This window comes from Camponotus vicinus, unplaced genomic scaffold, assembly GCF_025532165.1.
Source record: "Camponotus vicinus isolate PSW18456_S1 unplaced genomic scaffold, iyCamVici1.0 SCAF_14, whole genome shotgun sequence".
Lineage (NCBI taxonomy): Eukaryota > Metazoa > Arthropoda > Insecta > Hymenoptera > Formicidae > Camponotus > Camponotus vicinus.
The window spans coordinates 9,728,692-9,872,870 of record NW_028141950.1 but is presented as its reverse complement, the minus strand read 5'-3'; the positions used below and the strand labels follow the sequence as shown (position 1 = coordinate 9,872,870).

The window sequence follows — 144,179 nt, the reverse complement described above, 5'->3', positions numbered from 1 at the left end:
ATTTTTTAGATATGATATCGATACTCGGTGAAAAATCATCGTAGATGAAAAATAAAAAAAGCATTTTGAAGCTTGAAACTTCAACTTTAACGCGCTATCGTTAGATTTTTTAAATTTTTTATCTTCTGTTTTCTGCGCTTTAGAAAAGAACATTGTGTTTTTCCTTAAAATTACGTTTCTTTGACACTCTGCAGTTCGATAAAAAAATTTTTCTCGAAAAATTCAACTCAAGATCCATAAACTACAACATTTTACCTACAAAACGCTTTTTTAAAAACTTTCCTACGTTTTTTTTTTTGACCGAGCTACATAACTTCGAAATCAATATGTAAAATGATGTATACCGCCGGCATTAGCGTCATCCAATGTGCACCACGTGGAGGTTGCCGATCGGATTTTGTACATCATGTGTAGTGTGTGTGTGTGTGTGTTACATAGCAGAGATAAGGACCCCGCAGTTCGTCACTCCTGCAGTATTTAATGACTCCAAACCCTCTCTGCTCTCTCTCTCTCTCTCTGTGTGTGTGTGTGTGTGTGTGTGTGTGTGCCAGCACGCGTGCGCGCGTGAGTGCATATGTGTTTAATAGCGTGTGTTACCTCCTCTCTGATCAATTACCGTTTGCAGACGCTCTTGCATGTTTATGCATCTTCGTATTAGTTCTTGCGGAATTTGGTGCCAAATTTGCCTAAGTGTTTCTTCTAATTCTTCAAAGTTGTGCGGCTGTTCCTCGCGATGCCTTAATCGTCGTCCCATCTCATTCCAAATATGCTCAATCGGATTTAAGTCCGGGCTATTAGGGGGATGGTCGAGCAATGTAATGTTGTGTCGCTCAAAAAAACGTCGAGTTACGTTCGCCGTATGAGGACGAGCGTTGTCTTGCATAAAAATAAAATTTCTATGTAGTCGACGCAGAGGCAAAACGTGAGGTCGAAGAACATTATTCACATAACGTGTACATGTCATTGCAGGAGGGGGCAGTATCACTAAATCAGTTCTTCCTCTCATTGAAATCGCACCCCATACCATCACGGAACCATCGTTATAAGCACGCACTGGCATAACGCAACGCCGATTATAACGTCCATTTCGTCGACGCCAAGTACGTATGCGAGCATCATTGCCGTAAAGACAAAAACGCGATTCGTTGGAAAAGTACACGTTTCTCCATTGTCTTGCGCTCCAATTGACGTGATCGAGCGCAAATTGCAAACGAGTCTGGCGATGCACGGATGTAAGTCTTGGCACTTGTGCACGAGAACGCGACGAAGACCGGCTTCTCTCAAACGATTACGAATCGTTTGTTCACTTATGTGATGCAAATGATTAACGTTGTTGCGAACTTCTCTTGCGGTAATTGTCCGTATTTGCGAAACGTAGCGAACAATTTCTCGATCTTGTCGAACAGTAGTTATTCGATGACGATCATTATTTTGACATCTCGCATAATGTCCGGATTCTTGATATCGTAACCAAGCTCTATTCACTACGGACACGGATACATTAATACTTTGCGCTATGACGCATGTGAAAGCCTTCTTCAAGAAGTGCGATTATCCGTGCAACTTCTGTTGCCGCCAAATGTCTAAACACACATGCACGCTATTAAACACATATGCACTCACGCGCGCACGCGTGCTGGCACACACACACCACACACACACACACACACACACACACACACACACACACACAGAGAGAGCAGAGAGGGTTTGGAGTCATTAAATACTGCAGGAGTGACGAACTGCGGGGTCCTTATCTCTGCTATGTAACACACACACACACACACATACACACACACACACACTACACATGATGTGCAAAATCCGATCGACAACCTCCACGTGGTGTACATTGGATAACGCTAATGCCGGCGGTATACATCATTTTACATATTGGTTTCGAAGTTATGTAGCTCGGTCAAAAAAAATCGTAGGAAAGTTTTTAAAAAAGCGTTTTGTAGGTGAAATGTTGTAGTTTATGGATCTTGAGTTGAATTTTTTGAGAAAAAGTTTTTTATCGAACTGCAGAGTGTCAAAGAAACGTAATTTTAAGGAAAAATACAATGTTCTTTTCTAAAGCGCAGAAAAAAGAAGATAAAAAATTTAAAAAATCTAACGATAGCGCATTAAAGTTGAAGTTTCAAGCTTCAAAATGCTTTTTTCATTTTTCATCTACGATGATTTTTCACCGAGTATCGATATCATATCTGAAAAATACTGGTTTATTTTCAAAATCGCATTACTCGGTCAAAAAAAATCGTAGAAAGATTTTTACAAAAGCATTTTACAGAGAAAATGTTGTAATTTATAGAGCTTAAGTTGAATTTCTCGAAAAAAATTTCTTTCATTAAGTTGCAGCGTGTTAAAAATACATAATTTTAAGGAACTAAACAGTGTGTTCCTTTTTAAAGCGCAGAATAAGGAAGATAAAAGATTTTTAAAAAACCACCGATAGCGCGTTAAAGTTGAAACTTCATGCTTCAAAATGCTTTTTCAATTTTTTTTCTACGATGATTTTTCCACGAGTTTCAGCGGTTTGAAAATAGCCCAATTTTTAGGGTATGAAAAGTGTTCCCTAGATTCTTTTGAGTAGTGTATATTATCTAATATATTATCTTCTGCAAATAATTATACTTGATATACATACAGTGATAATATATTATAATATATTATAAATATTATCATTCTATATGTATCAAAGTACAATTTTTTGCAAAATTTGATAACCCGCAGGTTAGATTTTTTTAATAAACAAATTACTTATTCATTATGAATATAAAATTTCTTTTTTCTATACATATATATATATGTTACTCTAGTTCAAAACTTGTTTGCGCAGAACCTTGAATTATATAACTATGGAGTTCTCAAAGACGCAGTAGATGTTTTCGGAGTTTTATAACTCGTATTTTTCGTATTTGAATGCATACTTTTATTCCTTTTTTATAGGGTCTGTATTGGAAACAGCTCTTTGAACTTTTTCGAATTGGTACCAGATTACTAATAACTTATAAAAAATATGTTTTCTTTGATATATTTATACATACTTTTATGATTTTACTTCTAATTACTATATTGAATCCGCCATTTTCAATTTTTGAAATTTAATATTTGATATTTGAAATTTGATTATTTGATATTTGTAATCAGCGACAAAAAATATAAAAATGCAAAATATCACAGATATCCGCTATGTAAAAAAAAATTGCGCCAGAAAAGCGATTAAATTATTTATTATCATAATACAGGATAATATAATTGTTATAATATATAAATATGTAACATAATTATAATATATAAATTATTTATTGATAATTTATCGCTATCTCTGTAAGATTATGAAGAAGAAATGTCATGAAACGGATACGGATGGCTCATACGTGTAGCGATATAGAAGTATTTTTGAAAAATGCATTTTCTGAATACAACTTTATAATGTATGGCTGAATTTTGCATTAAATGCTTTAAGTATGCTTCAAGTTTTGCTATAAAAAAATTTCAGTTTTCAAAATTGGGAAGGAGAATGGATTTTGAAAAATATGACACGAAGAAGGGAAAGGAGATTTTGAAAAATATGGTATAAAAAATTTAATTACACTGTTATAAAGTACATTCAAAACTTTTATTCGAAACTCTTTTTGTATCTTTTATTGTATCAATGCAGTATTAGCTCAGAAATATAGAAACTGATTTTTTTCAAAAGAGTCATTCATTCTTTTACGACCGTAATAGCCGTATAGGTATGTATAAAAAAATACGTGTCTTATTTTAATTTAGATTACAACATTTCAAAACTCATGAAAATCGGAAATATTTCCAGTCCTTTCCTTAAGAGTATTTTCTAACTAGCGACTCCAAGTAAAAAATTTTACATAAAAAACTGGATCTGAACATTGAGATTCACTGTTCTCGACGTGGCATTACCAAGTAACTTATCCGAAGTATTGAGTCTAATAAACTTTTGATTAAAATATTTTAGAAACTCAAACCGTAATAAAGAATCTAACGGCACTTTTATTATATAATATGAATACAAGCTTTTGATTGCGATAAGATTGAATAAAATTGGTACAGTCAATGATTGGTATAATCCTGAGAAATGACGATCGCATATCAAAATTGTGACATTTTTCGTTCTTCTCTTCCATTTTTTCCAGTATTGTCGTCAGATTCAGACTCACGTACATACACATGCTCGCACACACACGCGCAAAGAGAGTGAGTTTCCCTCAAACGCAGTTCACACCGTGCATATACGATTATTCACTTCGGTGTGCAAATTGTTTTAAGAAACAATATCATATATGTGTATGTGTATGTGTATGTGTATGTGCATACACGTGAAAGGTTAATTTATCGTATAGTAACAATTGTTCGAGGGTGAAAGCGATGTGTCGCGACAGCGCAGGATTTGAGAGAGCGCGACGGAAAAGGACACGACAATTTTCTAATATCTAAAGAGATTCTACGCAACACGTATTTTTTTGTATTTTTTCTGATTTTTTATTTCACACTACATAATTAAATAAATTTATATTTACAAAAATGTACAAAATTTCAGGAACTGAACTGCAAGGACGTCGAGATAAGTCCGAAGACTGATAAGGCGGTGTAACTGAGCGGTTTAAGCGAGCGGTTTTACTTGCGGAAAATTTTGCGAACTGCGAAGTGCCCACGTGCGGTGCCCGTTTTATAGCGAGCAGATTTTGGGACCCTTTGGGACGTGGGCCAATAAGTTTGATATTTTAGCGATGACCTCAGGGCGCCGCGTATAATTGGCCGTCGATGAGATCTGACGTAGAAAATTCTTTGGTTGTCATGTGCGCAGTCTTTTTATATATCCTCTTTCTCTTCTTAATTATATCTTCTATAATATATATCAAGATCATTAACATTTGCGGAACTTTAACTTTATATGAATATTTACCTTTTTCTGTTAATAATTTGTTTAATAAGAGAGAGCAATTAGCGGCTGGAACCTTTTGCATGTTATTTAGAGGTATGATTTTGATAATATATGTCAAGATTAAAGTAATTAGTATAAGTATAAAGATGAATATTTATTAAATTTCGCAAATTTCTCATCTATACATTATATATTGATGAATAAATCCGAGAAATTACGAGAATATAAATTAAATTTTCTCAATATAACCGGTGACTTAATGATGATATAATGAATAACTAATAAATCTCTTCCTACATATTATATAAAATGTCACATAAAAAATACCAATAGTGATTATGATGGAATCAAAAATTAGTCACGAGGCAAAAATATCCGTTGGACACGAATTATGCTTGTAATGAATAAAAATTAATAATTTATATTAATTGAAATTAATAAAACTCCTATAATTCTTGATTGTGTAGACTTCTGAAGAAAATTTTTTATAAGAGAGATAGAGTGAAGACGGGATAAATTTTTAAACGGTGATGTATATAAGAATATGATTTATATGAGAACTTATAATCACTTGTAAAGAAAATTTTTAAAAGATAATTTTTGAGAATTGCACCCCAACTTAACGCTAGGCACATTCAATGTGACAAGTGATGATTGGTGGAATGAAATAAATTTTCTTGACTATCGAATGGACTTGAAAAAATCTTAAATACGCTGAGATATATATTAAATTGTAAAACTAATCAAATAATGTTATATAAACAATAAGAATTAAATATTCGAATATTTATAATGAAGGAGAGTGAATCCGTAGGGCTGCCCAAGTGCTTGAGTATTTTCCTAGAAATAAACAGATAGACCACCCGAGCACTTGAGTTAGGTATAAACAGATAGGTCGCCCGAGCATTTTTCGGTCCGCGATACGAGTAGTCTCTGTGTCGTTGCGAGAGCGCGAAGACGTACGTTAGACGAGCGTATCTCTTTGTTCGTATTAATCCTGTAATCCAACGAATAAATAACAGTCATTTGCCCTAAAAAGTATTCTATTCCATTTTACATCCTTACACCAAAATATCCTACAATTTGGGGGCTCGTCCGGGATGATAACGGATAATAACGGGATAATAACGGTGCATAACGGGATAATAACGAGTCAATGGAATATTTGAACATTTAATCGGGCATTTTCGAGAAGTTTCCGCGAGCAGTGTTGTGAGTTGTGCGAAAGAGAGAGAGACAAAGGACGAGAGATCTTCGAATAGTGTGCGAGAGAGTTTTCGAACAAGAATATTCGAGCATTCGATCGTCTTCAAGAAGGTTCCGCAGTGTGTCCGCGGGATATCGCGTTGTATTGTGTGGAAGAGAGAGATATAGAGGACGAGAAGGTGTTCGAGTAGTGTAGAGATGAGAGATCTGAATAAACTCACGGTAGCTGCCTTAAAAGAGTTGCTGTCAGCGCGTGGTTTGTCCAGTTTCGGCACGAAAACCGAATTAATCTCGCTCATAATGGAAGCTGATCCATCGGGAGCGTGGTTGGACGATAGACGAGAAGATGATGAAGATGTCGGGGATTCTTTACAAGGAGCTGGCACGTCAAATGCGCAGCTAACGATTAATCCACAGCAACGAGAGATCGATTTATATAGAAGAGAGAGAGAGTTGTTAGAGCGTGAGTTAGCATTGGCACGTCTTGAAATAGAAGCAATGTGACGAGGAGTATATACCGAGCCAGTTGCAGAAGACGAAAGTCGACAACAATCGACGCATAGCATTGCTGCCGCGAACAACAATGTTTTGGCCGGTCAGCCGCGAGCAAATATTACGGCAATAGCGGATTTGCTCAGTAATTTCAGCGGTCAATCTAGTGATTATGAGATTTGGGAAAAGCAAGTCAAGCTACTCAAAGCGACATATAAATTGGAAGACGATACTGCGAAAATACTTGTGGGCATGCGGCTTAAAGGAAAAGCACTCGAGTGGCTACATTCCAAACCGGAATACATTGCGATGACATTTGATCGTCTTCTGGACGAGCTGAGAGCTATGTTTCATCGTCGACAGAGCAAGGTGGTAATTCGGAGAAAATTTGAAGAACGTATGTGGAAGAAAGACGAGACTTTCCACGAATATTTCCATGAGAAAATCATTATGGGCAACCGAGTACCGATCGACGACAGCGAGATACTTGAGTACGTGATTGAAGGCATTCCAGACGAGGCACTTCAAAACCAGGCGCGTATACAACGATTTACGACAACAGATGGATTGCTAGAAGCATTTGAGAAGGTAACTCTTCGAGACCGAGCAGGCACACCAGGATCATCGACATCGAACAAACGAAATGGTAATCAAAATAAAGGCGAGCGAAAAGAGACTGTTAACGGTGAAGGAAACAAAAAGCATTCGACTAAAGTGGTACGTTGTTTTAATTGCGGCGAGCGCGATCATGTAAGTGCAAGCTGTCCGACAAAAGAGCGAGGCGCTAAATGCTTTAAATGTGGCGAGCGTGGGCATATCGCGTCAAAATGCTCCGAGAAGACGAACGCGAATAAAGAAAGTTGCGCGGTGACGGGGGTTTCGCCTTGTAAATATTTTAAAAATGTTCTGCTTAACGGTTGCGAGATTGAGGCGGTGATAGATTCAGCAAGCGATGTTACCTTAATTCGCGCGGATGAACATGTTAAGCTTGGATCTCCTCGATTAAGTTTAGGCGAAATATATTTCGACGGCGTGGGTTCGAGCAATAATGTGACGTTAGGAGGGTTTCAAACAGAAATCATTGTAGACGGGCATTCATATCCGATTTGCGTACATGTAGTTTCAAATAATCTGCTCCGGTATAAGCTATTGATAGGAACGAGCTTTTTAAACATGACTAATGTTAATCTTAAAGGCGTCGAAGAAGTAACTATTAGTCCGTTATCGGAAGCGACGTATGCAGACGCGGGATGCGAAGATAGCGTACCTGAGGTATTAAAGATTGACGTAGCTAACAACGAGGTGCATCGAGCGGATCTCATAGACGTTTCGCACGTTAAAAATTCCGATCAACGTTTAGCGATAGAAAATCTCGTAAGTAATTACAGGCCGAATAAGACGCGTGAGCCGGACATAACGATGAAACTTGTACTTAAAGATGAAGAACCCGTATATCAATCCGCGAGACGTTTATCCGCATCTGAAAAAGAGATAGTTAATACGCAGATTGATCAATGGATTACGGATGGAATTGTTCAGCCATCTACCTCTGACTATGCTAGTCCAGTGGTACTCGTTCGAAAAAAAGATGACTCTTATAGATTATGCGTTGACTATCGGATGGTGAATAAGAAAATTGTTAAAGATAGATATCCGTTGCCGTTGATCGAGGACCAGTTAGATTTATTGCAGGACGCTCGTGTCTTTAGTACACTCGACCTCAAAAATGGATTTTTCCATGTGCGGATGGACAAGTCGAGTCAAAAATATACTGCGTTTATTGTACCGGACGGTCATTACGAATTCTTGCGAGTTCCTTTCGGTCTTTGCAATTCGCCGGCAGTATTTCAGCGATTCGTTAACACGATATTTAGAGATCTTATACGAGAAAAAATAGTTTTAGCTTATATGGATGACTTAATTGTTCCGTCTGACGACATTGAGAGCGGCATAAAGAATCTTAAAAAAGTTTTAGCGACAGCTAGTGAAGCGGGTCTTATAATTAATTGGAAAAAATGTTGCTTCATGCAAACTGCAGTCGAGTTTTTGGGCCACGTAATTAGCAACGGTTGCGTCCGTCCTTCAGATCGTAAAACAGAAGCGGTTCGGCGATTTCCGAATCTTACGAATGCCAAGCAGGTACAGAGTTTTCTTGGGTTAAGTGGGTACTTTCGTAAATTTATCCCTGGGTATTCTACTATTGCGCAACCCTTGACGAATCTGCTGCGAGCAAACACTAAATTTTATTTTGGAGAGGCTGAGAAAAATGCGTTCGTGCGGCTTAAAAATATAATGAGTGAAAAACCGGTGTTATATTTGTATCGAAGTGGAGCGGAGACGGAGTTGCACACGGATGCTTCTGCGCTAGGGTACGGTGCGATTTTACTGCAACAAAGTAGTGAAGATCAGAACTTTCACCCCGTTTATTACTCTAGCGGTAAAACTACTCCTGCGGAGTCGAAATATGCTAGTTACGAACTAGAAGTTTTAGCGATAATAAAGGCGTTGAAGAAGTTTCGCGTTTACTTATTAGGTATTGCTTTTACGATTGTTACTGATTGTCGCGCGTTCGCTCTCACTATGAATAAGAAAGATCTTTGCGTGCGTGTTGCTCGATGGGCGTTACTTTTGGAGGAGTTTAATTATTGTATAGAGCATCGGCCAGGAAAAAGAATGATACACGTCGACGCACTCAGTCGGAATCCACTTCCGGTCTGCTTTGTGATCGATGAGTCGGAAGCTGGTTTGACGGCTCGTTTGCGAAAGGCTCAAGAGGAGGACGACAGCGTGAGAAAGCTCCGAGATCTAATAATGCAGAACAAAACGAAAGATTACATAATACGAGGTGATCTAGTTTATAGAGAATCCGGCGGTGATGTCCAACTTGTAGTACCGAAGAGAATGCAGACACAGCTCATACGACGAGCTCACGAGCGCGGACATTTTTCAGCTGGAAAGACTGAAGCCCTTGTGCGTACTGATTACTGGATCCCGAATTTGCGACAACGAGTTGAAAAGGTTATACGAAATTGCGTTGCATGCATTCTGGCGGAGAGAAAACATGGAAAACAAGAAGGCTTGTTAAATCCGATCGAGAAAGGAATTGTTCCTTTAGATACGTTGCATATCGACCACTTAGGACCTCTACCCTCTACTAAGAAGTCATATCAATATATATTTGCTGTGATTGACGCTTTTTCAAAATTCACATGGCTGTATGCTACCAGATCTACAGGCACAGCTGAAGTTATTGTACGCCTTAAAAAACAAGCTGCAATTTTCTGTAATCCACGAAGGATTATTTCCGACAGAGGTACAGCATTCACGTCGAATGAATTTAGAGAGTATTGTCGTGACGAAAATATAGAGCATTCTTTAATAACGATGGGAGTTCCCAGAGCTAACGGACAAGTTGAGCGCCTCAACCGGACGCTCATACCATTATTGACAAAATTAGCTGCACCAAAATCTGATGAATGGTATAAATATTTGGATGCTGCTCAGCAATGTCTAAACGCAACTATACATCGAAACATCGGCATGTCGCCGTTCAAACTTCTTTTGGGAATACGTCCACGGCTTAAAGATTTTCCAGATATCAAAGAGTGGCTCGAAAAGGAATGGGTTGAGTCATTCCAAGACAAGCGTGACGAACTGCGAGCCCAAGCGAGCGAGAATATAGCAAAAATCCAGCGTGAGAATAAACACACTTATAACAAGAAAAGGCGACAGGCTTCAAGTTATCGTGAAGGAGATTTGGTCGCCATCAAACGCACTCAACAAGGTCCGAGATTAAAGGTCGCTCACAAATATCTTGGCCCTTACGAGATCATTCGAGTTCTGCGTAATCAACGATTTGTGGTACAGAGAGTCGGCGATGGAGAAGGTCCCCAACGAACGTCAACATCAGCCGACAATATAAAGCTATGGGTCAACACTAATTCATCGGAAAGTGAAGACAGTGATGACGGAGACATTCGGGACGAATGTATGAGCAGGACGGCCGAGTGAAGGAGAGTGAATCCGTAGGGCTGCCCAAGTGCTTGAGTATTTTCCTAGAAATAAACAGATAGACCACCCGAGCACTTGAGTTAGGTATAAACAGATAGGTCGCCCGAGCATTTTTCGGTCCGCGATACGAGTAGTCTCTGTGTCGTTGCGAGAGCGCGAAGACGTACGTTAGACGAGCGTATCTCTTTGTTCGTATTAATCCTGTAATCCAACGAATAAATAACAGTCATTTGCCCTAAAAAGTATTCTATTCCATTTTACATCCTTACACCAAAATATCCTACAATAATAAATGATTTATTAATGCCAAATTTATTCAATTATTCTCGAGAATATACAATAATAATTGATAATAAATTCCTAGGATCAGTTTCCTCATTGATATAACATATATATAATATAAACATAATAATATATATATAATATACATAATAACATATACATAAACATAATAACATATATATAATATAAACATAACATATATATAATATAAACAAATATGTATACAGGGTTTACCAAAAGTGTGGAAACCCCTTAATATTTCGAAAAATACGCATTTAAAAAAAAAATGTTTCATACAAAAGTTATAGGGTTTTATGTGGCTCATTACACAGCAACATTATTATGACCTCGAATAGCGTTGTGAAGGTTATGTGAAGGTCACCTCCAACTTTTTGAATGGGACACCCTATATGCTTTTGTATATTCTTGTAGCTTATCTCGAGAGCTTTCCAAAACACTATAATTAAGTTAGTTTTCATTAAGTACTTTCCGAGTTATGAGGCTTGAAATCATTTCTTAATTTTACATAAACCGTAAAATATCTTGTAAAATATTCATTTTTCGATTATCTTACCTTAATACTTTTATGTACAAAATAATGAAAGGAATCAATTGGTGTAAAGAAAAAACATAGTTGTTTTTAAGAAAAAATATGGAATTGTTAATTGCAAATTACATATTTTTTCTTCAAAACTACTATGTGTTTTCTTTACAACAATTGATTCCTCTCATTATTTTGTACGTAAAAGTATTAAAGTAAGATAATCGAAAAATGAATATTTTACAAGATATTTTACGGTTTATGTAAAATTAAGAAATTATTTCAAGCCTCATAACTCAAAAAGTACTTAACAAAAAAGTACTTAATTATAGTGTTTTGGAAAGCTCTCGAGATAAGCTACAAGAATATGCAATGACAAATAGTAGGTTCCATTTAAAAAATTGAAGGTGACCTTCATGTGACCTTCAAATAACTCTTCAAGGTCAAACCAATGATACCATCTTATGGCCCTTTCGAAACCATATAACTTTTGTCTGAAACATTTTTGTTTGCTGGGCTTAGTTTTTGAGATATTTTACTGTCCAAGTTAAAATGGGACACCCTGTAGATTTTAAAGCACTTAACATGTAGCTTCACATGTAAATAAAAAAATTTTAATTTCCATTAAATTTATAAATACAGCTAAATTTACATTCTTTTTGTGCTCTCGTCCAATATTACGTCAAACTTAAAAGCTGGCTAATCACATCCATTCCTCAGAATGAAATAACTGTGATTGATCAATGATGTCATTAATCGCTTCAGAGGTGTCTGTGAAGCTGGCACGACAATCTACGAATTTCAAAAAAATACTAAGAGTTCTGATAGCACTTTTCATAGTTCTACAGTTCTACAGTTCCTGATAAAAATTAAAAAGAGTTCCGCATTCCTTATATTAAAAAATCGAAATCGAAAAAATGTCGTGCTAACTTCACGAATCTAGCACGACACTCTTCCCTCCAAAGTATCAAAACGCGTTAAATATTATTTTTAGCAAGAGTTCCCGATAGTTCTGCTATAGTTCAGCCTATATATGTAATTTCAGATCGATGTTCCAAAAATTAATAATTTTTTATGAATTTTTAATGTTCTTGACCAGCATAACATTTAGTGAAAATGTGTCGTGCTAATAATTTTCCGTATTTTTAACGGCAGTTCTGGACGGTTTTATAAAAGTTCTATCCTTTAGAAACATTTTCACGCAGAGTTCCGACCATTTACTATTTCTTAAACAATTTTTTACAATTACCCAGCACGACACTCTTCCTCTAAAGTAGTTAAACGCGATGAAAATTATTATTTTTGACAACAGTTCTCGATAGTTCTGCTATAGTTTAGCCTATATATGCAATTTTAGATCGATGTTCCAAAAATTAATAATTTTTTATGAATTTTTAATGTTCTTGATCAGCATGACAATTAGTGAAAATGTGTCGTGCTGATGATTTTCCCTAGTTTTAACGGCAATTCTGAACAGTTCTATAAAAGTTCTGTCCTTTAGAAACATTTTTACGCAGAGTTCCGACCGTTTACTATTTTATAAATAATTATTTAAAAAATCTCTCTGCTTAAAAAATGTTTCTAAAGAATAGAACTTTTATAGAACTGTCCAGAACTGCCGTTAAAACTACGGAAAATCATCAGCGCGACACATTTTTACTAAGAGTCGTGCTGGTCGAGGACATTAAAAATTCATAAAAAATTATTAATTATTGAAATATCTGAAATTGCATATATAGGCTGAAATATAGCAGAATTATTGGGAACTCTTGCTAAAAATAATAATATTCAACTTGTTTTGATTCTTTAGAGGGAAGAGTGTCGTGCTAGATTTGCGAAGTTAACACGACATTTTTTCGATTTCGATTTTTCAATATAAGGAATGCGGAACTCTTTAATTTTTATCAGGAACTGTAGAACTATGAAAAGGGCTATCAGAACTTTTAGTATTTTTTTTAAATTCGTAGATTGTCGTATCAGCTTCACAGACACCTCAGAGCAATAAATTTCATCCGAAATATTATCGAATTTTATATGAATGTCGGTCGATGACTAAAAATTGAATATGACAGAAATATGATGTCATAAGTATTTTCAAAATATGAAAAGTAACGGTGAAAGTAACTGTTAAATTCGTTATCGTTACTTAAAAAATGGAACTACGTTATCGTTGTTATTGTAATTAATTTCAAATGAGCAATTCACAGATTAAAGTGATTAACTCCACTTTTTAAATTTTTCAAAATTTTAGTGCCAAAGCACTTGATTGATCAAAATCAATTAGTTTGGCGCTAAAATTCTAAAAAATTTAAAAAGTGAAATTAATCACTTTAGCCTGTGAACGGCTCAAATATTAAATAATAAAAAAACATCCCATTAAGTATATATTCTTACCTGTTAAGAATATCTAATAAGAATATCTATTTAGAAGATTTACCTCTTAACTTAAGAGGATCCTCTTGGCGCCTAATTTAGTGGTATATATTCTAAAGATAAGTGGCATATTCTTAAGTTAAGAATACAATTTTTTCGGTGTATTTAATCAAATATAAATGAATCTCGTATCTTAATATGCCAGTAATATGGTCTTTTTCTAATTTTGGTCCCTATAGCCTGTCGCAATTGTAACAATTTATCATCAAGAATATTGACAAATTATTCGTCTAGCGCAAATCTACGAATAGAGTATAAAATCAAAGACAAATTATTATGTTTTAAAGTTTTTAATTGTTATATTTTAAAGTTTTTAATCTACAATTACACAATAAATATAATACTTATTAAATCTATGTCTCGCATTTAATGAACGTTAATTAGTATACTTTGTAATCGTTTTCTTGCATATTGAAAATGAATAAAAAATTATTTCTTTCAAAAATTAACTTTGACTGATGACTTTAATCATTTAATACTGAATGACTAAAGTCACTTAATACTGAATAATGCAATTTTTAAAAGAAATAAGATCTTTTGTTCATCTTTGATATGCAAGATAATAACGATTACGAAATATATTAATTAATTCAGTAGAGCGTATATTTAATCGGCTGGGATAATTGACTAGTGTAGCAACTGCAGTATAATTTTCAGCACGAATTATTCTGGAGCGCAGTAAATTCACGAGCACAGAGTACGCGCGATCCATTCTCGTAAAACAATAAACGCAGATAGAATAGAACAGAACATCATACTACTACTCAATCGTAATCACGAGCAAAGGAAATTAAATCGAAACATCGTGTGAAACATCGTCAACAGGTATCCAAAATCATCAATTTTCGAATTATTTTTTGCCAACCTGCGAATATACTGATGAAAAAGATTTTAATCCGATAATTAAACTTGCTGACAAATTTTGAAATTTTTAATCGAAAAATTTATCTCTTCGAGTTTATGATATTTTTGCTTTCTCTATAAACTATCGTTACGCTACGTAAAAATTCTAATACATGTGATGCTTAAATTGTATGCATATTGTATATTATATGTGTAGTAGGGCGTAGAAATATGTTTTCCTCGCTGGATGAAGATGTACAGGTAAAATAGAAAATCGTTTTGCCGCATTCTTTATAAAATAGTGTGTAATATTATACATATAATGTGATCATAATCTCTGCAATAATTCCAATTAATTACTTAAAAGTATATCCTGATTAATTATATAAAAACGAGCAAATATAAAGTGACAATAAGAATTGTTATTAAATATTATATATTCAATTTTAATAGATATTATACAATTTTACGTATTAACTTTACGTATTAATAACAAATTTATATGCATCTTTTTCCAAGAAATTTGGAGAGAAGAATTTAATAAAGTAATCAAAATATGATATCAAATCATACATATATACATAAAATACTACTTTTCCTTGTCTTTCTTCTTTTGATATTGCTAAAGATAAGAAATTTTGAATGCATTCAAAAATGCTTAAGCAGTTGTATATATAAGTAGCACTATTTTTGTGATAGACATAACATTTATTGCGCAAAAAATTTCATTGATATAAGTCCATTAAGTTAAAAATAGATTAAAATTAAAATTGAAAATTCTCTCTCTCTCTCTCTCTCTCTCTCTCTCTCTCGCTCTTTTGCTATCTATTTCTTCAATAAGAAAAAAATTGAATTGTGTATATAAAATACACAGGAATGTCTTAACATATGAATTTAAACATAGAATATATGTATATATAATACACACATACACACGCACGCGCGCGCGCGCGTGTGTGTGCATATATATATATATATATACAGGGTGATTCTAAATAACTTTATGCTTTTGCAAAAACATAATCTTGACCGAATTCTAAGACGATTTTTCCTTTGGCAAAATTTCGTCCGAAGCTTAGTTTTTGAATTATTAAAGGAAGTAGTTAACGTATGACGGGTCGAATACAAGAGGCAGGCAAGGGTGGCGCGATTCACCGTCAGACGCGGGTGCTTACGCGGGGCGCCTGCTGCGATCAGCTGGTCGCTATACACATACAGACACACATGCGAACACATACATTCTCTCTCTGTCTGTCTGTCTCTCTGTCTGTCTGTCTGTCTGTCTGTCTGTCTGTCTCTCTCTCTCTCTCTCTCTCTCTCTCTCTCTCTCTCATTCGCTCACTCATCTGTATTTTTTTTTGTTTTACGAGAGAGGGGAAAATGCATTTTATGCATACCCACCGGTCCAGTGAGTTATGTGGGACTCGAGTACCAAGTCGAATTACCAACTCGGTACTCCCTACCCACTAAAAACCCCTCTCTTTTCACGAATTTCCTTTGACACACTGTCCCTCTGACTTCCCGAGATCTGTTTTCACATAACGTCAAAAAATAGTTATTATTACCTTGTTCGATGACTTTTGATGTATTGCTGTAATTGCTTGAAGGAGAAATGAATTTTCCGATAGATCGTACGTTCTCAAATTTAACGTAGATATCACGTTGCAAAAGACAAGAAATCCACACTAAATTATTAATTGAAAGTTTTTCTTCTTTCATGAACTGTATTCTTTTATAAACCTTAACGTAATCACATTTATTTACTCACTCGATGAGACGAGAAATTTACTAATGACTCTATCACTAATCACTATTAATCACTGTCGAATAATAACTGTTGGCGATTAAAAATCACTCGATGAAAGAAACACGCGCGGACACGTTACTACACGACGCGACGACGCGACAATGCGACGATAATTACTCGGCGACTGCAAGCAGTTTTTTGTCATGGTAGGTTGCGGTAGGTTAAGGTACTACTGGCGCTATCGAACGCGATCATGGGTTCGATTGAAGAATGCGGTAAACATAATAAACATTTAACATATTAATATTATTATTATCATGAATGTGTGTGATATCCATACATCGTATGATATCTATTTAATAATTAATTAGATTAAATAAGTGTTTTTAAAATATTTATTACTATTACTATTATCATATAAAATATTAATATTAAATATTTATTTAAGATAACAGTAAAAGTAATAAATATTTTAAAAACACTTATTTAATCTAATTAATTTTTAAATAGATATCATACGATGTATGGATATCACACACATTCATGATAATAATAATATTAATATGTTAAATGTTTATTATGTTTACCGCATTCTTCAATCGAACACATGATCGCGTTCGATAGCGCCAGTAGTACCTTAACCTACCGCAACCTACCATGACAAAAAACTGCTTGCAATCGCCGAGTAATTATCGTCGCATTGTCGCGTCGTCGCGTCGTGTAGTAACGTGTCCGCGCGTGTTTCTTTCATCGAGTGATTTTTAATCGCCAACAGTTATTATTCGACAGTGATTAATAGTGATTAGTGATAGAGTCATTAGTAAATTTCTCGTCTCATCGAGTTAGTAAATAAATGTGATTACGTTAAAGTTTATAAAAGAATACAGTTCATGAAAGAAGAAAAACTTTCAGTTAATAATTTAGTGTGGATTTCTTGTCTTTTGCAACGTGATATCTACGTTAAATTTGAGAACGTACGATCTATCGGAAAATTCATTTCTCTTTCAAGCAATTACAGCAATACATCAAAAGTCATCGAACAAGGTAATAATAAATATTTTTTGACGTTATGTGAAAACAGATCTCGGGAAGTCAGAGGGACAGTGTGTCAAAGGAAATTCGTGAAAAGAGAGGGGTTTTTAGTGGGTAGGGAGTACCGAGTTGGTAATTCGACTTGGTACTCGAGTCCCACATAACTCACTGGCCCGGTGGGTATGCATAAAATGCATTTTCCCCTCTCTCGTAAAACAAAAAAGAATACAGATGAGTGAGCGAATGAGAGAGAGAGAGAGACAGACAGACAGACAGACAGAGAGAGAATGTATGTGTTCGCATGTGTGTCTGTATGTGTGGGTCTGGGGGGATGACCCTCAGGCCTGGGAAGAGAAAGGAGTGGAGGAGCTGGCATCGAGGCTTCGCAGAGCCCTCTGGGAGGCGTGCGACGCTTCGATGCCAAGGGTTAGGAGGGGGTGTGAGAGGAAGTCGGCGTACTGGTGGACCGAGGAGATCGCGAATCTCCGCCAGACGCCAGCTTCAGAGATGTTTGCGGAGGAGGAATGGTAGTGAGGTCTGCATTGGGCGAACGCGGGGGGAGTATCGAGATGCCCGGCACTCACTCGGCGTCGCCATCGGTAGGTCCAAGAATAGGGCCTGGGAGGAGCTGCTCACCTCCCTTAACGAGGACCCGTGGGGGCGCCCGTATATGACGGTTCTCAAGAAATTGAGATCGCGGGCGCCCCCGACCACGGAGTCCCTGGCCCCTGGCTTCCTCGGTGGTTGAGACCCTCCTCCCCGGGGCAGCCGGGGGCGCAGTGCCCTTCCCCCTCTCGGGCCGCTTGCCTGAGTGGAGGGAGGGATGGGAGGTGATAGCGGAGGAGATGAGGGTTGCCGCCCGGAGAATGAAGCCGAATAAGGCTCCCGGCCCAGACGGCATCCCTGGTAAGATCTGGGCCCTGGTCATGGGTGAGGCTGGCGGGTCCCTGAGGTACCTCTTCACGAGGTGCCTCAGGGAAGGGGTCTTCCCCTCCCTCTGGAAGGGGGCAAGGTTAGTCCTCCTTACGAAGGGAGGGAAGGACCCCGGCGATCCACCGGCTTACCGACCTCTCTGTCTTTTGGATGAGGTCGGTAAGCTGATGGAGCGCGTTCTGGTGGGGCGACTCGTTGAGCGCCTGCAATCTGTGGGGCTCAGCGAGCGCCAATTTGGGTTCCAGACGGGCCGGTCGACCATCGACGCGATCGATGATCTCCGGGCCCGCTCGGAACAGATCGTCCAGCACGGGGGGGTGGCGTTGGCTGTGTCCTTGGACATAGCCAACGCATTTAACACTCTCCCGTGGGACAAGATTGGGGCGGGCTTGCGCGCGCACGGGGTCCCGGATTACCTGTCAAGGGTGATCCGGGACTATTTCATGGGCAGGACGATCGTGTACCGCGATGGGGAGGGGACCTGGATTAGGAGGCCCATCGTGCGAGGTGTTCCACAGGGGTCCGTCTTGAGCCCCCTTTTGTGGAACATTGCGTACGATGAGGTACTAGGGAGAGTCCTTCCCCCCGGCTGCCACGTCATCTGTTATGCGGATGACACGTTGGTGGTGGCCGGGGGGAGGGACTGGAAGGACGCGACCGCGCTCGGCGCTATTGCGGTGGCCGGACTGGTCCGGGGAATAAAGGCGTTGGGCCTGAGGGTGACCCCCCGGAAGACTGAGGCCGTCTTTTTTCATGACGGCTCCCAAAGGACCCCCCCCCAGGCTCGCTTTCAAGGTGGATGGCCACGATGTATGGGTGGGGACCCGGATGAAATATCTGGGTCTCCACCTGGACGGGGGATGGACCTTCGAGGAGCACTTTGCCCAGCTGGCCCCCAGAATAGGGGGGATAGCGGCCTCACTCACGGCGAGGCTGCTGCCCAACCTTGGGGGGCCGGACGACCGTGTCCGCAGGTTATATGTGGACACGGTTGGTTCGATGGCCCTTTACGGGGCACCGATCTGGGCGGGCGCTGCCTTGAAGTCCAGTAGGATAAGGGGCATACTACGGGGAGCACATCGCCCCATAGTACTCAGGGCCGCGCGTGCGTATCGCATGGTCGCATACGCGGCCATGACGGTCTTGGCGGGTTCCCCTCCCCTGGAGCTTTTAGTCCGTGCTCTGGCTGAGATGTACTGGGGGGTTAGGGAGCTTCGGGGGAGGGGAATTTTGGTGGGGCCGGGGGCCAAGAAGGCCATCAGGCAAAAAGTGATGGATTTGGTCCTCGTGGACTGGCAGCGGCAACTGGCCGGGCCAGCCCACGAGAACCAGAGGGTTGTGAGGGCCGTCCTCCCGGTCTTTGGGGTGTGGTTGAGGAGAGCCTGGGGGCGGATCACCTTCCGGGTGGCGCAAGTGGTGACCGGGCACGGGTGCTTCGGTCACTACCTGTGCCGCATCGGGAGGGAACCGACCCCTAGGTGCCACCATTGTGAGGGGGACCGGGACAGGGCGCAGCACACCCTTGAGGCTTGTTCGGCCTGGGAGGTGCAGCGCCGTGCCCTGGTCGCAGTGGTGGGGGCAGACCTCTCCCTCGGCAGCGTCATAGAGGCAATGCTGAGGGGGGAGGAGAAGTGGAGAGCCATGACCTTCTACTGCGAAGAGGTCATGTGCGCCAAGGAGGAGGCCGAAAGGGACCGGCGGAAAATGCCCCCCCCCAACAACAGCCCTGGGAGGAGGAGCAGCGGCTAGGAGGGTCCGGCGAGGAAGGAGGAGTCTGCCTGGGCTTCCAGCCCCCACGCGGGACGGAGATTAAATGGGGGATCTGATGTAGGCCTACCTTCCCCCTTTACAGCATTGCTGGCGGAATGGTGGGGTGAGTAGGGAGGTTCCGGGGCTGCAGAGACCGCATGGCCTCCCCGGCAGCCCCCCCCGCTCCCCCACCACAGCGTTAGAAGAGGCCAGCTTAGGGCCGTGGCGAGGGGGGCACAGGTGCAGAGCGGGGAGACCTCCCACCGGTGCAATACTCCCACTAGGCGGAGCCGGGAGGCGGACGGGTGTCCTCCCTCCCGGCTACTTTGGAGGTGAGGCGGTGGGGGAGGGGTCGCGGAAGAATGCCTGTGGCGTACCCGTGGCTCCCCCGTGACACCGCGGTGGACAGCCGCAGGGGTTTTAGCCGGTAGGAGTCCGGCATAACCCTCTCTCTCTCCCCGGGGAGGGGGGGTATCCTTGAGGATTTCCCCTGCGTAAAAAAAAAAAAAAAATGTGTATCTGTATGTGTACAGCGACCAGCTGATCGCAGCAGGCGCCCCGCGTAAGCACCCGCGTCTGACGGTGAATCGCGCCACCCTTGCCTGCCTCTTGTATTCGACCCGTCATACGTTAACTACTTCCTTTAATAATTCAAAAACTAAGCTTCGAACGAAATTTTGCCAAAGCAAAAATCGTCTTAGAATTCGGTCAAGATTATGTTTTTGCAAGAGCATAAAGTTATTTAGAATCACCCTGTATAGGATACATATGGACAAAATTTGCTCTAGAGCATAAGGTTATGTTAAAGCATTCTGCTGAATGTCATCAATATAAATTAATTAAAGAAATTAGTTTCATTAAATTTAAATGTTAGACTAATGATTGGAATATGTTCCCATTTTTTAAATATATATTTAATTGGAATATGTGCCAATTTTATTGGCAGCGCCAAGTTTTTGGGGATTATATCACTTCTTTTTTTAGTATAATTTGCTGAGATATTATATTAAAAATAAATATATATATATATGTGTGTGTGTGTGTGTGTATTTTTTTTAATATATAATCAAATTATATAAAAATATATATAGAATAAGTATATATAATATATATATATATATATATATACAGGGTGAGCCATTTTAATTAACGCACGCAATTATTTCGGAAACAAAGCATTTTAGAGAAAAATGTTTCAGACAAAAGTTTTATGGTTTCGAGGGGGCCATAAGATGGTATCATTGGTTTGACACTGAAGAGTCATTTGAAGGTCACGTGAAAGTCACTTCAATTTTTTTAAATGGAACACCCTATATATTTTTGCACACTCTTATAGCTCATCTCGAGAACTTTCCAAAACACTATAATTAAGTACCTTTTCATTAAGTACTTTTTGAGTTATGAGGCTTGAAATAATTTCTTAATTTTACATAAACCGTAAAATATCTTGTAAAATATTCATTTTTCGATTATCTTACCTTAATACTTTTACGTACAAAATAATGAGAAGAATCAATTGGTGTAAAGAAAACACATAGTTGTTTTTAAGAAAAAATATGGAATTGTTAATTGCAAATTATATATTTTTTCTTCAAAACAACTATGTGTTTTCTTTACACCAGTTGATTCCTCTCATTATTTTGTACGTAAAAGTATTAAGGTAAGATAATCGAAAAATGAATATTTTACAAGATATTTTACGGTTTATGTAAAATTAAGAAATTATTTCAAGCCTCATAACTCAAAAAGTACTTAACGAAAAGGTACTTAATTATAGTGTTTTGGAAAGCTCTCGAGATAAGCTACAAGAATATACAATGACAAATAGTAGGTTCCATTTAAGAAATTGAAGGTGACCTTCATGTGACCTTCAAATAACTCTTCAAGGTCAAACCAATGATACCATCTTATGGCCCCCTCGAAACCAAAACTTTTGTCTGAACCTAAAACTTTTGTCTGAAACATTTTTCTGTAAAATGCTTTGTTTCCGAAATAATTGCGTGCGTTAATTAAAATGGCTCACCCTGTATATATATATATATATGTATGTATATATATTACACAAATCTTTCGTATGAAAGCGGCATGCAGAACTTATACGTCTAGAAATATCCTTCGTATACTTTTTTATTGTTGCAAAGTAATCTTCCAAAATTATTATATATGGAACAAAATTTAATTTTAAATGTCCAAACTGAAGGAAATACTAACATAGACTGTTGTTAATTTAGTCGCGGATGCAAAGTCTTTACATGCTCGTGTTACGTCCAAAGGACTTCACGATTCTTTTCTTTCCCATAACTGGCGCACACGTGCATGACTTTCAAAAAATCATTAATGTCAGTTAAATTGGAATAGGATTCTCAGTATGTGCTCCAAAAACGACAGCCAGATATTAACAGGCTATAAAATCATAAAGAGTAGCATCCGGTCACAGTCAAGGCGCCAGCCAGTCAGCCGAATTTGATATTTTCCGATCACTTGAAAACTCATAAAATCCAAAAAGCTATAGAAAGTAAAAGAAACTATTCATGAAAACGCGAGTGACCGGATGTCGCGACGTGACACACGTACCCACCTTAATTTCAAGGGGGTAGTAAAAGTCATCCCTTGTCTTTAGCAGACGCATCCTGCAAGACATAAATTACTACCACCTCCGATACTAAGAATCCTAGGTCTCCCCGTTTTGGAAGATGCTCTCCTATTCGCGAACGAATGTAATAAAATTCTGATTTGTTACATTTGTTCTAAACGCTCATAAGAGGGGGCAGGGAAGAGACGATGGAAATCTAATGAGAGTTTCTATTCGTTAACTTCCCTGGGTCCTCACTCTAGGAGAGGGTAATCCAAAAACGATATATAAACGCGAACTTCGAACAAATGCACACACTTCTTAAGTATTCTTCATACTCAAGTCTCCATTAATCAGTTATTTAATCGGCTATTCATTCAGTATCTCAGCATTTTTGTATTACTCAGTCACTACTCAAAAATCTCGAGGTTATTTGTATTAACAAAAACAGTCAGTAACTCCATCGAGTCTGTGCGCGTTTGCTAAGTAACAGTGCAACTATACTGTCACTCCCGACGCCAAGAGGCCCAGCAATAACCACCAGCCAGCGCTAACCGCAATCGCGTTCTCCGAAACAAATAGTAAGTCTTTTCTTTTGTTTATGATCTCCCTCCTTTTTCTTCTCTTTACTTATTATAATCGCTTCCCTAGTGGAATCCGTTTCGAGGAAATCCACTAGAGCCAAAGCAAAGCGACTCCGATACCGTCGCAATCGCCGAACCCGCAGATTACTGGCTCGGGCTGTGGCTGACCCTTCTTTTATATTAGATTTAAACGAAATAAATACGAATCTTCCTATCACCCGAATCTTCTTGGGTAACATCCAAGAAAATACGCGAGACTCCTCATATCTCCCCCCTCAAACCTCTCCTCCCAATTACTCCCCGTATCTGTCTCCTGGAACCCTTGCTCCTAGTTATTCTCCCGTGTACCACACGGAACCCGACCATCCGCCTGAATTTCTGCAATTGTCGCCTTTTCCTTCTCCAGCCCACGAAGCAACTCCCGATTCTCATCTCTTCTCTCCTCCCGCTCTTCCTCCCCCTATTTTCTCCTGGATCAATTTCCGTGATCGAACCGCCACAACGATTCTCTTCTTAACCTACCCTGAATACACAGATCCCATCCTCCCAGGTACTTTCACCTTGGGACCTGGTCCCATACACATTCCTAGCCTTAAGGCTTTTCTCCGCACCGCTCCTCCCGATATTTCCATTCCCTGTTTCACCCCCTTTACCGATAACCCCATAGCGTTTCACATAGAATACTTCCGGGAAAGGTATCCTTCTGATTTTGAATAGATCCTCTTCGTCTCGCGCGCGCGCCCACACACACACACACACACACACACACACACACACACACACACACATACATACTCACTTAATATTGTTACAGAATCATGTACTAGACCGTATCGACTTATGATTAAAATTTTTATATAATCTTTCTTTATAATGTATAATAAATTCATTTAAATTTATTCTTTCGCGTCTAACTCAATTGATCCCTCACTTCTCCCACGCTCCTGAATCGCACTTGGTCCCGTCCCGGGTAAAAAGGATTAAATTCCTTTACCAAAAAGGGGACCGTCGAGCGGTCATTTGGACCAGAAATAGCGTAAGATCGACCCTTGCGGTCGTTGACCTATTTTTGGGCCTCCCGCAGACTCGCTCGACCCGAGACATCTGCCCTTAAGGCACCTGTTCTCGGGATACAAGTGTCACGTCCTTTCTTCGGCCCATCTTTCCTCGGGCCTGGACGTAACACTCGAGTATCTACTTTATTTATGTGTAATAATAATATAAAATTAAATAATACATTTATATTGTATATATGTATTTATTGGTACATATTAGCACATAGTGGTTTTAAACAAATGAAAATAAATTTTGTGATTACAACTACGAAATTTTAGGATTGGTTAGTTAGAAAAAGCAAAGTAGGTGAATCTGATAGATGTTATATGATCTGCTTCTTGCAACTGACTCTGTATTATCAATGTAAAAATAATAATATTATATAAAAATCTAAATTTATATGAATTTAAAAGTCAATATATTGATAAAATTTTTAACATTTAAATAAAATTTTGTTTGATAATTAATTCTAATCTTTTGAAAATAATAAAATAATTTTTTAAATTATGGAAACAAAAAAATATAAAAAATCAAGCTTTACAAAGGTTCATGCAATAAAAATAAAAAAATGCAATACAAAAAGGCTGAGAACCAAACGGGGATGGTATTCGCAAAAAATACATTATTTATAGTGTTGCGTCCCCGTGTTCCTTCTCTGCGGATTATTTGGTCACCCGTGACGTTCGGCTGAAGATCGTCTTCGAGCGCGTCAAAAAGAATGTTGACAAGACGAATGACAGTCAAGTTGGAAGCCAGCTGTCAAGCTGAGCGGACGCGTTTTGATCCGCGGCTTATTAGATATCGTTATTCTGTGTTCTCCGAGTTCTGTGTTCTGTTATTCAAGTTCCCTTAATTATTCAAACCGTGTCATTATTTACGAGTGCGCGGGTGCCGCGTAATTAGCGTGTGCCGATCGGTTGTGTCGCGCGCGTTCGATAAATATCGTTCCGCGGGCGCAACCTTTTATCCCGGAGGGGCCCCCAAAATGTTGCGCCCACGGAACGATATTTATCGGATGCGCGCGATACAACCGATCGGCACACGCTAATTACTCGGCACCCGCGCACTCGTAAATAATGACACGGTTTTAATAATTAAGGGAACTTTAATAACAGAACACAGAACTCGGAGAACACAGAATAACGATATTTAATAAGCCGCGGATCGAAACGCGTCCGCTCAGCTTGACAGCTGGATTCCAACTTGACTGTCATTCGTCTTGTCAACATTCTTCTTGACGCGCTCGAAGACGATCTTCAGCCGAACGTCACGGGTGACCAAATAATCCGCAGGGAAGGAACACGGGGACGCAACAATATTATAAAAATTACTAATTAAAAACAATATTACAAAAACAAAATTACTAATTAAAATACAATATTACAACTTGATGAAAAACGTAATATTAAACGTATAATAATAAATTAAATTTCGTTGACAAACATTTCAATCCTCTCCGGACACTTTTTAATGTCGTATAAAAATTTGAATAGAAAAAACGAGTCGAAATATATAGTAAATATAAATTCGGAAGCAAAGGTGACCAGATCTGATATACGGACGTCAAAACAAAACAGATGAAAAAACAGTCACAATATTTTAAACGCAATTAACGAAAATATGTGTGTCAATGTGTAGTCGCATATATAAAAAATTAATGCATGAATAAATTAAATAAATACATTCGAAGTAATTCGTAGAGAAAGCGCCGCCGATAAGCATCCAGATAAGCTTTATTAAAGACGTAATGATATAAGCTAAGAAATGTGTCCGTCGTTATCCAATATAGTAATTATTACGCCTTAGCTATCACATCTGATTTAATTAATATTAACTATTTTGGAGACTATAACTAAAGAAAACTTGCTTGAGTAAACTATTTTATATAGTTTAATGAAGAAAAATATATTCTCCTATATACGCAAGAATATATATATTATTGTATATTCTTGAGAATAATTGAAAAAATTTGACATTAATAAATCATTTATTATAAATATTCGAATACTTAATTCTTATTGTTTACATAATATTATTTGATTAGTTTTACAATTTAATATACATCTCAGCGTATTTCAGATATTTCAAGTCCATTCGATAGTCAAGAAAATTTATTTCATTCCACCAATCACTTGGTACATTGAATGTGCCTAGTGTTAAGTTGGGATGCAGTTCTCAAAAATTATCTTTCAAAAATTTTCTTTACAAGTGATTATAAGTTCTCATATAAATCATATTCTTATATACATCACCGTTTAAAAATTTATCCCGTCTTCACTCTATTTCTCTTACATTCGATATCACTACATAATGCTCTGACTTTTACAGATACAGTGAAGAATGAAAATTTTGATATAAGATATGTTTTACCGCAACGTATGACGAGCTGTCTTGAGACCATAGACGTTTTTCTCCAACAACCATACCCAGTATTATCGTTTACGGTAATAGCCGAAAAACACAAATCTACAAATAACGACGACAAAATTGATCATGTCGTCCAAGTCATTGCCAATATCCTTGATATTGAAAATATCTCGGCAAATATCAATGACATCTTCGATAAATTTGGCATCGATTCGTTAAGCTATCGATATATGAAGATAAGACAGATTCTTGAAAGAGAATATGGTATCTTATTATCTCCGAGAGATGTATGTCTTAACGTTAAGTAAATTATTAGATTTATTAGCGAAAAACGATGTGTCTCACGATCTTTCAACACGTTAAAGAAGTACAAAGATGATCGCAAATTTACAGAGAGATATATTTTTTAAATATTAATTTTTTTAAATATTTTTTCCTTAGCACTTTTTTCTAACATGTGAATTATAATAATGATTGTATTTTAATGTAATTTATGATAATTGTAAATACTTATACTTCTAAATTGATTATATGGTTTTGTTAAAAGAATTATTTTTTTACACATTTTTTATACATGTGCTTAATACATTATGAATATTTAAATAAGTCATAAATAATAAATCTGTAATATTCAAAATAAGAGATGTCAGACAGAAAAGTAAATAAAATTACATAAATATCATGATATATTATAGAGTTTAGTCAAGAAAAATATATTCTCCTATATACGCACAAGAATATATGTATGTTTATATCAATGAGGAAACTGATACTAGAAATTTATTATCAATTATTATTGTATATTCTCGAGAATAATTGAAAAAATTTGGCATTAATAAATCATTTATTATAAATATTCGAATATTTAATTCTTATTGTTTATATAACATTATTTGATTAGTTTTACAATTAATATACATCTCAGCGTATTTCAAATATTTCAAGTCCATTCGATAGTCAAGAAAATTTATTTCATTCCACCAATCACTTGGCACATTGAATGTGCCTAGTGTTAAGTTGGGGTACAGTTCTCAAAAATTTTCTTTACAAGTGATTATAAGTTCTCATATAAATCATATTCTTATATACATCGCCGTTTAAAAATTTATCCCGTCTTCACTCTATCTCTCTTACACAAAATTTTCTTCAGAAGTCTACACAATCAAGAATTATAGGAATTTTATTAATTTAAAATTTTATTCATTACAAGCATAATATGTGTCCAACGGATATTTTTGCGTGACTAATTTTCGATTCCATTAAAAGTTTTGAATGTAGTTTATAATAGTGTAATTAAATTTTTTATACCATATTTTTCAAAATCTCCTTTCCCTTCTTCGTGTCATATTTTTCAAAATCCATTCTCCTTCCCAATTTTGAAAACTGAAATTTTTTTATAGCAAAACTTAAAGCATACTTAAAGCATTTAATGCAAAATTCAGCCATAAATGATAAAGTTGTATTCAGAAAATGCATTTCTTAAAAATATTTCTATATCGCTACACGTATGAGCCATCCGTATCTGTTTCATGACATTTTTCCTTCATAATCTTACAGAGATAACAATAAATTATCAATAAATAATTTATATATTATAATTTTCATATTACACATTTATATATTATAACAATTATATATAAATAATTTATATATTATAATTTTCATATTACATATTTATATATTATAACAATTATATTATCCTATATTATGACAATAAATAATTTAATCGCCTTTCTGGTGCAATTTTTTTTACTTAGCGGATATCTGTGATATTTTGCATTTTTATATTTTTTGTCGCTGATTATAAATAACAAATATCAAATATCAAATATCAAATATCAAATATCAAATATCAAATAACAAATATCAAATATCAAATATCAAATATCAAATATCAAATATCAAATATCAAATATCAAATATCAAATATCAAATATCAAATATCAAATATCAAATATCAAATATCAAATATCAAATATCAAATATCAAATATCAAATATCAAATATCAAATATCAAATATCAAATATCAAATATCAAATATCAAATATCAAATATCAAATATCAAATATCAAATATCAAATATCAAATATCAAATATCAAATATCAAATATCAAATATCAAATATCAAATATCAAATATCAAATATCAAATATCAAATATCAAATATCAAATATCAAATATCAAATATCAAATATCAAATATCAAATATCAAATATCAAATATCAAATATCAAATATCAAATATCAAATATCAAATATCAAATATCAAATATCAAATATCAAATATCAAATATCAAATATCAAATATCAAATATCAAATATCAAATATCAAATATCAAATATCAAATATCAAATATCAAATATCAAATATCAAATATCAAATATCAAATATCAAATATCAAATATCAAATATCAAATATCAAATATCAAATATCAAATATCAAATATCAAATATCAAATATCAAATATCAAATATCAAATATCAAATATCAAAAATTGAAAATGGCGGATTCAATATAGTAATTAGAAGTAAAATCATAAAAGTATATATAAATATGCAAAAAAAACATATTTTTTATAAGTTACTAGTAATCTGGTACCAATTCGAAAAAGTTCAAAGAGCTGTTTCCAATACATACCCTAAAAAAAAGGAATAAAAGTATGCATACAACTACGAAAAATACGAGTTATAAAACTCCGAAAACATTTACTGCATCTTTGAGAACTCCATAGTTATATAATTCAAGGTTCTGCGCAAACGAGTTTTGATCTAGAGTAACATATATATATATGTATAGAAAAAAGAAATTTTATATTCATAAAAATAAGTAATTTGTTCATTTAAAAAATCTAACCTGCGGGTTATCTAATTCTGCAAAAAATTGTACTTTGATATATGTAGAATGATTATATTTATAATATATCATAATATATTACCACTGTATGTATATCATATAATTATTTGCAGAAAATAATATATTAGATAATATATTATACTTTTACATATACAGTGCGGGCCAAAATTATATCACCTTTATGTCTTTTTGAGAATAACTTAATTCAAAGTGTATATATATTTTTATTTAACCAAATATATGTTAATAGTACGCATATAAGTAACTGAACAATACAGACTTTTCATTAAATAAATAATGAAAACAGCAATTTAAGAAAAATTAATTAAATTATATGCACTTTGAATTAAGTTTTACTCAAAAAACATAAAGGTAATATACTTTTGGCCGGTATAAAGAATGAACTATATATAGAAAGTTCGGTAAAATTTCAGCCTCTAATATTAAATATTTTTCGAGAAAACAAATTTTTTTCATAAAATCACATTTTTACAGAATTATTTATAAATAATTACATTAATTGTTTAGAATATAATTATAAATGAACAATTGGATACAAAACTATAAGAGATTGTAAAGTAAGTATTAGTATCAGGGAAACATAAAATCATATTTCGTTTCGTCAAATTATAAATTTTATGTAATAAAAATGAAAAAGAAAGCTGGAAAGTATACTTCCCGTTGCCAATCAAAGGGTTAAATCTCTCGTATGGGAGTTATGCCCGATTTCACCAACCGCATTTAACTTTAATCTTAGTTTAACTCACTCTTTGTTTCTTTCTAAAGGAACAGTTAGAAGGAGACAAAGAGTGAGTTAAACTAAGATTAAAGTTAAACACGGTTTGTGAAATCGGGCATTAGTGTTTTTATTCACTAAAATAATATTTTTATCCACTAAAACTGAAACTAGATGAAAAAGGAAAAGTCTCTTTGACGGGTCCAATATGATAGTTAGAAGTAAAATTATAAAAATATGTATAAATAAGCAAAAAAAGACATATTTTTCATAAGTCATTAGTAATCTGGTGCCAATTCAAAAAATTTCAAAGAACTAATCCAATACAGACCTCATAAAAAAGAAAATTTATGAAGATATACAGATTCGAAAAATATGAGTTAAAATTAAATATTAATAGATGATAATTTATTACAACGAAAATAAATGTGCTTATTCAAAAAAAGTGAAAGTATGATATTAATGTAAGTTTAGAACTGCGTCCAACGAAAGTAAGCTTTACTATAAAAGCAAACATCGTCGTAGATTGAATTAGTAATTTAATATATATATAATATATGCTAGAGGTTTCGTTATTACGATTGAGTGAAAATAAGTGTGCATATATTACGTATGTATTAATTATAAAATTTGTATTATTGTTTATGTTTTTATGTACCTATGCCTTTTAAAAATTTAAGTGTGTATTAAATTATCATAAAAATTATATGATAAAAGTATACTATTATTTTTTATAAAATTTGGAAAATCTTCGTAAGAAAGACATATACATTAATATTTTACAAACACATAAATAATATAAATATGTAATATGAAAAAATTCTAATATATAAATTATTTATTGATAATTCATGGTTATCTCTGTGAGATTCTGAAGAAAAAAGTGTCGCCATGAATAGCGAATGCCATGAAACACATACGGCGCATGCATATAACGATATAGAAATATTTCTGAAAAATACATTTTCTAACAACTTTATCATACAGGGCTAAATTTTGCATTAAATGTGCTTTAAGTTTTGCTGTAAACTAAATTTTAAAATTTTCAAAATTGAGATGGGGAGGGATTTTGAAAAATGACATTTCGAAAAATTTGATTACACTGTTATAAAGTATATTCAAAACCATAAAACTTTTATTCGAAACTTTCGTTTGTATCTTTTATCATATTGACGGTCAGAAATATAAAAATCGATTTTTTTTCAAGAGGCTGCTTCACCTTCTTAATGGTCGTATGGACACGTATGAAAAAAATACGTATCTCTTATCTTATATCTCCTTGAGCTAGATACTAGAGGCGTGCAAATCTGCTCTCACTCCCGCTTGTTCCCGACAGCGAGACTGGATTCTCGAGACTCAGATTATCGGGACTCGCTCGTTCCGGAGCTTCTATTCTCGATAACAGCGCTCCCGATAATTTGAGTCTCGAGAATCCAGTCTCGCTGTCGGGAAGACTGAAATATATAAGTTACAGTGTAGCTAATAAAGACTTTAATAATTTTGACTCAGACTGTATTAAACAAGGACAGAGCGACACCTTGACATGCTCTCTCTCGTCACGCACCGACAGGCCCAGCGCTCATTCCAGTTAATATATATTTCAATGGTCGGGAACGAGCGGGAGTGAGAGCAGATTTGCACGCCTCTACTAGATACACCTACATCATATCTAAAGTGTAGTCATCAAAAGCCATATTCATCAAAATCGGAGTGGGATACTTGCGATTATTTTCTTGTCAGTGATTTATAAAAGTGCATTATATTAATAATATAAAATTATTGTTGTTTAATATTTTCCTTACTTCTTTTAAATATTTTTCTTATTTTATTTGAATATTTTATTTTATTAAATATTTTTTATTAAAAATAAGAAAGTCAATAAGGGGAGGGGGAAAGGTATAGGAAGGAGAGAGCGGAATACAAGTTGTTATGTAAAAGGAAAAGAGGGGAGGAAAACGAGAGATGGATTAAGGAGGCGCAGGAAGTAAGGACGGAAGGGGAGGTATGGGGGATAGTTAATAAGGAGAGGAAAAGGAGAAAGGGGATCAACGAGGGGATAGAAGGGAAAGAATGGAGAGAGTACTTTATGAAGTTGTTAGGAGGGGTAGAAGGTAGAGTGTTAAGAGGAGGGAAGGGAAGGAGGGCAGAGGATGGAGAAGAGGATCTGAGGAGAGGAGAGGTAAGGTATGTTTTGGAGAAGTTGAAAAAGGGGAAGGCGGCGGGGGCGGATGGGGTGCCAAACGAGGTATGGAAGTGTGGGGGAGAAAGGATAGAGGAGTGGATCTGGGGCTTCTGTAACAGGGTCTGGAGGGGAGAAGGGTGGCCGGAGCAGTGGAAGGATGGAATAATTGTTCCTTTAGTGAAAAAGGGGGCAGGAATGAAGGTAGAGGACTACAGAGGGGTAACGTTGATGCCAACGCTATACAAAGTGTATGTGGAAGTGTTAACAGAGAGGTTGAAGGAAGAGATGGAGGAAAAAGACATGGTGCCACAGAATCAGACAGGTTTTAGAAAGGGGATGGGAGTAATAGACAATATTTATGTTCTAAATTTTTTGGTGAATAGGCAGCTAAAGCTGCCTATTCACAGAAGGGTGGAATGGTGGTTGCGACGTTTGTGGATCTAAAGGCGGCGTTTGACTCGGTGGACAGGGAGGTGTTAATGGAAGCAATGAATGGGAGAGGGGTTAGGGAAGGATTAAGGAGTAGGATAGAAGAGGTATATAGGGAGACAAGGAGTAGAGTGAAGATAGAAGAGAAAATAGGAGAGAATTTTTGGACGGCAAGAGGAGTGAGGCAGGGATGTCCAATGAGTCCGTATTTGTTCAACCTAGTTCTAGCGGATGTGGAGGAGGTGTTGAGAAGGGGAGGATAGGGTGGTGTGAAACTAGGAGAGGAAAAAATATATTGCTTGGCATATGCGGATGACATGGTGCTGTTGTCAGAAAATGAAGAGGGGATGGCACACATGTTAGGGAAATTAGAGGGGTATATGGATAGGAAAAGGTTAGAGGTGAATGTGGGGAAAACGAAAGTTATGAGGTTTAGGAAAGAAGGAGGGAGGAGGAAGACGGCAAAGTGGAGATGGAAGGGGAAAGAGATAGAGGAGGTGAAGGAATTCACATATTTAGGATATAAAATGCAAAGGAACGGAGGATAGGAGGCGCATGTGAAAGACAGGGTAAGGAAGGCAGGGGCGGTGATAAGACAGGTGTGGGGGATAGGTAAAAGGAGGTTTACGGGAGATTGGAAAAGAAGAATTTGGCTGTGTGAGAGGTTGGTAGGAACGGTAATGGAATTTGGTGCAGAAATATGGGGGTGGAGGGAATGGAAAGAGGTGGAGGCAATGCAGGAAAGATGGATTAGGTGGACGCTAGGGGTGGATTGGTGCACACCGGGGTATATGGTAAGGGAGGAGACTGGGAAGGAGAAGTTTAGGATAGGGACAGGGAAAAGGGCAGTAGGATTTGAAAAGAAACTGGAAGAAGGGAGAGGCGGAGGCTTAGCGAGGAGATGCTTTGAGGAAATGAAGAGGAAGATACGAGAGGGAGGGGAAATGACAGCGTGGGAAGAGGAGAGGAGGAAATTTTTGAGGACAGGGGAAAAGAAATGAAAGAGATGGAGGAGAAAAGAGGAAGGGGAGAAGAAGTATATGATGGGTGGGAGCAGAGGGATAGAGAGATGCAAAAGGAGGAAAGATGGGAAAGGATTAGAGATTCAAGGTACAATAGATGGTATGGGGAGGTGAAGGAGGAGGGAATACCGGCATATCTGGAAAAGGGATGGGGGGAGAGTAGATGGAGGAGGGTGATAAGATTTAGGTTGAATAACGAGATGAGAGGAGCGAGATATTGGGAGTCAGAAGAAAGAAGGAAGTGTAGGCGGTGTGGGGGGGGGGGAGAGGAGACATGGGAGCATGTACTGGGAGAATGCAGAGGAGGAGGAAGAGGGGAATTGGTGGGAAAGAATGGAAGAGATCTTGAGTCAGGAAGGGGAAGGGGAATGGTGGATGAGGGAGATAGAGAGTGAAAGAGAGAAGGAAAAGGGGGAGTATGGAGGAGAGGTGGAAGGAGAGGGTATGGTGAATGAAGGGGGGGGTGTGAAGTGAAGGAGAATATGTGGAGTATGTGGAACCGGAAGTCGAAAAGTTAGGGGTAGATCTCTCTCTCTGAGTTAGGTTAGATAGGGTAGTTTGTAAGGTAGAATGTAAGGCAGTCATAAGCCGAGGATAGTCATAAGTTAGTGTCAAGCAAAGCGAGCGGTTGTTGGACAGACGGTGTCTTCTTTGCGCGGCGAATCACAGCATAGGTGCTATGTTTGATGCAGTATGCTTATGGTTTATTTTTATTTTTATTTTTAGTTTACTTTTTGTTTTATCTTTATTTTCACTGTGGTTTATTAGATTATACTGTATTTATTTTTATTTTTATTTTTATTTTATATTTTCTTGTTATTTTCCTTCCGTTTATTTTGGTTTGTGGATTCTGTATTCTTTTTATGTGAAAGGTTTGTAAGAGGTTCGGGTACGCTCCTCGAAAAAGAGCCTTCAATCCTCAAGGGGACGAATAAAGATATCATCATCATCATCAATAAAAAAGTAAATATTTACAATTATATTAGAAATAGTATATTTCGTTAAAGTTCATTTGTTAATAATTTTTCAATAAATAATGAGCGATGATTGAAACTTTTTGCATATTATTCTTAAGGATATGATAATCAAGTCGGGATAAAGAAGTATAAAAGATAGACGCAACTTCCTATCAATATTATTTGGTGCTCTCTGTTTGAGTCTGTTCAATATTTCCTCTGTAATAATATCGAATTAAAAACTGTAAGAAGTGTGCTATTAGTGGAAACTGCTGATCTGCCAATCAAAAGTAAGTTTTTAAACTTTGTTCAATTTAATGGAGACTATGGTTACACTTCACGTTATTGTAAAGGTCAAAATTTTCACGTTTCAATTATTCCAAGAGGTTCAGTACATATTTATCGTTACGAAAATGAATTAAATTTAAGATCTTCAAATGAATGTATTGAATATGCTAATAGAGCAAGTCCCGATAATCCTGTCTTGGGTATAAAGGAACACACTGCTTTTTCAAATCTTATGTCAGATTTTATCGGAGGAATTGGGATTGATAGAATGCATTGCGTGAATGGCGGTGTCGCGAAAAAGATGTTATTACTAGTTTGATATTAAATTTCGAGCTTTTCCGTTTTTTTTGTATGCTGTCATTGATGTCATTAATAGAAGGCTTATGACAATCAAACTGTCAAAATATATGCATCGTATGCCGCGTTATGTACAAGATTTACTCCACTGGAAAGCATTAGAATTGAAAACATGGCTTTCATTATTCTGTTCCACTTGTCAAGAGAATTTTAAGACAAGATTATTTCAATCATTATCTTCTTCTTGTAGTAGCAATATCCATATTAAATTCCGAACAAATCATTTTCCATGATAAATATTGCTCAAAAATTTTTAAATAAATTTGTGCGTGAATTAGAACATTTATATGAATTGCAATTATGTTCGATTAATATCCCTCAACTACGACACTTACCAAACAACGTTCTAAAAATCGTAGTTTTATGAGCTTTCTCTTGCTTTGAATACGAGAATTTAAATGGTAAACTTTTAAAATTGGTGGAATGGAACGTGGCATATTGATGAAAAAATTACGACAGCTTATGAGTATTAGTTTATAAGAAATGAATAGATTAATAAATGAAATACCAAGAGGTCCCGTTTATACATTTTGCTCAAGTAAAAACCGATAAGTAAAAATAAATATTTCCAAATTGCTACAGTGTTGATGCTTATAAGAAATTACAGAAATTACAAATATTATTATTACTGCAATGTACAATACAAGAATTCCTAAAACGGTCTCATAGTGGTACTACATATATATTTTACATTATTAAAAAATAACTGCTTATATGTGTCGCAAATGTATAAAGCAGATTTACAGACAAAGTTTTCTGTTGTGTAATAAATATATAAATAATGAAGGTCAAATGCAATTCATTGCTTTATTAAAATTATTTATCAGAATTGCAGTGAAGAAAAAGACATTACACAATTGTACAAAAAATTGCGATTGTGTAATTGTTGTTCGTGATGATTATAACACAACCGATATTATTTTTTTTTTACAAAAATATCACAAAACAGATAACTTTATAGCTATTCCTATTGAAACTTTAAAATGTGTATGCGTATATATGAAAAGCAATAGACAAATGTATAGAAATGTCTATTAAAAAAGGACTAGAATAGTATAATTTTTGATGTATATTTATTGTCCATTTCATTATATTATAACATTAATTGCATTAGTTTGAAATAATAAAAATTATTCTCGATTTGTAAATCGAGTATTAATATATTTTTATTAGTGCTGAAAATTTCGATAAAATTTGAAGGTTTAAACGAGATAAAGAAAGAGTTGTAAAAACGAAAATAGGAGAATTAAATTTTAATGAAACGATTATATGTGCAATCTAAAATTACAAGAAAGAATTTTTATTTTTATAGAGAGATAGAAAAGTTAAAGCAAAAACTTATTATTTGAAAATCAAGATGCCTACTTATTTTGAAGATAATATTGTCATTGCGGGCATTTCAAATAATTATACCGATCTCAAGTGGTGTTGTGGCACAACACCAATTGTATTATAAGATGGTTATTTGTAATATCAATTTTTTTCCTAGGCCGTCTGCCTGAATCGTCAAACATTGAAGAATTTAAGGAAAATTTAATAAAAGGAACGGATATGGTCACTAAGGACGAGAGACGTTGGAAACCGAATCTTTACGATTTACCCTCTAGATTTGGCAAACTTAAAAATCTTCAGTTTCGATGCCTCTTTCTTCAAGATACCTCCTAAACAAGCGCATATAATGGATCCGCAGCTTCGCATTATGCTGGAAGTGACATATGAGGCATTAATTAACGCTGGTGTCAATCCCTCCACTCTGAAGAAATCGCATACCGGTGTGTTCATTGGTGTTTACTCTTCGGATGCGAGTGATTTTTGGAAAAGAAAGCCGGACGGTAGGTATATTTTGAAAATTTATGGTGAAAATTTTTATCTGTTAAAAATCACATTATGAAACAATATTGTTAAATAATTAAACCAATTTTTAAAAATTAAATCATACAAATGAAAGGACAAAAGATTATGGAAATTTCTATACAATTATATTATGAAAGATATTCTTATGTAGTTAAATCAGTTTTTAAATATATAATCTTACAAATGTAAGATATATACGAAAAATACATAAAAAATACGTGATAAACTATTTATATAGAAATATTTTTTTACACAATTGGAAAAGTATATATAAGATTTTGAAGTAAATATACAATTAATTAAAACATTATTTTTTTTACAAGTACATATACAGGGTGATTCTAAATAACTTTATGCTTTTGCAAAAACATAATCTTGACCGAATTCTAAGACGATTTTTCCTTTGGCAAAATTTCGTCCGAAGCTTAGTTTTTGAATTATTAAAGGAAGTAGTTAACGTATGACGGGTCGAATACAAGAGGCAGGCAAGGGTGACGCGATTCACCGTCAGACGCGGGTGCTTACGCGGGGCGCCTGCTGCGATCAGCTGGTCGCTATACACATACATACACACATGCGAACACATACATTCTCTCTCTGTCTGTCTGTCTGTCTCTTTCTCTCTCTCTCTCTCTCTCTCTCTCTCTCTCTCTCCCTCTCCCCCCCTCTCTCGCTCATTCGCTCACTCACGTTTTTTTTTTTTTTTTTTACGAGAGAGGGGAAAATGCATTTTATGCATACCCACCGGTCGATCCAATGAGTTATGTGGGACTCGAGTACCAAGTCGAATTACCAACTCGGTACTCCCTACCCACTAAAAACCACTCTTTTCACGAATTTCCTTTGACACACTGTCCTTCTGACTTCCCGAGATCTGTTTTCACATAACGTCAAAAAATAGTTATTATTACCTTGTTCGATGACTTTTGATGTATTGCTGTAATTGCTTGAAGGAGAAATGAATTTTCCGATAGATCGTACGTTCTCAAATTTAACGTAGATATCACGTTGCAAAAGACAAGAAATCCACACTAAATTATTAACTGAAAGTTTTTCTCCTTTCATGAACTGTATTCTTTTATAAACTTTAACGTAATCACATTTATTTACTCACTCGATGAGACGAGAAATTTACTAATGACTCTCACTAATCACTATTAATCACTGTCGAATAATAACTGTTGGCGATTAAAAATCACTCGATGAAAGAAACACGCGCGGACACGTTACTACACGATGCGACGACGCGACAATGCGACGATAATTACTCGGCGACTGCAAGCAGTTTTTTGTCATGGTAGGTTGCGGTAGGTTAAGGTACTACTGGCGCAATCGAACGCGATCATGTGTTCGATTGAAGAATGCGGTAAACATAATAAACATTTAACATATTAATATTATTATTATCATGAATGTGTGTGATATCCATACATCGTACATCTATTTAAAAATTAATTAGATTAAATAAGTGTTTTTAAAATATTTATTACTTTTACTATTATCATATAAAATATTAATATTAAATATTTATTTAAGATAATAGTAAAAGTAATAAATATTTTAAAAACACTTATTTAATCTAATTAATTTTTAAATAGATATCATACGATGTATGGATATCACACACATTCATGATAATAATAATATTAATATGTTAAATGTTTATGTTTACCGCATTCTTCAATCGAACACATGATCGCGTTCGATTGCGCCAGTAGTACCTTAACCTACCGCAACCTACCATGACAAAAAACTGCTTGCAGTCGCCGAGTAATTATCGTCGCATTGTCGCGTCGTCGCGTCGTGTAGTAACGTGTCCGCGCGTGTTTCTTTCATCGAGTGATTTTTAATCGCTAACAGTTATTATTCGACAGTGATTAATAGTGATTAGTGGGAGTCATTAGAAAATTTCTCGTCTCATCGAGTGAGTAAATAAATGTGATTACGTTAAAGTTTATAAAAGAATACAGTTCATGAGAGGAGAAAAACTTTCAGTTAATAATTTAGTGTGGATTTCTTGTCTTTTGCAACGTGATATCTACGTTAAATTTGAGAACGTACGATCTATCGGAAAATTCATTTCTCCTTCAAGCAATTACAGCAATACATCAAAAGTCATCGAACAAGGTAATAATAACTATTTTTCGACGTTATGTGAAAACAGATCTCGGGAAGTCAGAAGGACAGTGTGTCAAAGGAAATTCGTGAAAAGAGAGGGGTTTTTAGTGGGTAGGGAGTACCGAGTTGGTAATTCGACTTGGTACTCGAGTCCCACATAACTCATTGGATCGACCGGTGGGTATGCATAAAATGCATTTTCCCCTCTCTCGTAAAAAAAAAAAAAAAAACGTGAGTGAGCGAATGAGCGAGAGAGGGGGGGAGAGGGAGAGAGAGAGAGAGAGAGAGAAAGAGACAGACAGACAGACAGAGAGAGAATGTATGTGTTCGCATGTGTGTATGTATGTGTATAGCGACCAGCTGATCGCAGCAGGCGCCCCGCGTAAGCACCCGCGTCTGACGGTGAATCGCGTCACCCTTGCCTGCCTCTTGTATTCGACCCGTCATACGTTAACTACTTCCTTTAATAATTCAAAAACTAAGCTTCGGACGAAATTTTGCCAAAGGAAAAATCGTCTTAGAATTCGGTCAAGATTATGTTTTTGCAAAAGCATAAAGTTATTTAGAATCATCCTGTATATGTACTTGTAAAAAAAATAATGTTTTAATTAATTGTATATTTACTTCAAAATCTTATATATACTTTTCCAATTGTGTAAAAAAATATTTCTATATAAACAGTTTATCACGTATTTTTTATGTATTTTTCGTATATATCTTACATTTGTAAAATTATATATTTAAAAACTGATTTAACTACATAAGAATATCTTTCATAATATAATTGTATAGAAATTTCCATAATCTTTTGTCCTTTCATTTGTATGATTTAAGTTTTAAAAATTGGTTTAATTATTTAACAATATTGTTTCATGTGATTTTTAACACATAAAAATTTTCACCATAAATTTTCAAAATATACCTACCGTCCGGCTTTCTTTTCCAAAAATCACTCGCATCCGAAGAGTAAACACCAATGAACACACCGGTATGCGATTTCTTCAGAGTGGAGGGATTGACACCAGCGTTAATTAATGCCTCATATGTCACTTCCAGCATAATGCGAAGCTGCGGATCCATTATATGCGCTTGTTTAGGAGGTATCTTGAAGAAAGAGGCATCGAAACTGAAGATTTTTAAGTTTGCCAAATCTAGAGGGTAAATCGTAAAGATTCGGTTTCCAACGTCTCTCGTCCTTAGTGACCATATCCGTTCCTTTTATTAAATTTTCCTTAAATTCTTCAATGTTTGACGATTCAGGCAGACGGCCTAGGAAAAATATTGATATTACAAATAACCATCTTATAATACAATTGGTGTTGTGCCACAACACCACTTGAGATCGGTATAATTACCTGAAATGCCCGCAATGACAATATTATCTTCAAAATAAGTAGGCATCTTGATTTTCAAATAACAAGTTTTTGCTTTAACTTTTCTATCTCTCTATAAAAATAAAAATTCTTTCTTGTAATTTTAGATTGCACATATAATCGTTTCATTAAAATTTAATTCTCCTATTTTCGTTTTTAAAACTCTTTCTTTATCTCGTTTAAACCTTCAAATTTTATCGAAATTTTCAGCACTAATAAAAATATATTAATACTCGATTTACAAATCGAGAATAATTTTTATTATTTCAAACTAATGCAATTAATGTTATAATATAATGAAATGGACAATAAATATACATCAAAAATTATACTATTCTAGTCCTTTTTTAATAGACATTTCTATACATTTGTTTATCGCTTTTCATATATACGCATACACATTTTAAAGTTTCAATAGGAATAGCTATAAAGTTATCTGTTTTGTGATATTTTTGTAAAAAAAAATTAATATCGGTTGTGTTATAATCATCACGAACAACAAATACACAATCGCAATTTTTTGTACAATCGCGTAATGTCTTTTTCTTCACTGCAATTCTGATAAATAATTTTAATAAAGCAATGAATTGCATTTGACCTTCATTATTTATATATTTATTACACAACAGAAAACTTTGTCTGTAAATCTGCTTTATACATTTGCGACACATATAAGCAGTTATTTTTTAATAATGTAAAATATATATGTAGTACCACCATGAGACCGTTTTAGGAATTCTTGTATTGTACATTGCAGTAATAATAATATTTGTAATCTCTGATTTCTTATAAGCATCAACACTGTAGCAATTTGGAAATATTTATTTTTACTTATCGGTTTTTACTTGAGCAAAATGTATAAACGGGACCTCTTGGTATTTCATTTATTAATCTATTCATTTCTTCTAAACTAGTACTCATAAGCTGTCGTAATTTTTTCATCAATATGCCACGTTCTATTCCACCAATTTTAAAAGTTTTCCATTTAAATTCTCGTATTCAAAGCAAGAGAAAGCTCATAAAACTACGATTTTTAGAACGTTGTTTGGTAAGTGTCGTAGTTGAGGGATATTAATCGAACATAATTGCAATCCATATAAATGTTCTAATTCACGCACAAATTTATTTAAAAAATCTTGAGCAATATTTATCATGGAAAATGATTTGTTCGGAATTTAATATGGATATTGCTACTACAAGAAGAAGATAATGATTGAAATAATCTTGTCTTAAAATTCTCTTGACAAGTGGAACAGAATAATGAAAGCCACGTTTTCAATTCTAATGCTTTCCAGTGGAGTAAATCTTGTACATAACGCGGCATACGATGCATATATTTTGACAGTTTGATTGTCATAAGCCTTCTATTAATGACATCAATGACAGCATACAAAAAAAACGGAGAAGCTCGAAATTTAATATCAAACTAGTAATAACATCTTTTTCGCGACACCGCCATTCACGCAATGCATTCTATCAATCCCAATTCCTCCGATAAAATCTGACATAAGATTTGAAATGGTAGTGTGTTCCTTTATACCCAAGACAGGATTATCGGGACTTGCTCTATTAGCATATTCAATACATTCATTTGAAGATCTTAAATTTAATTCATTTTCGTAACGATAAATATGTACTGAACCTCTTGGAATAATTGAAACGTGAAAATTTTGACCTTTACAATAACGTGAAGTGTAACCATAGTCTCCATTAAATTGAACAAAGTTTAAAAACTTACTTTTGATTGGCAGATCAGCAGTTTCCACTAATAGCACACTTCTTACAGTTTTTAATTCGATATTATTACAGAGGAAATACTGAACAGACTCAAACAGAGAGCACCAAATAATATTTATAGGAAGTTGCGTCTATCTTTTATACTTCTTTATCCCGACTTGATTATCATATCTTTAAGAATAATATGCAAAAAGTTTCAATCATCGCTCATTATTTATTGAAAAATTATTAACAAATGAACTTTAACGAAATATACTATTTCTAATGTAATTGTAAATATTTACTTTTTTATTTTTAATAAGAAATATTTAATAAAATAAAATATTCAAATAAAATAAGAAAAATATTTAAAAGAAATAAGAAAAATATTAAACAACAATAATTTTATATTATTAATATAATGCACTTTTATAAATCACTGACAAGAAAATAATCGCAAGTATCCCACTCCGATTTTGATGAATATGGCTTTTGATGACTACACTTTAGATATGATGTAGGTGTATCTAATAGAGGCGTGCAAATCTGCTCTCACTCCCGCTCGTTCCCGACCATTGAAATATATATTAACTGGAATGAGCGCTGGGCCTGTCGGTGCATGACGAGAGAGAGCATGTCAAGGTATCGCTCTGTCCTTGTTTAATACAGTCTGAGTCAAAATTATTAAAGTCTTTATTAGCTACACTGTAACTTATATATTTCAGTCTTCCCGACAGCGAGACTGGATTCTCGAGACTCAAATTATCGGGAGCGCTGTTATCGAGAATAGAAGCTCGGGAACGAGCGAGTCCCGATAATCTGAGTCTCGAGAATCCAATCTCGCTGTCGGGAACAAGCGGGAGTGAGAGCAGATTTGCACGCCTCTAGTATCTAGCTCAAGGAGATATAAGATAAGAGATACGTATTTTTTTCATACGTGTCATTTATGGCTGAATTTTGCATTAAATGCTTTAAATATGTTTTAAGTTTTGCTATAAAAAAATTTCAGTTTTCAAAATTGGGAAGGAGAATGGATTTTGGAAAATATGACACGAAGAAGGGAAAGGAGATTTTGAAAAATATGATATAAAAAATTTAATTACACTGTTATAAAGTACATTCAAAACTTTTAATAGAAAGTTAGTCACGCAAAAACATCCGTTGGACACATATTATGCTTGTAATGAATAAAATTTTAAATTAATAAAACTCCTATAATTCTTGATTGTGTAGACTTCTGAAGAAAGTTTTGTGTAAGAGAGATAGAGTGAAGACGGGATAAATTTTTAAACGGCGATGTATATAAGAATATGATTTATATGAGAACTTATAATCACTTGTAAAGAAAATTTTTGAGAACTGTACCCTAACTTAACACTAGGCACATTCAATGTGCCAAGTGATTGGTGGAATGAAATAAATTTTCTTGAATATCGATTGGACTTGAAATGTCTGAAATACGCTGAGATGTATATTAAATTGTAGATGTATATTAAATTGTAAAACTAATCAAATAATGTTATATAAACAATAAAAATTAAATATTCGAATATTTATAATAAATGATTTATTAATGCCAAATTTTTTCAATTATTCTCGAGAATATACAATAATAATTGATAATAAATTTCTTGGATCAGTTTCCTCATTGATATAAACATACATATATTCTTGTGCGTATATAGGAGAATATATTTTTCTTGACTAAACTCTATAATATATTATGATATTTATGTAATTTTATTTCTGTCTGACATCTCTTATTTTGAATATTACAGATTTATTATTTATGACTTACTTAAATATTTATAATGTATTAAGCACATGTATAAACAAAATAATAATTCTTTTAACAAAATCATATAATCAATATAGAAGTATAAGTATTTACAATTATTATAAATTACATTAAAATACAATCATTATTATAATTCACATGTTAGAAAAAAGTGCTAAGGAAAAAATATTTTAAAAAATTAAAGTATATATCTCTCTCTGTAGATTTGCGATAATTTTTACACTTCTTTAACTCGTTGAAGAATCGTGAGACACATTGTTTGTCGCTAATAAATCAAATAATTTGCCTAACGTTAAGACATACATTTCTCGGAAAGATAACATGAAATCATATTCTCTTTCAAAAATCTGTCTTATCTCCATATAGCTTAGCGAATCGATACCGAGTTTGTCGAAGCTTTCATTAATATTTTCCGAGATGTTTTCAATACCAAGGATATTGCCAACGATTTGGGCGACATGATCAATTTTGTTGTTGTTATTTGTAGATTTGTGTTTCTCGGCTATTACCGTAGACGATAATACTGGGTATGGTTGTTGAAGAAAAACATCTATGGTCTCAAGACAGCTTGTCACACGTTGCGGTAAAACATATCTTATATCAAAATTTTCATTCTTCACTGTATCTGTAAAAGTCAGAGCATTATGTAGTGATATCGAATGTAAAAAGTGATTACTGTTCGCTTCGATGATCTGATCAAAATATTTTACATATTTAAATATTTAATTCGTGCTTTTATTTTAATAATGTAACGTTGTAAGTCTGCAATTATTTTCTACTAATAGTTCCTCCATAATTGTTAAATTATATATTTCTTGCAATAAAAAGTTGTTAATATTTCTAATAAAAATAAATAATATAATAAATCTTCTTCCAAGAGTCGTACAAATCATTATGTTGACTATGTGAGTACTTTATACCGAGTAAAAAAAATGGAAGTATTTTTTCCGGCAGAATTTCTAAAATCATCAAAACAATAAAATTCGAAAAAGGATCGAAGATCATGAATTTTATAAAAAAAAATAGAGAGATGTCTCACCAACGTATAAACCGACGTCTCCTATACTACCCCACTGAATAGCAAGACCGGGCAAACCAGCAGTATGTCTCTGCTCCATCATTCTCTCTATAGCTGAATTTGCGAGACCATAATTGGATTGACAGGCATTGCCGCGGCCACACGATACGGATGAGAACACGACAAAATGATCCAATGATGGACAGGACTTTCTCGATACTACATCCAGATTCCTCGTACAGTTGATCTTTGGTAAGATTACAGTTTCGAAATCGGCCACTTGCATGTTCTCGAACAGAGCGTCGCGTAGAACGACGGCTAAATTAAATATACCGCCTACCGGAGCCAATTGATTACTCTCGTCGATCAAACATTCGGCACCCGATGATGTCGTAATGTCTGCCGTAGAGATGATAACTTTGATGCCATTATTGCGCCAATGTTGCACGCGTGGCATCTGATAACCAGTGCGTATGCCAGTACGTGACACGAGAACGATGAATTTAGCGCCGCGGATGATCATCCAATTGGCCAATTCCAAACCGAATCCACCGAGACCACCGATCAACACATACGACTTGTCTGGATACATGTAAGTACGTGGTATGGCCGCTATCGTTCTTAGCATCGGCAACATGCATTTCTGCGGCTCTTCGTCTCGAATATTCAACAATACCTTGCCAATATGCTTGCCTGTCGTTATAAATCTGAATCCTTGCTGGAGGCTTTGCTTCGAAAATACAGTAGTCGGTAATGGACGAACTACACCATTCTCGATTCCCTCCGAGATTAGTCTAATCGTTTTTCGCTTATCCTCGATATTTTGGAACAACAATTCTAAAAGTATACCATGATAAGAAGTATTCTTTAAAAACATAGACATATCTACGGGATTGCCATTCAACATGTCGTGCTTCCCAATATCGAGGAAGCGACCGTCCTTCGCGAGGCATCGTACGCTGGCATGCAGTCTCTCTTCTGACAACGAATTCAATACTACATCGACCCCACGTCCTCGGGTTTCGTCCAAGATCAGCTGTTCAAAACTCGTATCTCGGGAATTGCCAATGTGCTTGTCGGTCAATTGCGAAAAGATCTTCTTGAGATACAATCGCTTTTTTTCTGTGCTGACAGTGGTGAAGACGGTGCAGCCAGCATGCAGAGCGATGATGATCGCCGCTAGGCCGACGGCACCCGCACCAGAGTGAATCAGTACGCTTTCGCCCGCTATCAATCGACCTCGTACAAACAGAGCATAGTAACTGGTCACATAAGCGACCGGTATTGTCGCCGCCTGCTCCAATGTCCATTCCTCAGGTACTTTCCAAAGAAAATCGCAATCCGGCAACACGATGGTCGCCAAACCACTAGATTTGGTTAAACCCATTACTCTACAGCCGTTTGCGTCTCTCCCGGAGAACTCTAATCCTAATACATAGTCTTCTGTAGCAAGCCCTAACGATGAAAGAGTATCTGCTGATAGTTTACCAGTCGCCAGCAAAATATCCCTGTTAGTATAAAATTTATTAACAAGTATTTATCAACGTGGTAACATATTATTCTTATAATTTCAGAGGGAATTTCGGAGAGAGCAAGACATGACGCTTGAAACTTGCCTGAAATTTAATGATGCATAGTACACACTGCAGAGTGTATTTCGATATTTGGTCTGACAATACGTTAACGGACTTTGAATCCATTCCAAACTATTTAAATTTCCCGTCGTCAATGTATCCACATAAGCGTGCTCTAATTCCACGTAGTTATGTTGATCTAATTGCAAATGCCGATAACTACCCCATTGACCTCCTTTCAATACATTAGCTATTAGTCCTTTTTCCAATTGCTCCACGTAGAATTGCGAGAATAAATCAAATTTGGGAGCATTACTGTCCTGGATGAAAACATAACGCACGTTTGCGATCTCGCGCCGCATGCAGGTTATGAATCCGACAAGACCTGAAAATGAAAAATAACAAAATCCAATAATTCATTGATAAACACTGGGATAAAGCTCCGAAAGATGATTATTTTTATAATTTTAAGTAAATACTTTTAAACATGAATTATTTTTATTTCAAAAATTATTATATATAAACATGTATAAATACCAAGTAATTCTTCGCCTTGAGATACAAAATATATATTTTGATTTTCACTATCAAATTTTCTCAATGCCGCTTTCGCATTTGTCAACCATGAGAAATCTTTTCCCGTGATCTGTATTAAGATTGGTTCTTTTCTCACTTTACGCTTTCTCAATAAGAAGTAACTCTTTCCCGAGGAGTCGATTTGTTTACCAATCAACATCAAATTCGCCTCCTTTAGTGCAATCTTTAAGTCTCTAGAGGAGAATGTACCAGTCTCCTCTAGAAGAATAAAGCAATTAGAACTTAAGGTAGCCGCTACATTTTTCAGAACGATGCAAGGTCGGCCAGAGAGGACTTCCGCTGCTATGATGAGGTGCATATTCTGAACTGGGAATGTACCGCTTGCATCCCATTTCATTATATTAAGATCAATGTCCATTTGATTGAAATCTGTCGCATAATCGCATGTGGAACTAACGGCTACTTGTAAATCAATCTAAAACAACAGCACGGATATGTTCATACGTATTTAGAATGCTACATGTACATGTAAAAAACGATTTCTACATATAAGATGGACTTATGAAAATTGCATATGTATTAAAGAAAATGTGTATCTCTTATAATATAAATCGCACGAAATTACACTATTTATCTAAGATGTCTATTCAGTTTCTAAAGTCGACGATAGTTATTAAAATTTTGTAGCGAGTACTTACCGTAACTACGGGTTCGCCACAAAGAATATCGAGTACAAGCGGCGCCAAGAGGCTCTCCGCGGCTCGATTATCCGCAACTTCCACGGCCTTGATTCTCGATGTCGTTACATTTTCACACACAATTTGTAACAGTACAGTGAGTGCGTGAATCTTTTCTCTCTTTGAATCTTTCAAGACCAAGCTGCGCGAGTTTTCATATGGCACGAAAACGTAACGTTCGTATTTGGGTTTAGCTGTCTTCTGCTGTCGCTGAGATGTGGTGTATTTCGTACCTCTTATTTCGATACCGCCCGATTTGATGAAATTGACATATTTATAATAATATATTGGCAATCCGCCGTTCTTTGGTAACTCATTGACCATTCGTTTATGAAGAACGGGATCAATCAGAACGTAAGGAATTTTCGAGCTATACGATAATCTCCGATTGTTGGACAATAATTTAAATTGAAACATACTATCGATATACGTAATCCATTCATTAAACCAATATATTTCGCCAACGTTGAAAGAATTGTCACAGCATTTTAATCCCTTGAAAGTACCATTGTATTCGTATCCACGTAATCTCAATTCCTTATAAATATCCTCCGTATTCAATAGAAGCTCGGTGGGCGGCATCGGAAACGGTGGTAGGTTTAGCTGATTTTTCTCGATAGTTTCAGCAGGGCGGATATTCCCGCTGATTACAATCGTATTCGCTTCGAGAATCACAAAATCTCCCGTTTCCTCGAGAAGTTTTATCAAAAACTTGATTGTTTTATTCTCTAGTAAGAAGGTAATGCGCTGAAACCATATGTTCTCAAAAACTACTGGTAGTCGCTCGAAATCGGTATCGCGTAGCTTTGCAAAGAATTGCCAAACCATCAACATATAACAGCCGCCTGGGTACACAATTCGCCCATCAATTTTATGTCCCGGTATGCGTCTGTTTTTCTAGACAAATTTACCTCTATGACATGCTCTCCAGACGATTCTTTCGACTTTTGCTTGAAATCTGGCACCTGCCATGTAGCAGAGTGGTCCCACTTGACCAAAGATCCGATCATCGGTGTTCCGCGACTAACGGGAAAACTGACTGACGGATACAGTTTAGAAATGTCGGGTTGCACGCCGGCTATGTACATCTTTCCCACATTAGATAGTAAAAAGATCAAATTATTAGAATGATTCAGCTTTTGGAGACCGATATTAGTCACCGTGGATGGTAGCGATTTACGCAGGATTGTCTGTAGCAAACAATGTGGCGCGATTTCGATGGTTATCGCATTCTTTGGGATATGCGCGATCGCCTCCTGAAAAAGCACAGGTGACAGCATATTGTTCACGTGATACTCCGTTGAACATAATTGTGCGATTGGGCTATCCCATGCGGCCTCGGGTACCGAACTAGAAATCCATCTGGTAGATCTTTGCTTTGGCTTTGGCACAATCATATCGAGAGAAGCGCAAAATTTGGATTTAACTGGAATAATATATTTGCTGTGATAAGCAACGCCACAGCAATTGATCATTTTGGCAAAGATATTTTTGCTCTTCAACTCTTTTACGAACTTTTTCACAGACACGGGTGAGCCAGAAATAGTAACCAAATCGACGGAATTATGACAGGCTGGAGCGATATCGGTCAAACACATCTTCTTGACTTCCTCCCAATTCAAGTTTACCACCGCCATAGCGCCTGGTTCCAAATCGGATTCTATGATCGACTTGCCTCTATAATAGGCTGCCAAAATCGTTTGCTCTAGGGTAAACGCGCCATCGGCATACGAGCAACTTATTTCACCAAGGGAGTGTCCAATTATACCGTCTGGTTGCACATCCATAAATATTAACATATCGACGAGAGCGATTTGAATGGCCACGATTGACACGGTAGCAACCAGTACGTTCTCGTATGTTTCATCGCTACCGTTAATGATGATATTCATTAGATCAACATCGTGCTCCTTTAATACATCCGCGCATCGTTGTAGACTTCGCTGACACGTTTCGATATGAAGCAATTCGTGTCCCATACCCGGCCACTGAGTATTGATACCGGAAAATATAAACCAAACGGGACGTTTCTCGTCAAAATTCGCCTCGACAATCTCGCGCGTACTATCATAAGCGAGTATTTCATAGCCACGAATGTTGTGATTCGATAAGTTATTACTGTGCACGGAGTACAGTAGAGATAAAAACTCATTGTCTCGTCGATGCTCGTTTGCTTTATTCAGTAATATCTGTACAGCTTCTTTTGTACGGCCCGATACGGCGACCAGCTTCGGCAATAGCTGCTCGACGGTATCCAATGACATCTTTATCTTCGAATTGCTGCGCAGAATGACGTGCGAATTCGTACCTCCAATGCCAAATGAATTAATACCCACAAGACCGCCGTTCCATGGCGTAGCTTTGTCGATTACGCGAATACGTCCCTCGGTCAACGCGGGAATATTTGGATTTGGAATGGCAAAGTGCAGATTCGCCGGAATCACACCGGTTTCCATCGCAATCAGCACCTTGGCGATTGAGCACAATCCACTGGTAGCTTCTGCGTGTCCCATATTTGATTTAACCGAGCCGATTAACAGCGGTGTCTTTCTGTCTTTGCAAAACAACTTATCGATGGCAACGAGCTCCTCCGGATCACCCGCTCTAGTACCGGTACCATGCGCCTCCACGTAAACTACGTTTTTGGGATCGATATTTACCTCATTGTACATTTTCTGCAACATCAAATACTGCATGTCACCACTCGGGTGCATGATACCTTCGGGCTTGTAGCCGTCCGTGTTTATCGCCGTGTTGACTACTGTGGCATACACTCTGCGTGCGTCTGTCATTTTCTGCAGATATATTGCGACCACCGCTTCGGCTCTCACGTAACCGTCAGCTGAGGTGTCGAATGATTTACATTTGCCATCTGTGGACAGAAGATTCATACGATGATGATGAAGGCTATAAATCGGATCGAGCACGAGATTCAATCCGCCGACGATCGCTGCGTCGCATTCTCCAGTGCGTATCGCCACGATTGCCTGATGCATAGCTGTCAAGGACGAAGAACAAAGTGTATCCACCGAATAGCTGTGTCCAATTAAATCGAAAGCGTAAGAGATTCTGGTGGCTATCATTCCTTGTCTACTTCGAACCCATTCATGTCCTGCAAGTAGACGATAAATTTTTGTAGCTTATTCAAAAGATATTTTATTCGACTGATGTTTATAGTATTCTTGTAGCAAAAACTGGAATTTTGCTAAATGTGTATGCATTATAATGTAATATGTATTATATGTGTACATGAAAATTATAATGTAATATTATATAATTATATAATTTTATATTATATAATATTATATATTTATTATACAAGATAGACCGCCTTATATACCTTATTGTACAAGAGAACGCCTTATATACCTTATTGTACAAGAGAGAACGCCTTATATACCTCAATTGTCAAGGTATAGTATTATTAAAGATAACAATTTAACTGATTGAGTTTTCTTATTATGTTTATTTTAAATTAATTAAATTAATAAAATTTACTAATCATAAAAAGGAAGGGTGTCTAGACACAAGGTCATTTACTGCAATAATATGTAATAATTAATAAAATTTTACATGTGTTAAAAAAACATAATAGAATTAACCAAACGTTTCGACCTTTTCTGTATCCTTCTCATTGGTGATGAAAGGATATTAAATTAAAATAAAAAAAATCAACAAAAATAAACGAGAAGATATGTAAATCATTGGTTGGTATAAGTAAATTTCACTTTAAAGGTCATAATATAGATAATAAAGAACACGAACATGATTTAAAATCGTCCAGGCTCTTTTTTCCTTTTTATGATTAGTTATTATTTATAACTTATTATTAGTTATTATTTATATTTATTATTTACATTAATAAAAAAAATTTTTTTTTCTATTGCTCTCAAATTACTATGCTTTAGCTCTTGTCAATTTTAACACTTATATTAATTTTATTAAATAATTTTATTAAATAAATAATTTGATATAAATACAAATATCATGTATAACATATTCTAAATCTTACTTTTAAACTTATATATGTACTTGTAAAAAAAATAATGTTTTAATTAATTGTATATTTATTTCAAAATCTTATATATACTTTTCCAATTGTGTAAAAAAATATTTCTATATAAACAATTTATCACGTATTTTTTATGTATTTTTCGTATATATCTTACATTTGTAAGATTATATATTTAAAAACTGATTTAACTACATAAGAATATCTTTCATAATATAATTGTATAAAAATTTCCATAATCTTTTGTCCTTTCATTTATATGATTTAATTCTTAAAAATTGGTTTAATTATTTAACAATATTGTTTCATAATGTGATTTTTAACAGACAAAAATTTTCACCATATATTTTCAAAATATACCTACCGTCCGGCTTTCTTTTCCAAAAATCACTCGCATCCGAAGAGTAAACACCAATGAACACACCGGTATGCGATTTCTTCAGAGTGGAGGGATTGACACCAGCGTTAATTAATGCCTCATATGTCACTTCCAGCATAATGCGAAGCTGCGGATCCATTATATGCGCTTGTTTAGGAGGTATCTTGAAGAAAGAGGCATCGAAACTATGAAGATTTTTAAGTTTGCCAAATCTAGAGGGTAAATCGTAAAGATTCGGTTTCCAACGTCTCTCGTCCTTAGTGACCATATCCGTTCCTTTTATTAAATTTTCCTTAAATTCTTCAATGTTTGACGATTCAGGCAGACGGCCTAGGAAAAATATTGATATTACAAGTAACCATCTTATAATAAAATTGGTGTTGTATCATAACCATTTGAGATAATATAATTACCCGAAATGCCCGCAATGACAATATCACCTTCAAAATAAGTAAGCATCTTGATTTTCGAATAATAAGATTTTGCTCTGACTAAACTAACTTTTCTATCTCTCTGTAAAAATAAAAATTCTTTCTTCTAATTTTAGATTACACATATAATCGTTTTAATGGAATTGAATCATGTTCATTGTATAGCTTTATTTTTATTTAAGTTTCTGTCATAATATTTTAATATATAAAAAGACAAATACACAATGAATAATTATATTATATTTAAAAAAGAAAATTAATTGACCTCTTTTATTAAATTTATACTAATTTTTCTGGAATATGAGAAGAACTTACTTTTCAAAACGGATTGATTTAAACAGGAAAAAATCTGTGTCTGCTACACTATTCCTGTTTATAATTCTTTGATTCACTAATTTTTTACAAGGATCTATTTATCCAGGGAAATAACGCATTACTTGTAACGCCGTTATAGTTACTTTTTTTGGTAACAGACTGGTAATGGCGTTATATTTTTTTTTCTGTAACTGTAATGATAACGTAATTACATTTTTTTAGTAACGATAACGAATTTAACAGTTACTTTTTTCGTTACTTTTCATATTTTGAAAATACTTATGACATCGTATTTCCGTCATATTCAATCTTTAGTCATCGACCGACATTCATATACATAATGAATTCGGATAATACCTCTGATACCGGCTGAAATTTATTGCTCTGAGAGCGATTAATGACATCATTGGTCAATCACAGTTATTCCATTCTTCTGGAGTGGATGTGATTGGCCAGCTTTTAAGTTTGACGTAATATCGCGCGAGAGCACAAAAAGAATGTAAATTTAGGTGTACTTATAAATTTAATGGAAATTAAAATTTTTTCATTTACATGTGAAGTTACGTGTTAAGCACTTTAAAATCTATACCTCTTTAAATTTTTTACGGTTTTGTAAATTTAAAATAAAAACTTTATTGCTTCTATTAATATTTTAATAAAAAATATTGCCAAAGTAAATTTTTTATTTAGTTTTATCTTGTTTTAGCATTAAATGTAACGAGAAAAGTAATGAATCGTTACTTTTGAAGTAATGGTAACGGTAACTAATAACTTTTAAAAACAAGTAACTAATAATGGTAATGAGTTACTTTTTTACCCGGTAACGAGTAACGGTAACTAGTTATTTTTAAAAAGTAACTTTTCCATCCCTGTATTTATCGAATGGCGATCAAGCTTTTTGCTGGTAATAATCTCTAATTTGGTTATATTAATTCTAAATTTAAGCGGACAAAAAAAAGCGTTACTAGTTTATTTACTAAACTCTTATACGATCGCAAAATTTGTATATATGAAGACTTTTATAGAACAAATATTGAACAGAATCATATATAGAGCATCAAATGATTTTGATACGAGAAGTTGCGTCCCTCTTTTATACTTCTTTCGTTATTCCCACTTGATGTCCTCGAGTGTAAACATGTAAAAAGTTTCAGTCGTCGTTTATTGTTTATTAAAAACTTATTTAAAAAGAACTTAAATGAAATATACTATTTCTAATATAACTGTAAATATTTTTTTTATTTTTAATAAGAAATATTTAATAAAATATTCAAGTGAAATAAGAAAAATATTAAAAAACAACAGATTTTATATTGTATCCAGCAAACACCAAGTATAACTGTTAGTTATATAATTTCCCACTCAACAATTACTGTTATATAACACATAAAAGTTATATAATATGTAACAGTTATATTGTTGAATGGAAAATTATAACTAATTATTATGTAATTGTTACTTGGTGTTTGCAGGGATTAATATCATGCAGATTATTAATATTACTGACAAAAAAAGGACCGAAAGAGTTCCCCTCCGATTTTAATGAGCTATGGATATATTGTCCAGATTAATATAAGAGACACGTATGTTTGAAAAAATCGCTTTTTATATTTCTGTGCGAATACCATTGAAACGATACAAAAAAGGTACAAAAAAATTTCGAATAAAAGTTTTATGGTTTTGAATGTACTTTATAATCATATTTTTCGATAATATCATATTTTTGGAAAGAGACACTTAAATTTAAAAAAGAGCGTAAGTATTTAAAAGCATGAACGATAATAAAAATTTTAAAATTAATACGTAATATATGCATACTTATTTTTATTCTGTCGTAGTAGAACGAAACCGCTGATGTACTATATTGTACTAAACTGCTAGTTTGATCCAACGATAGATGCTTTTATAATAATGCGTATGTATTCCCTTGGACGATTTGTAAAATTATCTTATATTAATATCATGCCTTTGCTGCATATGTGCATCTATTTTTGTTTATTGCTATAAATAAATTATCGCCTATTAATATTTAATTTTATAATTTGTATTTTTCGTATCTGTACACTTCCATAAATTTCCTTTGCTATGAGGTCTGTATTGGATTAGCTCTGAAATTTTTCGAATTGGTACCAGATTTCTAATAACTTATGAAATATATGTTTCTTTTCGTATTTATACATATTTTGATGGTTTTAATTTTGACTACCATATTGAATCCATCATTTTGAATTTTTGAAACTTGTCTTCAGATTTGTAATCAGCGACCCGAAAAACATAAAAAGTGCAATTCACAGATATCCACTAAGTAAAAAGAATTGCGCCAATCAAAGGGGTAAATTAATTATTGCCATGATATACAGGGTGTTCAAAAAGTCCCGGACCGGTTGAATATTTCATAAACTATGCACTTTAGAAAGAAATGTTTCAGACAAAAGTTGTATGGCTTGAAGGGGGCCATAAGATGGCGTCATTGGTTTAACCTTGAAAAGTCGTTTGAAGGTCACGTGAAAGTCACCTTCAATTTCTTAAATGGAACCCCCTATTTTTTGTTACTTATTCTTGTAGCTTATCTCGAGAGCTTTCCAAAACACTATAACAAAGTATTTCTTCATTGAGTACTTTTCGAGTTATGAGGCTTGAAATAATTTCTTAATTTTACATAAACCATAAAATATCTAGTAAAATATTCATTTTTCGATTATCTTACCTAAATACCTAAATATCTTACCTAAATATCTTACCTAAAATATGTAATTTGCAATTAACAATTACATATTTTTTCTTAAAAATAACTATGTATTTTCTTTACACCAATTGATTCCTCTCATTATTTTGTACATAAAAGTATTAAGGTAAGATAATCGAAAAATGAATATTTTACTAGATATTTTATGGTTTATGTAAAATTAAGAAATTATTTCAAGCCTCATAACTCGAAAAGTACTCAATGAAGAAATACTTTATTATAGTGTTTTGGAAAGCTCTCGAGATAAGCTACAAGAATAAGAAACAAAAAATAGGGGGTTCCATTTAAGAAATTGAAGGTGATCTTCAAACGACTTTTCAAGGTCAAACCAATGACGCCATCTTATGGCCCCCTTCAAGCCATACAACTTTTGTCTGAAACATTTCTTTCTAAAGTGCATAGTTTATGAAATATTCAACCGGTCCGGGACTTTTTGAACACCCCGTATAATAATATAATTGTTATAATATATAAATATGTAATATGACAAAATTATAGTATATAAAATATTTATTGATAACACAAGCCTGCGAAGGTCAGTTATAAAAAGCAGAGCAAATGAATGTATTTGATTTTTTGACGCTGAAAACGAATATGACTATAGAATAATTTCTTTAGCACGTTTTTAGATTTTAAGTAATTTGTAATTAAATAGTCCAAAAATGGCTATTTTGGCCAATTTCATGAATTTATTATGAGAGAACTTGTAATTAATTGGCCTTTGTATTTAATAATAAATTTCTAAGATCAGTTTCCTACTTGATATAATATACACACATATATATATATATATATATATATATATATATATATATATATATATATTCTTGCGTATATAGGAAAATATATTTTTCTTCATTAAACTATATATAAAATAGTTTACTCAAGCAAGTTTTCTTTGGTTATACACTACTCAAAAGAATTTAGGGAACACTTTTCATACCCTAAAAATTGGGCTATTTTCAAACCGCTGAAACTCGTCGAAAAATCATCGTAGAAAAAAAATTAAAAAAGCATTGTGAAGCATGAAGTTTCAACTTTAACGCGCTATCGGTGGTTTTTTAAAAATCTTTTATCTTCCTTATTCTGCGCTTTAAAAAGGAACACACTGTTTAGTTCCTTAAAATTATGTATTTTTAACACGCTGCAACTTGATGAAAGAAATTTTTTTCGAGAAATTAAACTCAAGCTCTATAAATTACAACATTTTCTCTGTAAAATGCTTTTTTAAAAATCTTTCTACGATTTTTTTTGACCGAGTAATGCGATTTGAAAATAAACCAGTATTTTTTAGATATGATATCGATACTCGGTGAAAAATCATCGTAGATGAAAAATAAAAGAAGCATTTTGAAGCTTGAAACTTCAACTTTAACGCGCTATCGTTAGATTTTTTAAATTTTTTATCTTCTTTTTTCTGCGCTTTAGAAAAGAACATTGTGTTCTTCCTTAAAATTACGTTTCTTTGACATTCTGCAGTTTGATAAAAAAATTTTTCTCAAAAAATTCAACTCAAGATCCATAAACTACAACATTTTACCTACAAAACGCTTTCCTAAAAACTTTCCTACGATTTTTTTTGACCGAGCTACATAACTTCAAAACCAATATGTAAAATGATGTATACCGCCGGCATTAGCGTTATCTAATGTGCACCACATGGAGGTTGCCGATCGGATTTTGCACATCATGTGTAGTGTGTGTGTGTGTGTGTGTGTATGTGTGTGTGTGTGTGTTACATAGCAGAGATAAGGACCCCGCAGTTCGTCACTGTGTGTGCCAGCGCGCGCACGCGTGCTGGCACACACACACACACACACACAGAAAGAGAGAGAGAGCAGAGAGGGTTTGAAGTTATTAAATACTGCAGGAGTGACGAACTGCGGGGTCCTTATCTCTGCTATGTAACACACACATACACACACACACACACCCTCACACACTACACATGATGTGCAAAATCCGATCGGCAACCTCCATGTGGTGCACATTGGATAACGCTAATGCCGGCGGTATACATCATTTTACATATTAGTTTCGAAGTTATGTAGCTCGGTCAAAAAAAATCGTAGGAAAGTTTTTAAAAAAGCGTTTTGTAGGTAAAATGTTGTAGTTTATGGATCTTGAGTTGAATTTTTTGAGAAAAATTTTTTTATCAAACTGCAGAATGTCAAAGAAACGTAATTTTAAGGAAGAACACAATGTTCTTTTCTAAAGCGCAGAAAAAAGAAGATAAAAAATTTAAAAAATCTAACGATAGCGCGTTAAAGTTGAAGTTTCAAGCTTCAAAATGCTTTTTTTATTTTTCATCTACGATGATTTTTCACCGAGTATCGATATCATTTTAGTCATGAGAATTATATAAAGCTTGCAAAAGACGACAGATAAAATTAAAAATATCACTTCGATTTAATTTCTGATACAGTTTCAATAGAGGAACTTCAGATATTAAATCGATTTTATAAGTCGGACAAGTAAATGTCCGGCCAATAAACGAAAATGATTCGTTCATTATCTATTTAAGATGCATGTTCAATACGCCTAAATATAAATAAAATTTTTAACTTTATAGTCCTTGATTAAAAAAATTTATCTTATGAACATTTTATTTTTTTTAAATATTTTATTTTATTTTTCTAACTTTAATTTTTCTATTTTTCTCTAATAATAATCATTTAATTTTAATTCCAAAGTTAGATATAAACTGATAAGGTTATTTAGAATAAGAAAAAATATATAATGTGTATTTCTTTGTAAAAAATATAAATATATTTTTATAAATTTCAAACAAGCACTTTATTGTAATGTACCATTAATTTGAAACCTATACATTTTAAATATATTAAATTAATGCATTTAAATATAATTAATTAACACGTTTTAATGTATTAAATTAAAATATATCAAGTGCATATAAGTTAAGCAGCAGGAAACGTAAAAAGAGCTTCAACTAATTTACACATTTATACGTGTAAATATAACATATTAAGATTTGCAGTGTACTTACCTTATCGAAAAGTATGGGTATTTGTTGTTACATTTGCTACGACTCGCGATTACAGAAGAGTGAAACACGCAATATATATGTGCGATACACTTAAAATATTCAAAACGTTTCATAAAAACTGGAACTAAACGAACAAAAAAAATTGTTTTTGATGACATCAAAAGGATATATACAGGGTGACCCATTTTAACTTAGGCAGCCAAATAACTCGAAAAATAAGCACACTACGAAAAAATGTTTAGAATCAAAATTTTGTCATTTCGAGGGGGACGTACAATGACGTTAAAATGAGCCCCCCCACCCCTCCCCCTGGGCGGTGAGGGGGGGGCAAGTTTGAAATCTTAAATGGGAACCCCCATTTTTTATTGCATATTCGGAATCTTTGGCTAAAAACACATACAATTTGTCTGAAACATTTTTCTCGATTCATGATAGATGGCGCTGTAATCGACGAAATTCAATTTCTTCGATTTCTCTTACTGAGAACCCATGCTTACGATTCTGCAATAAATTAACAATAAAAATACCACGTTTTCATTGTTAATACTCGAAATTAGTCTTAAAACAAACTTCTCATTATTTTTTATTACTCATTAATTACTTCTCAAGAAACTGCTTTTAGCGTAACCTGCCCTTTAGGCAACTTGAATGGTCCAAAGTACCGAGACATTTTGGACTTTCCATCTGATGGAGTTCCTCTAAGTATCCCTCCAAAATTTTGTCCATTTAGTGCCAAAGTCACAAGTGTTTATGTATTTTTTTAACATTTGTACTCTGATAAAATTCTGGTAAAATGGCAAATTATACGCCTACAGAAGTAGTCGATATTCTTATAACCTTTGGCGAATGTGGTAGAAATTACAGACTTACTGCCCGTACTTATGCGGAGCGATTCCCAAATCGCCGCCATCCTACTGATCAACAAATTATAAACATTGAAAGGAGATCTCGTAATAATCCACTTCATCGCGAAAGGCGAAGGAATAGACTTCATAATAATAATGACCCTAGATTGCTCGCAGTTTTGGCTATGGTTCATCAAAATCCCCATATTAGTACCCGTCAAATAGAACGAGAACTGGGAATCCCTCAAACTACGGCACATAGATTGTTACGATCAGTCAATTACCATCCGTATCATATTACTCTGGTACAGGAATTAAGTGAGGCCGACTACGTACTCAGAGTACAATTTTGTAGATGGGCTCTTGAGATGTTAGATCAGAATCCAGATTTTTTTAGTAATGTTTGTTTCAGTGATGAAGCAACATTCATCAGCAATGGTAGTCTCAATAGGCATAATTGCCACTATTGGTCACCAGAAAATCCACATTGGTATCGTGAGGTGCTTAATCAACATCGTTGGAGTTTATATGTATGGGTAGGCATTTGCAATGGCCAAGTCATTGGACCTCATTTTTTTGAACGTCCAATTAATAGTCCAATGTATTTAGAATTCCTCGAAAATGATTTGCCAGCATACCTAGAGAATGTTCCCCTTGCAGTTAGACTAAATTTATGGTATCAACAAGATGGTGCTCCTGCTCATTATGCTCGTATTGTACGGATGTTTTTGAATCAAAGGTTCCCAAATCGGTGGATAGGGCGGGGTGGACCAGTTCTGTGGCCTCCGAGATCACCGGATTTGAACCCCCTTGATTTCTTTTTATGGGGATACGTTAAAGATGCAGTGTATAGTAAAGCTCCAACGACAAGATTGAATATGATGGAAAGAATAAGAAGAGCTTGTGAAGCTATAACTCCTTTAATGCTAGAAAATGTACAACGTAACTTTCGCTGTCGATTACTGTTATCCTTAGAAAATAATGGTGCACACTTTGAGCATCTCCTCCATGCGGAGAGAGCTGATAACAATGCAATCTTGCCTTAACTGGTTGGGTCACCACACGACCTTGCCTTCACTGGCTGGGTCACTACTTGACCTTGCCTTAACTGGTTGGGTCACCACACGACCTTGCCTTCACTGGCTGGGTCACTACTTGACCTTGCCTTAACTGGTTGGGTCACCACACGACCTTGCCTTCACTGGCTGGGTCACTACTTGACCTTGCCTTAACTGGTTGGGTCACCACACGACCTTGCCTTCACTGGCTGGATCACCACACGACCTTGCCTTCACTGGCTGGGTTTACCTAACCACACGTTCAAGCACCCCGAATTGTGAGAGGCGAGGGGACTCACGTTAATCAAGCACCCCGAAGGGAACAGAAAACTGCTACGTCCACGACGTTGTTCCTGGGTTACGCTAAAAGCAGTTTCTTGAGAAGTAATTAATGAGTAATAAAAAATAATGAGAAGTTTGTTTTAAGACTAATTTCGAGTATTAACAATGAAAACGTGGTATTTTTATTGTTAATTTATTGCAGAATCGTAAGCATGGGTTCTCAGTAAGAGAAATCGAAGAAATTGAATTTCGTCGATTACAGCGCCATCTATCATGAATCGAGAAAAATGTTTCAGACAAATTGTATGTGTTTTTAGCCAAAGATTCCGAATATGCAATAAAAAATAGGGGTTCCCATTTAAGATTTCAAACTTGCCCCCCCTCACCGCCCAGGGGGAGGGGTGGGGGGCTCATTTTAACGTCATTGTACGTCCCCCTCGAAATGACAAAATTTTGATTCTAAACATTTTTTCGTAGTGTGCTTATTTTTCGAGTTATTTGGCTGCCTAAGTTAAAATGGGTCACCCTGTATATGATAATTTATTACCAGTGCTACAAAAACAAATGATACGCTTATGCAGCTACGGAGGCATAACATTACACTGCAAATCTTAATATGTTATATTTACATGTATAAATGTGTAAATTAGATGAAGCTCTTTTTACGTTTCCTGCTGCTTAACTTATATGCACTTGATATATTTTAATTTAATACATTAAAACGTGTTAATTAATCATATTTAAATGCATTAATTTAATATATTTAAAATGGATAGGTTTCAAATTAATGGTACATTACAATAAAGTGCTTGTTTGAAATTTATAAAAATATATTTATATTTTTTACAAAGAAATACACATTATATATTTTTTCTTATTCTAAATAACCTTATCAGTTTATATATAACTTTGAAATTAAAATTAAATGTTTATTATTAGAGAAAAATAGGAAAATTAAAGTTAGAAAAATAAAATAAAATATTTAAAAAAAATAAAATGTTCATAAGATAAATTTCTTTAATAAAGGACTGTATAAAATTAAAAATTTTATTTATATTTAGGTGCGTATTGAACATGCATCTTAAATAGATAATGAACGAATCATTTTCGTTTATTGGCCGGACATTTACTTGTCCGACTTATAAAATCGATTTAATATCTGAAGTTCCTCTATTGTGAATCTGTTATTTAATTGTTAATTGCAAATTACATTTTTTTTTCGAAACAATTATGTGTTTTCTTTACACCAATTGATTCCTCTCATTATTTTGTACATAAAAGTATTAAGGTAAGATAATCGAAAAATGAATATTTTACAAGATATTTTACGGTTTATGTAAAATTAAGAAATGATTTCAAGCCTCATAATTCAGAAAATACTTAACGAAAACTTATTTAATTATAGTGTTTTGGAAAGATCTCGAGATGAGCTACAAGAATATACAAAAGCATATAGGGTGTCCCGTTTAAAAAGTTGGAGGTGACCTTCACGTGACCTTCAGGTGACTCTTTAAGGTCAAACTAATGGCACCATCTTATGTCCCCCTCGAAACCATACAACTTTTGTTTGAAACATTTTTGTCTTAAACTTATGGATTTTGAGATATTTCAGTGCGTAAATTAAAATGGCCTACCCTGTATAAATATAATAACATAATAATTTTTGAATGTTTGAATTTATAACAGTTATCATGTATAAATTTTTACATCATTCGGGATAAGTATATACATATATTTTATCTTTATATTTAATGACTTACCATATATTTAAATTATATTGATGATTACAAAAGTATGCAGTTGTAAAAATAAACTATACTTATTGCTCTATCTCCACTAACTATATTTAATAAAGCTAATAATGTATAATACTTATACACAATTACGGTCTATCATTTCGAAAGATCACCAAATGCTGACAACGTTTTATAGATATGTATGATATTATGCATTATAAAATATATTAAGTAACATATAAGATTATATAAATCATTTCATAATCGATGCAACGATACCGTATCTCGCAATAATCTGGCGAGCACATTTTCCCGAATAATTCTAATTTTCATACTACAGTATTCTAGTAATCATAAATCCACAAATTATAAATTTTAAGTAAAAAGATGGATAGAATTATTGCGCAGAAATCATCACAAATATTTTAATATTTTAAATAATACTATATATTAAATGAAATAGGAGCACCGCTCAGATTCTGCGCCTTATTGGCTGTTATTTGTCAATTTTTAATTATCTTTAATTATAGAATTGTGTAACACATTGCACATGACGAGCGTTAAACCATCGAATCGAAATTGGAAATCGCTGTTGTGAGTACTGTCGTGGAAATTCAAGTTAGTTTATCAATGAAAAAGTTTGACTAGTTAAGATTAAGCTGCATTCACAGAAATTTATTGGCACATATATAAAAAAAGAATTCTACATATATATATATATATATATATATATATATATATATATATATATATATATTCTTCTATATTCTAATATATTTCATTTTTTCATAATGTAATATTAACATTGCACTTTTAATCTTATAATATCTACAATATCTACAATATGTACAATATTACAATATCCTCATAGAAAGAAAGTTAAAAATTATTTATGTATAATTTTAAAATACGTATACTATAAATCTTAAATTTTATTGTACACACTACCGATCAGAAAGTACTTCGTGCATAATAGCGATATCAGTTGGATAATTTTTTGACAAGTTTTCAGTTGGTACGTAATGAGTGCCTTCGAAATGAGAAAAGTATCGTCCTATCTCTACATTATTTATCCATTTTGGTGGACAACTTGATACAGTATCTAAAATAAAAAAAATATATTTTATATATTTATGCATAAAGAGATGAAAATAATATAAAATATATATAATTTATATATGATTTATAAGAGAGAATGCTACTAATATCTTATACATACGTTGTGGTGCATAACATACTATATTATTTTCCGCAAGAATTATATAGTGCGGTTGATAGATAAATCTGGAATTTCCTGATTTGTAAGTATAACATTTGCAGAAGCACATGTGCCGAGTTTCACAGCATTCGCTGAGATGTGGAGCTACAGATTTAAATTTTTTTTTTCACGAACGCAGCTTTACATTTGTAATTCCACGCAATTATCACACCAGTATGAGAATTACATTTCTCAGTCGAAGGCAAATATATGGTTTCGGTGAATGCGTTACGATCATACCAATAGTATGTTTCATTTTTTTCTTTATTTCCGGTTTACTCCTCACGATGTTAAGTCTATCCTGTATATAACAGATATCGTAATAATGAAATTTAAATAATACTTCTTGTCAAGTGTTTTTTAAAATAATTATTGTAATGTGACTTAAATTATATAAATAGTTACTATCACTATATATTGATATCTAAACTACTCATATACATGTACATATACATTTATGTATATATATATGTATATGTATATATATACAGGGTGGACCATTTTAACCTTTAATGGAGAATAACTCGAAAACCAAGCCCGGGAGAGAAAAATGTTTCAGACAAAAGTTGTTTGGTTTCGAGGGGGCCATAAGATGGTATCATTGGTTTGACCTTGAAGAGTTATTTGAAGGTCACATGAAGGTCACCTTCAATTTCTTAAATGGAACCTACTATTTGTCATTGCATATTCTTGTAGCTTATCTCGAGAGCTTTCCAAAACACTATAATTAAGTACCTTTTCGTTAAGTACTTTTTGAGTTATGAGGCTTGAAATAATTTCTTAATTTTACATAAACCGTAAAATATCTTGTAAAATATTCATTTTTCGATTATCTTACCTTAATACTTTTACGTATAAAATAATGAGAGGAATCAACTGGTGTAAAGAAAACACATAGTTGTTTTGAAGAAAAAATATGGAATTGTTAATTGCAAATTACGAGTGCAAGGTACGACGCTACCGCGTCGCTTGATAACAATACATTAATAAAGACCGGCACAGAATAATTTTAAAATTAAGAAATATATTAAATTCCAAAAAACAACCGAAAACAAAAGTAGAACTAGTAAGTATGGATATAATATTATATGATACCAATATATATTTAATAATTTTAAAATTATTTATAATATTCTTATGTTGCAAACGTTTGAAAAAAGAGAAAAAATTATTTTTTATATAGAAATTTATAAAAATAATAATATTAATTATAATATTAATTGAAAAAAACAATATTTATATATATATGAAGCCCCACAGAATATCCTGTGGAGAGAGCATTTACACAAATGTTTTTTTGGAATTTAATATATTTCTTAATTTTAAAATTATTCTGTGCCAGGGCAATTTCTCCTTTATTAATGTATTGTTATCATATAATTTATATCTGAATGTGTATATGACTGTCACAATCACAGATTTTTATCACCCATAAATTACTCGAATAAGAATTAACAAAAATTTTAATAACTTACGTAATTAGTTTATAATTTTTTATAATTTCTAATATAATTTTTGTGGGGCTTCATATATATAAATATTGTTTTTTTCAATTAATGTTATAATTAATATTATTATTTTTATACGTGTGTACCTTTCAGCCCAACGTATAATTGTTAGAAAACAATATTCGTGGACTAGAAAAATATGTGAGGTGCAAGTGGCTGGATCGGGAATCGAACCCGAGTCTTTTGCTTTCCGGGCAACTGCTCTAGACCACTGAGCTATCCAGACCTCACACCTAATGCTGCTTTTTAACACAGTGATATGCGACTCCAGAGCGATGTTGGTATCTCGCTCGATGGATGCAATACCGATTGCCATGGAGATCCTTGAAAGGTCGCTCGCTGACGAAATAAGTGCCGGTGGATGTATTCGCGTGCGTAGAGTGACCACATCCCCCAAGATCCCTCTGGTAAATACTAATATCCCCACTGTGCCAATAACAGTGGCGGACCCTAAATAGGGCCGTGGCAAGCCTCCAGAAATGGGAAGAGGAGAATGTAACAACAGTAAGTAATCAACTTGATTTGAAATTCTTTCAAAGCTCATTGTATTCCTTCTCAACATTATTACAGTCCTTGCGTATAATTGTTAAATTCTGATAATTATAAATATGATATATTAAATAGCTATGTTGGATATATTAAAGAATTTTATATTTTCAGCTAAGGGACAACGTATATCACGGAAAGGCAGAAATTTATAAAGATTCACGCAATTTGATTCACTTTTATTTTCTGCTCCAATCCTCTTCCCTTTTCACAATCCACTACCCATACCATATTTCACCTGAAGGCAACTTTATCGCCAGAAATAAAGTCTAGCTTTAACTGGACTTGAACTCGCGACCCTTTATATGGCAAGCAAGATCCTCGCTGGCTCAGCCACACGCTGCCACACGTTTTGTCTCATCAACGATGAGCAAATCATGCGGCAGTAAGCACGAGAACTAATAAAGATATACTTATTTTTCCATTTTATTATAAATAAAATAGAATTATTATGAACAAAATAGCTATAATTATAATTACTATTATATATAGTAATTACAATTACTATTTATATTATTAATGTTATAACTATCCCTAAAAAAACTAACCTTTTCAAAAAAAGATAAAAAAAGGCGCCAAGTTCATGCGAACAAGTGGAAAACTATTAGCCAAAATGTTATACAAAAGATTTATTTTAATTTTCCACATTTGTTTTAATATATCCTACAAAAATTAGTGATATCAAAAAATTGCGCCAACTGAAAATAAACTCTTACATATTATTTTATTACAAAAATAATATCAAAGAATTCCGTCAACTAAAAATAAAAATCTACAAAAATATTTTAACCAGAAAAAGTTATGCAAAATAATTGTTTTAATTTTTTATAAAAATAATAATATTAAAAAGTTGTACAAACTGAATAAAAATTTATACTATAAAATTTCTTTTTTTATTTGCAATATTAAAAAAAAATATGTATCTAATAAATAGCAGTATAATATTTATTATAATAAATATATGTATATTTATTAAGAGGCAAAAATTACATGTAACACATAAAATTAAATCTTAAATTATTTATTATTTTCTCTGCTTTTTTTTCACATGTAGCCCATATGAACAATGTCGTAAAATTGTGTTCAAAATCATGCGATAAAGGACATATACGTCTATGTTATACTGTTATCTATACACTCAAATACGCTTAGATACGCGTGTGAGATGATAGAGCAGTAAAAATACACATGTTATCCAATTTCAACATATTGAACACAATACAAAGTGCTCTTTCTATGTTGCTCTAAATGCATAAATCATACATAAATATTAATATCGGTAGTGACAGAACTATCAAAATTATCAATATTATCGATAATTTTGTCGACAATTTTACCGACAATTTCAGTTCCGTTTAGATGAGGGTGCTAATCCGTCGGAGTTCGGCCGCGGCTCCAGCATCCTCTTAAAAGAGAAAAACATCATCTCTTAAAAACTGCATCGCACGCTCACTCATAGTTTGGACGTTTTTTTTTACATCATAATTTGGATTTACATCTTTGGAAGATATTTTGGGACATGTAGGTGTATGAAAGAATGATATATATGTTTATACACAGGAAAAAAGGACCTTTTTGTTTTGAAAATATATTTAGTTTTAACGTGAAAATCTTGAAATGAGATTATATTGCGTTAATTAAAGAAAAATATAATTGCTTGAACAATAATTGCTTACTTGAATGAAGCCATTTTATATAGTTCAATCAAGAAAAATATATTCTTACGATTTAAGATTTAATTTTCTTGAATGGGAAAGAAACAATGTTAGATAGAAAATAAGATTTTGAAATCAAAGATTATAATTTTCTTAAAGTAGAATTAAATAATTATGTATTTTTGAAGTGACAATTACAATATTAAAATAAGACTATAATAATATTGTTGAAATTTAAAATTATTAAATACTTCTAAGAGAAAATATTATAAATTGTTGCATATATACGAAACAATGAACGCGTTAGTTTAAGTACCTATATAAATTTTGATTTGACAAAATTTTATTTTCTTTCTGTGTAACTAGACTAAGGGGAGATCGATATACTAAGATTTATTATATAATACATGTATTTTCCTCGCGGGATTTATTGTATTTTTTCTCTGGCAACTGTAATTTTCCTTAAATAAATCCTCGTGAAATGAAATAAAGTAAAACAGTAGCACGATGACCATTGTAGTTACATAAATTTAAAATTAATTTGTATATATCACGTGTTTAGAAAATAATTGTCCATGTGAGAGGGAAAACCAATCGGATTTCGCTACATTAATCAACGTAGAAAAACTTGGAGTTATGTAATCGTAATCGGATTTGATGATTTGTCCGACGTAAATCTATTTTAGAAATTGACGGACCAGTAAATTAGGACGGATCTTCTTTTTGAACAAATGTTACGATGATGACACATTCAGCGGGGGTATTTTATACATGACGTGTTTATGCAAATGTCGCGCAAGAGATACTCAATGTCGATAAGAGACAATATTTTGTACATCGACTATTTTTAATAGCGGATTTCGAGAGATTTCGCGGGATGAAGAAATCTCCGAAACTTGGAAAGTCTATATAGTCTAGTAATTTATTATAATCCATAGCTACATGTGTTTTGCTTAAGAATATTATGCTGGATACACACGTTGTAAATAGTTGATAAAGAGTCTGCATATAATGAATGGTTCTATGAGGGATAATTTAATTCTATATTTTAAAGCAAAGTTTTCTGCGGATCCTCGTGTATTTGTAATCTTTTGTATATATGTATATTTCTATTTGTATGTTTTACTTTCGTTTCTAGTTCAATGAAATTAAGGAGACGGAAATATATTTATGTGAATATTATTAGCTTATCAATCTTAACAGATTATTGAAAATCGTCTCATAAATATGGATAATACAGCTGTTTGTCGATTAGACATAATTTCCGTATGCATTTTTGATTCAGACCTTGCAATGCTAACGATTGTTTTTTTTTATAAAAATAAGATACAATATATATATGAATATTTTATATCTTATTTCTACAATAAATAATACAAGAACTAGCATTGCGAGGGTCAAGAATACATGCCGCATATATTATTGACCTTGCAATGTTGGCGATTGTTTCTTTTATCGTAGAAATAAGATAACAATATATATATTGCATCTTATTTCTACGATAAAAAAAACAATCGCCAACATTGCAAGGTCAATAATATATGCGGCATGTATTCTCTAGTGAGGGGAGGAACGATATATAAGAGCTGAAGAGATAATTTACAATTTGTCTGATTGTCGCTTTCGCTTCCTGATATTTTGCTAAGCAAGAGAAAAGACGATGAAGCTCCACTTCGTGATCTTATTGCTGATAGGCTTGTTCGTTCACGCTACACTAGGTAAGTTTGCGATAATTTGGTGATTAAAAAAATATATTGAAGAAGAGATGCAAATCCGGATGCCATGAAATTAGAAATATATCGTATTATACATGGTGGAGCAGCTTAAGATTTCGCGAACGATTTGGAGAAACGAGATTCTGTCCTTTAAATAAATATTCCGAAAACGAATGTTATAAGGCTAATGATGTGTCTAGCGTATGAGTGAATGATGCGAATGATGATACGATTTTATTTACTCCAGGATTTTATTTACATAGGTGACTGTCTGTTTGAGAACGAGACTCTAAGTGTGGGTGAACACATTCGTCGATGCTTACGGATCAATTGTACTGGTGAGAATACAATGTCAATGCTCGCGTAAGTCCAAGTTTTATCTTTCAAATTAATCCTTCGTAAAATATATCCTCGTTACATCTGATATAGAGATCCGAGACTTTGTGATATCCTGAAAGAAAAAAATCGCGTCGCTTTTAATTGACGCTTTCGATCGTTTAATTCTCTATTCAAGAAATCAGTTATTACATAACGAGCTTTTGATAACCAGTTATCCCGACCTTCGACTTTGCAATTTATTGCAAATCGATTTTCACGAAATGCGCGACAATAATAATTGATACACGATTGATCATCTAATTTAAAAAAATTTAAAAAAAGAAACAATCGAGTAAAGTCTACTTGAGTCTACTGAGATTGCGATACCAAGAAAGTACATGATTTATATAACATGATTTATTTGCCAATAAATCAAAGAGGCTACGGTTTATTTTAGTTATACTGCAAAAAGACGATTATTTACGAAATGAGAGAGATATCTTGTGTATTACTTAACATTTGCAAATTTCACATCTTTCTCTTCTGTGTAGCAATAGATATAATAACACTAATGACATATATCTCTATTTAATAATAAATAAAAATTTCTCTACAAAATTATTTATCTGTTTTGAATTTTACTTTATTTATTTTCTGATCTCGTTAAATTTCGACAATATTCAATTATTATTATAGTTTCTTTCCAGATGTCCTTTATACCAATGTCCGGTAGGGAAGCAAATTGATTATCGCGAAGTGGATCTTAGCAAGCCTTACCCAGAGTGCTGCGCAGGTCCTATTTGCGCGGAGTATAACTCCTAATGGAACTCCTATATATAATATAATACATAAGAGCTTCTTTTATATCAAATATTTACGCAAAATAAAAATATCGTTTTCGTCTGAACCTAAAAAGATCGCCTTTTTCCTTGCTTGCCTGTTATTTATCGAAACTGAAGAAATATCGCGATGACTCGCACAATAACGCTAAAATCGAATTTATCTATTTGCATCCTGGCGCCTCTCGCCGCTTATACTATTTTTAGTTCGCGTCATCATCGCATTTCATTTGACGATTTTTTGCGATTCTTTCCTTCGCGCGACGATGAGTAACACAAAAGGACCTTTCTCTCCTTATTTAATCGTAAATTCGGCAAATATAAATAAAAAACATTAGCTTTAATGCAAATAAACCATTGTCCGAATTTTCGTTTGCTCGTGAAATTTCGCGAAATTAATGAGAAGCTACAGCGTTTTTCAAAATTAAAATAAAAAATTCTTTAAAAAATAAATTAAAATTCTAAAAATCTCGGATAAAAGAGATATTCATATTTATTTATATAGATAAATTCTCGTCTTTTTAATTCAAATCAATTGGAGCGTACATCGACTTTTACATTATTTACATTTCCTCTACTTGCCTTCCATTCTCTCGAAGTTGACAGATAACAGTCGAGAAATAGAAATTTCACAGACCGTGTTTTGCGATAAAGCTTACGTTAGATTTATTATATAATACATATATTTCTCTTGCGGGACTGATTGTACTTTTTCTCTGGCAATTGTAATTCTCCTTGAATAAATTCTCGTTAAATGGAACAAAGTAAAACAGTAGCACGATGACCATTGTAGTTACATAAATTTAAAATTAATTTCTACATATCACGTGTTCATAAAATAATAGTCCAGGTGAGAGGGAAAACCAATCGGATTTGGCTATATCAATGCAGAAAAATTCTTAGTTATGTAATCGTAATCGGATCGTTCGATGATTTGTCCGACGTGAGTCTATTTTTGTATAATTTGTCAAGTCCTAATTACAAGAATGTATCTTTTTTTTTCTTTCGAGAAATTCTAGCAAATCGATTGCGTGAATCAAAGAAGAGATACCATGAGGGCAAACGTAGAGAAATTTCTTTCCGATTCTGCCCACATCTTCATTCATCCAATTTAATCCAGATTATCCATCTTCGGAGATTCTCATTTTTCTCTAGCTACTTCGATTTTTTTCTCTATCGCTTATTAATATGCAAATATCTTTAATGAAACGCACGCCATTTTTAATGATTTTATTACACAAATACAAAGAACAAAAGTTCATGAAAAAAAAATTACTTCTTTCTTTTCTCTTTAATGAAATTTTCTATGGATAAATTTCTATCTTTTTATTTTCTTAGTAGTAGAATTTTTTTAGTTTTACCTTTTTTAATTTGAAATATAACTTTCTAAATAGGGGAGACCGGGGACAAAAGTAACAACGTCATGAAAGTAACAAGCCTCGTAATAAACTACACAATATGTTGAATAATTTGTACTATATAGCCAAACGCGTACGCCCCGATTCTCTTCCTTTTCAGCTAATTGTTGTAGAACGATCGCGCCAGTTGCACATGCAGGAGTGAAATTAGTGTATTTGCATTATTCACCTAAGTATTTCTTGTTTTAGTTTTTTCGTATCTATGCCTAATTAAAGTGTATATATTGACGTAATTATTTGCCAGTGTATTCTTCTAAAATGTATTCATAAGTTTTTATAGTTGATTTGGCTAAGTCTTGCATCATATTTAGGTTATAATGCTTTTATTCTAAAAAATGTGTTTGTGGACGAAAGTAACACGACACTCTGTGGACGAAAGTAACACGTTTCAATGCTTAAAGTATAAGGGCTGGACCCATAATAACTGTACCAAAGGCGATTCTTATTACGTATGCCATAATTGTGATTCGGAATAGATATCAATCTCTTTTGTATAAGTAGTTATCATGCAATTTTTAGACTATTATTTAAGAATTAAAATATTATTTAGACTTAAAAAGGTACTGGTGTGATATTGAGTATAATTATTTTATGATATTACTTATAATTATTTTGCTTAACGAAGATTATTTCTTTTAAGTTTTTCAAAGATGATAAAAATAATATTTATTTTACTTTTTATTTTAATATAATATAATACAAAAAAAAATTTATAATGAAAGTTATCTTGCTGAATAAAAGATTATAATAAAAATTGCCTTAAATTGAAAAAAGTCATATTTATTTTATTTTCCCGAAAATAAGAACTGGTACTTTTATTCCCAGACTATGTTACTTTCGTCCTAGGCCCCCAGGATAAAAGTAACAATCAACGTACTTGCGAAAAGCTATAGTAGTTCTTTAAATATCTATCATTTGAAATTGAAACGTAGGTATAATAATAGAGCAATAAATGAAGTTTTTTAACATATAATTTTTTTTTTATGTCTCTAACGATAATTAATTAGTGATCTGTAATACAAACAATGTTACTTTTGTCCCCGGTCTCCCCTATATATTTATATGTATGTATGTATATGTATATGTATGTATATATGTATATATAATTTGAAATTAATAAAAATTAGTTTTTATTTTGTCTATATTAGAACCGTGAAAAATATGTTTCCTTATGGTTTTAAAAACGTTTTTATAGAAACGTTTCTTATTAATGTTTTACGATTAAAAAATATTGGATACGTATAAGAAACGTATATAAAACGAATGTGTGCTACCTCGGGCATCATAGCATATCTTACAGTTATTTATTGACGACAGCCATGTGTTAAAATAAAACGTTTCGTCATCTATTGACAATTGATAATTAAAGGATGACTGTCCATTTGATATTAATGCTGTCTTGTTGCAATGCAGCGAAAATTAAATCAAACTTCAAATTTTGTCTCGAAAATATTATAGTTCTAAGAAGTGACGTAGAACAGATGATATATTGAATCCAATAAATATTATTGTTATATGTATTATCTAACTGATAACATATTGTTACATTGTTGAATACATAACATATTGTTAGTTAATGAAGAAAAAATTGTAGATGGATATGCATGTATTAATACTTGAATGTTTGTTTTCTTAAGATACTTATTAGATATTCAACATGTGTACTTTTGTATTTTATATATTATATAAGATCTGCACTTTGTAATGTAATATTAACTATTTTGTAAATTCATAAATGTTAACGCACAATTGTAATTTTCTTTTCAAGCATTTTTCATATTATATTTTGGAGCTTTTTCCTATTTCAAACTGTACATATAAATCTTTGTACATACATATAGCATTGCTGTGGAGGGTATAAATTTTTATAAATTTATAAAATATTTGAAAATACGTTTATTATTATGCATGAATTTAAAAAAGAGACCATTATATAAATACTTATTTAATTAAATTAGTAATAAAGCTCTCTTAAATTAATAAAATAAATGATTAAGATAGGCATGGAGAGCTGGAGATCATTATTAGTAACGAGTTGTACAGATTAAAAAGACCAGTAGAAAACATTAATAGTTAAAACTTCAATTTAATAAAACAATGATGTTTAGACAATTTAAAAGCGGACGTTTCGACTTGTATTTAAGTCATCTTCAGCGCATATTATTCTCGGAAAGTATACAAATGTTTTACGCAATGAACATGTATATAAATTTCTAAATCGCAGTAAAACGGTAGGGAGATTATCTTACGGTTAGACCCATGGAGGAAACGGACACTACAAATTTAGGTTAATAAGCCCAAATTTGTGTGGTTCTAATGGACGTTTGTCAACCACCAGATCATTAGCCGGACTAAAATTAAGTGCACTCGTATACAGTTGATTCAAGAAATTACATTAACATGAGACAATAACCGGTGAACAGAATTAAAATTAAAAATAATAAAATTAAATTAAGTAAATACAAATTAAGAAATTGTTGCACTTATCAGTGATTTACATCAAATTAACAATGTAAAGTTTAATGAGTAAAGAGTAACTTACAATATCATGATGAATACGGATAATTTATCTGTCATTGGAAAACTTTATGAACTATATACGAATACCAATCTAATAATCCATTAAAAGCTATATGTTACTTCCTTCATCGAAGGTACAAATATAAATGATAGATAAACGATCATTATACTGGTATAAATTTTTCTGTGTATGACCTTAAGCATCAGGAAGTTTATTTATTATTTCATTGTATATGTCAGGAAAGCATTCTGTGTCTGTTTGTGAATTTAAGCCGTTACGTTGTCGTTTAATATAAATCATTTCAGAAATTAACCTTTTGTAATAAAAGGTTTCTCTGTCTAAAATCTTCACGTCATCCCATTTAAAATCGTGATTAAAATTCAATCTATGTTCTGTGATGGCAGACCTATTCGTTATATTTTTATTAATATTCTTCTTGTGTTCATTTATCCTAGTGCTTAATTTCCTGCATGTTTGTCCAACATATGTTGCATCACAACTCTCGCATTCAATCTTATAAACAACATTAGTGTGAGAGCCCTTTGGAATAACGTCTTTATGGGCTTTTATGATCGCATTAAGTTTGTTAAGACTAAAATATGACAAGACAGTATCCGTGTCTTTTATAAAGCTCTTCATATTATCAGTCAAGGATGGAATGAATGGAACCGCAAAATACGAAACACTCTCACTGTCAATTTCAGGTTTACTAGCGGAGTCATTATGCAACAATTGGCGAAGTCTCTGATTAATGTTATCAAATATAAATTTTAAAGGATAACCATTATTAAGTAAAATCCCGATAATATCTATTATGTTATTCTGATGAAACCTAGGGTCCGACAATCTGTAGGCCCTGTCAACCAAACTAAAAATTGTACCTCTTTTCTGGCATTCAGGGTGTTGTGAGTGAAAATTCAGATATCTACTGGAGTACGTTGGTTTATGGTACCAATTAAAATGTAGTCTATTGTTTTCGGATAAAATAGTAATTTCCAAAAAACTCAGAGTCTTATTATTTTCGACTTCAATGGTGAACTGTAGTCTAGGATTAAATGAATTAAAAATGTTTAGAACGCGGTCAACCAAATTGAACGGACAAGCAGTGATAATATCGTCAACATATCTAAAGTAGAATGGTGGTGTAAATCCAATTGTATTCAAGGCTTTATTTTCCAAATCCTGCATCACTATATTGGCAATAATTGGAGACAGAGGAGAACCCATCGGAGTACCAAACAATTGACGATAATATGTATTATTAAATGTAAAGTAAGTAGAATTTAGTACAAATCTCACCCCCAGTAAAAACTCAAGTTTGGGAAGGTCCGTGTATTCTTTAATATAGTCCCATCTATTTGAAACACTTTCCATAGCAAGATCCACAGGTATATTAGTGAATAATGATACTACGTCTAGAGAAATGAGTTTGTAATTTTCTTCTAGATGTACGTTCCTCAGTCTGTTAACCAATTCAAAACTGTTTTCAATATAGCTGTCAGCCGTAGGAAAGCCTTTGATCATAGTTTTGTGTAAAAATACTGCTAACTGGTAAAGGGGAGTGTTAACGCACGATACGATCAGTCTGAATGGGCAGCCCGGCTTGTGCACTTTCGGTAAACTGTTGTGCACTTTTTATCATAATACATGTAAGAGGTTTGATGGAAAACTCAAACGAATTTTAGATAAACAATATAAAAGACCTGACATTAGACCAATACACTATTTTAGACCATTTAATGTATCAAAGACATCTAACATTGGAACTTTACTTACTAATCAAATTTTGCCTAACCATAATAATGACAAAATTATCATTGATATCAAACCGTCCCTGTTTTCTGGATTTGAATATGATATATCAAACATCAACAACAAATGGTTTATTAACATGTCATCAACTCACGTCCCAGACAATATAAAAAGTTTTTTACAGCTAGGCAGAAATTTTAGCTTACCTGTAACTAATAGGACAAAATTAACTACTGAATTTATAATCAATTATGAGAATAATCTTAGGAAACTTCCAGTTTTTAAACGAACGACGGTTCGAAACATATCCATGAATTTGATCAATGCCATATCTTCCTTCCAATATCCTCTTACTAAAACTCATAATTGTTTGCTACAACTGAACGTCATCACAAAAGAATTTCTCAAGAAAAACCATAACTTAATTATCACGCGGGCTGATAAAGGCAACATCACGGTTGCTCTTGACAAAGATGAATATATTCGTAAAACAGAAGAGTTACTCAATGATAGAGAGACGTATGCTGTTGTAAATAAAAATCCCATTAATAAATTAATATCTAATTTACGTGAACTACTAACAAGATGGAAAAATAACGAGTATATTTCACTAGCATCGTACCGCTCCTTGTCATTTAGTGAAGGTACCCACCCACGTTCTTACAGTTTACCGAAAGTGCACAAGCCGGGCTGCCCATTCAGACTGATCGTATCGTGCGTTAACACCCCCCTTTACCAGTTAGCAGTATTTTTACACAAAACTATGATCAAAGGCTTTCCTACGGCTGACAGCTATATTGAAAACAGTTTTGAATTGGTTAACAGACTGAGGAACGTACATCTAGAAGAAAATTACAAACTCATTTCTCTAGACGTAGTATCATTATTCACTAATATACCTGTGGATCTTGCTATGGAAAGTGTTTCAAATAGATGGGACTATATTAAAGAATACACGGACCTTCCCAAACTTGAGTTTTTACTGGGGGTGAGATTTGTACTAAATTCTACTTACTTTACATTTAATAATACATATTATCGTCAATTGTTTGGTACTCCGATGGGTTCTCCTCTGTCTCCAATTATTGCCAATATAGTGATGCAGGATTTGGAAAATAAAGCCTTGAATACAATTGGATTTACACCACCATTCTACTTTAGATATGTTGACGATATTATCACTGCTTGTCCGTTCAATTTGGTTGACCGCGTTCTAAACATTTTTAATTCATTTAATCCTAGACTACAGTTCACCATTGAAGTCGAAAATAATAAGACTCTGAGTTTTTTGGAAATTACTATTTTATCCGAAAACAATAGACTACATTTTAATTGGTACCATAAACCAACGTACTCCAGTAGATATCTGAATTTTCACTCACAACACCCTGAATGCCAGAAAAGAGGTACAATTTTTAGTTTGGTTGACAGGGCCTACAGATTGTCGGACCCTAGGTTTCATCAGAATAACATAATAGATATTATCGGGATTTTACTTAATAATGGTTATCCTTTAAAATTTATATTTGATAACATTAATCAGAGACTTCGCCAATTGTTGCATAATGACTCCGCTAGTAAACCTGAAATTGACAGTGAGAGTGTTTCGTATTTTGCGGTTCCATTCATTCCATCCTTGACTGATAATATGAAGAGCTTTATAAAAGACACGGATACTGTCTTGTCATATTTTAGTCTTAACAAACTTAATGCGATCATAAAAGCCCATAAAGACGTTATTCCAAAGGGCTCTCACACTAATGTTGTTTATAAGATTGAATGCGAGAGTTGTGATGCAACATATGTTGGACAAACATGCAGGAAATTAAGCACTAGAATAAATGAACACAAGAAGAATATTAATAAAAATATAACGAATAGGTCTGCCATCACAGAACATAGATTGAATTTTAATCACGATTTTAAATGGGATGACGTGAAGATTTTAGACAGAGAAACCTTTTATTACAAAAGGTTAATTTCTGAAATGATTTATATTAAACGACAACGTAACGGCTTAAATTCACAAACAGACACAGAATGCTTTCCTGACATATACAATGAAATAATAAATAAACTTCCTGATGCTTAAGGTCATACACAGAAAAATTTATACCAGTATAATGATCGTTTATCTATCATTTATATTTGTACCTTCGATGAAGGAAGTAACATATAGCTTTTAATGGATTATTAGATTGGTATTCGTATATAGTTCATAAAGTTTTCCAATGACAGATAAATTATCCGTATTCATCATGATATTGTAAGTTACTCTTTACTCATTAAACTTTACATTGTTAATTTGATGTAAATCACTGATAAGTGCAACAATTTCTTAATTTGTATTTACTTAATTTAATTTTATTATTTTTAATTTTAATTCTGTTCACCGGTTATTGTCTCATGTTAATGTAATTTCTTGAATCAACTGTATACGAGTGCACTTAATTTTAGTCCGGCTAATGATCTGGTGGTTGACAAACGTCCATTAGAACCACACAAATTTGGGCTTATTAACCTAAATTTGTAGTGTCCGTTTCCTCCATGGGTCTAACCGTAAGATAATCTCCCTACCGTTTTACTGCGATTTAGAAATTTATATACATGTTCATTGCGTAAAACATTTGTATACTTTCCGAGAATAATATGCGCTGAAGATGACTTAAATACAAGTCGAAACGTCCGCTTTTAAATTGTCTAAACATCATTGTTTTATTAAATTGAAGTTTTAACTATTAATGTTTTCTACTGGTCCTTTTAATCTGTACAACTCGTTACTAATAATGATCTCCTGCTCTCCATGCCTATCTTAATCATTTATTTTATTTACTTATTTAATTATCTTAGTTATTCTTAACACACAGAATTATTCTTAATTATTCTTAGCAGAATGTTTCTTTAATAATATAAAAATATTTTCGTAAATAAAAATGTTATATATCATCTAATATATGAATGGACTGAATAAATCACAAAAATTATTTTCAATTATATTTCACGTAATTAAAGTGTTTATCACATTTTTTGGATATAAAGAAATTGATTTATAGAGGGAGAAAGATGGAATTTGATTGGATGCACTAATGCACACTGGTGCATAATAAAGACTGTCGTATATAAAATTATAATAGTAGAATTAAAATAATAAAGTAATTAATATTATAAATTTTTCTATTCTATTCTATTATATATTAAGTATATTATACTAAGTTAATATTAACTAAAGTTATATATAATATTAACTAAGTTAATATTAACTAAAGTTATATTATATATGTTATTATATTATAAGGTTATTCAATGCAAATAATGATAATAATAGCTCGTACAATTAATTATATTATTTATTTTAAATAACTATAAGAAATTAGGCTCTGTATATTAAACATAAACTTAAATTTAAACGGGCAGTAAAAGCTAAACGCGGATGGTAGTGCGTAAGTTCAACGAGAATTAAGTTTTCGTTGAAACTTATTTGTGTACACAGGGCACAAATTTTCTTGGTACGATACCAAGCAAATTTAAAATAATTTTCAATTCGAGACTTTATTTTAATTATTATCCCTCTTTTCCCCCCCTGTAATGTTGTAGGCGAGAAAAATATCGTGCCGAAAGTCGCTGAATCGGGAATCGAACCCGAATCTTTCGCTTGTCGGGCGACTGCTCTTACCACTGAGCTATTCAGACCCTTCAACTCGATACTTCTCGGTCGCCTACAAATATATATTAAATTGAAGAATAACGCCATCTTCCGCCGGCGTGAAATTTAAATAACTATAAGAAATTAGGCTCTGTATATTAAACATAAACTTAAATTTAAACGGGCAGTAAGAGCCAAACGCGGCTGGTAGTGCGTAAGTTCAACGAGAATTAAGTTTTCGTTGAAACTTATTTGTGTGCACAGGGCACAAATTTTCTTGGTACGATACCAAGCAAATTTAAAATAATTCTCAATTCGAGACTTTATTTTAATTATTATCCTGAATAGCTCAGTGGTAAGAGCAGTCGCCCGGCAAGCGAAAGACTCGGGTTCGATTCCCGATTCAGCGACTTTCGGCCCGATATTTTTCTCGCCTACAACATTACAGGGGGGGAAAAGAGGGATAATAATTAAAATAAAGTCTCGAATTGAGAATTATTTTAAATTTGCTTGGTATCGTACCAAGAAAATTTGTGCCCTGTGTACACAAATAAGTTTCAACGAAAACTTAATTCTCGTTGAACTTACGCACTACCATCCGCGTTTGGCTCTTACTGCCCGTTTAAATTTAAGTTTATTTATTTTAGTTATGTATGTGCTACTGTAAATTTGTACTTATTTATACTAGTTCAAAAACGGTGTTACGTATCGCTTGATTCAAACTGCATTATGTGAATGTACAGAAAACGCATAAACCATTTTTTTTAAATCCATTCTTACTTTTCTTATAATCAGAATATCTTTTTATATAGTAAACATGCCCCTAGGCCAAAGAAAAGATACTCAGAAATAAATTAATGTAAAAAGTTTAATATAAAATTCAAATTAAACAATTATATAGACATATAATTATTTTTATTTATAGAACTATTTTTGTTTTATACATATATAATCTATTTGTCAAACATTTTTTAAAGATTTTAATTCTTTTTGGAATAACGCCAAGTAATTCCGTAGAGAAATATAAATTACAACGGAATGTGCAGCTAATTAGACGTCATGGCCAGAGTCCGGATCTTGGTGTCGTTTTCCCCACTCCAAGTGCATGCTAGCGGCCGAACGCCGCGAAAAGCAGTACCGTCTATGCCGGTCTAATGATAGTAGCAAAGAGGGCACCGTCGCGTAGAAAAAAAAATATATATATTAACATAGAATATATGTTTATTTAATATTATACATAATATATAAAATAATATAATAAAATAATATATATGTATATATTATATAAAATATAAAATAATATAATAAATCATTATATTTTCTTTTTCTACGCGACGGTGCCCTCTTTGCTACCATCATTAGACCGGCTTCGACGGTTACTGCTTTTCGGCCGCTAGCATGCCTATGGAGTGAGGAAAACGGCACCAAGATCCGGTTTCTGATTCATGGCAACACATGATCAGATTGATTATTCGAAGTCAGTTACTATGATCGCTAGCCAAAACACGTTACCGCGTTACTTATCGTTTGATTCAAACTGCATTATATGAATATCACAAAAAATTATGATAACAACTAATTGAGGATTCATCGGAAACCGATTGAGTGCAAACGTTTACGAAAAATGCAAATTATGTTTGGAACAATTTTATGTGTTTTATTGAAAGGTTTAGTACTGACAAAGGCAACTATCACGCCGGAGGATTATACCACTTCAAACAACCTCCAGAAAGAAAGTGTTTCCATGTGTCCAAATTTAAATTTCACTCAGGTAAGAGATATTTTTCGCTTGATTAAGAGACAGTTGAATGTTATTGCAGTTATATATAGTAGTGTAACTAAAAATGAATGATAATAAATTATATATTCTATCTATATAATAAGATAAGATAAAATAAAACATTTCAATATAAAAAGAAAAGTATGTACGATAATGTAAAAAAAAGATGGATAAAGTTTCGAAATTTTCTTTACAAATGAATGTTATATACTATATTAAATTTAATTAAAACGGTATTTTATAAAATTTGACTGTATTATTGTCTCTCTCTCTCTCTCTCTCTCTCTCTCTCTCTCTCTCTCTCTCTCTCTCTCTCTCTCTCTCTCTCACTCTATATATATATATATATAATTATTATTTCTAAATATAACAATTTTTAAAATTAATGAAATTATGTATTATTATCTCTCTCTCTCTCTCTCCCTCTCTCTCTCTCTCTCTCTCTCTATATATATATATATATATATATATATATAATTATTATTTCTATATATAACAATTTTTAAAATTAATGAAATTTTCTGTCTACTATCTGCTACATTAATATATACATACGATAATACTCCAATAGATTTTTATGTCATTTTTCTTCAATTTCAAAAATTTCTTTATCTTTCTAGATATTCTTTATCTTTCTATTTATGATATATATAATATTTATTGATATATAGTAAACTTTATTGATATATAGTAACCTTTACTAATGTAGATTTTATTTTATGTAATTAATTTAGAAAGTTAGCATTATTTCTTTGTGTTAAGGATAATTATATAACGGCACAGAGCTACTAAATATCGAGATAGAAAATCTGTCTAATAAAAAAACCATTTATCAAACATTCTTCAAGTTGTATCTATTAACGCTAATATTTCGATCGACAATATATTCAATAACAATCACTAGAATTTATATTAATTTTCATTGTACATATATCCATTTATATACAATTATATCCACATATTTTTATGGAGGCATTATCGGTTTATACTATCATTTCCAGGATTTGTTTGTGTTAAAAATGTAACGATATTCCAGAAAAAACTTGACAAGGTTATAAATAAACGAATTTATATATTTCTATGACTAATATTTAATAACTCTAAAGAAACAATATTTTTAACTTTTTTATTCTTGAAGTACAAACATTAATAAAACTTTAATAATATCGGCAAATTTTTGAAAAGAAATTTGAGTTACGGTAAAATTGAAAGGAGTTAACTAACCTATGGTGAGAAAAAATCAAATCGTTAGACAAAATTGTCTTAATAATTGCAAAGGCTACACTTTCGCTTGCATTACTTGCTGAAAGCTGTTATGAATCCTCATTGACTCTCGTTAACCTGTTGTTGATTGATTTTATTTTTAACATGAGTTATGTTTGATATTCAAGATGTCTTAAAAAAAATAAATAAAAAATGGATTTTACGATATGAATAAAACTACATCATAATTTATATCATTTATGAATGGTATATATCAAACCGGTATTATTAAGCAAACAAAAAACGAATGGCAATTTTTTGTTTAATTTTATAATTTATATAATTTATCATTAAAAGCACCAGAAACAACCGCTTCAACGATATTCACTTAATTCTTTTCGTATGTTATACTTTATGAAGGATATTTCAATATCCGAGAAAAGTGATCATCATATACTAAATTTCAAATCTGACCGGAGTCATTCTGATAGTGCTGCGAGAAATGAGCGAGAAGTCGATGAAGTTACACTTCTAAATATTTCTATTATCCCAGAATTTAACGGTAAGTTGCAAAAAATGCAAAAAACATTAATAACAAAATCTATGACGAAAAAGTGTAAATAATTTAAATTGAAGAGAGAGTGGAAATCAAATCTAAAAATATCTTTCAGTAGTGAGAAGAATATAAATTCTAATTCCGTCCAAAAAAGAAATAGAAAAGCATAATATAAACAGTGTACATAAAAATTGTCATAATTTAAGGTAAAGTCAATTTTATTAAATTGCTACTTTGTTTTAAAGCAATCGCAAATATTACACTTCTGATTTCTTAAGCTATAGGAATTTATCGAAAAGTACTTGTCATTTTATTAAAAGTTATTTGTTCGTTTTTGCTATGAATTAACGATTACTTTTCTAAATCTTGAATGGCGCAAAAAATTCTTATATTACATTTTTAAAGGTCAATGCTGTACTAATTTCCATATTTTGTAGTTTACATTTATTTTTTCTCTTTTCTTTATTTTCACATTAAATTGTTCTTTCTGATTTACTGAGATAATCCACTTAATCTTATATATAATTATGTTAATACGAGTATGTATGATCTTAAAATCTCTAGAAAACAGTTTGAACAAGCCAACATCTCTCAGAGCATTTGTACAATTTGACAGTCAATTCGCAGAAAAAGTAAACGACATTTTTGTGACATTGAGGTAAGGAATCTAAATTCTCAGTTTGTATTCTTTCATTTTTCTCTGTTTTTCTTAAATTCAACGACATAAATATATCAAAATGTTAATTCTGTTATAATTTTGTTAAATATAAAATGGCTAAAATTTTATTTTTTTACAGATGGAACCAACCTGAATTTACCGATGAAATAATACAAGGGTACACAGTGCAATGTTCTTTCATCGAGGACTTAAAAGAGATTCAAACCTGCGACGATAAAAATATCACAACTACAAAATTGGAGCACACGATGCACAATCTAATATCTAACACGACATATTATTTTCGAGTACGTGCGCATACTAAAATTGTTGTTGGTCGTTACACGGATTTTATCAATGTGTCGACTACACATGAAAATCCAATACCTAAATTATTAGTCATATCGGATAAAGGTATGGAAATATTGGACGTGGATTTAAACATTACTAATTTCGTAATGTCAGAGTACGTATACTGATAAAAGAAAAGTTATAATTATCATAAATTATTTTTAACACTAGCTATAAAGTTAAAGTTATTATTATTATGCACAGGTTTATTATTATCAACATTATAGTAGTAATAACTATTATAGTAGTAATAACTATAAAATTAGAAATCTTAACTATAATTTTTTACTATACAATTATAGTTCCTTTTTTTCAGATCAGTAATAGAATATAGCTCCTTTTTTTCAGATCAGTAACATGTGCCGCTTATTCGATACAGGAACATAGAATTTATTGGCTAACAGAAAGAAACCTAATGACATTGAAGATTAATGAAAATAATATCACAAAAATAGCTAGCTTTGATAATTATCCATATAATCTCTGCATTGACTGGGTAGCAAGAAATCTATATATAACCTCTCAAGACTTAGACTACTTTTATATTGTAAAGTTCGACTTAACAATGTGGGAAAATGGCATAATTAAATTTGATGAGATTTTCAAATCAAAAATTTATATTCTCCGTTTAAGTGTATCACCGTCTATGGGGTACGTTTACTACCGTTCACCTGAAAAAATAATTTTCCATTAAAGATTTACGCAAATTTATAATTTTTCTATAATTTTACGTAGTTTTATAATTAAGATCATAAGTAAAAAGAAATAATAAGTTATAATATAATTATAATAATCTCGAAATATCACTACATATAAGTTTCTGTTTTTGTTAAAATAATGTTTTATAATGAGTAAAATAATTACATATTTTTTAGAACTTTATATCACGTATCATACAATTGGACGCATACAGAATATGATATAATGAAATATCATCTCGATGGAAAAATCGAGCAAATTGTTCGAATAAATGCATCCTTTTGCCTACTTCATTATTTAATAAATTCTTTTCGTGATATGATAATTGATAACATGAATAATGAGGAGCCGTTAATTTACTGGTTAAGTGACATTTACATAATTGTAACAGACATTAACATTTCTATATGCAATGCGATTTTACACAAGAAAAACATAAGTGTAAGTGATACCTTTTACTTCCAATCTATGACGATTGACAAAACAAACATTTACATCTTAGTAAATGATCCGTTTCCATATATACTCTACGTTTTGAAAAAGAAATATGCAAATCTCACGAGCGTAAATGCAGCCGAATATGTTGAAAAGATAATAATAAGTTCAGATAATAATATGTTTTATAAAATTTACGCTTTTGATAAATCTTTACAACCATATCCTCCAATGAGATGTCTGACACCTGACGAAAAAGTTTATAATTTTGAGAATGTGGATGCAGCGGCAAACACCATCTTTGTGAGACCTCTTCCGGAGCCGGCTGTAAAGAGTGGATGCAAAAAATATAATTTACCAACTACTATATATAATATCTCCGTAAGCTGTTTAGACAACAATCTCAACAAGTCTGAGAAATTCAATGTGCAGACGAAATGGGAGCAATATTACAATATTAAGGGCTTAACACCATTTACAGAGTACAAGTTGAAGTTTACTTTAAGCAATTTTTACTTTGATCAATTATCAATAAATCCATTCGATTCGAATGTGATAGCAAGAAAAACTAATTGGGGCAAGTTTAATGCACCAGAAAACGTAAATGTTCTAGCTTTGACGCCTACTATAGCAGTAGTTCATTGGATGCCACTCAAGAAAGTGAACTGCATGGCCGTGAACTACGAAGTGCGTTGGAAGTCAGTTACACTAGTGAACGGCACGCAACAAAAAAGCAAACAATTTATCAATATGCCGAAACGTATGGCAGACGGCAGATTTTTCACAAAGATTATCTTGTCGCTATCAGTACAATATTATTTGATATACGTGGGTCTGTATCCAATTAATAATAGAAATTACTACAAGGAGAGTTTAAGCAAGATCGTTCACATATACTCAGAACCAAACAATATTACTTTGAGCGAGGTCGACATAAATAGCATGGACATTTCATGGATCTCAAAAATCAATCTGACGGTCTCTCCCACACTAGAGTACAAAGAGAATGCAACAGTAAAGTGGCTAACAATGAATTATATTAAAATGAATTATAACAAAGAAATAATATACCATGTCGGAAATTTAAAATCGGGAACTTTATACAAGTTTCGCTTGATATTGAGATATCCCGAATATGAGGAAAATTTTACATGGCCGGCTGATGAAAGATTTACTTTTTCAACACTTGGTAAGCAAACAAAGATACACATACAATACAATAAGATTGCATGAATATATTAGAAGAATAATTTCATTGAGTTATTGTTATAAGATTGTGATGAAGTTAAGATGTTCGCTTTTTACAATGAAACATTGTAGCAATATTACAGTGTAATATATTGGAAAGAATGCAATGTTATTGCAACCATTTAATAATATTACGTATAAAATATTTTTGTTTTTGATGGATAAATATCTTGGAAACATTTAATTAAATTAAAAAGCTTGATATAAATAGAAGTTTGCAATATCTAAGATAATCATGTCTAAGATAATATATTGCAAAATTGTATTTAAACATAATCATATAAAATAAAATATTATATTTTTATACAAAATTACTTTAAACTTTTACTTACGAATCACTTTTTTTATTTTAAATGTTTTTTATACTCTTATAATGGGATATATATATATATATATATATATATATATATATATATATATACAGGGTGATTCTGAATAACTTTATGTTTTTGCAAAAACATAATCTTGACCGAATTCTAAGACGATTTTTCTTTTGGCAAAATTTCGTGTAAAGCATAGTTTTTGAATTATTAAAGGAAGTAGTTAACGTATGACGGGTCGAATACAAGAGGCAGGCAAGGGTGGCGTGATTCACCGTCAGACGCGGGCGCTCACGCGGGGCGCCTTCGGCGATCAGCTGGTCGCTATACAATGCACGGACATACATGCGAATACATACATTCTCTCTCACTCTCTCTCTCTCTCTCTCTCTCTCATTCGCTCACTTACCCGTGGTTTTTTTTTTTTTTTTTTACGAGGGGAAAATGCATTTTATGCATACTCACCGGTCGGTCCGGTGAGTTATGTGGGACTCGAGTACCAAGTCGAATTACCAACTCGGTACTCCCTACCCACTAAAAACCCCTCTCTTTTCACGAATTTCCTTTGACACACTGTCCCTCTGACTTCCCGAGATCTGTTTTCACATAACGTCAAAAAATAGTTATTATTATCTTGTTCGATGACTTTTGATGTATTGCTGTAATTGCTTGAAGGAGAAATGAATTTTCCGATAGATCGTACGTTCTCAAATTTAACGTAGATATCACGTTGCAAAAGACAAGAAATCCACACTAAATTATTAACTGAAAGTTTTTCTTCTTTCATGAACTGTATTCTTTTATAAACTTTAACGTAATCACATTTATTTACTCACTCGATGAGACGAGAAATTTACTAATGACTCTATCACTAATCACTATTAATCACTGTCGAATAATAACTATTGGCGATTAAAAATCACTCGATGAAAGAAACACGCGCGGACACGTTACTACACGACGCGACGACGCGACAATGCGACGGTAATTATTCGGCGACTGCAAGCAGTTTTTTTTCCTGGTAGGTTGCGGTAGGTTAATGTACTACTGGCGCTATCGAACGCGATCATGTGTTCGATTGAAGAATGCGGTAAACATAATAAACATTTAACATATTAATATTATTATTATCATGAATGTGTGTGATATCCATACATCGTATGATATCTATTTAAAAATTAATTAGATTAAATAAGTGTTTTTAAAATATTTATTACTTTTACTATTATCTTAAATAAATATTTAATATTAATATTTTATATGATAATAGTAAAAGTAATAAATATTTTAAAAACACTTATTTAATCTAATTAATTTTTAAATAGATATACGATGTATGGATATCACACACATTCATGATAATAATAATATTAATATGTTAAATGTTTATTATGTTTACCGCATTCTTCAATCCAACACATGATTGCGTTCGATTGCGCCAGTAGTACCTTAACCTACCGCAACCTACCATGACAAAAAACTGCTTGCAGTCGCCGCGTAATTATCGTCGCATTGTCGCGTCGTCGCGTCGTGTAGTAACGTGTCCGCGCGTGTTTCTTTCATCGAGTGATTTTTAATCGCCAACAGTTATTATTCGACAGTGATTAATAGTGATTAGTGAGAGTCATTAGTAAATTTCTCGTCTCATCGAGTGAGTAAATAAATGTGATTACATTAAAGTTTATACAAGAATACAGTTCATGAAAGGAGAAAAACTTTCAGTTAATAATTTAGTGTGGATTTCTTGTCTTTTGCAACGTGATATCTACGTTAAATTTGAGAACGTACGATCTATCGGAAAATTCATTTCTCCTTCAAGCAATTACAGCAATACATCAAAAGTCATCGAACAAGGTAATAATAACTACTTTTTGACGTTATGTGAAAACAGATCTCGGGAAGTCAGAGCGACAGTGTGTCAAAGGAAATTCGTGAAAAGAGAGGGGTTTTTAGTGGGTAGGGAGTACCGAGTTGGTAATTCGACTTTGTACTCGAGTCCCACATAACTCACTGGATCGACCGGTGGGTATGCATAAAATGCATTTTCCCCTCTCTCGTAAAAAAAAAAAAAAAAAAAAAAACAGGTGAGTGAGCGAATGAGCGAGAGAGGGGGGGAGAGAGAGAGAGAAAGAGAGAGACAGACAGACAGACAGACAGAGAGAGAATGTATGTGTTCGCATGTGTATATGTATGTGTATAGCGACCAGCTGATCGCAGCAGGCGCCCCGCGTAAGCACCCGCGTCTGACGGTGAATCGCGTCACCCTTGCCTGCTTCTTGTATTCGACCCGTCATACGTTAACTACTTCCTTTAATAATTCAAAAACTAAGCTTCGGACGAAATTTTGCCAAAGGAAAAATCGTCTTAGAATTCGGTCAAGATTATGTTTTTGCAAAAGCATAAAGTTATTTAGAATCACCCTGTATATATAAACATTATAATTATAGAAATAATTAAACATTACTAATTATATTTTTATTTAAAAGTTTTAAAGATCTGTTATAACTATATACAATAAAATAATGAGATACCGAAACATGTATCTTTACTTTAGACGGCACACTTTATAATTAACTCCGATAAAACCTATGTCATTTTTTATCATCACATTTGCGCTGAAGAGGGCCCAAAAATAGGGTCGAAACGTTCGCAATCTTTTCATTGTAATTTGTTCGATACTTATTTATTTGTATAATAAATAACTGTGTTATAAGGTCGATACTTGACTAGTATTACTTTTAAAACTGATTGGTTTAATTTTATATTTCGAGTCTTATATTTTTAATAATTATAACTAATTTTTAATAATTATAACTAATTTTTAATAATTATAACTATATATATTTGCATGTGAAAAATACATAAAAATGCATAGAAAAATATAATGATAGATATAATAGTATCCATATACTTAATATAATAAAAAGATATATTATCTTTGAAGATTAATATCGTATTCGTATATGAAGAGAAAATATATCATAAAATATATTGTAACATTGATATAAAATGTTACCTATATTTTAATAAAAAAATAGCAATGCTTATCTTTAGCTTAGAATTATATTTAATCGACTGATATTATTTCTGTGTCATTATTTCATTTGACTTCTGCAAAAAAGTAAAATTCATCGCATATATACAAATATAAAAAAATATATTATTACATTATTTTTATAGATAAATTAAAGAGGGTTATAATTTTAAAATGTTTCTAAAATATAAATATCATATTGCTAATGTTTAATTCATACTTTGTTAATTTATATTTCTACAATGTTTCTGTAATGTTGCATTGCAATATTGTTGCAAAGTAGTTGTAACATTCTGTGCTGCGTAGATATTAAAATATTATGTGCTAATTTCTTTAAATATGAATAGGCCTAAAATTTAAAAAAATTAAATTTTTGTAATAAAGTTATAAGTAAAAATAAATTTGTAAATACATACACACACGAAGATATTAAAATTATATTTTTGCTTAATATAGATATTTTGAGCACTCCTGGAATAATAGCGAAAAAATATTACTTATTATTGATGTTAAGTTTTATCGTTATAGTTACTATAATCTGCGTCTGCTACCTTTATCGTTGTAAGTATATTTTATGTAGATATCGACTTGAATTGTAGATTATACATATATATATCTGATATAATATCTACAAATTTACTGAAAATAGTAATTTACTTATATAAAACTAAACGAATAAATTAACTAAAAAGCAGTAGATTTTATAATACATATTATTATATAATTAAATCGAAATTTTATAACAGTGTATCGTCAACGCAGAGGTAATAATGAACAATTTTTATCTTCAACAATGACCGATGTAGAATTGGCGATTCTACGTGAAGTACCTTACCAAAACACTCAATTCAATATGACTTACAATCCTATGTTACATTGTAATCCGGATGAATGTGCGATAACTAAAATCGCACGTAAACAAATTACATTTACAAAACTTATTGGTAGCGGCGCATTCGGAATGGTAAAAATTAATTTTTTCAAGCAATGTTTCAAATTAATTTTTGGATCAACAAAACAGATATGTATTTTCTAATAAAGATATAAATTACATAAATTTTTATAATAGATTATAAGTAATATAAAATTTAGATGAGGCAACTAACATGCACTTTATTATACATTTTTCGTTGAATTATTTAATATAAAGTAAAATATAATATTACTTGACATTAAATTATATACATTTTCTAATGAAGTACGCATGTAAATTTGTGTGAAATATTTCGCAGGTGTTTCAAGGAAATGTGAAGAACTTAGAAAGATCGGGCACAGAGATATCCGTTGCAATAAAAGCGCTTCGGAAAGATGCTTCTTCCCATGAGAAAAAGAATTTGTTAAAGGAAGCCAAGCTTATGAATCATTTTCGACACAAACATATAATAAGATTGTTGGCCGTTTGTTTAGATGGGGATTCTCCTTTACTAGTGTTGGAATTGATGGAAACTGGTGATCTGTTAAAATATTTGAGAGAGTGTCGAAATTTGCAAGCGTCAGATTCGCCTGCTTTGCGTTTGCAGGATTTGCTCGCCATGTGCGAAGATGTTGCGCGAGGTTGTTGCTACTTGGAAGAGTTGCGTTTCGTACATAGAGATCTAGCGTGTCGCAATTGTTTAGTATCTTCGAGAAATCGCGAGAATCGTGTCATCAAAATTGGAGATTTTGGACTAGCTAGAGATATCTACAAGGATGATTATTATCGCGTGGTAATAAATATAATTATGAAAATACAATTATGAAAATACAATTATGAAAAAAAATTAATGATTAAAAAATGAATTCTTTTGAAAATACTTTCCATTTTTTTATCATAATAGTATCGTGCATTGTTTCTTTAAGTAATATATATAGAATATAAATAGTTTTTATTTATACATAGCAAGAGATAAATGAACGTTTTTCATTTTTGCACATATTCTAAAAATGAACAACTTGAACCAGAAAATTAAATTTTTGTTAAAATCATGTTTTAGAAAGGACAAGGTTTGCTTCCCATTCGCTGGATGGCACCCGAATCTTTGATGATCAAAATATTTACTTCTCAAAGCGATGTTTGGTCATTTGGGGTATTAATGTGGGAAATTACATCGTTGGGTGAGCAACCTTATATTGCCAAGACTGATGAAGAAGTGATAAATTATGTACGTGCTGGAGGCAGGTTGCCGATGACTCTTAACTGTCCGTCACCATTGTACCAGTTGATGCTACGTTGTTGGAGTACAGCAGATGCTAGACCAAATTTCAAATTTTGTCTGAAAAATATTATAGCATTAAGAAAGAACATAGAAGATGCTTTACTGAATCCAGTCGATATTATTTAGCCGATATAATTAAATTAATGTTTATCTTCTTTTCCGTACGATTCAATAAATCTTAATGTAGGAAAAATATTTCTAGAATATTTCTAAATTCATTCTGTTATTTTCAGATTTAATCTTAATATTAGATTTATCAATGAAGATAAAAGAAATTTTTTAATCTTACCTTCCATAAAATTTTGATTATTAAAAAATATCACATCCGTTTTCATAATTGTAAACAACGTAATATAATGATATATCTAATTTGTATTTTTGAGTAATCGAAGCGAAACCTAATAATTGCGATTATACAGGGTGAGCCATTTTAATTAACGCACGCAATTATTTCGGAAACAAAGCATTTTAGAGAAAAATGTTTCAGACAAAAGTTTTATGGTTTCGAGGGGGCCATAAGATGGTATCATTGGTTTGACCTTGAAGAGTTATTTGGAGGTCACATGAAGGTCACCTTCAATTTCTTAAATGGAACCTACTATTTGTCATTGCATATTCTTGTAGCTTATCTCGAGTGCTTTCCAAAACACTATAATTAAGTACCTTTTCGTTAAGTACTTTTTGAGTTATGAGGCTTGAAATAATTTCTTAATTTTACATAAACCGTAAAATATCTTGTAAAATATTCATTTTTCGATTATCTTACCTTAATACTTTTACGTACAAAATAATGAGAGGAATCAACTGGTGTAAAGAAAACACATAGTTGTTTTGAAGAAAAAATATATAATTTGCAATTAACAATTCCATATTTTTTCTTAAAAACAACTATGTGTTTTCTTTACACCAATTGATTCCTCTCATTATTTTGTACATAAAAGTATTAAGATAAGATAATCGAAAAATGAATATTTTACAAGATATTTTACGGTTTATGTAAAATTAAGAAATTATTTCAAGCCTCATAACTCAAAAAGTACTTAACGAAAAGGTACTTAATTATAGTGTTTTGGAAAGCTCTCGAGATAAGCTACAAGAATATGTAATGACAAATAGTAGGTTCCATTTAAGAAATTGAAGGTGACCTTCATGTGACCTTCAAATAACTCTTTAAGGTCAAACCAATAATACCATCTTATGGCCCCCTCGAAACCATAAAACTTTTGTCTGAAACATTTTTTTCTAAAATGCTTTGTTTCCGAAATAATTGCGTGCGTTAATTAAAATGGCTCACCCTATATATACAGGGTGACCCATTTTAACTTAGGCAGCCAAATAACTCGAAAAATAAGCACACTACGAAAAAATGTTTAGAATCAAAATTTTGTCATTTCGAGGGGGACGTACAATGACGTTAAAATGAGCCCCCCCACCCCTCCCCCTGGGCGGTGAGGGGGGGGCAAGTTTGAAATCTTAAATGGGAACCCCTATTTTTTATTGCATATTCGGAATCTTTGGCTAAAAACACATACAATTTGTCTGAAACATTTTTCTCGATTCATGATAGATGGCGCTGTAATCGACGAAATTCAATTTCTTCGATTTCTCTTACTGAGAACCCATGCTTACGATTCTGCAATAAATTAACAATAAAAATACCACGTTTTCATCGTTAATACTCGAAATTAGTCTTAAAACAAACTTCTCATTATTTTTTATTACTCATTAATTACTTCTCAAGAAACTGCTTTTAGCGTAACCCAGGAACAACGTCGTGGACGTAGCAGTTTTCTGTTCCCTTCGGGGTGCTTGATTAACGTGAGTCCCCTTGCCTCTCACAATTCGGGGTGCTTGAACGTGTGGTAACCCAGCCAGTGAAGGCAAGGTCGTGTGGTGATCCAGCCAGTGAAGGCAAGGTCGTGTGGTGACCCAACCAGTTAAGGCAAGGTCAAGTAGTGACCCAGTCAGTGAAGGCAAGGTCGTGTGGTGACCCAACCAGTTAAGGCAAGGTCAAGTAGTGACCCAGCCAGTGAAGGCAAGGTCGTGTGGTGACCCAACCAGTTAAGGCAAGGTCAAGTAGTGACCCAGCCAGTGAAGGCAAGGTCGTGTGGTGACCCAACCAGTTAAGGCAAGATTGCATTGTTATCAGCTCTCTCCGCATGGAGGAGATGCTCAAAGTGTGCACCATTATTTTCTAAGGATAACAGTAATCGACAGCGAAAGTTACGTTGTACATTTTCTAGCATTAAAGGAGTTATAGCTTCACAAGCTCTTCTTATTCTTTCCATCATATTCAATCTTGTCGTTGGAGCTTTACTATACACTGCATCTTTAACGTATCCCCATAAAAAGAAATCAAGGGGGTTCAAATCCGGTGATCTCGGAGGCCACAGAACTGGTCCACCCCGCCCTATCCACCGATTTGGGAACCTTTGATTCAAAAACATCCGTACAATACGAGCATAATGAGCAGGAGCACCATCTTGTTGATACCATAAATTTAGTCTAACTGCAAGGGGAACATTCTCTAGGTATGCTGGCAAATCATTTTCGAGGAATTCTAAATACATTGGACTATTAATTGGACGTTCAAAAAAATGAGGTCCAATGACTTGGCCATTGCAAATGCCTACCCATACATATAAACTCCAACGATGTTGATTAAGCACCTCACGATACCAATGTGGATTTTCTGGTGACCAATAGTGGCAATTATGCCTATTGAGACTACCATTGCTGATGAATGTTGCTTCATCACTGAAACAAACATTACTAAAAAAATCTGGATTCTGATCTAACATCTCAAGAGCCCATCTACAAAATTGTACTCTGAGTACGTAGTCGGCCTCACTTAATTCCTGTACCAGAGTAATATGATACGGATGGTAATTGACTGATCGTAACAATCTATGTGCCGTAGTTTGAGGGATTCCCAGTTCTCGTTCTATTTGACGGGTACTAATATGGGGATTTTGATGAACCATAGCCAAAACTGCGAGCAATCTAGGGTCATTATTATTATGAAGTCTATTCCTTCGCCTTTCGCGATGAAGTGGATTATTACGAGATCTCCTTTCAATGTTTATAATTTGTTGATCAGTAGGATGGCGGCGATTTGGGAATCGCTCCGCATAAGTACGGGCAGTAAGTCTGTAATTTCTACCACATTCGCCAAAGGTTATAAGAATATCGACTACTTCTGTAGGCGTATAATTTGCCATTTTACCAGAATTTTATCAGAGTACAAATGTTAAAAAAATACATAAACACTTGTGACTTTGGCACTAAATGGACAAAATTTTGGAGGGATACTTAGAGGAACTCCATCAGATGGAAAGTCCAAAATGTCTCGGTACTTTGGACCATTCAAGTTGCCTAAAGGGCAGGTTACGCTAAAAGCAGTTTCTTGAGAAGTAATTAATGAGTAATAAAAAATAATGAGAAGTTTGTTTTAAGACTAATTTCGAGTATTAACAATGAAAACGTGGTATTTTTATTGTTAATTTATTGCAGAATCGTAAGCATGGGTTCTCAGTAAGAGAAATCGAAGAAATTGAATTTCGTCGATTACAGCGCCATCTATCATGAATCGAGAAAAATGTTTCAGACAAATTGTATGTGTTTTTAGCCAAAGATTCCGAATATGCAATAAAAAATAGGGGTTCCCATTTAAGATTTCAAACTTGCCCCCCCCTCACCGCCCAGGGGGAGGGGTGGGGGGCTCATTTTAACGTCATTGTACGTCCCCCTCGAAATGACAAAATTTTGATTCTAAACATTTTTTCGTAGTGTGCTTATTTTTCGAGTTATTTGGCTGCCTAAGTTAAAATGGGTCACCCTGTATATATATATATATATATATATATATATATATATATATATATATGTATATATATATATGTATAAACAATATTTTTTTCAACATGGTAATATAATTAATTTTCGACATTATATATAACCGATAAGTACAAAATGATTGTAAAATTTATGAGTGAAAGGGGAAACGCGAATAATATCTTCTATAATTAGTTGTGAATGTATAAATATAATAATATAATTATTTTTGAATTTATAACAGTTATCATGTATGAATTTTTACATCATTCGGGATAAGTATATACATATATTTTATCTTTATATTTAATGACTTACTTTATATTCAAATTATATTGATGATTACAAAAGTATACAATTGTAAAAATGAACTATACTTATTGCTCTATCTCCACTAGCTATATTTAATAAAGCTAATAATGTATAATATTTACACACAATTACGGTCTATCGTTTCGCAAGATCACCAAATACTGACAACGTTTTATAGATATGTATGATATTATGCATTGTAAAAAATATTAAACAACATATGAGATTATATATATAAATATACATATAGATGTACAAGTACATATATATTATAGTATATTAAATACAATGATGATATATTATATACACTACCTTTATTGAATTTGTAATATTTCGATATTCATAATCGATATCTATATCTTCAATATCACTTCTTAATCATCGTGATAAGAAATTCATCAAGTTATTGATTTTCCAATTGTGAAGTATATCACAATGATTATTTATCAATTCACAGAAACGCGGAAGCTTGAACATCATCTTTTGTATTTGCTGGAAAACGATAGACACAAGATTTCAATTATAGAATAGAAAATGAAAAGAATTTTACTTATTGCTTATAAAATATTTACTCGTTGACTAACGTATTCTTTACAAGAATTATAATTGATCGTTATCTTCATCAATTATTTCTTATTAAAATTAGTAAAAAAAAACTATATATAAAAAATTGCTTACCGATATATCATATAATAGATCCATTGGATGCATAATGCAACAATCCATTGAACATGTGCAATCGTAGAATTAATCGTAATATAAGAGATTTTATATAATTCATCAAGTTTGATTCATGAAGTTGAATTCATGAAGTTACAGGAATATATCAAATGATCTTTCTCTCTTCCGAAATTTTAATAAATTAATTAATAAATTAATCTCTTTAATGAAACACATGCCATTTTAATGTGATTTTATTATACAAATACCACAAAAACAAAATATGACGAAAAAAAATTCTCCCTCTCTTTCTGTTCTCGATATCTTTATTAAAATTTTCTACGGATAAATTTCTATCTTCATCTATTTACTTAGAGGATTTTTTTTAGTAGTACCTTTTTTAATTTGGAATAAAATATAGACATGTTTAATTTGTTGTTAGTTCTCTTAAACACGTGCACAAAATTCACAAAGATATTTTGATACTCTCCAGTTGTCACGATTGTAGAATAATTATTATTTTCTCGCATAAGGGCTTAATTTGAAAATGTAACTTTGATTACGATTAAATATTGTATACGAATTGTATAATTGTTATTAATAAATTATTGTAATCTTTCATTTAATATTTTTATTGTATGATTCTTCTTTACATAATTTTTATTGTATGATCCTTCTTTACATTTGATATTTAATGTCGAACGAAATATATAAACATGTCTTTTCAAAAGTATTAATACACTCGTTTATCTGAAATATTACGTCATACAAAATTAAAATAATTTTTTAGCAATGAGGTTTAAACGCATAATGACGTTGGTAAACGTAATATACGTTTACCTATTATTGTCACGACGAAATATGGTTTTATATATATAATGTATTTATCGAAAATATTTAATAAATCGAAAATATCTAATAAATCAAAAATATCTAATAAATCGAAAATATCTAATAATTCGAAAATATCTAATAAATCGAAAATATTTAATAAATACTGTTGTCTTATAAAGTGTTTATTCAATACTGCACATATTACATGAGAGATTAGCAAAGATTACAACAAAAAATAGAGAGCACATGCTCGCGCAGTATAGCATGGAAACCGGATCTCGCACAGGTGAGTAAGAAGAAAAGTAAAACGGTAGCGCGCGCAGCTGTGACGTCACGTCCGTCTCAGACTTCAATGCCACCTATGTCGACCCAACCCGCGAGTATTCAAACATATATTTTTCTACACTCCCACTTTGGGTTGACATACTTCTTTCTTCGCGATTACTCCAAGTTTAGTGCGTAAATATTCAAAACGATATATTCTCTGCTTAGAAGCTTCGTCAGAATGTCGGCGATTTGATTGTTCGTATTTATATAATCTAAGTCAAAAACCTTTTCTTCGTGCGCATTTCTAATGGTATTCTAAATGGTATCTTACTTCTATATGTTTTGTCTTACGATGGAATTCCGGGTTCTTTACAAGTTTTATTGCGCTTTGGTTGTCGACTAGCATTATTGGTTTTTCGATTTTATCTTTGACTAGACCGCGAAAAAGCCTCAAAACCCAGATTAATTCTCTAACTGTTTCGCTAGTTGCTATAGATTCGGATTTCGTAGTAGACATCGACACCGACGTTTGTTTTTGCGAGCCCCATACAATCGGAATTTTGCCAAATTTAATTAAAAACCCGGTTGTTGACTTTCTCGTAGTCTTATCTCCCGCAAAATCCGCGTCACTGTATGCCTCGAGTTTTATTTTATTTTTACTGTACGGAAACCAAAGCCCGTAGTCGCTTGTTCCCTTTATATATTTAAGGATACGTTTGATTACGTGCCAGTGAACCGTTTTGGGCGATTCGCAATACTGGCTAACCGCGTGTACCGCGTACGCGATGTCTGGCCTTGTAACGGTTGCCAGATACAAGAGACTCCCCACAGCTTCTCTATAGGGCGCTTGAACTGGTTCTTCCTCGTCGTTGATGTTCTGCAGGCTCAGATCCTGGTGCTGGTCAGCCAGGATGGCAACCATGTGTGCGTCTTCCATCCGAAAACGCCGCAGTATCTTCTGTGTGTACTTGCTCTGATTTGCAAACAAAGATCCATCAGGTAGTTGTTCGATTTCCATTCCGAGATACAGGTGTAACGGAGTGACTGTGATTTCGAGCTCAGTCTTCAGATAGTCCAGAAATTCTTCTGCCTTTTGTTTGCATGTCGTGGCCACCAAACCGTCATCAATGTAAATGGCGAGCATGAGTTTTTCTCCACGTTTTCTGCAGTAAAGATGCATGGATCGGCTTCGCTGGGCTTTAGGTTGACTTTCTCCAAGCTGTGCACGAATTTTCGATTCCAGCATCGTGCAGACTGCTTGAGACCGTAAAGAGCTTTCTCGAGCTTGCAAACTCGTCCCGTTCCGTCATCAAAACCTTTAGGTTGAGCCATAAAAATGTTTTCTTCAAGGTCACCGTTGAGAAAAGCTGTTTTGATGTCAAACTGCACCAGATGCATTCCCGATGCTGCCGCCAATGATAGAACCGCTCTAATAGATGCATATTTGGCCACAGGGCTGAAAGTTTCCTCGAAATCGATGCCTGGCCTTTGACTGAAACCTTTGACGACTAAACGTGCTTTGTACCTTGTGCTTGAACCATCTAGCGTGGGTTTCTTTCTAAAAACCCATCGGTTTTGGAGTACTTTTGCGTCCGCCGGCGGTTTCACGAGCTGCCATGTCTTGTTTCCCATCAGCGAATCTATTTCTTCACTCATGGCGTTTTTCCAGAGGTCGGCATCGGTGGAGTGAACTGCTTTTTCATACGTCACGGGGTCCTGGCCTTCAGCGAAACAGATTTCAGCAATGTCTACTATATATATTGGTCGAATCTTGCTGGTCTGTTAAGGTTAGTTCGATTACGAAGTCCGTACGCTTGTTCAGCTGGCTGGTGTTGCTCGTAGACCTGATTTTCGGCGCGTCCTGCGTCCGGTATTTGCGGCTCCTGTGCCGCATCCTCGTGTTCTTCGACGTGATTCTCTTCGACTTGCTCCAAACCATTGTTGTTGTCATTCTCAGCTTCCTCTTCATTTTCTTGAGTTTGTTGCATTTGTTGGACTTGAATTTCGGCTTCATCTTCGATTTCTTCTTGGGCTGACGATTCTCCGGAAATTTCTGGTGGAAAGGATACATCTCGATGTATTTCTACCTTCTTTCCTTGCTGAAACCACACTCGGTATCCTTTCGTATTTTCGTCGTATCCAACAAAAAAACCTTTTTTTGCTTTTGAGCTCCACTTTCCCCTCTTCTGCTTTGGAACGTGGGTATAGACTTTTGTACCAAAGATTTTAAAATTTATGTTGTTCAGCGTTTTGCCGAACCATCTCGTAGGGTGTTTTTCCTGCTATACTGTTGGTGCCGGTCCGATTCAGCACGTAGACTGCGGTTGCTGTTGCCTCTGCCCACAGGTGTAGGCTGATGTTCTTCACTTGAAGCATGGTTCTCGCTGCTTCCACCACAGTCCTATTCTCTCGTTCAACTGCACCGTTCTGTTAAGGAGAATAAGGAACAGTTTTTTCATGTTTAATTCCATTTTTACGAGTTATTTCTTCCATCTCTTTGTTTATGAATTCGAGTCCGTTGTCAGTCCTTAGCTTTTTGATTTTTACTCCGACTTCATTCTCGGCTCTTCTGAGAAAATCTTTAAAACGTCCCTTGACCTCAGACTTTGAATTCAAAAAATAAATGCTCCGGTAATGAGAATAATCATCCTTGAACAACAAGAAATATTTCGACTTGCCTATTGAGAGATGTTCCATGGGGCCACACAAATCAGCATGGATGAGTTCACCTGGTCCCGTCGACTGTGTCTGGCTTCTCGGAAACGGCTTGCGACACATTTTTCCAAGTGTACACGATTTGCAAAACCAATTCTTTTCGGTTTTGACCTTGATTCCCCAATGCTTTAGTGTCTTGGTGACGTGTGCGATGTTCTGGTGTGCGAGTCTCTCGTGCCACAGTCTCAGTTTCTCACTCTCTCCGATGTGTAAGTGCGCCTCTGCGTAGTCTTCGATTTTAGTTTCCGGAGTACATGTTTTGATCCTCATCTTGTAAAGGTTGCCATGCCTGTCTCCCACTGCAACCACACTGTCTTTTCTTTTCAGAAAACAGGTATGTTCGTTTGATGCCAGGTTCAATCCTTTATCTAATGCTGAGGATAGCGAAAAAAGATTATATTTCAATTTCTGTACAAACAGGACCTCCGACAGGTAATTTTTCACCCATTTGACTCCGTCATGAGCCAGAAAATCTATTTCTCCTTTTCCAGTTACAAAAATTACCTCTCCGGTGCCAACTCTTACAGGTTTCGGTGTGGATAATTCTTTAAAATTTACGAACCATTCTCTCCTTGGTGACATATGCTGGCTGGTACCTGAGTCAAGGTACCACTCTGCCGAAAGCTGCTGCGTCTCTGAATTTGTTGCAGCAAGAACTTCTCCTACGAAGGCTACTCCTCGATGTTGTTTCTTCTCGCTGTCACTTGAGTTTTCAGGTCCTTTGCGACAGTTCCTCTTCCAGTGACCTGGCTTACCACACTTGAAACACTTGCTTTGCTTTTTTGCCGCTGGCTGAGTTCTTCTCTGGATTCTGCGAATTAGTTTTCATATAGAATGCACTGTTACCTTGTGTGCCGCTGGCTCCAATTCGCAGCTCTTCCATACTCAATCGAGTAACAAGATTTGACAGGGTGCGCTGATCAGTACTCGTTGACTCCCATGCGGTGTAGAAATGTGAGTACGCTTGAGGTAACGTCATGAGGATTTTTGTCATGATCATACTGTCCGTTGTTGGCTCTCCTAGAACTTTGAGACGATGGGCAAGATCCTTAATTTTTGCTATATGTGCGGCAATGTCATCTGCCGGATCTTTCCCTACAGAGTACCACTGCTGCTGAAGCATGTGCTTCGCAGTCTCACTCTGATTTTCGAAAATCTCGTGCAGTTTTTGACACATTTCCCTCGCAGACTGGCAATTTATGATATAGAGAAGAAGCTGGTCACTTACCGTTGTAACTATAATTTTCTGCGCCACTCCATCCAACTTCTTCCATGCTTTGAGTTTCCTCTCATGCTCAGCAACTGCAGCGGCGTTCGCCCCGTCTGCTAACTCCGGTTTCAGACTTTCTCCGGTCGTGACTTCGAGCGCTTCGCTGGCGAGAATTAATATGCGGATCTGGAACTTCCAAGTTCCCCAATTCTCTAGCCCTTTAAGCTTAGTGATCCTCGCTAGTTCGTTGTCCATCTTGGTATTATTACACTTTTGCACGTGGCCGGTTAACCTCAATGTCAATTCACGAGTCGCCGATACGAAAACTCACGGAAAGTTATATATACTCAAAAAATATGCACAAGGGCACGCACCTGGGCCCATAACCTGTTGTCTTATAAAGTGTTTATTCAATATTGCACATATTACATGAGAGATTAGCAAAGATCACAACAAAAAATAGAGAGCACATGCTCGCGCAGTATAGCATGGAAACCGGATCTCGCACAGGTAGTAAGAAGGGGTAAGAAGAAAAGTAAAACGGAAGCGCGCGCAGCTGTGACGTCACGTCCGTCTCAGACTTCAATGCCACCTATGTCGACCCAACCTGCGAGTATTCACACATACATTTTTCTACAAATACAACACTATAATAAATAAAAATACGCTATATAAATATTTTGTTTCACACATAATGCATACAGTAATTGATATTTTCTAATTAAATAATGATAGCTTGAAAGTATATTTTTATACAAAAAATTTATTTTTCCCATCTATTTTAATAGATAAAAATTATGTCATTTATTTTATTGAATTGTTCTTAAAATTGTACGGAAGTTCTTGAATTATATTTAAAATTACAATATTTAGGATCAGGATATTACCTAGGACTAAAAGGATCACGAAGGGCTGGATGATCCACCATTGACGGGGTTGAATTATAGATCATCGAATAAATTTTATTGTACTAATGCATGACTTATCGCGATGATATATACATGTGATGTAAAGCGCGCGAGGTAATTTATTGACGGGATGAAAAAGAGTGATAGTACAGAGAAAAATATACATCTGCACAAATAAGATGAGACTCTCACTTAATTACGATTACGAGTGTAAACTAATTACGTTCGTTGAGTATCGAATAAACGTTAAGAATCGAAATACTTGCACATTTTATCGCAATCTTCATTCGACGAGTAGGATAAAATGATATATAGTGTGGCACGTTAAGGAAAGAAAAGAGTAATTCAAATCTGGCTAGCAAAATAATAAATACAGCCGAGAGCGAGAAGCAAAATTCTCCATTTCTCACCAATTGCACACTATTTATCTTATCAATATAGGATTCTTTATATAGAACAACTTTGATGTAACAAAATATAAATAAAAAATATATGTATATATATATATATATACGTACATGCCTAAGCCACAAAAGTTATTTGTATTTGTATTAAAGTATTATGCATGTGTGCAATCCCCTAAGAAAGCGAATAAAGTAATTTCGATATAAAGTATTTACTATACATATATATGTTTGCCGAATTTCAAGTTTTTCCTAATATAATCTTAGAATATTATGTGAGATGTTAAGGAGTGAAGAAAAATTTAGATGTATCAAATGAATTAATATAAATTATAAGTATATAAATTAAGTGTTTAATCAAATACATGACAAGTAATTACATATGATAATGATTGCTTTGAAGAAATACACTTAAAGTATATTCCTAAAATATAATTCATTAAATACAAAGCGTACCAAAATGCATAAAGACTAATCAAGACAAGAGATTTGCAAGCTTTTTGTACAATTGATATATTAATCCGTATATACATATATATATATATATATATATATATATATATGTATATATATATACTTTTGTGGCTTAGCATATAGGAAATCTCACAGGTATTTATATCGAAGAAATATATTTTAGTCATCTTGAAGAAGACTGAGTGGATCCTCGACGATCTTCTCGGCCGTTTTCTTCAGATCCCTAGTGACCGATTTCTTCACGGCCGGTTTTGAATTCGGCGCGATTGTTGTCGTATTCGTCTTCGAGTCTATCGACACAGACGGTTGCTTGCCGAAGATACGATCGTCGTCGTCGTCGTTCTTGTCATCCGACGCAAATAGGGACTTGACTTTCTTGGGAACAACTTTCCTCGTGGCGAAAAGATCGATATCGTCGTCAATCTTCCCGCCAGCAGAAAAGGTACTGCTTGTCACGTCACCGAAGATATATTTCAAGTTCGAGTTCTTGGCTTGGGAATCGGCGAGCTCGTGTTTGAACTCTGAAAACGACGTGCTATCCGATTTCTGCGACTGGCCGGACGATTTGACGAACAGACTGGAATTTTCGTCGTCGTCATCGTCGAAAATGTTGTTCCTTTTTCGTCCAGCTTGAACAGAATTCGACTTTTGACTGTCCTACTTCGTTTTGCTGAATGCGCTACCGAAAAGATTGTCGTCCTCGTTATGTACATCATCATCGTCGCCAAAGAGACCGATCTTTATGTCTCGCAGCGGCTTCTTCACCGTTTTCTTCAGCGGTGCCGCGGAAAACAAATCACCGCCCGCATCATCGTCCGCGAATAGATCCAAGACCTTTTTCTTCGGCTCGCTCAACTTCTTTGCCGAACCACTAGAGAACAGACTATCATCCGATTCGGAAAACAGCAGTCCTTTGTTTTTCTCCGGCGACGGCGTCTTTGTGACAAATGCAAACAACTGACTAGGATCCTTTAGTGGATCGTGGCTACTGTCACGCAGAGGATCGCTCGGCTCTTCGCTAGACTTTCCAGTCATCCTATTTCGCTCTTCGTTGACCGAACGCTTATCGTCCTTCTTCTTGGCGTCCTTCAAAGTATCCGAAGTGTCCTTAATATCGACATCTGATCGCGTCAATTCAGAAGAATCTTGTTTAGGACTTTTGTTATTCGTTGCATTATCGATATCGATATCGTCGATCTTTCTGATCACAGTATCGATTAGAGCAGTGCTGGGATTTACTTGCAACTTTCAGCCAGATTTGTTAGCTTACGCCTACTGTTCCCCTCTTACCGCTCGCGCCGCTCGTAACTAAGGAGCGCTCAGGAACGTGCGCGTCACAAATGTAATGTGGCAATCTATCTATCTAAGTTCTCTTTATTGTAATTACGTTTCAAAACACAAATATTTTAAATTGTTACAGAACATATACGTAATTAATAATAGAATAATTATTTTTATTATTAATAAACAATAAAGAGAACTTAGATAGATTGCCACATTACATTTGTGACGCGCACGTTCTTGAGCGCTCCTTAGTTACGAGCGTCCGGCGGCGCGGTTGTTGAGGCGCGAACGGTAAGAGGGGAACAGTAGGCGTAAGCTAAGAAATCTGGCCAAAAGTTGCAAGTAAATCCCAGCACTGGATTAGAAGTTTGACGACAATGGGTGTTCTGTCGGACTGCCCATCGTCAATCGGTGAAAGTATCGGTGCCCTACCGAACAATGTATCCTCTGTTTGCGGATCCTCCGGCAGATCTGGCGGCACATCGAACAGATCTTCTTCGTCGGTCGATGGCGACAATAGAGTGTTCTTGTTCACACTCATCGAGCTCTCCTTGCTGATGCTACTTAGCTCGGACTTGTCGTCTGTTGGCGAAGGATCGACTGTCGAGCATTGAACGTTATTGGCAGTCAAACGATCAGCGAAAGATAAATCTTTGGTGGACGAGGTGTTAGTGTGTCTTTCGTCCAAAGAATTATTTGTCCGCGCTGTCGACTGTATCGAAATCAATGCCGCTGTGTCGCAGTGCGGACTTTCGGGCATGTCGGCCCTGAGGACGGCGTTTTACTTGAATTCTTACTCGGCTCTAAAAAAAAATAATAATAGCAATTAAGGTAAAAATACGAATTATTCATAATATCTCATAATAAATAGACGTCTTAATTAGTATGAAAGATGTGTTAAAAAATAATATACTTTAAAATTTTGTTAAACATTAAAAGCTACTCCTTTTATTTTAAAAAACTTTTGCGAAATATTATGCATCATTTAATAAAATATAAAAATTTGTTTATGTTTCAATTTAATAAATACCTTGGATGCGGTAGTAGACAATGTTTCTACTTGAGCTAGATCGTCGAAATTTATAGCAACTTCCACGTTACTAGTAGTAGAGATTGTCGTCGAATAAGAAAATTCTTTGTAGATGCTACCTTCTGTAAAAATAATTTCTTAAATTATTTCAAAATTCAATCTTTTAATTAATTTAATAAATATTCCAAATACAAAATATATTAAAATTACAAGTAGAAATCTTCAGATGGCGGCGAAGAAATCGTTCGAATGCTTAGTGTCTTTGGCGGTGAGTTCTTCTTTGTCCTGCCATCTTCCTCAGCTTTGGCAACCGTTCCTGCGACTTCAACTTTATGCTTTTCTTCGTTTATATCACTCTTTGCAATGACATTTTTTATTTCCGTAGTCGCCTTGCTATCACGACTTAAGCTTGAAGATTCCGAATCTTTGTTTTGCTCGAAAAGTTCCTGCACTTTCTCGATGATATCCTTTTTTACTTCTTCTTTGGATTCAGGTTTCGATCGATCGTCCTCGTGAGTCAGTCCTGCGTCCTTTTTGCCGAAGAGATCGTCGTAATCGTCGTTCTCAAACAGGAGGCTACGGGTTTTTGTCGCTTTCAAAAACAGCCCATCCATGTAATCCGAAGAATTGTCTTTGTTTTTCTTCTCAGTTTCCAGACTAGAAGTATTTTTGGAGACGTCGATTTTTGGTTCAACTGATGCGCCTTCCTCTACCGAGGAATGTTTCTTATTGCTCGACTTATTATTCGACGAAAACAAATCATTCTCGTTCTCGAAGAGGACATCAGTCTTACGGTCGCTCTTCGGTTTTGTCGATTTCGCGCTGGTGAACAAGTCGCCGTCGTCGCCGTCGTCGCCGTCGTCTTCAAAAAGATTGATTCTCTTCGACTCCATCTTCGTGTCTTGTGAATTATCTAGCGATTTACATTAGATTAGAAAAAGAACAATGAAGTCTTGTCCAAATAAAACGCCATTCCAAGGATCAAAGAAATCATAACACGCTCTACTTACCGATGTTATTGCTCTTTGACGTTGCTAAATATTGTTTCCGGCCGCGACTATCGAACAAATCGTTCGAGGTGTCCCTCGATTTCGATGCCACGCCAAATATATCGATGTCCGGCGCGTCTTTGCTGCCGAATATGTTATCGTCGTCGAACAGACCGCCACTTTTCGAAAGTACCTTGGTCGTTTTGTCGCTTGACGATACCGCGGCGAGATAGTCCGTGCTCTGTTGCGACTTGGAGCCGGGGCTCGCGGCGGAAAAGAGCTCGTCGCCGGAATCGGAATCGTCGAAGAGCAGCGAGATCTTCGATTTTGGAGCTCGCTTTGAGTCCGACTTGGTGGGCAACGGCGGTGGCCCGAAGAGGTCGTCGTTCTCGAACACGTCATCCTGCACGATGAGCTATCCTGCTGCTCCTGTCGTGATTGCTGTTGCTGCTGGTTATTGCTGTTGTTGTTAGCGCTCGCCGGGTTGGCAGAGCGTGTTTGCGCCGTGAAGAGGCTGTCGCTGGTAACGCGCTCGCGATAGATCTCCTCGGATTTCAGCCTCGTCGAGGTTATCTCCGGCTGGAGGCTCATCCTGAGGAAAGAAGAAGCTTGAGTATTTTCAATTACTTTGCGAATTATTGAACGAAAGCGGTAAATATTGATATTTATCTTTCAACTAAAACCAGAAAAATAGATGTAAATAAGATATAAATAATAATAACGATAAAAATATAACTTAATAATGCTTGAAATTATTTTTTGGGGGAGGAAGACATAATATTTTGTCTTACATAAGACGTAATGCAATCTATTAATGCAGACTGTAATCAAGTCTCTCGTCATATATTGATAAAGCAAGATAAACTTATGACCTAAATAAATACTATTTGATATTAAGAATAATATGTGCGACAGCCACGTTGCAAACAGTTGATAAAGAACCTGTATATTTTTAAAAAAAGTTTTTTGCGGAGTTTTTCGTGTCTTTTCCTTACAATCTATCAAGTTATACAACAAGGTGGATCGAACCAATGACTTTGATTTCGCTGTCAAAGGAAAGACACAGCAATAGACGACACATGTCTGGACGTACACTTTTAATCAGAGTTTTAAAGAGCAACACGATGATATAGTATGCAAATGAAAATGATATAAACACATCGTAATGATAAGTAAAGCAAAGCAAACGTTAGATCGTATTGTATCAACAATTCTTGTTTACAATAAATAAGTCGAAAGTCAGAAGTTGTGCCATACATCAATTAGACAAATGCCATTTCTTACGATTTCTGATTAATTGACTTAATGATTCATGACAAGGACTCATTTGCAACGATACAATGATTAATGTTGTAAAATACAATTAAATTTCGATTTTCGCAACTTATTTTATTATATTTAAAAAATTATCTTTCTGTGATCATTATCTATTTATATGAAATACTAAAGAATTATAAATTTGATTCTTAGATAATTATTCACGCGCAACTAAAAGACGTTCTAAAGATGCCACAAGACATCATTTTTATTTTTTAAGACATCATCTTTATTTTTTGTTTTAATCTTCTAAGATTTTGAGTTATTATTTTGCTATAGAACTTGTAAGAACTTATTAAAGGACAGTAACGCGCATAACGCGGTCAAATAATGCGAAGTAATGCAAAGTAATGTGTAAGTAATTTTAGAAAAAATGCATGTATTGCAACAATGGAAATTTCTCGGTTTAAAAAATTTTAAAAGATTTTTGCTGGAAATTATATAAATATGATATATCTCATAAATGTGGATAATATATTAAAGCTGTTTGTGTCGATTAGATATAATTTCCATAAGTATTCTTGACTCAAACCTTACAATGCTGGCGCTTGATTTTTTTATTCATTTCGTAGTAATAAGATACTCTCTGTTCTTATTTCGTAAAAATAAAATACAATATATGTGTATTATAAGAGCTGAACGGAAGCTATTTTAGCCTGATTATTGCCTCCGTTTCCTGGTGTCTTTTTAAGCAAGAAAAAAGACGAAGATGAAGGTCTGTTTTGCGATTTTGTTCCTAATATGCGTTTTCGCTCACACTGCGCATTTGCCAGGTAAGTTTGCGATAACTTGATAATTAGAAAGGTATATTGCTGAGAAGAAAATTTGCAGATGCTGTGAAATTAGAAGTATATTGTATCATAAATAGTGGAGCGGCTTAAAATTTGAAGAAGCTTCTGTCCTTTAAATAATCATTCCAAAAATGTTGTGAAGTCTAATGATGCTTCCAGCGTACGATGCCTCTCTACGATAAGATCTTATTTACATAGGCAGCTGTTTGGTAGCGAGACTCTGATTTTGGGTTAATATATTCGTGGATGTTTACGCATTACTTGTTACCCGGAGAGTACAGTAACAATACTCGAGTGAGTCCTAATTTAATCTCTCAAATTAATCCTTCTTAAAGTATCTCCTCGTTATACCTGATGTAGAGATACGAGACTTTGTGATATTCTGAAAGAAAAAAAATCGTGTCGCTTTTAATTGATGCTTTCGATCGTTTAATTCTCTATTCAAGAAAACCAGTTCTTATATAACGAACTTTTGATAACCGGTTATTCCGACCTTCCACTTTACAATTGATTGCAAAAATAGATTTCCACGAAATGCGGGACAACGATAATTGATACAAGATTGATCAATTAATTTAAAAAAATTAAAAAAAAATAATCGAGAAGAGTCTACTTGAGATTGCGACGTGGAGAAAGTATATGATTTCTAGAGCACGATTTATTTGTCAATAAATTAAAGAGACGGTTTATTTTAGTTATACTGCAACAAGATGATACTTTGTGAAATAAGAGAGATAGCTTTTGTATTATTTAACATTTGCAAATTTTACATTTTTCTCTTCTAATAAATATAATAACACTAATGATATCTCTATTTAATAATAAATAAAGTTCTCTCTATAAAATTATTTATTTCCAATTTTACTTATTTTCTAATCTCGTTGAATTTCGACAATTTCAATTATTATTATTTCTATTACTATTATTTATTATTATTATTATTATTATTATTATCATTATTATTATTATTATTATCATTATTATTATCATTATTATTATTATTATTATTATTATCATTATTATTATTATCATTATTATCATTATTATCATTATCATTATTATTATTATTATTATTATTATTATTATTATTATTATTATTATTATTATCATTATTATCATCATTATCATCATTATCATCATTATCATTATTATTATCATCATTATCATCATTATCATCATTATCATTATTATTATCATCATTATCATCATTATCATCATTATCATTATTATTATCATCATTATCATCATTATCATCATTATCATCATTATCATCATTATCATCATTATCATCATTATCATCATTATCATCATTATCATCATTATCATCATTATCATCATTATCATCATTATCATCATTATCATCATTATTATTATTATTATTATTATTATTATCATTACATGCAGGGATGATGACGTCACGTGCGGGAGTGACGTCACGTGCGGAGGAGGGGGATCCGCGGCGCGAGCGATGGACGATGGGGTCCGCGCGGGGAAGGGGGATCCGCGGCGCGAGCGATGGACGAGGGGGTCCGCGCGGGGAAGGAGGATCCGCGGCGCGAGCGATGGACGAGGGGGTCCGCGCGGGGAAGGGGGATCCGCGGCGCGATCCGCGGCGCGAGCGATGGACGAGGGAGTCCGCGCGGGGAAGGGGGATCCGCGGTGCGATCCGCGGCGCGAGCGATGGACGAGGAGGTCCGCGCGGGGAAGGGGGATCCGCGGCGCCAGCGATGGACGAGGGGGTCCGCGAGGAGAAGGGGGATCCGCGGAAAGAAGACGGTGGTGTGAGAAGGATAGCGCTACATGTGGGAAAAGGATAGCGCTAAGTGTGTGAAGAGGACAGTGCGACAAGGATGGCATCAACGTGTGACAAGGATGGCGTCAACGTGGGACAAGGACGACGCATTGTAAGATGGCGTGAGAAGGACGATGCAAAGGTAAGTGAGCAACGAGCATATGAAAGAGAGAGAATGATAATATCGCGAACAACGCGTACGAAAGAGAACGATATTGCAAGAGCAACGCGTGCGAGAGAGAACGATAGCGCGAAGAGAACGCATACGAAAGAGAACTATAATATCGCGAGACTTAGAACGATAATAGCGCAAGACAACGCGTGCGAGAGAGCGAGAGATCGCGAGAACAACGCGTGCGAGAGAGAACGAAGATATCGCGAGACTTACAACTAACGCGCGAGACAGAACGCAACGAAGATATCGCTATACTTACAACTAGCGGAAGCGAGATAGAGACGCAAGGGATGGGAACGCAAGGGGAGGTGCGTAAATAAACACATTCTTTTTAAATTAAAACATAAAATTTATTTAGTGTTATACATGTGTGTGTGTGTGTGTGTGTGTGTGTGTGTGTGTGTGTGTGTGTGTGTATGTGTGTACTTAATTAATTAATTTATTTATTTAATTTTTTTTTTTTTACCTTACGGAGGGCAGGGGAAATGCAGAATCCCGGTCATCTCCCCATACAGGGAGAGGACCAGGATCCATCCTTATGCACACCCCCAAAACCAGCTCGGGGGGTAGTGTGGGGCTCTCCCGTCTCCTGCGACAGGCCTACCCACTAAAACCCCTGCCCGACGGAGTCCATAAAGAACCCAAGCGGCAAACTTCTTCTAGTTGTCCTATGATCAGCCCCAGGGGAACCGGGAACCATTACTTATAATATATAAGAAAAAATATATAATAAAAAATAAAAATATATATGGGGAGGTGGGATGCACCGGGCTGAGTGGGGCCGCTCATCCACAGTATGATATTTACGACTGATTTAAACAAGTCGTTTTCGCGGGGGGGGGGGTGATGCACCGGGCTGAGTGGGGCCGCTCATCCACAGTATGATATTTACGACTAATTTAAACAAGTCGTTTTCGCGGGGGGGGGTGTGATGCACCAGGCTAAGGGGAGACCGCTCCTGAAACAGAAGAATACACACATTTCATCTGTTTTTAAATTAGTTAATAAATTTTAATTAATATAAAAATGATGCTTACATAAGTCCCACCATTCTTCTTCTTCTTCTTCTTCTTCTTCTTCTTCGAAGATCTTATATGGCTCTTCTCCGAACAGCTGTCGCAAATGAAAGATGTCGGTGTTTTTCCAACTATTCACCTCATCGTCTAATCGACCCTCCGGGGTGTCACCCCACATTTCTCCGGATATTTATGTGGTCCATTTTTGTAATTTAACTTCTTGACTCGCGCACACTTCTTGACTCGTGCACTTCTTAACTCGCGCACTGTCCACAACTTTGTGACGAAGCAACGAGGCCTCGACACGAGGTTTTATAGTAGAGATGTAGCGTCATCACCATATCAAAGCACGTCGTAAGACAAAAGTATGCACGTTCCCATGCAACTCAGCGTGGTATATAATATAATATTAATATTATCATATCGCGACTTTCTGAGGAGACAGTCATCTCCGTATGAAACTTTAGAATAGGGACGTATCATTATCGCTTTACTAAAAACGCATCGTGAGACAAAAGTATGCATGTTCCCATGCAACTTAGCATGATATAACATTATAATATAATGCATCAACCCTGATCGAACGGTAATTAAACGGTCAACGAACACCCATCGAACGGTCATCGAACGGAAATGAACGACCGTCGAACGGAAACGAACGCCCATCGAACGGAAATGAACGACCGTCGAACGGAAACGAACGCCCATCGAACGGAATTGAACGGCTATCGAACGGTCATCGAACGAAAACGAACGACTGTCGAACGCAAACGAACGCTCGCCGAACGGTCCTCGAACGGTCATCGAATGGTAATTGAACGGTTATCAAACGGAAATGAACGCAAACGAACGCTCGTCGAACGGTCATCGAACGGTAATTGAACGGCTATCGAACGGTCATCGAACGGAAACGAACGCCCGTCGAACGGTCATCGAACGGAAACGAACGCTTGTCGAACGGTAATTGAACGGTCATCGAACGGAAATGAATGCCCATCGAACGGAAACGAACGCTTGTCGAACGGTAATTGAACGGTCATCGAACGGAAACGAACGGTCATCGAACGGAAACGAACGCTTGTCGAACGGAAATGAACGCCCGTCGAACGGTTATCGAACGGAAACGAACGCTTGTCGAACGGAAATGAACGCCCGTCGAACGGTCATCGAACGGCAATTGAACGGCTATCGAACGGTCATCGAACGGAAACGAACGACTGTCGAACGCAAACGAACGCTCATCGAACGGTCATCGAACGGAAACGAACGACCATCGAACGGTAATTGAACGATCATGGAACGGAAATGAACGATCATCGAACGGTTATCGAACGACCGTCGAACACCCGTCGAACGGAAATCAACGGCTATCGAACGCAAAACTATATATTCAGTTATTAAACAAATATTTAAATGTTAAAAATTAAATATTTAAATTAAACGAAATACAATATCTGTGGCAGCTGTGTCACGTACGGAAACATGATACTGCGCACGTACATAGATAGAAATGAGGAAAGAAAGGAGAGAATAAGAAAGATGATAAAAGTATATCGCATCATTATCAATTTATTATAAATATGGATTCGATGAATCATGATGTTTCAACCACCAATTATAAATCTTAAATACCTCCGAAAAGTGACAACTAGTCGAGGAATTACATGCTCCGGCGAGAAGAAATTTTCCACGAAGACGCGTCATTGTACGCGGATACGACGATCTGTGGCAGGCGGACGTGGTCGACATGCGTTCGTATTCTCGACTCAACAAGAGTCATAAATAAATACTTACAGTTATCGATGTGTTGAGCAAATATGCGTGGGCCATACCGCTCAAGAGTAAGAGCGGAAACGAAATGTCCGAAACGATTGCAAAGATTATTGGAGACGATAAAAGGTGTCCGAAAAATTTTCAAACCGACAGAGGAAAAGAATTTTACAACGCGAGTGTGCAGAAACTCATGAAGAAACACAACATTAATCATTACTCGACATATTCCGTTATGAAAGCCTCGGTCGTGGAACGATTCAACCGTACTTTGAGAAACAATATGTGGAAAATGTTTACGCTCAACGGAAATTACAAATGGATCGACGAGCTATCTCGACTCGTTGCAGAGTACAATACGCGAAAACATCGCACCATCGGTATGAGACCTGTCGATGTCACTCCAGCGATCGCCGAAAAACTTTTAAATACGGTGTATAGCAACGTAAAAATTGCGGCTCCGACAAAATTTAAGGTAGGCGATTCGGTACGCGTGAGCAAATACAAGACCATCTTTGAAAAAGGTTTCACACCTAATTGGACGACCGAAGTTTTTAAGATTGTCGAGGTGCAGAAAACTAATCCCGCGACATTCATACTCGAAGATTCGCGTGGAGATCCCGTCGCTGGAGGATTCTATGAATACGAATTACAACGCGTCGCTAATCCCGACGTATATCTCGTGGAAAAAATTTTGCGAGAAAAGGGTGATGACGTATACGTGAAATGGTTGGGAATGGATAAGTCATACAACTCTTGGATACATAAAAATAATGTATTATAAATATTTATTAAAATATATAAAATGTGTATAAAAAATATAAAATTTATTAAAATATAAAAATATATAAAATGTATAAAATATAAAAATATATACATGGTTATGTACAAAATATACAATTATAAAATATACATTTATTTACAATGGTATTCTATAATGTCCCCACGGTAACGTATCGGTGGTTTCGGGTACGATATACCGCTTATCGTCGTACGGACTCAGAGCAATTTTCGTCTCGCAGATCGTGTATACTTGATGTAATTTAGATCGTATACACGACTGCTGACGCGTCATTTCAATTTCTTCGTTTAAACACCGCGTGTAATCATCAAACGTTATCGTTCTCGCGACAACGTTACTCTTGACACCTTTAACTTTCTTTGTGTCCTTTTTCCCATTCACTCGTAACGCGTACATCTTTGCTCTGAGCCCGACGAATTCGGTCATTATGGCACCGTTGTTTTCGTCCTTCATTAGAACCGGTACCTTTTTATTTACAAGCGGTATACCGTACACATTATCCACGCATAATCGCTTGTGTCGAATCTGATGATATCACACTTCACATTCTCATACACATCCGCGCACTCAATGTGATATATGAGACTGTCCGTATCGGTGTACATTACCCGGCATTTGTCGCGATACATTGGCGTCATATACTCGTGATGAAACTCGTACAAACATGACTTGGATATGTCGAGTATACACATATCCACGTAAATCGGTTTGTAGAATTTCACCTCGAGTTTGCGCAATTCCACAGCGATTAAGTTTTCTGAAAAAACGCTTCTGCTGTGGAAATTTGGTTTCGCGATCATTGCCTCTGCGCCGTACCGACCATCCCACTTTGTTAATAATTTAACATCAACACGATTGCGCACATTTTCCATCGTTTTACCAAACACCGCATTGTTCATTAATTTATATAAATTTTTTTCGAAATCATTTTTAGCCAATGTTCTAAAATGTGTATTTAATTCTATGTAATTTCGATGCCAGGGAGATTGTGAAAACTGTAAAATTCGATGTATTTTTGTTACGCGAAGACCGTGACGCGTACACTGCTGCAGGTTGCGGTAGTGTATCACGTAACGCTTCTTATCGTATAACGTTGCAAGCAGTTTGAATTCCCGCTTGCCAGATGGTTTGTCGCGTGTCGGGCAAAACGGTCAGTGTGCACATCGTGAAGATGTTGCGGGTACTCGAGGTCCACTTCGAGGACATAGCCTGTAGGCGAATCTAGCGTGATGGATGATACGTCAAAATTGGTTACGTCGTCGACCCATTGAAAATCGGTATAGGGCAACGGTTGACACATTGCCCATCCATACAAATTATTTACATCAAAGTACATCAACTACGATGATGGTTTCGATGGATCGTACGACTGCATGTACTTATTAGCGCGAGCGTATCTACCCGAACATTGACTCAGACCGCCGCGTATACCACGTTCGATGAACATAACCATGTCGATGTCAGTAAGCAACTCGAACGTGATCTTGGTATGTTTCAACATGGCATCCCACGTGTATCCGGGGAGAGTATAGTAATACGCGGGGTCGAGTCCGTAACTTTCGATACATTTATCTCGAAAGTTTTCGAAAATATCGGTTAATAACAAGACATCAATTTTAAGATATAAATCGCTATATTCACCTAGCGTCCGAATGGAGAATCGCGTCCAGATGTTCTCGGCGTGCGCGTAATCGCTCTCGGATACAGTTTCGCCGGTCAAGGAACTGTAAAACGATTCGCGCGGTGGTAAACACGTATCTTGCAACTTGTCAACGGAATCGATGTATTCGTATGGAAATACACCTTTTCGCGTTAACAAATTGAAATTTTCTGTTGATAAATTTTGAAATTCTGATTTTAAAATTTTGAGTTTGTCTTTGTCCAAAAACGATGCCAATTTGTCGAGACTCGATGCGAGAAATTTGAATGAATCGATAAAACGTAATTTTACATGATTTTTTGATTCTTTCATTCCTTCATACAAACATCTTTTGTGAATGAAATATATTTCTCTTTTGTTATCGGAAGTAACTCGATTTTCCCTTCGAACGATGTGGCTATTTCCTCGATAATAAAGTGTGAATCGTAACCGGATAAATTGTGAAAAACTATGGGAATACAAAAAGATTCTTTATAATTTAAATTGCAATTTGAGTGTGCTGGACCCCTGTACCGCCCGGTCAGATGGCAATGATCGCGAACGCGTGTATCGTCTTCCACGAATGGTTTTTCGCATATATGACATTGAGTGGCGCTACGGAATTTTTCCCACTCTTCGGACGTCAAATTTACCATGGGGACATTTGTTTTTAAAATATTTTTTACACGTAACGCTAAATTTTTGAGGTCTTCAACGAACCATGCTATACAATCGGCGCTACGACGCGAATGGTACGCCGATAACGATTCGTCGTACGAATAATGTACATAATAAGTTATACTAAATACTTGGTGATGTTGATATGCGTTTTTCTCTTCTTCCGTCTTGGCCAGAACGCATTCCAAGTCGGCGTACACGACGAATGGAAGCCGCTCCTTCCGATTAAAGTTGTTGAACGATAACTTGTCCTTATCGCTCGGCAATCGGACAGCGCAATCGTTCATCTTTCCGCAGTCGACCGTATGCGACTGCAACTTGGTGTCCGAATTAAAATAATGCATGCATCTGTAAAAGAAAAATTTTTTAAAGATTTATATAACAAAGTGTATAACTTATAATTATTCAAATAATATAAATTAAACTTACCGGTCGCAGATATATTTTGGATTCTTGTGTTTGCTCAGTTGCAAGCTCAAGAGCCGGGATAAATTCTTAATCCAAGCGAAATGTCCGACGCTGTTGTCATCTTCAATGTACAGCAAGTTGATATGCTTATCCCGCTTCTGCTGTGAAAGACGCATCGGGACAATGCTGTTCTTGTCTTCGATGTTGTAGACGTTGATCGAAATGTCATTGGCAAGTTCAAAATTTTTTATTTGGTTCACAGTCACTGGAAACTCAATGTTCTGGAGATTCAGCACTGTCGTGTAATGCGGGTACGATGATTCCCGTTCCGTGTTCCTTTCGGCGGGGTATAGTGCGGCGACCACTGCCCACGCGAAACACGCATTGTCTCTGGATTGTACATTAATCACCGCTCTTTTCATCATAATGTTCCGTGGCAATTTGATGTGACATCCCGCACGCATAGGATTATACTTATTTATATTTACAGTTAAATTTAGTATTCGCGACAAAGCCCACCCACTGTCACGTTCCTGAAACTCTTCCAGCGACGCTAGGGTGGGTTCGATAACGCGCCGTTCGTACCACTCGCGTAAATCGGATATGCGAAAGAGTTCATAGTTTCGCGTATTGATACTTTTGTTGGCGTGTTTATCCCCAGCCACGAATTCATCGTTAAATATTGTGTTCACTTTCACACAATTGTGTCTTTTCATAACGTTCTTCACATGTTCTATCACAATGTCTTTGGCGTCATCGAGAAATTGGCGAGGTTCGATGTGATTATAGTTTATCACCGCACCAGTCGATACGCGACTCTCGAACGCCGTATCAATCTCACGCCACACAAGTCCATTTTGACGCGCGCTACATCCGGCACCCGCGTGTATGAAACGTCCACGTACCGAATTTTTCAACCCTTCGAGGCGCGCGATCCGAGCAATCAGCGATTGTCGATTTCTGATCGATAATCGCGGTCGCTTGATGCGACTTTGCTCTTCCAACGACTCGATGTATTGGTCGCATCGTTGCTCCCACACAATGTAGTCTTCCAGCGAATCAATCAATGTGGATTGCTCTCGCAAATTTTGTTCCTCCATATTGTATCAGACTTGCGAAATGTACTTCCCAATGATAGTTCCGGATGTACTTTAGCTACTGGCGGGGTGTGCCTCTTTATCATGATTTATATACTGTCTCATGCATATCATCGAACATTCTAGAATGATTTCATCTTAAAAAATTCCCCGGAATAGCGTCTGCAATTTAACCTTGATAATTTCGCGTTTTGTCACGTACATTTGAAAAATCTAACGTGATTGCATTGGGAGCAGCCGTACATCGGCGCTCCATTTTAGCACATTCAGCTAAATCTTTGTCTAGGGGTGATGTGCGTTTTAACCTTGACGGTTAATCTTTGTTCCGATGCGCATCTTAACCTTGAAAATTTTACGTTTTGTCACGTACATTTGAAAAATCTGACGTGATTGCATCAGGAGTAGCCGTACATCGGCGCTCGATTTTAACACATTCAGCTAAATCTTTGTCTAGAGGTGATACACATTTTAACCTTGACGGTTATTTTTTTTTCGCGTTTTGTCACATACATTTGAAAAATCTAACGTGATTGCATCAGGAGCAGCCGTACATCGGCGCTCGATTTTAGCGAATTCAGCTAAATCTTTGTTCTGGGGATGATGTCATCGCAGCCGTACATCAGCGCGACAAAATTTTAGAGGAAATTAAAATGTCGTGTCAGCAATAATCCCCTCTACATTGCAATTTGCGATACTATTTGAATTGATATTAATTCTAATACGATCAGTATTGCATCAATCGCGCGTGTGAAAGGTTCGCTGAAGAAATCAACATGAATTTTTACGTTCCGATTCGAAACGGTGAAATTCCACCGTGTAAGAAGCAAAAATGTGACACGTAAGTTTCGATCGTTTAAAAATTTTATTAATTTTTTTAAATATTGATCTAATTTATATATTTTTATAGCATTCAGCCTCGTCGTGTGACTCGCATTCTTGGAAGAAGATACGCTCTAACCCCAACGTCGTACAAGTATTTGGACATTGGAATAAGCGTTGGAGCTGTGTCGTACGTGGAACTGATTCTCGGCGATAATCGAGGCAATCAAATAGTGTTACCTTTTTCAACGTGGAATTTGTTGATGCAGAAGCAAGCAGACATTGAACAATTTCTACAATCGACTGCTCTCCCATTAAGGATTGGAGATCTAATGCTTGAAATGTATCAATCGAAAATTGTAAAACTCGCATTATGCGAAAATTCTTTGTACATGAAACCACAAACATTATTACATTTATTTAATTTTGAAAATTGTATCGATCATATGCATAATTGGTAACGATGCGTGCAATAAATAATTATTTTTATTCCATCTGTGATTTTAATTCTTTCCTTCCATATAAATAAGAATAGTTATACTTTTCTCAACACGCTCCGCTAAAGATGTAGAGAAATGCTGAGGTAGATGAGACGTGATGCTCTAGTTGGAATGAGACAAAAGATATTAAAAGATATATAATGAAGAGAAGTCTGCGACATTAGAATATTATTTTTTTCGTTGTTCTGTATTTCGTTAGTCTTGTGTTACGTTAGTGCAATGGCTGAAGAAGAGATTATTATCATCGATGATGAAGATGTTATTATCATCGACGAGGACATTGAAGAGGTTGTTATCGTCGAAGATGGCAACCAAATGGATGTTGATAATCTAGATGAATCAGACGAGGATAGCTCTGAGGAAGAATCCGAGGAGGAAATACCATCTTTAGTGGATTCAGATTATGCTAGTGATAATGATGAAGAATTAAGACTGAAAAAGTATAAACATTTAAACGCGATGGAAATAAATAATCTGGATATTACCATAAAAATGTGTCGCATCAAATACTATTATTATGATGCGGAAGAAGGAACTAAGTATTGTTCAGACTGTTTTCTGAGATTGGCATCGTTGTTTCGAAACGTATACTCCGTCAGGAAACACAAAACGGATTATTGTGCTCTATTATTATGCAGTTATTGCAAAGAGTGCAGGAAAAATTTGCACCAAATAATACCATGCAATATGTGTCCCATTTGCACAAATTAAAATAAATGGATAACATTGTAAGTAACTTTCAATTTATATTACATCAAAAGTCCTAAAATAAATTATTAAAAACTAATGAAATGTATGTCTATTTCTGTTCCAGGAGCGGCTCCACTCAGCCCGGCACATCGACCCCTTAGCATTCCAGGAGCGGCCTCCCCCTAGCCCGGCGCACCCCCTCCCCATATATTTTTTATTATATTTTTATATTTTATATTATTATTATATTATTATTATATCTTTTAAATTTTATATCTTTTATTATATATTAAGCACATACACACACACACACACACACACACACAAAATTGTATTACACACATTTGAAAATAAATTTTATATTTTAATTTAAAAAAAAAGAAAAAAATCGCAGTTATTTACGGGCCTCTCCTTGCGCTCCCATCCCTTGCGTCTCTCTTGCGCTAGTTGTAAATCTCGCGATATCTTCGTTCTCTCTCGCACGCGTTGTTCTAGCGCTCTCTCGTTCTCTCTCGCACGCGTTGTTCTCGCGCTCTCTCGTTCTCTCTCGCACGCGTTGTTCTCGTGCTATTATCGTTCTAAGTCTCGCGTTAGTTGTAAGTCTCGCGATATCTTCGTTCTCTCTCGTACGCGTTGTTCTCGCGCTCTCTCGCTCTCTCTCGCACACGTTGTTCTCGCGCTATTATCGTTCTCTTTCGTACGCGTTGTTCGCGATATTATCGTTCTCTCTCATTCATATGCTCGTCGCTATCACTCACTCACTTACCTTTGCGTCGTCCTTCTCCCACCTATGCAGCATCTTACAATGCGTCGTCCTTGTTCCACGTTGACGTCATCCTTGTCGTATGTTGATGTCGTCCTTGTCACACATTGATGCCGTCCTTGTTGCACTGTCTTCTTCACACACTTTACGCTATCCTTTTCACACAACCTCTTCTTTCCGCGGATCCCCCTTCCCCGCGCGGACCCCCTCGTCCATCGCACGCGCCGCGGATCCCCCCTACCCGTGCGGACCCCCTCGTCCATCGCTCGCGCCGCGGATCCCCCTTCCCCGCACGTGACGTCATCGTCCCCCGCACGTGACGTCACCCCCGCATGTGACGTCACTCCCCCCGCACGTGACGTCATCATCCCCGTACGTGACGTCATCATCCCCCGCGTGACGTCACCCCCGTGACGTCACCCCTCCCCCCGTGACGTCACCCCCCGCGTGGCGTCACCCCCCCCCCCCCCGCCCCTCACCCCCTGAGATCCCTGAGTTAGAAACCTCCTAGTATCACTACTAACGTTTTTGACAAAAATTATATGGTTTTGAGGGGAACATAAGATGGTGTCATTGGTTTGACCTTGGATAGCATCGTTAAGGTGAGGTCAAGGACACCTTTAATTTCTTAAATGGAACCACCTATTTTTTATTGCATATTCTTATAGCTTATGTCGAGAGCTTTCCAAAACACTATAATAAAGTATTTTTTCATCAAGTACTTTTCGAGTTATAAGGCTTGAAATAATTTCTTAATTTTACATAAACCATAAAATATCTAGTAAAATATTTATTTTTCGATTATCTTACCTTAATACTTTTATGTACAAAATAATGAGAGGAATCGATTGGTGTAAAAAAAACACATAATTGTTTCGAAAAAAAAATGTAATTGTTAATTGCAAATTACATTTTTTTTTTCGAAAATTCTTTTTTCTCCTGCTCCCAATGCAATCACGTTAGATTTTTCAAATGTACGTGACAAAACGCGAAATTATCAAGGTTAAATTGCAGACGCTATTCCGGGGAATTTTTTAAGATGAAATCATTCTAGAATGTTCGATGATATGCATGAGACAGTATATAAATCATGATAAAGAGGCACACCCCGCCAGTAGCTAAAGTACATCCGGAACTATCATTGGGAAGTACATTTCGCAAGTCTGATACAATATGGAGGAACAAAATTTGCGAGAGCAATCCACATTGATTGATTCGCTGGAAGACTACATTGTGTGGGAGCAACGATGCGACCAATACATCGAGTCGTTGGAAGAGCAAAGTCGCATCAAGCGACCGCGATTATCGATCAGAAATCGACAATCGCTGATTGCTCGGATCGCGCGCCTCGAAGGGTTGAAAAATTCGGTACGTGGACGTTTCATACACGCGGGTGCCGGATGTAGCGCGCGTCAAAATGGACTTGTGTGGCGTGAGATTGATACGGCGTTCGAGAGTCGCGTATCGACTGGTGCGGTGATAAACTATAATCACATCGAACCTCGCCAATTTCTCGATGACGCCAAAGACATTGTGATAGAACATGTGAAGAACGTTATGAAAAGACACAATTGTGTGAAAGTGAACACAATATTTAACGGTGAATTCGTGGCTGGGGATAAACACGCCAACAAAAGTATCAATACGCGAAACTATGAACTCTTTCGCATATCCGATTTACGCGAGTGGTACGAACGGCGCGTTATCGAACCCACCCTAGCGTCGCTGGAAGAGTTTCAGGAACGTGACAGTGGGTGGGCTTTGTCGCGAATACTAAATTTAACTGTAAATATAAATAAGTAAATTCCTATGCGTGCGGGATGTCACATCAAATTGCCACGGAACATTATGATGAAAAGAGTGGTGATTAATATACAATCCAGAGACAATGCGTGTTTCGCGTGGGCAGTGGTCGCCGCACTATACCCCGCCGAAAGGAACACGGAACGGGAATCATCGTACCCGCATTACACGACAGTGCTGAATCTCCAGAACATTGAGTTTCCAGTGACTGTGAACCAAATAAAAAATTTTGAACTTGCCAATGACATTTCGATCAACGTCTACAACATCGAAGACAAGAACAGCATTGTCCCGATGCGTCTTTCACAGCAGAAGCGGGATAAGCATATCAACTTGCTGTACATTGAAGATGACAACAGCGTCGGACATTTCGCTTGGATTAAGAATTTATCCCGGCTCGTGAGCTCGCAACTGAGCAAACACAAGAATCCAAAATATATCTGCGACCGGTAAGTTTAATTTATATTATTTGAATAATTATAAGTTATACACTTTGTTATATAAATCTTTAAAAAATTTTTCTTTTACAGATGCATGCATTATTTTAATTCGGACACCAAGTTGCAGTCGCATACGGTCGACTGCGGAAAGATGAACGATTGCGCTGTCCGATTGCCGAGCGATAAGGACAAGTTATCGTTCAACAACTTTAATCGGAAGGAGCGGCTTCCATTTGTCGTGTACACCGACTTGGAATGCGTTCTGGCCAAGACGGAAGAAGAGAAAAACGCATATCAACATCACCAAGTATTTAGTATAACTTATTATGTACATTGTTCGTACGACGAATCGTTATCGGCGTACCATTCGCGTCATAGCGCCGATTGTATAGCATGGTTCGTTGAAGACCTCAAAAATTTAGCGTTACGTGTAAAAAATATTTTAAAAACAAATGTCCCCATGGTAAATTTGACGTCCGAAGAGTGGGAAAAATTCCGTAGCGCCACTCAGTGTCATATATGCGAAAAACCATTCGTGGAAGACGATACACGCGTTCGCGATCATTGCCATCTGACCGGGCGGTACAGGGGTCCAGCACACTCAAATTGCAATTTAAATTATAAAGAATCTTTTTGTATTCCCATAGTTTTTCACAATTTATCCGGTTACGATTCACACTTTATTATCGAGGAAATAGCCACATCGTTCGAAGGGAAAATCGAGTTACTTCCGATAACAAAAGAGAAATATATTTCATTCACAAAAGATGTTTGTATGGATGAAGAATCAAAAAATCATGTAAAATTACGTTTTATCGATTCATTCAAATGTAATTGTTAATTGCAAATTACATTTTTTTTTTCGAAACAATTTTGTGTTTTCTTTACACCAATCGATTCCTCTCATTATTTTGTACATAAAAGTATTAAGGTAAGATAATCGAAAAATGAATATTTTACTAGATATTTTATAGTTTATGTAAAATTAAGAAATTATTTCAAGCCTTATAACTCGAAAAGTACTTGATGAAAAAATACTTTATTATAGTGTTTTGGAAAGCTCTCGACATAAGCTATAAGAATATGTAATAAAAAATAGGTGGTTCCGTTTAAGAAATTAAAGGTGTCCTTGACCTCACCTTAACGATGCCATCCAAGGTCAAACCAATGACACCATCTTATGTTCCACTCAAAACCATACAATTTTTGTTGAAAACATTTTTCTCTAAAATGCTTAGTTTTTGAAAGAAAAGGGGTGTACGAGTGGTCTAGGACACCCTGTATATTATAGTCGGGCCCGTTACTAGGGTTTTAGGCGCCCTACGCTGGAGGTCACTTGTGCGTCCCTTGTAAAAAAAATCCCTGCTTTTAGCACTACCCAGAACCACGACGAGGACGTAACAGGGGAAAGTTTCCACTTTTTTCTTTTTTCTTCTTTTTTTTCTTTTTTTCTTTACTGTTTTTTACTTTTTATATATATTTATAATTTTTTGATTTTTTTTCTCCCCTTCTTACAAGGGGTTTTTGATATTATCAACAACAAATAAAATATATCATATATTTCAATATGTTTTTCTTGTTGATAAAATGAGAAATGTAATTTAAAAGTGATGTTTCCTAGCCTTAACTTTTGCAAATGTTTCTACGATGTCGTTATAATCGAGGTCGTTGGCCACTTCTTTTTCAATAGAAATTATTGCTAAATCAGACAAGCGTGTCTGCATCATCGTACTTCTCAAATAATTTTTAATTATTTTCAATTTCGAAAAACTTGCCTCAACAGTTGCCACAGATATTGGCATGGTTAATAATATCCGAAATGCTAAATGTTAAATTAGGAAATAGTTCCAAAAAACCATTTTCAGCTATTTTATTTAAAATATCAATGGGTGATTGTAAAGGTTTTTGCTGCATTTCTAAATATGTTGCTTTATATAGATTTATTTCTTCAAACAGTTCAACAGCATTTATATCAGAACAACTTGTATTTTTGTTATAAAGCTTTGATTCCAAAGTTTTACATTCATTTAAAGTAATATCAGAAGTATTGATATTGTTACATCGGTGTTACGTCCCTGGTTCAATTAGCGGTCTAGTCAGCTTTGGAAAGCAAGGAAGATCTCGTTGTCAAGAAGAATATTGATTTGTCGAATGACAGTCGAGTCTGGTGCCAGCTGTCAAGCTGAGCGGACGCGTCTCGTTTTCTCGTGTTACCATTATCGTTATATCTGTTATATTCTGTGTTGTGTTCATTAAAGTTCCTGTGTTCTTGTTACAAATACGAGTTCTCATTTACGAGTGCGCGAGCGCGAGCGAGAACGCGGGTGCCGATCCTTGTGTCGCGCGCGATCGATAAATATCGTTCCGCGGACGCAACATTTTGGGGACTCATCCGGGATAAACCGGACTGTGATTTTGTTGACGCTCAGTGCTGTGACGAGGATTTATTCTGTGTGGGAAATGGCGACGACGGAACTGCAAGATCTAGCGGCAGGCCCCTCAACCAGGAAGAGGGTCCGGGCGGCGACTCCGCTTCCGGCTGCGGCTCCAGGACTGACGACGGAGTCGGCCACGCTTCAGGCGGCGATGAGAGAGTTGCAGCAGATGCGCGGAGAGCGGCTGCATGAGCAGGACGAATTTGAGGCCCGGCTTCGCCAGCGAGATGAGATGCTCCGCGCCATGGAGGAGAGACTTCGGCTTCTTTCAAATACACAGCTAAGTCCCCCCGATAATAGAGCGCGAAATGCAGATTCAAATTTTTCCGAACTCGGTTATAAGCTTAAACCCGACAATTATGACGGAGGTGTTCCCTTGCGCGAATTTTTAACTCAATTCGGGCTGATAGCGCGGGCTAACGGATGGAACAATTCCCATAAGACGGTAGCTCTCGCGGCTTGTTTAAGGGATAAAGCGCGTTCGGTTTTGGATGGAATATTAGAAATCGAGAGTTTAAAATTCGAAGATCTAAAGTCGAAATTAGAATTACGATTTGGGGAGGGGCATTTGGCCCAGACTTATTATTCTCAGTTCACCAACAGAAAACAGAAAATTTCGGAAGATTTAGTTACTTTGGGCGCGGATTTGGAGAGGCTTTCGCGTTTAGCTTATCCCGAATGTTCTCATGAGGTGAGGGATAAAATTGCTTGTGCGCAATTTATAGCCGCGTTATCGGACGGATTTCTCAGAAGGACTTTACAATTAGAAAATATCACTTCTTTAAAGATTGCGGTAGAAAGGGCGATGGCTGTAAAAGTCATCCAAGAAAATAATTTTCCGAAAACTAAATTTAATCAAAATGATAACAAAAATAAGTATCATAAATTTAATAAATTTGATAAATTCAATAAACAAAAGAATGGGGAGGATAAGACAAATGAAAGAGAAAGCGATAAAGGGAAATTTGGAAATAATAGGAACTATAAGAATAATAAATTTCAAAGAAATAAATTAAATTCTAAGAAAGAATGTTGACAATGCGGCGCTGAGGGGTACTTCCGGTCAGAATGTCCGTCTTTGACGGAAAACAAGGGTTAGTCGAGCTTTTCGGCGCAGGTTCGACTGATACGGTTGATGCCCCGAAAATATTTAATCACTGTTTTAGAATAAATAAAATTAAGAAAAATTCTTTTAGTTATAAGGGAAATATTGTTGGTAAAGTCTGTCTGTTCAAAATTGATACGGGCTCCGATGTTTTGGTTGTTAATGAGAAATTGGTTAGAGGGTCGAAACGGCGTTATGAAATGAAAAATTGTTTTCTTAAATATCCGACTGGGGAGACAATTCCGGTCAAATATAAAGTTATTGTCGGGATAGAGTTAGGGAAGTATTCTTTGGATATTCCGATGTTGGTCGCGAGCATTTCGGATGATTGCATATTAGGGGCCGATTTTCTTGAAAAAATAAAATTAGAAAAGATCTTTGAGTCGGAATTTGGAAGTTCTGGGATAGAAAGTGACAATGAGATTTCTTGTTCACGAATTATGAGGGAGGAAATGCCTTATTTCTTGCAGTCGTTTTTCGAAGAAAATTCTAAAAATCTGACTTCTTCTGAGAAAGATATTTTTGCTAATTTCGGGATGTGTTTTCAGAAAATTTAATTGCAGGTAATTGTGAAGTCCTGAGGCATGTTATTAATGTAAAGGATTCCAAACCTATTAAACAAGCTCCCCGGAGAATTCCGCTGCATCTTAGGAAAGAGGTGGAACACATTATTGAGGAGATGAAACTACAGGGTGTGATTGAGGAATCTCGAAGTCCATGGATTTCCCCTGTAGTTTTGGTAAAGAAGAAAGATGGTTCACTTAGATTCTGCGTAGATTATAGAAGACTGAATGCAGTTACGGTTAAAGATTCATACCCTTTGTCCCGAATCGAAGATATTTTGGATCAGCTTTCAGAGAATTCATGATTCTCCACTCTAGATTTAAAAAGTGGATATTGGCAGGTAAAGGTTAACTCTGAAGATAAGGAGAAGACGGCATTTTCCATAGGTAATGGATTGTGGCAGTTTAGAGTCATGCCGTTTGGCCTTTGTAATGCCCCAGCAACTTTTGAGCGTTTAATGGAAAGAGTTCTGCGAGATGTTTTATCAAAAATTTGTTTGGTTTATCTTGACGATGTTATTGTTTTCAGTAAAACGTTTGAAGAAATGATGGTCAACCTTAGGGAGGTTTTTCTTCGTTTGCGTACGGCAGGCTTAAAAATTAATCCCCAAAAATGTTCCCTTTTTGGTAGGGCAGTGAAATATCTGGGTCGTGTTGTCTCCGAACAGGGCATCGCTACAGATCCTGAGAAGATCTCTGCCGTGGAAAATTGGCCTGTTCCCCAGAATAGAAAGCAGCTTCGAAGTTTCTTGGGATTTTGTTCCTATTACAGGAAATTTATTAAAGGTTTCTCCTTGATAGTCAAACCTTTGTTTACACTTACGGAGCATCAGGTAAAATTTGAATGGTCTTCTTCCTGTCAAAAGGCATTCCAGGAATTAAAACAAAAATTAATTTCTTCGCCTGTTTTATCCTTTTCCGTGGAGCAGGGACAATTCATTTTGGACACGGATGCTTCGAATCACGGTGTTGGAGCAGTTTTGTCACAGGTTCAGAATGGCACGGAAAAGGTTATCGCTTACTTCAGTCGAGTCTTGAGCAAAACAGAAAGGAATTATTGTGTCACGCGTCGGGAGTTATTAGCTATTGTGGCTTCATTAAAATCTTTCCACCATTATTTGTATGGAAGAAAATTTAAAATTCGGACGAATCATATTTCTCTTAAATGGTTGATGTCCTTCAAGGATTTGGAGGGACAATTGGCCCGATGGTTGGAGAGATTACAACAGTATGAATTTGAGATTGTCCATCGAAAGGATCATCTACATCAGAATGCTGATGGGTTATCAAGGCGCCCTTGTTTCGAAGTTGGTTGTGCTTATTGTGCTAAGATAGAATTTAAGGAAAGCTCTGTTGCTCGGATAATTCTGGGGGAAAACAATTTTGAAGAATGGCGTAATCGGCAAATAGAGGACTCGGTTATTTCAATGTTTTTACGAGGGAAGGAGTTAGGAAGACGTCCCTGTTGGCAAGAGGTTAAATAGGATGTTTCTGCGAAAATTTATTGGATTTACTGGGATGCATTAATTTTAAAGGAGGGGGTCTTATTTAAAAAATGGGAATCTCCTAATTGGAAGTCTGAAGTTTTTCAGATAATTGTTCCCAAGGATTTTGTTAGTCAAATAATGGAAGAAGCCCATGATTCCGCGTTTGGTGGCCATTTTGGAGTCAACAAAACATTGGGGAGGATTCGAAAACGTTTTTATTGGGCTACGTGCAAGCAGGATGTGGAAGATTGGTGTCGTTCCTGCAGGATTTGTGTAGCGAAGAAAGGTCCCTCAGGAAAGGGGAAATCTCCTTTACAAGTTTATAATTCAAGTTCCCCGTTTGATAGTTCAGATGGACATACTTGGTCCTCTTCCGACTACCACAGCTGGGAATCGATATTTATTAGTGGTTATTGATTGTTTCACCAAATGAGTTGAGGCTTTCCCGTTGAAAAACATCAAAGCAAATACGGTAGCGGACGTATTTGTGAAGCAAGTTCTCGTCATGGAGTTCCTTTAGAGATTCACACAGACCAGGAAAAGAATTTTGAATCGAAAATTTTTCAGGGGATAACACGTCTTTTAGGAATTCGTAAGACTAGAACAACTCCCCTACATCCTCAATCAGATGGTCAGGTTGAGCGTCATCATCAGACAGTTCTAAATTATTTAGCTAAATTTATTTCGGAAGACCAAAAGGATTGGGATAATTGGATACCCATGTATTTATTAGCTTATCGTTCTTCAAAACACGAGGCTACCGGAGCCTCCCCTGCGGAATTATATTTCGCACGAGATCTAAGATTGCCACTGAATTTATTGCGTGGAAATCCTCCGGAGAGGGGAGAGGAAGATGATTCTTCTGAAGGATATGTGCAAAAATTGAGGAGGAAATTAAGTAATATTCACAATAGTGCTAGGCAGCGTTTAAATCTTCAGTCCCTTCGTTCCAAAGTTCGATATGATCAAAGGGTTAGAAAGGTTAATTTTAATATTTCCCAGAAAGTTTGGTTTTATAATCCTCGAAGAATAAGGGGAAAATCTCCCAAGTTGCAGAGTAGTTGGGAGGGACCCTATAGGATTATTAAAAAGCTTAGTGACGTTGTTTATGGGATTAGGAAATCGAATAGGCATAAATGTAAAGTAGTTCATTCTAATAGGTTGGCCCCTTTTCACGAACGACGAAGTTTGAATTAGGAGAATAATTCGGAACCTTTCTTTTTTTTAAAAGAAAGAGAAGTTATTTAAATATTTTGTCCGGAGTTTAGCTGTAAAATATTTTTTTTCAGGAAAGTTTCATTTGACAACGAGAAAATAAGAAAGAAAAAGGAAGGAGAGAGGAAGTCAAAAAGGAAAATGGAATTATTTGAACATTAAAGGACGAAGACTGCCTCGCCCGCGGTTTTTGAGCCGTGGTTTTCCCGTGGGACGGAGGGCAAATGCCGAGGCAGAGGCTTGAGAAGTTCTCTTTGGAGAACGAAGGGTCCACGGAAGGTCACCCCTCTCTTGCCTGAAGATGTGAAACTACGAAATTCCTGGAATCATTTGTGTCGTTTGGGCCCAAGAGGATGTGCAGTTCGGTAACCTGAACAGCAGTTCAGGGAGAACATGGAGACACATCGGGAACTTTAATTCGACCAGATTTCTGGAGAAGCTTGCCATTTCGTGATTGTCGGGACGACAATCTTTCGAAGAGGAGGGCAAGTGTTACGTCCGTGTTACGTCCCTGGTTCAATTAGCGGTCGAGTCAGCTTTGGAAAGCAAGGAAGATCTCGTTGTCAAGAAGAATATTGATTTGTCGAATGACAGTCGAGTCTGGTGCCAGCTGAGCGGACGCGTCTCGTTTTCTCGTGTTACCATTATCGTTATATCTGTTATATTCTGTGTTGTGTTCATTAAAGTTCCTGTGTTCTTGTTACAAATACGAGTTCTCATTTACGAGTGCGCGAGCGCGAGCGAGAACGCGGGTGCCGATCCTTGTGTCGCGCGCGATCGATAAATATCGTTCCGCGGACGCAACAATATCATACAGAAATTTGAAAGCATGACTGTGAGAGTTAAGCTGATCGAATCGTTCTTCCAGAGAATTTAAAGCTACGTCAATAATATAATTAAAAAATTCTACTTTAAATTTCTGTCTAGCATCTGCAATTGGTTCATCAGGACATTGATCACTAACTTGTATCCGTTTTCTTAAACGAAATCGTGACACAGGTGGAAACTCTGGAGAAACATTCATTTGAGCTGCTATATCTTTAGCATTTATTTCAATGTTAATGAAACTATTTTCATATTTTCTTAAAAATACAGTTACATTTTCGATCAAGTTTATACATTGTGATATATTAATTTGATGCGACTGTAAAGATTTTGAAACAATGTTAATTCTTTGTAAAATGTCAAACCAGCACAGCACGGATAATATAAACTTATAATTTGAAATTTTTTCAGCGATACTATGAGCTGTATTCTTAACAATATTATCATTTGCAGTGTTAAAAATCTCCAGAAGACTATCGTAAATAATTGGTAAATTATAACGTAAAGCTTTTACTGCATTCAAACGCGATGACCATCGTGTAGCTGATACATTTTTGGGAGTTAAACCACAGTCCGAATTGTTTAAATGTTTTTTTTAAATATCCCACCGGTTTGTAGATCGAGAAAAAAAGTTGAATATTTCTTGTATGATTTAAAAAAATGAAAATGATTCTGATGATGCTTCAGCTGCATCATTTATTACTAAATTTAAAGAGTGACATGCGCAGGGAACAAAAAAAAGGCTAAAGGATTTTTATTTAAAATTTGTTGTTGCACTCCATTATTTTTTCTTTTCATATTTGTACCATTATCATAACCTTGACCTCTCAGATTTTGTACATCTAAATTATTTGTTGATAGGAAGTTTAAAATAGCACTTGCAATGGCTGAACCTGTTTTATTATTTTCCTTAATAAAACCAAGAAAATGTTCAGAAACTTTAAATTGATTATTTTTATATGAAACAAATCGCATCACTATCGTTAATTGCTCCTGATGAGAGATATCAGGTGTTGAATCTACAATAATCGCAAAATATTTACTTGAATTAATTGAAGAAATTATTGAATCAGAAATTAATTTCGACATAGCTGATAATAACTCATTTTGAATCATATTACTTAAATAGTGGTGTTTATTATCTTTTTTTATAAATCGATGCAAGTGTTTAGCCATGATTAAATCAAATTCAGCTATCATCTGTACAAGTTGCAAGAAATTACTATTATTTGGAGTATATAAAGTACTAGATGTACCTCGAAAAGCTAAATTTTGCTCAACAAGATATTTAATAATTAGAATTATTCGCTTAAGAACATTTCTCCAATGTGCTTGTTCAATATTTAAAATTTTTTCATTATGAAAGTCTACAGTGTGCTGCGAGATCATTCGATTAGCGAAAAGATGCCAAGATTTAAAAGCTTCAATATGTTTTTTACCTCGCTCATGATTTTTAATGACACGATGTGCATTCGACCAATCAGAATAGCCAGAGGGACTTGAAAATTTATTTTCATTTCGTTTATATAAAGAACAACAGAAGCAAAAAACAGTATTTTTGGATTTTGAGTAAATTAACCAATTTCTGGATAATTTTTCACCGTTAGCCATTGTACAGGTATATAAACTTATTGAAAAACATCTATTGTTTGAATCCAACGGAAAGTTAAAATCCATAATTTGTTTGGGAACTCCATGATCAATTATCTGAGTCCGAAAATCTTGAGAGATTATATCTGGCCAGAGACCTGGGTCTTCAAGTTGATCAATCTCAACTAATTGAGAATTATTTTCAATGTCGATATTGCTATCAATTTGAATTGAAACAGAAGAGGAAGTCGAATTTGGGAGAGCTTTGGAAAATTATACGTCTGCGAGTGACGTTGAAGTTGAAGATATTGGGTCTGAAAAAGTAGACGTCGAAGAAAGAGTACAAGAAGATGTGCTTGCTATCGATGAATTCGATAAGTGAATTGAATCATTTGATGTAGTTTTTAAAAATTTAGCTAATGAGCCCGATAATTTTTTACCTTCTTCTTCTTTTTTCTTTCTTTCTTGACGAAATTGAAAACCAGAAGGTTTTTTATTATTCATGGTAATATACTTATGAACCAGAAAAAAGAAAATGAATAAGGAGATGGTAAAATATTAGATCGTGTTAATTTTTCTACAATAATATATGAGAAAATTATCTCAAGAAAACTCTCAATCTCATCAAATCACAATAGATGATCCTGTCTGCACGTCTTACTGCGCTATATAATATAACGTGTAGAGTAGGCCAGCTAGTGTTTCGATCAGTGACCCAAGCCGCTAGCGATGCTCTTAGTGGAGAGGGCACGTAACAAGCGAGAATCGCATCCACATCGACAAGCGATTCTCATTTGGAGCGTGCCCCCTCCTATAGCATCGTGGGCTACCGGCAGTCTTGTATCATCGCGTCCGTGCGCCCCGCAAAAAAAAATTTGCGTTCTTCCAAATTTTGCGCCCCTCCAAAACTTGCGCCCTACGCTGGAGCGTATGCTGCGTACTGCCTCGTAACGACCCCGTAAATTATAGTGTTTTGGAAATCTCTCGAGATGAGCTACAAGAACATGTAATAGAAAATAGGGGGTTCCATTTAAAAAACATTGCTACCACCGAAATCTCAGAAGATATGACCTTTGGATGACATTCAAAAACTTATTTTCCCCTTTCAAATGCAACAACTTTTCCATATGACATTTCTCTGTATAATCAATAATAACCAAATTATTCGTGGTGGCAGAGTTAAATGGACCACCCTGTATATATATTTATATGTATGTGTGTATATGTCTATGTATGTATATATGTATATATAATTTGAAATTAATAAAAATTAGTTTTTATTTTGTCTATATTAGAAACGTGAAAAATATGTTTCCTTAATTATAGTTTTAAAAACGTTTTTATAGAAACGTTTCTTATTAATGTTTTACGATTAAAAAATATTGGATACGTTTAAGAAACGTATATAAAACGAATGTGTGCTACCTCGGGCATCATAGCATATCTTAAGTTATTTATTGACGACAGCCACGTGTCATAAAACGTTGTGTTTCGTCATCTATTGACAATGCGTAATTAAAGGTTAACTGTCCATTTGATATTAATGCTGTCTTGTTGCAATGCAGCAGAAATTAAATCAAACTTCAAATTTTGTCTTGAAAATATTAGTTCTAAGAAGTGACGTAGAAGAGATGATATATTAAATCCAATAAAATCCAATTATTGTTATATGTATTATCTAACTGATATAAATAACTTATTGTTAGTTAATGAAGAAAAAAATTGTAGATGGATACGCATGTATTAATACTTGAATGTTTGTTTTCTTACGATACTTATTAGATATTCAACATGTGTACTTTTGTATTTTATATATTATATAAGATCTGCACACTTTTTAATGTAATATTAACTATTTTGTAAATTCATAAATGTTAACACACAACTGTAATTTTCTTTTCAGCTATTTTTATATTATGTTTTGGAGCTTTTTCCTTCATTTCAAACTGTACATATAAATCTTTGTACATACATATATCATTGCTGTGGAGGGAATAAATTTTTATAAATTTATAAAATATTTGAAAATACGTCTATTATTATGCATGAATTTAAAAAGGGACTATTATATAAATACTTGTTTAATTATTCTTAGTTATTCTTAACACACAGAATTATTCTTAATTATCCTTAGCAGAATGTTTCTTTAATATAAAAATATTTTTGAAAATAAAAATGTTGTATATCATTTGATATATGAATGGACTGAATAAGTCACAAAAGGAGACCGGAGCATTACAAAATTATTTTCAATTATATTTCACGTAATTAAATTGTTTATCACTTTTTTGGAAAAAGTAATTGATTTATAGCGGGAGAAAGAGAGAATTTGATTGGATGCACTAATGCACACTGGTGCATAATAGAGACTGTCATATATAAAATTACAATAGTATAATTAAAATAATAAAGTAATTGTTAGAATTATATCTCAGTGTATTATCTAGTTAGATACTCATGGTTACTTATTTAATTTACGCGGACTAGGGCCGCCGCTGATAGACAGTTCCTTTCTGTTGGCTAGTTACTTTTAGAGTCGGTCGGAGAAAACCTGTGCTACACATCGTCTCGTTATTAATACCAAAGATACACACAGTTAATTTATACTTACGTAATTTAGGTGCCCGGACATTTGTAGTGTTCATTCAACAAATATAGTTATACGCAATCCGTGTGTGTTACTCTGCTTAACCCAACAGGTTATGGGCCCAGGCATATAATTACACTGCGCGAGTGAATCATATTGAGAACAATGGCGTCAGCAAGCAATTTCTCGAACGTAGAGAAGCTAAATGAGCACAATTACGAATTGTGGAAAGTCCAGATGAAAAGCATATTAGTGTACAATGATTTATGGCAATACGTGAACGGAACAGAAGTCAAACCAGCGGAAAACGCACAGGACTGGATGAAAAAGGACGGTAAAGCGTTAGCCTTGATAAATCTCAGTATTACGCACAGCCAGCTGAGTCATGTAAAAAAAAAGCTGAAACGTCAAGAGGAGCCTGGGACATTCTCAAGGGAGTATTTGAATCAAAAGGTCCGGTAAGAAAAGCCACGCTATATAAACAATTGCTTAGAATGGAAAAAGGGCCGAATATAACAATGACGCAACACGTGAACGAATTTTCCAGTAAAGCCGGACAGCTAGAAGAAGCCGGTATAGAAATCCCTGAAGAACTGCTATCGATAATGTTACTAGGTTCTTTACCGACGCAGTTTGAAAACTTTAGCGTAGCTATAGAGTCTCGAGACGACATACCATCACTAGAGGTTCTTAAAGCGAAACTGAAAGAAGAGGAAGCGAGACAGAATGAATGGGATACAAAGACGGCAGACAACGGGACGAAGAATGAAGCATTATTAACAAAAGGAAGCACAGATCGAGGAGGTCCATTACGTATATTTTTCCGACAAACTTTGTCTATATCAAAACCGAATACTCGGTTTTGATATAGACGGTAAAAAACTTTCACACTTACTTTTCTCGTCATTTCTTTTTGCACTCGAGGATGATATCGAGTATATAATAGCCGATAAACCAGCTAGCTTGATGCGAAGCATTCCCGACAAACTTTTCGTCTGTGACATTTGCGAGCCTTATATCACGGGTGATGTACAATCGCCCCTTCTTCGAATAGTCGCGCACAATGCTCGAAATAATTATTCGTTTGCATCTAGCCAGATAAGCCATTTTTTGCCCGCACAATACATCGGTTTGCGTCAAACATGTTTCCGAACAATCGAAATAGATATAAGAGATCAACAGGGGGAAGGTATACCATTCGAATTCGGAACGTTGACTATGACTTTGCACTTTAGACGTATCGATTAGATATTATAAAATACACGGAATCTGCGAAAGAGAAAAAGCGCATTTGATCATTCATTATTATTATTATTAATGGACTATTACTCGGTATATCGCGACGAATTACAGAACGAAGGCGGTCGCGGCGACAGAATTCTGCGAGTTTTCGTCGGATCGCCCTATCAACGCGGTCACGGAATCAGTAGTTTTCTCGGGGGATTATTCAGATGCATACTACCATATTTAGGTAAAGCCGTAAGAGCTGTGGGGAAAAAAGCTTTACGAGCCGGTGTTAATGTAATCGAAGACGTCGAAAACAATACGTCATTTAAGATAGCGGTCAAACACCGTTTTGGAGAATCGCAATACAAACTCAAGAGAAAAGCCAAAGAAAAAATAAGTAGTCTAATGAAGGGCTCGGGATATAAGTCTGATGCGAAAATGCATGTAGCTCAGTTCCCTTTTGTCGGGCTTGATAATCCGCACGATCCGCAATAACATCGGCTCGTAAGCGACGACGGACGAGTAAGAAAATCAAAGCGGCTGGGAAAAAAAGAATGAGTACAAAAGCACAGAGAAATAAAAAGAAGAAGAAAAGTCATACGGTTGTGAAAAAAAGACTTAAGACGTCTGCGAAACGACGTAAAATCGGTAAAAAACGTACCGTATCCGATATATTTTCTTAAGCGGTTATATTCGAAGCATTCTAATTTAACGACGGTGGTGACCGGCGGACGACAGCGACCAATTTGCGATAAAGAAATATGTCTTTTCTTCACACGCATTCGAGTGTTTAAAGAGCGAACTCGATCTCTTCTCTGTACCACCTACGCAAACTAGCATCGAAAGTTCGCAATGGATTCATTACAAACCCGTGACCTCTCTCTCGGACGACTCGCCGATAGAATTCGTCATCCCCGGACACGGAGAGGAATATTTAGATATCACGCACACCATGCTGAGTCTTCGTCTACGTGTAGAAACAAACGCCGATTCCGCGAGACAGACTTCAGGAACAAGCTCCGAAAGAATATCCGTAGGCCCCGTAAATCATTTGCTTCATTCTATCTTCAATCAAATCGACGTGTATTTCAATCAAAAGCTCGTGTCGCCTCCAAACAACGCTTACGCGTACCGAGCGTACGTAGAGGCGTTGTTAAATTATTCTTTACCCGCAAAAACTTTCCATCTAACTTCCTGTCTATGGAACATGCTTGGACACATGGACGATCTGTTGGAATCAAATCCCGGCAATCCCGCTCTCGCGAGACGCGCTCGTTACATTTCCGGAGGGAAGGCATTAGATCTCGTAGGACATCTCCATTGCGACGTTTTCAATCAAGACAAATTTTTAATTAACGGTGTAGAAGTACGGTTGAGATTCGTTCGTTCAAAAGGTTGAGATTCGTTCTGTCTCATGGAAAGTAGCGGATCATCGAAAATTCATATTCTCGATGCTACCTTGTTCGTTAGAAGGGCGAAAATAAACTCGGGTTTGTTACTAGCGCATGCTAGAATGATGAGTAAAGTTACAGCCAAGTATCCGCTCACGAGAGTCGAGGTTAAAACATTCACGATTCAAAGTGGTGTTATGGGTGAATCGTTAGATAATGTAATACTCGGTCAATTACCGAAGCGAGTAATAGTCGGTTTCGTTAGTAATAAAGCGTTTAACGGCGACAGAAAATTAAATCCGTTTAATTTCAAGAACTACGGAATAAATTTCTTTTCGCTGTACGTCGATGGCACGCAAATTCCCAGTAGACCTTTGCAACCAGCTTTCTCCGCGGAGGAACCGCTTTACATCGAAGCTTATCAAACGCTTTTCTCGGGAACGGGCATTCATTTTTTGAACGAAGGAAATTCTATAAGCAGAGACGATTATTTCAAAGGATATACTTTATTCGCTTTTGATCTTACTCCCGATCTATCCGCTAATTGCGCAGGACATTGGAATCTCGTCAAACATGGTAGTTTACGATTAGAAGTGCGATTCGTAAAGGCACTTTCCGAGACGGTTAATTGTATTATCTATGCCGAATTCGATAATGTCATAGAAATCGACTCGTCTCGTCAGGTCATCGTCGATTTTTCGGGGTAGGATTTTTATAGACGCTTAAAATTGTTCCTCCTCTACTTCGCTCAAAACGCCGACATCAGTGCGCAACGTTTCGAAAAATATTCAGTTTCGTTGGAGACACGCTCGGCGTCGCTGTTTCGTATAGAGCTTCGCGTCGAATCACATAAGTTTTTTCGTAAGATGGATATAATCGTCGATATTCAAGGTTTCCGCGATGCGGAGAAAAAGTTTATCCCTAAGGAGGTTGCTGTTGTAGCGATTGACGCTCCAATCGTCAATCATTGGATTATGATACCGCCGCATTCGTTTGCCGAATTACCCGAAAAAATAAGGCAAGAAAACAACTGGCTCACGCGAAATCATCACGGCATTGAATGGTTCGATGGCGAAACTAATCCGAAATATTTTACATCGCAACTGCAGCAAATTACAAGATGCGTGCGTCACATTTATGTTAGAGGAAACGAAAAAGCGAGTTATTTGAAGAATCTACTTTCTAGAAATATATATAATTTGGAAGACATCTCACCGGCATTCAAAAATCTGACGGTAGAAGAAGAGTGCGGACATCACGGATTTCGAAAATTCGGAATCTTTCATTGCGCATTACGCAACGCTCACAAATTAAAAAGCTGGATAGTTGCGCAAAATAATTTCAGCAGCGACGGAGACAGCATTACTCAAACGACTTGTAGTTCTCCCGAAATTTTGATAGTAAGCGACGACGACGACGACGAGGATGATGAAAATGAAAATATTAAAGCACAATCAAATAATAAAATAGAGAAGAAAAATCTGCAAAAAATCAAACGTACGGCTATTAACCGCTCCAGACCGCAAACAGACACTGAAAATCGGTTAGCTGTACAAACCGAAAACAAGCCACCAAAAGAAATTATTCAAATAATACCGCTTGTTCGCTCGTCTTCGCTACAAACAAATGGACTCTCGCGAAATTCTGCAAGCATTGCGTCAGCTAGATGTCAAACATGTGGGAGTCTATCCTGCCGACAGATTGCCGATAGTGTGGACGAGGTCGACGGCCATCGTCGCTAATACGGACAATCATAATCGCCCTGGAGAACACTGGATCGCTTTCTTTCTCGACGAAGGTGATACAGGGACATACTTCGATAGCTACGGAATACCGCCCTTGTATCCGGGTTTTTTCCTACGTCTCCGACGAAATTCCAACATTTATCGATGGAATACCGAACAACTACAAGGGCTTTTCTCTCAAACCTGCGGACTCTACAGTTGTGTATTTTTATATTACATGTGCAGCGGTTACGATCTCGATGGATTTCTTAGTCTTTTTTCCGAAAATTGCGAATATAACGATCATTTAATCGTAGAATTATTTCATAAAATTTTTCTTCGCGAAAAGAAACATGAAAAATATAATGTTAATTAATAGCGTGTTTAATTGTAAGAAGATATAAAAATTATTTTTGCGAAGTACTACGAATTGTATGCGGGTATATTAATAAATGTGAAAATTTTTTATCTTAATTCGTGTTTAATACTTTTAGCTTTTCCCTTCTTCCTTTATAACACCCCATCTCGCGTTCGATCATCTGCATGTTCATCATCTTTTTACCTCTGTAGTGCAATGTAGTCTAATTATAATTATTGTCTCGTGACGAGACTTTGTCTTTTCCGATAAAGAGCGTCATGAACCGTTTGAGCGGAGAGGCTTGTTTCGATATTCCATAGCGGGCCCCGAGACGGAGTGGGGAGGTAAGGATTGTTTCCTCGAGACATATACCAGCTACCCCGAAAGTCGGTAGGTGGGGGGTTCGTTCTGCCAAGACGTAGCGAGAGCGACTAAGGGCTAGGTAACGGGAATTTGACTCGGAACCCTATACAGGTGGGCCAGAGCTGGAGTGGGAGGAGGATTGCTTCTTCGAGTCTAGTACCGTGGAGGTAGGGAAATAAAAATTTGATAAATCGGCGACACAGCCGGCGTCGACCAATCGCAGCTCTGGGCCACTATGGTGCAAGCCAATCAAACTCTGGGCCACTATGGTGCAAGCCAATCAAAATCGAGACTTCGGGAGGCGGGGTATTGTTTCCACCAATCAGAACGCCTCCCTCCACTTCAGCCGGTCACGCCCACGGCGCCAGGGGCCGAGTGGTGGGGGTTTGTTTTGATTCACCATAGTGGTCCATATCTACTATTGATAATTTATTGCTATCTCTGTAAGATTATGAAGAAGAAATGTCATGAAACGGATATGGATGGCTCACACGTGTAGCGATATAGAAGTATTTTTGAAAAATGCATTTTCTGAATACAATTTTATAATGTATGGCTGAATTTTGCATTAAATGCTTTAAGTATGCTTCAAGTTTTGCTATAAAAAAATTTCAAAGTTTTCAAAATTGGGAAGGAGAATGGATTTTGAAAAATATGACACGAAGAAGGGAAAGGAGATTTTGAAAAATATGATATAAAAAATTTAATTACACTGTTATAAAGTACATTCAAAACTTTTATTCGAAACTCTTTTTGTATCTTTTATTGTATCGATGCAGTATTAGCTCAGAAATATAGAAACTGATTTTTTTCAAAAGAGTCATTCATTCTTTTACGACCGTAATAGCCGTATAGGTATGTATAAAAAATACGTGTCTTATTTTAATTTAGATTACAACATTTCAAAACTCATGAAAATCGGAAATATTTCCAGTCCTTTCCTTAAGAGTATTTTGTAACTAAGTGACTCCAAGTAAAAAATTTTACATAAAAAACTGGATCTGAACATTGAGATTCACTGTTCTCGACGTGGCATTACCAAGTAACTTATCCGAAGTATTGAGTCTAATAAACTTTTGATTAAAATATTTTAGAAACTCAAACCGTAATAAAGAATCTAACGGCACTTTTATTATATAATATGAATACAAGCTTTTGATTGCGATAAGATTGAATAAAATTGGTACAGTCAATGATTGGTATAATCCTGAGAAATGACGATCGCATATCAAAATTGTGACATTTTTCGTTCTTCTCTTCCATTTTTTCCAGTATTGTCGTCAGATTCAGACTCACGTACATACACATGCTCGCACGCACACGCGCAAAGAGAGTGAGTTTCCCTCAAACGCAGTTCACACCGTGCATATACGATTATTCACTTCGGTGTGCAAATTGTTTTAAGAAACAATATCATATATGTGTATGTGTATGTGTATGTGTATGTGCATACACGTGAAAGGTTAATTTATCGTATAGTAACAATTGTTCGAGGGTGAAAGCGATGTGTCGCGACAGCGCAGGATTTGAGAGAGCGCGACGGAAAAAAACACGACAATTTTCTAATATCTAAAGAGATTCTACACAACACGTATTTTTTTGTATTTTTTCTGATTTTTTATTTCACACCACATAATTAAATAAATTTATATTTACAAAAATGTACAAAATTTCAGGAACTGAACTGCAAGGACGTCGAGATAAGTCCGAAGACTGATAAGGCGGTGTAACTGAGCGGTTTAAGCGAGCGGTTTTACTTGCGGAAAATTTTGCGAACTGCGAAGTGCCCACGTGCGGTGCCCGTTTTATAGCGAGCAGATTTTGGGACCCTTTGGGACGTGGGCCAATAAGTTTGATATTTTAGCGATGACCTCAGGACGCCGCGTATAATTGGCCGTCGATGAGGTCTGACGTAGAAAATTCTTTGGTTGTCATGTGCGCAGTCTTTTTATATATCCTCTTTCCCTTCTTAATTATATCTTCTATAATATACAGGGTGTTTCATTTTAATCCGACCAGTCGAATATCTCGAAAACCAAGCCCGGGAGAGAAAAATATTTCAGACAAAAGTTGTTTGGTTTCGAGGGGGCCATAAGATGGTATCATTGGTTTGACCTTGAAGAGTCATTTGAAGGTCACGTGAAGGTCACTTCAATTTTTTTAAATGGAACACCCTATATATTTTTGCACACTCTTGTAGCTTATCTCGAGAGCTTTCCAAAACACTATCATTAAGTACCTTTTCGTTAAGTACTTTTTGAGTTATGAGGGTTGAAATAATTTCTTAATTTTACATAAACCGTAAAATATCTTGTAAAATATTCACTTTTCGATTATCTTACCTTAATACTTTTAAGTACAAAATAATGAGAGGAATCAATTGGTGTAAAAAAAACATAGTTGTTTTTAAGAAAAAATATGGAATTGTTAATTGCAAATTACATATTTTTTCTTCAAAACAACTATGTGTTTTCTTTACACCAATTGATTCCTCTCATTATTTTGTACGTAAAAGTATTAAGGTAAGATAATCGAAAAATGAATATTTTACTAGATATTTTACGGTTTATGTAGAATTAAGAAATTATTTCAAGCCTCATAACTCAAAAAGTACTTAACGAAAAGGTACTTAATTATAGTGTTTTGGAAAGCTCTCGATGTCAGCTACAAGAATGTGCAAAAATATATAGGGTATTCCATTTAAGAAATTTAAGGTGACCTTTATGTGACCTTCAAATGACTGTTCAAGGTCAAATCATTGTCACCATCTTATGGCCCCCTCGAAACCAAACAACTTTTGTCTGAAATATTTTTCTCTCCCGGGCTTGGTTTTCGAGATATTCGACTGGTCGGATTAAAATGAAACACCCTGTATATCAAGATCATTAACATTTGCGGAACTTTAATTTTATATGAATATTTACCTTTTTCTGTTAATAATTTGTTTAATAAGAGAGAGCAATTAGCGGCTGAAACCTTTTGCATGTTATTTAGAGGTATGATCTTGATAATATATGTCAAGATTAAAGTTAAAATTAGTATAAGTATAAAGATGAATATTTATTAAATTTCGCAAATTTCTCATCTATACATTATATATTGATGAATAAATCCGAGAAAT

The 144,179-nt window shown here is 35.0% G+C and overlaps 4 protein-coding genes, 2 non-coding genes and 4 pseudogenes across 7 annotated transcripts in view; 4 read left to right on the top strand and 6 right to left on the bottom strand.

Moving 5' to 3' along the window:
• The window catches only part of LOC145965677 (uncharacterized), a 6,036-nt gene extending 3,061 nt beyond the window's left edge, over window positions 1–2,975 (top strand). The window contains exon 4 of the mRNA XM_083089326.1: window positions 2,950–2,975. Within this exon, the coding sequence (XP_082945452.1) occupies window positions 2,950–2,975 (26 nt within the window). The remainder of the gene's footprint in view (window positions 1–2,949) is intronic.
• A 16,585-nt stretch (window positions 2,976–19,560) lies between these two features.
• On the top strand, window positions 19,561–20,175 carry LOC145965676 (uncharacterized). The gene has a single exon (XM_083089325.1). The coding sequence runs from the start codon at window positions 19,561–19,563 to the stop codon at window positions 20,173–20,175; it is 615 nt and encodes a 204-aa protein (XP_082945451.1).
• Window positions 20,176–44,583: 24,408 nt separating this feature from the next.
• Window positions 44,584–59,232, bottom strand: LOC145965248 (fatty acid synthase-like; annotated as a pseudogene). Its single transcript, XR_014436655.1, has 10 exons — window positions 59,195–59,232; window positions 55,260–55,442; window positions 53,442–53,632; window positions 53,109–53,208; window positions 52,681–53,025; window positions 48,266–51,416; window positions 47,568–48,042; window positions 47,073–47,415; window positions 45,478–46,964; window positions 44,584–45,063 (listed from the first exon to the last, which is right to left on the bottom strand). The product of XR_014436655.1 is annotated as a fatty acid synthase-like (transcript).
• A 4,827-nt stretch (window positions 59,233–64,059) lies between these two features.
• On the bottom strand, window positions 64,060–97,624 carry LOC145965675 (uncharacterized; annotated as a pseudogene).
• On the bottom strand, window positions 66,035–66,108 carry Trnas-gga (transfer RNA serine (anticodon GGA)). Its single transcript has one exon. It is a non-coding gene; the product is annotated as a tRNA-Ser (tRNA).
• LOC145965592 (uncharacterized) lies at window positions 69,743–70,937 on the top strand. Its single transcript, XM_083089261.1, has 3 exons — window positions 69,743–69,800; window positions 70,061–70,160; window positions 70,823–70,937. The coding sequence occupies exons 1-3, from the start codon at window positions 69,743–69,745 to the stop codon at window positions 70,935–70,937; spliced, it is 273 nt and encodes a 90-aa protein (XP_082945387.1).
• Window positions 80,262–80,335, bottom strand: Trnav-gac (transfer RNA valine (anticodon GAC)). The gene has a single exon. It is a non-coding gene; the product is annotated as a tRNA-Val (tRNA).
• Window positions 81,777–93,229, top strand: LOC145965776 (proto-oncogene tyrosine-protein kinase ROS-like). The gene is made up of 10 exons (XM_083089454.1): window positions 81,777–82,059; window positions 83,692–83,833; window positions 84,392–84,485; window positions 84,625–84,951; window positions 85,185–85,487; window positions 85,712–87,159; window positions 91,029–91,133; window positions 91,319–91,536; window positions 91,805–92,278; window positions 92,546–93,229. The coding sequence occupies exons 1-10, from the start codon at window positions 81,913–81,915 to the stop codon at window positions 92,891–92,893; spliced, it is 3,606 nt and encodes a 1,201-aa protein (XP_082945580.1). The 5' UTR covers window positions 81,777–81,912; the 3' UTR covers window positions 92,894–93,229.
• A 1,354-nt stretch (window positions 97,625–98,978) lies between the features above and the next one.
• On the bottom strand, window positions 98,979–99,692 carry LOC145965674 (uncharacterized; annotated as a pseudogene).
• Window positions 99,693–104,482: 4,790 nt separating this feature from the next.
• On the bottom strand, window positions 104,483–112,957 carry LOC145965673 (uncharacterized; annotated as a pseudogene).
• Between the last annotated feature and the right edge of the window lie 31,222 nt (window positions 112,958–144,179).

Excerpts from the sequence above, each read along its gene's own strand:
- LOC145965676 (XM_083089325.1), top strand. The coding sequence starts at position 19,561 with ATGACGGTCTTGGCGGGTTCCCCTCCCCTGGAGCTTTTAGTCCGTGCT.
- LOC145965592 (XM_083089261.1), top strand. The coding sequence starts at position 69,743 with ATGAAGCTCCACTTCGTGATCTTATTGCTGATAGGCTTGTTCGTTCAC. Across the intron at positions 69,801-70,060 it reads GTTCGTTCACGCTACACTAG|GTGACTGTCTGTTTGAGAAC; the intron begins GTAAGTTTGCGA and ends TTATTTACATAG. Across the intron at positions 70,161-70,822 it reads AATACAATGTCAATGCTCGC|ATGTCCTTTATACCAATGTC; the intron begins GTAAGTCCAAGT and ends GTTTCTTTCCAG.
- LOC145965776 (XM_083089454.1), top strand. The coding sequence starts at position 81,913 with ATGCAAATTATGTTTGGAACAATTTTATGTGTTTTATTGAAAGGTTTA. Across the intron at positions 83,834-84,391 it reads TATTATCCCAGAATTTAACG|AAAACAGTTTGAACAAGCCA; the intron begins GTAAGTTGCAAA and ends TAAAATCTCTAG. Across the intron at positions 87,160-91,028 it reads ATTTACTTTTTCAACACTTG|ATATTTTGAGCACTCCTGGA; the intron begins GTAAGCAAACAA and ends TGCTTAATATAG.